This window comes from Carassius gibelio, chromosome B11, assembly GCF_023724105.1.
Source record: "Carassius gibelio isolate Cgi1373 ecotype wild population from Czech Republic chromosome B11, carGib1.2-hapl.c, whole genome shotgun sequence".
NCBI lineage: Eukaryota > Metazoa > Chordata > Actinopteri > Cypriniformes > Cyprinidae > Carassius > Carassius gibelio.
In genome coordinates this window covers 10,476,886-10,606,773 of record NC_068406.1, presented here as the reverse complement: position 1 = coordinate 10,606,773, position 129,888 = coordinate 10,476,886, and the positions used below count along the sequence as shown (strand labels likewise).

The 129,888-nt window shown below is 37.5% G+C and overlaps 8 protein-coding genes and 1 pseudogene across 20 annotated transcripts; 6 read left to right on the top strand and 3 right to left on the bottom strand.

Moving 5' to 3' along the window:
• The first annotated feature begins 8,411 nt into the window (after nucleotides 1-8,411).
• tkta (transketolase a) lies at nucleotides 8,412-22,586 on the top strand. Its single transcript, XM_052568539.1, has 14 exons — nucleotides 8,412-8,671; nucleotides 10,081-10,198; nucleotides 11,089-11,202; nucleotides 11,448-11,545; nucleotides 13,501-13,692; nucleotides 14,546-14,664; nucleotides 14,749-14,945; nucleotides 15,034-15,198; nucleotides 16,413-16,569; nucleotides 17,069-17,199; nucleotides 18,136-18,219; nucleotides 18,396-18,489; nucleotides 19,257-19,379; nucleotides 20,960-22,586. Exons 1-14 carry the CDS (start codon nucleotides 8,565-8,567, stop codon nucleotides 21,145-21,147), a joined length of 1,887 nt encoding a protein of 628 aa, XP_052424499.1. The 5' UTR covers nucleotides 8,412-8,564; the 3' UTR covers nucleotides 21,148-22,586.
• A 3,012-nt stretch (nucleotides 22,587-25,598) lies between these two features.
• LOC127968084 (protein bicaudal D homolog 2-like) lies at nucleotides 25,599-37,221 on the top strand. Of its 2 annotated transcripts, none has more exons than XR_008155889.1 (9): nucleotides 25,599-26,052; nucleotides 30,562-30,774; nucleotides 30,934-31,086; nucleotides 31,299-31,739; nucleotides 31,843-32,172; nucleotides 32,272-32,946; nucleotides 33,083-33,234; nucleotides 33,382-35,521; nucleotides 35,640-37,221. XR_008155889.1 is itself a non-coding variant. In XM_052568975.1 (9 exons), exons 1-9 carry the CDS (start codon nucleotides 25,804-25,806, stop codon nucleotides 35,640-35,642), a joined length of 2,463 nt encoding a protein of 820 aa, XP_052424935.1. In that variant the 5' UTR covers nucleotides 25,601-25,803; the 3' UTR covers nucleotides 35,643-37,221. The 2 variants fall into 2 exon arrangements, 1 of the variants encoding a protein (XP_052424935.1); XM_052568975.1 differs by having other exon boundaries at nucleotides 25,601-26,052; nucleotides 33,382-33,628.
• A 729-nt stretch (nucleotides 37,222-37,950) lies between these two features.
• card19 (caspase recruitment domain family, member 19) lies at nucleotides 37,951-42,249 on the top strand. Of its 2 annotated transcripts, XM_052568976.1 has the most exons (6): nucleotides 37,951-38,075; nucleotides 38,585-38,724; nucleotides 39,002-39,158; nucleotides 40,379-40,441; nucleotides 40,979-41,044; nucleotides 41,136-42,249. In XM_052568976.1, exons 1-6 carry the CDS (start codon nucleotides 38,030-38,032, stop codon nucleotides 41,240-41,242), a joined length of 579 nt encoding a protein of 192 aa, XP_052424936.1. In that variant the 5' UTR covers nucleotides 37,951-38,029; the 3' UTR covers nucleotides 41,243-42,249. The 2 variants fall into 2 exon arrangements, with proteins under 2 accessions (XP_052424936.1, XP_052424937.1); XM_052568977.1 differs by lacking the exon at nucleotides 37,951-38,075 and having other exon boundaries at nucleotides 38,578-38,724.
• An 80-nt stretch (nucleotides 42,250-42,329) lies between these two features.
• LOC127968086 (ninjurin-1) lies at nucleotides 42,330-52,709 on the bottom strand. 2 transcript variants are annotated; one of them, XM_052568978.1, is made up of 4 exons: nucleotides 52,542-52,702; nucleotides 48,244-48,282; nucleotides 46,599-46,833; nucleotides 42,330-43,516 (listed from the first exon to the last, which is right to left on the bottom strand). In XM_052568978.1, exons 1-4 carry the CDS (start codon nucleotides 52,596-52,598, stop codon nucleotides 43,371-43,373), a joined length of 477 nt encoding a protein of 158 aa, XP_052424938.1. In that variant the 5' UTR covers nucleotides 52,599-52,702; the 3' UTR covers nucleotides 42,330-43,370. The 2 variants fall into 2 exon arrangements, with proteins under 2 accessions (XP_052424938.1, XP_052424939.1); XM_052568979.1 differs by lacking the exon at nucleotides 48,244-48,282 and having other exon boundaries at nucleotides 52,542-52,709.
• A 2,231-nt stretch (nucleotides 52,710-54,940) lies between these two features.
• Nucleotides 54,941-85,838, top strand: LOC127968461 (serine/threonine-protein kinase WNK2). 3 transcript variants are annotated; one of them, XM_052569718.1, is made up of 31 exons: nucleotides 54,941-55,391; nucleotides 56,134-56,812; nucleotides 59,611-59,783; nucleotides 59,991-60,211; nucleotides 60,365-60,522; nucleotides 62,399-62,487; nucleotides 62,918-63,137; nucleotides 63,771-64,053; nucleotides 72,183-72,667; nucleotides 72,860-73,960; nucleotides 74,551-74,685; nucleotides 74,795-74,833; nucleotides 75,288-75,455; nucleotides 75,661-76,095; nucleotides 76,370-76,618; nucleotides 76,711-76,751; nucleotides 76,953-77,115; nucleotides 77,193-77,309; nucleotides 77,519-77,689; nucleotides 77,780-77,831; nucleotides 77,958-78,158; nucleotides 79,559-80,415; nucleotides 80,633-80,690; nucleotides 80,783-80,850; nucleotides 81,068-81,639; nucleotides 81,745-81,995; nucleotides 82,111-82,323; nucleotides 82,862-82,960; nucleotides 83,413-83,457; nucleotides 83,860-84,110; nucleotides 84,396-85,838. In XM_052569718.1, the coding sequence occupies exons 2-31, from the start codon at nucleotides 56,204-56,206 to the stop codon at nucleotides 84,693-84,695; spliced, it is 7,824 nt and encodes a 2,607-aa protein (XP_052425678.1). In that variant the 5' UTR covers nucleotides 54,941-55,391; nucleotides 56,134-56,203; the 3' UTR covers nucleotides 84,696-85,838. The 3 variants fall into 3 exon arrangements, with proteins under 3 accessions (XP_052425678.1, XP_052425679.1, XP_052425680.1); XM_052569719.1 differs by lacking the exon at nucleotides 75,661-76,095; XM_052569720.1 differs by lacking the exon at nucleotides 72,860-73,960 and having other exon boundaries at nucleotides 54,943-55,391.
• On the bottom strand, nucleotides 64,203-71,975 carry LOC127968462 (uncharacterized). 4 transcript variants are annotated; one of them, XR_008155971.1, is made up of 3 exons: nucleotides 71,718-71,975; nucleotides 64,923-71,160; nucleotides 64,203-64,365 (listed from the first exon to the last, which is right to left on the bottom strand). XR_008155971.1 is itself a non-coding variant. In XM_052569721.1 (2 exons), the coding sequence occupies exon 2, from the start codon at nucleotides 70,946-70,948 to the stop codon at nucleotides 65,261-65,263; it is 5,688 nt and encodes a 1,895-aa protein (XP_052425681.1). In that variant the 5' UTR covers nucleotides 70,949-71,160; nucleotides 71,718-71,975; the 3' UTR covers nucleotides 64,495-65,260. The 4 variants fall into 4 exon arrangements, 1 of the variants encoding a protein (XP_052425681.1); XR_008155972.1 differs by having other exon boundaries at nucleotides 65,010-71,160; XR_008155973.1 differs by having other exon boundaries at nucleotides 71,805-71,975.
• Nucleotides 85,839-89,198: 3,360 nt separating the features above from the next.
• LOC127967739 (inter-alpha-trypsin inhibitor heavy chain H3) lies at nucleotides 89,199-99,839 on the top strand. The gene is made up of 23 exons (XM_052568385.1): nucleotides 89,199-89,305; nucleotides 89,727-89,890; nucleotides 90,064-90,168; nucleotides 90,408-90,570; nucleotides 90,688-90,798; nucleotides 90,894-91,022; nucleotides 91,174-91,290; nucleotides 91,412-91,580; nucleotides 91,820-91,924; nucleotides 92,562-92,749; nucleotides 92,902-93,081; nucleotides 93,393-93,511; nucleotides 93,661-93,839; nucleotides 93,954-93,986; nucleotides 94,626-94,664; nucleotides 94,779-94,829; nucleotides 95,179-95,238; nucleotides 95,450-95,512; nucleotides 95,619-95,720; nucleotides 95,824-96,001; nucleotides 98,567-98,715; nucleotides 98,818-98,902; nucleotides 99,316-99,839. Exons 1-23 carry the CDS (start codon nucleotides 89,231-89,233, stop codon nucleotides 99,428-99,430), a joined length of 2,679 nt encoding a protein of 892 aa, XP_052424345.1. The 5' UTR covers nucleotides 89,199-89,230; the 3' UTR covers nucleotides 99,431-99,839.
• Nucleotides 99,840-99,950: 111 nt separating this feature from the next.
• On the top strand, nucleotides 99,951-116,036 carry LOC127967740 (inter-alpha-trypsin inhibitor heavy chain H3-like). 5 transcript variants are annotated; one of them, XM_052568386.1, is made up of 25 exons: nucleotides 99,951-100,115; nucleotides 100,889-101,052; nucleotides 101,394-101,498; nucleotides 101,592-101,754; nucleotides 101,832-101,942; nucleotides 102,039-102,167; nucleotides 102,241-102,357; nucleotides 102,555-102,723; nucleotides 102,805-102,915; nucleotides 103,217-103,398; nucleotides 104,574-104,753; nucleotides 104,988-105,115; nucleotides 106,372-106,574; nucleotides 106,903-106,947; nucleotides 111,921-111,938; nucleotides 112,043-112,060; nucleotides 112,298-112,315; nucleotides 112,636-112,653; nucleotides 112,887-112,904; nucleotides 113,383-113,427; nucleotides 113,520-113,624; nucleotides 113,712-113,886; nucleotides 114,029-114,177; nucleotides 114,881-114,965; nucleotides 115,083-116,036. In XM_052568386.1, exons 1-25 carry the CDS (start codon nucleotides 100,038-100,040, stop codon nucleotides 115,195-115,197), a joined length of 2,649 nt encoding a protein of 882 aa, XP_052424346.1. In that variant the 5' UTR covers nucleotides 99,951-100,037; the 3' UTR covers nucleotides 115,198-116,036. The 5 variants fall into 5 exon arrangements, with proteins under 5 accessions (XP_052424346.1, XP_052424348.1, XP_052424350.1 ...); XM_052568388.1 differs by lacking the exons at nucleotides 114,029-114,177; nucleotides 114,881-114,965; nucleotides 115,083-116,036 and having other exon boundaries at nucleotides 106,921-106,947; nucleotides 111,921-112,060; nucleotides 113,712-113,860; XM_052568390.1 differs by lacking the exons at nucleotides 106,903-106,947; nucleotides 114,029-114,177; nucleotides 114,881-114,965; nucleotides 115,083-116,036 and having other exon boundaries at nucleotides 111,921-112,060; nucleotides 113,712-113,860.
• Nucleotides 116,037-116,688: 652 nt separating this feature from the next.
• On the bottom strand, nucleotides 116,689-117,805 carry LOC127967940 (galanin receptor type 2-like; annotated as a pseudogene).
• Between the last annotated feature and the right edge of the window lie 12,083 nt (nucleotides 117,806-129,888).

Sequence of the window (129,888 nt, the reverse complement as noted above, 5' to 3'; positions counted from 1 at the left end):
TAAATCATACTTAAAAAAAAAAAAAAAAAAAAAACATGTAATCATATGCGTATGGTTTTCAGATCAAGTGATCATACACAGACACCAACAAACTGATGCAACCCTGTTTCTGGTGAAGAGGGAAAACAGACAAAAATAAACTTTCAAATTTAGCCAGAATATCGATTAAAAACTAATTACTGAATTACAGGTTCTTTCCATAAGGAGTGGAGGATGAATGTGAACAGGTGAGACGGTTTTTTAACTATTATTTATAGCTATTTACAAATTAGCATCTAATTAAAACTATAGATTTCGTAACATATTGTGTTTCTTTTTACAACAATACAAACAATTATGATAATTAATTAATATATTAGTGTCCGTTTCTCGATTTTGTTAACACGTGAGCTTACTCAAAGTCAGTCCTTACGAATCGATTCGACCGAGTCTTCGATAAGAATTGGTTGAAAAAAAAGAATCATTCGTTCGAGAATTGCGACTCGGTTAACTGACAGCAAGAATGAACAAACTGCTGGCAGGTGTTTGGCAGTACGCAATAGAGCAACATGTATTTGCTAATAATAATAATAATAATAATAATAATAACAATATGCTAATATCAGTAACTGTGACATGTTTATATCCATGCAACTTTATTTTTTTATATATATATATATATATATATATATATATATATATATATATATATATATATTATATACACATTGCTGTTTATATGTATCTTTTTATGATTAATCCCCTTAAATTCAATAATCCATAAACTTTGAGCAATAAATTCTATATAAATATTATCGATTACAGCAGGAACCAAAGATTCACATGATAAGGTTGCTTTTATGAATCTGATCAAATGTCATCATAAAACCCATGATGAAGCTGTAGTAAAGTCCATGTGTTTCTCTGATGTGACCGGTGAAAGGGTCAGACAAGCCTCAGGCTCGCTGTGGGACCGGGTTAGATCTACTTCTAGTGTCCACTTACCTGTCAAACAGATATAATGGGTATTTCAGCCAATCAGCATTCAGAATCTTTCCTGTCATTGTTACATGACATGAGCCTATACTGTTCAGCGAAGAACACAGAAATGTTAAAAAAAAGAAAAACATCTCAGGGGTGATTTTTATAGAAACTAACAGATTGTATTTTAATAAATTCTTAATTGTTTATGTGTGTACTTTTCAAATAAGTTTTGGGTATAGATTGTTTCCTCAGACCCTCAACTTCAACTACACTGAGGATTTTTTGAAGCTGTAAATAAAACATAGATTACTGAAATATTTGTTTAATAAGAAAATATACTTATTTCAGTCTTTCTAAATTCCACATTTAATTCAAAGTGTCACTTTCACTCTATTTTAGCTGTTTCTTTGTTATTATTTCTTACAAAGTTTGTGTCAAAGGATATCAACATCTGTCCCTTTGTCTCTTCCTCTCACTCTCTCTCTTCTTCTCTTTCTACCTGCATTTCATCCCTGCATGCTTTGCTGACTGGAGGAGTGTAGCTCTATAGCATCAGAGGTACAGTATCTGTTGTTGGCAGCAGTAAGAGCCACGCTTGTCTCATGGTGTTCATTACCACTATCACGACCAGCAGCATGCTGTGTTTCTCTTCAAGCAATTAACACTTGTTTTGTGAGAGTCAGCGATGTTACAATTGTACCTTCAATTGTGTGGCTTTTGGAGGAGAGGTGTGCTTTTGCTTTTCAATGTGATTAAACTTACAATACCATTCAATAGTTTGGGGATTTTTAATGTTTTTGAAAGAAGTCAATTATGTTCATCAAGGCATGCAAACTCTGGATTTTCAGCATCATTACTTCAGTCTTCGGTGTCACGTGATCCTTCAGAAATCAGTCTTATATGCTGATTTGATGCTCAAGAAACATTTCTCAATGTTGAAAACATAAATGGATGTTTTCTTATATTTTTGTCTGCTGGTTAACTAATGCATAATTTGATGAGGTTGACATGACTATTTACATGGTTTTGCACAGATGTTGCCCTTAAAACCTTTTATTTCTCATTTGATTTTGTCACCCTGTATAGTGTGTGTGTGTGTGTGTGTGTGTGTGTGTGTGTGTGTGTGTGTGTGTGTTGAAGTGAGAACAAAAGTGAAGAGCCCTTAGGTTCAGTTGATGTATGTTGTCAGCTTCATTCCTAGAATCCTTACAAAAAACATTCTTTTTTCTCTTTTTCATGCATCTGTTTTGCTTCTTTATGAGATTTACGTGCCTTTTATTTCCCATTAGTTTAATCGCTTCCTCTCATTTCTCTGTACTTTCCTGTTAATGACATTTTGCGCAGAATAACACTCCTAAATGTTTCTGTCCCATCGGGTTGTTGCACGCAATCCTTCCACCTAGTTGCCTGCAGTCTGAGTGATTGACAGCTGTAGATGATTGACAGCTGACCACCCCTCCCCCTTGGGTGCTGGGGCTAAGTGCTATGTCGTGTAGCAACCACACAGGGTTTTATGGGTAATCGAGTGAGCACCAAGGAACAGAATCGTCCCTCAAGGAGCATCTGGCATTACAATCAAGTTAGTCTCAGTAGCATTGGCTGCTCGTGCTATAAAGCTCACAATACTTCTCAAAAACATGGGTAATATATTAAATATGAGTATGAGTCTCCATATTTGCTTTCGGTCTGTTTGCACTCTATAAAGTGCTGAGCCACTTTTGTATGTGTTAGAGCATCTGTGTCACCAGAGTGTTGTTTTTTAGTATATCTCTAGGACTTCGCTCACGTTGATTCAGTGCAGCCAACACCTAGGTCTCCCGGATCACATTGTGTGGCACTGTTATGTTGTGATTTTAACTGTTGTTGTAAGTCTGCACCATTTGCTGCCAAAGAAAGTAAAAATAGAAACAGCCATGCACCCATAATGTACATTCCCTTCAGGAGGTAAGGGACCATGGGCATCCCTGATTGGCTGACGTGTGTCACATGGGCATGGGTTCTCAGGCTAGGATTGGGTCACACATTTTGGAGCAGTTTGATGACAAGTGTTTCTGACTGGGATCGAAAGCCCAGAGGAGATACTGCTTACTCAGAGATAGAGCGAGAGAGAATGAAAGAGGGAGAAAAGGACAGCGGAGTGGGCGGAGACTGGCCTTATGACATCAGAACAGCTTTCTGAGAATTCATATTACACACTCCAAGATTTAAGCTGTGCATTTCACACACCTGGGAATTTTGTAGACTGGAAAAAGACACTGTTTTGCATTTGTTTTGTCATCGTATATATCCAAGATTATTTTTTTAAGGATTTAAAAACCTTAATTAATAATAATAATAATAATAATAATAATAATAATAATAATAATAGAATAATAATAGAAAATTCTATAGTTGTTTTTGTTGTTGTTATTTAGTTTTTTGTTTAGTTTAGTTTTTTTTTTTTTTTTTCATAGAATGGCATTTTGGAAAATAAAGTACCATATATTATACAATCATTTATGTTTTATGAGAATAACATATAGCCTGCATGAAAAGAAGTAGGCCTTGCAAAAAAAATAAAAAAAAATAAAAAAATAAATAGTAATAATAATAATAATAATATCAAATAATAATACTAATAATCATGACATAATTTTTTTTTTCATCTGTTTTGAAACTTCTGAAACTCAAGTCAGTATTCATTATAGTTATTAAATATGATAACAAATAATAAAAATAAATAAATAAAAGAAAAAAAAAACTATGAAATAATAATTGTTGGGTGGGTCTGAGATTAAATCATCTAGATAATTACTGTATTTAAGGATGCTAATGCTGGATTTCATTCTTCAACACCTTCCCTGAAGAAATGTATTGTTTTTTCATCCTTTATTAAACATAAAAACTCCAGTCCCCATATGTTGCTATTATTGCCTGAAATAAAATTGTTTATTAAATTGAAAAAATTAATGATAACAATGATAAAAGAAGAATAAGAAGAAAATAAGACAAATCATTAAAAAAAATAAAGCAAATTGTAAAATTAAACAAATTAAAATAAATAAATAAATAATTCTGAGATGGTTCTGATATTATTAAATTATAGGTAATACTCAAATACTTTGATACATTCCCTCTAGATATTAATTCATATATTTGTTTCCATCATTTGTAACTTGAAAACTCCAATCCACATTCCTTCATAAATAAATAAATTCAGAGAAGGTTCTGAGATGATATAGTGATAATAACAGTATTTATGGATGCCAAGTCTGGATCTCATTCTTCCACACCTTCCCTCAAGACATTCTAGTCCTTGTCTCATTGTGAGTGAAGGGATGCAGTAAAATGACATCACAGCATTTAAAATCCAACACGTGGCATGGGACGGCAGAATCCAACATGTGACATAACTGGACAACCTAAGCATGACATTGCAGAGGGCAGCGAGTCATGTGGGCATTGTGCAAACACTGCCAGCTGTGTTGATTCATGCAGCAGACAGGATATCAACACAGCTCATTTCAGATTCACTTCACTTATATAGTTTATTATTGTATTACTATGACTATAATTGTATGACTACAAACATTTCATGCACCGGCAATTTTGAGGGAAAGTTCCCCAAAAACCTATCTGGGCTTTTAGCTTCTAAAATGTGACTCTGAAGTCATAAGAGTGTGACAAATAACTTTTTTTAAGATTCAAACATAGATCATTTAAGTTAAAACGTATATAAATATATAAATTAATGTATATTTATAAAGTGTATAAAACACATTTAAAAAATGACTTTTAAACCTTTAAAAAAGTCCTTCTTATTTATTTATTTTAAATACACATACTATACATAAAAACCAAATGAATGATAATTATAAAAGAATGTGAGAATTGGTTTTAAACAATAAGAGCTTGTCACACTGCTTGGTATGTCAACTCAATATTCTTTATCTAATTCATTTTATTGCAAGTTCCACTCGAACAGAAAATGAAAAACCTCAATTATGTGATCACAGTGTTTATTCCAAAAGAATCGCAGTTGTTTTTAAGAAAGCTGTTCCATATGTAGACGTCGATGGTCCCGCTTTTCTCTCTCTGGTGCAGTGGCGTCCTCTCGTGGTGATGTTTAGAAATAGCAGGAGTTTGTGCTTAAGCAGGATAAAATATAAAATGTTGGCAGGTAGGAACAGTGTTTTCTGACTGATGGACACTAGACTGGACGGATAATTAACAATATAGACATTCAGTATCAAAAATTACCATAGTTTTGCTAAGGTCGTTGCACTCTGCACTGTGTTATTTGGTAAACAATGGGGTGTATTCGTGGTACTGGAATATAATAATCATTCCGAACCAAAATAGTTATGTATATTAAAGCACCATGCATGTGATGTTTAATTAAATCGATGCATCATTGCTTAAAACAGCTTTATGTAGTTTTGTGCCTTTAAAGCAGTTCCTCAGCAGTATTGCCAAGTAAACATGGAAAAAGTCAAATTTGAAAAATGTCACCTTAAAAGGGGTCATATGATGCTTTTTTAAAATATCATTATTTTGTGTATTTGGTGTAAAAGAATATGAGGACATGCTTTAATGTTCAAAAAAAAAAAAAAAAACATTATTTTTCAAATACTTATAGTAGATCCTCTAAGCCCCGCCTCTCTCAAACACATCCCTCCTTCAGGCAAGCGCTGTCTGCTCTGATTGGCCAACTGACCCAGTGCATTGCGATTGGCCAAATACTGCAAGCAAATAATATCCTTAGTTTTACCATCAGTTCAACCCCAAAAGGGGAACAGAGTCACATGACAGACACAGTGATGAAGCTTGTATGTGTTTACACTACACAAGCCACGGACGGTCAAGACAGCTGACTCCACTGTGTGACCCTGTCTCTCTCTCTCTCTCTCTCTCTCTCTCTCTCTCTAACACACACATACACATGCACACACACATACACAACATGCAAAACTCTGCATTTGAACAGTCAATAACAAATACTTAAACTAATAACTAAACATACTTACAGTAGTGATTCAGAAGTAGGGATGTGTACCGAACCCGGTATTAAAATGGCCCCGGGGCTAAATTATGAAAGACGTAGTATCAGTAAGATTTGACGCTATCAGTTCAGCTTTCGATACTGAAGGGGAAAAAAAATTTAATGTACTATGTATTTTTGCTTAATAATGTTATCGTGTACATTTTAGCTCACCAAACATTTCTAATGTGCGATGCGATCATATTAAGACGTTTGTTTGTGAGATCTGCGAGATCTCTCATGCGCCACGGAGGCTGTCTGTCAGTCACACACACACACACACACAACAAGAACGAGCGCGGTGCACATAAATGGGGCCGTTCACAAATCGTGTCTTTTGCGCGCTCAAGTTCGTTATTTCAAATGTATGCGCACGGTATGCTCTACTGTCTTTGGTTTTTTTACATTTATTACATAAACCTGATTCATGTTTCCCAAGTCCACTGACCACTGATTTATAGTCGTGTCCTCTTTTGGAAGACTAAACAAAGTATTTTAGCTTTCACAATGAAAAAGTGCCTCCACAACATGGGAGAGGCGGCAACAGCAATAATCAAAGTTACAACTTCCTTCTTTGCGTGAACATTTGGGCAGCGTTATGCAAATCTCCCCACACAGTGATGTAGACACGTGGGGGCGTGTTTAAACATGCCATTTTAGGAGGGGTTCGGACAAGTCTAAACTTTTATAAAGAATATCTCTTTGGGTTTGATGCTTTGATCTTTGCAACTTTAGGGATCTTATCTATTCACGAACAGCTTGTAACACTCCAAAAAGAAAGGAAAACTTGAAATTGCATCATACGACCCATTTAAGATATAATTTACATTACCTATCTTCTGTGCATAAGTCCAATATGTTGTAATACTATTTATTATTTATGTCATATAGGCCTATTTTATGTTTTTTTTTTATTCAGATTCCTGTGCTCTTTATTTATTGTTTATTTATTGTAATCATTTGAGTTATTTTTGTGAATTTACTTTTAAAGCTGGTGCTGCACAAAGAGTAGTAGATTTTCCCCTCTCTTCCCAACCCCTAGTCTTTTTTTTTTTTTTTTTTGCAGTGTAATTTCTCCAAATTCCACAAGATGGCAACAAAATTCTTCAACATTGAGATTATTTCTTTTTAAAACATCAACTACATCAACTACATTTTACATCAACTAAAACAAAATTAAAATGAGGCATTTTTGGCAGCTGTTACAAACGAAAGCTAACTGAAATAAAACATTTATTTTATATCATAATGAGTATTTTAATTTAAGTAATGAAAAAGTTTTTAGTGGTTTTAGGGTTAGTTTCAATTTTAGTTTTAATTAACTATCGTTAACTATATTAATAATAGCATATATTTTGCCTGCTTTTAGCTTCCAGGACCTTAAACAGATACATTAATTTAACCATTAGAAAACCAAATTTAACTGTGCTCACATTTCTTTGTTCAACTGTATTTCATTAAACTGAACATACAAGTGGTTAACATTTGAAGTGGATCAAAAAAGTTAATCGAAGTTGTCCTAAGACAAGAACGCATTTTGGTTTTAGGTTTAATATATATATATATATATATATATATATATATATATATATATATATAGCAACACTGCACACATCTAAATGTTTAAATTGAAAATAAAAGGATAAAATTAAATTCACACTAATTCAGTTTGGCCAACTGAAAAATTTAGTTGTGATCAGTCAATAGAAAAAGTTGATTTGGAGAAGTCTGAATTATTTTTTTTATTTTTTTATTTTTACAGTGTATGTGTGTGTGTGTGTGTGTGTGTGTGTGTGTATATAAATACAATGAAATAGAAACATTGACATAAATTGGATTATGAAGACTTTTCAAGCTTCTGCAAGTTTCACAATGCAGAATGAAAAATAATAATAAAATCTTTCAATAAACCACATGAACACATTTTATAGAAGTAAAATAAAAATATGACATAAAACCAATCTGCATGTATTTCGTTTGGTCCTATAAGAGGATGTACCATCTTATATTGTTTTTGCAGAAAATGAATTATATTTACTAAATAAAATTACTACTCCGTCCCCTAAAATAAAGCTTTTTGTATTTAAAAAAATAAAAAAATAAATACATAAAAAATATTGCCATAATATTTGAAAAATTTTCCAGTAGAGGAATGTGCCCCAAAGGGAGGTTTTGTCAGATTTGACTAACTTCTGGGCACAGTTTTATCTCTCAAGTAAACCCACCCACACGTCCTCTAGCGTCTCAAAGGGCGGACCGAGGCGCATCTTTAATCTGCTAATGAGTTTAGATCCAGCAGCCAAAGGTCATAATGAGCGATTCCTCCACTTTACTCTCTGTCTCTGTCTGTCTCAGTCTCTCTCTCTCCTTGGCACACACCCACTTCCTCTGCCACAGCCAATGCACACTGTCTCTCGACCTGTGCTGCACAGTGCACACTATAAACCCTGTGTATGTGTGCCTGCATAAAACAGCCTCCCTCTCCTCTCCTTCTCCTCTTCTGTCTCTCGCAATCACGCAACCAGTGCTCTCCTCAACCTCATTCTCTCCTTTCATTCTGTGGTGCTATTAGGCTGAACCTATGGAGGACTACCACAAACCAGACCAGCAGACCGTGCAGGCGCTGAGGAACATTGCCAACCGCCTCCGAATCAACTCTATCAAAGCCACCACTGCGGTGGGCAACGGGTAAGAGGTGGTCCACTTTCTACAAATACCTGCTGCTTGGTGTGAGATAGATAGATAGATAGATAGATAGATAGATAGATAGATAGATAGATAGATAGATAGATAGATAGATAGATAGATAGATAGATAGATAGATAGATAGATAGATAGATAGATATGCACTAATGCTCATGCCAGTGTCGTGCAAGCAAACCCTCTCTTGCATGCACGCCTTGCAATAATCTTTGTCCTCAAAACCTTTGCAGATGGTGAAGTGATGCAGCTAGGTAAAGAACAAAAGTGATTTTATTCAGGATTTTCTTTTTCTTAATTAATTTAGTATATAATTAAATATTTTTTCTCAGACTTTTTTTTTCATGCACTGTGAATCTTTGAAATTCTCTAAAATCCTTTAAATCTTTTAGATTGCCAGGTACAGTTTGGAGGGTGTTTTTATTTGTATGCATGTTGCCTATAATTGCAATGTTTATGAACACTACAACATTATCTCATAATTTTATTTAAAATATTGCAATTTAGTTTATCTGTACTTTTAGTTATAATAACATTGACATCTGCTTTTTCATTCTTCAGAAGAGAAGAAAATATGAAAAAAATATATTTGTAATTATATATATATATATATATATATATATATATATATATATATATATATATATATATATATATATATAAACTAATGTGTGTTTTGAAACAGAAAAAAAAAATATATATATATATATATATATATATATATATATATATATATATATATATAACATATAAAAATGTGTCTGTGTATCTAGATTTGAAAGTTTAATACTAATATAAAAATAGGGGGAGAATGGGAACTAATTAAGTTTATGAAGTGTGTGCATAAAGATGATTGTTGTTTTATAATCATTGTTTAATACACATAACTGCATGTTCTTTCCTCTGAACACACAAATGTGTGTTTTCTAATGAGCTGTTATGTAAACTGTCGCATGAATCTAAATGGCAAAGCTATTCACATCTGATATCTGAAGATGATTGAGCATAACGTTAAATTGCATGTGAACGCACTGATCTGTTGGGTGACAGACTGATAGTGAGCCGGTCTCACAGCATGTGGTTTTTAGTCCTGTCTGTGATCTAATCTGGAAACAGGTGGATGTTAGTGGGTGGTATGTTTGCTCAAAGCTTAGATTATGCCACAAGTGAGGTGCTGGTGGGGCATCCTGGATTAAACAACACCTTTGGATAGACAGTCACTAATTGTCTTACTCTGTCCTGACAAACTCAATTATATGTCTTTTATATGTGTGATAATTCTTTCAGTTAAAGTTGCATTATAAACTGTAGTTAAAATAAAGGGTTAAAAATGAAACTACCTTCTCTTCACCTATCCATCAGACTCTTCACACTTCATTTTTTTATTTATTTGGCAGGCATCCAACATCATGTTGCAGTGTGGCAGAGATCATGTCTGTGCTTTTCTTCCATTCTATGAAGTACAGGCCAGATGATCCCAAGAACCCCAACAATGACCGCTTCATCCTGTCCAAGGTGAGGTTACCAGACTCCGCTAACTGGGATTATTCAAGTGTCAGCTTTAATATTTCAAGTGTAAATCAAGACGGCGCTAAGTCAGGAGAATGGCATTATTTGGTGCCAGTACCATGGTACAGTGACTTTTATACTTTGAAATATACAATGATACTGAATCTATACACCAATGTTGAATATGAATAATACCAAGGTAATGTAAATGCTGAAAAAAATATGATAAAAAAAAAAAATCCCATTAACATGGTGTCATATCCAAAAAGCTTAATATCCTAATCCTCCTTAAGGTATACAAATACATACATATATTTTTTTTATTTATTGAGATGATGGTCAAATTATGAGGGTCATTGATCTTATTAATCATTAATACACAAAATTAAACTAATAAATATGAAACCAAATGTACCTTGAGTTCTATGAAAAAGACATATAAAAAATATAATATTAAATAAAAAATTATTTATTATAATTTATTAATTTTATATATATATATATATATATATATAATAAAATACAGGGCCATATAGTTGCATAATTTTAATAATATAAAATAAGTAAAATATAATATAATAGAGGGCTATGTGAAATATGTTTGTTAGTTGTTAAACTAAACTTTAATTACATAATGGTGGTAATAGAAAAATAAATAATAGAAAAATTATATTAAATAGAAATTAATAAATATGCAGGGTTATGCAAAATATGTAAGTATATGTTAAAATTAATAATAATAATACCCTAAACAATAATATTATATAATAAATCAGTGCTATGCAAAATATGCTCATTAAATGTTAAAGTGTTAAAAAGCTGTTAAGTAATTTTTGGATAGTTGCGTAACGGTGGCATTGTGGTTGACCCATAGAGTCTGTGTTTGGTGTTCCCAGGGTCACGCGGCCCCTGTCCTCTACTCTGTGTGGGTCGAGATCGGCTTCCTGAAAGAGGCTGAGCTCATGAGCATGTGTCAGCTCGACTCCACGCTGGAGGGACACCCCACACCTGTGAGTAACACTGCTCCAAAATCAGCGTCTCTTCTTCAACACATTCAGTCACAGTGATATGAAAGGGACCTGCTCTCAGATCAGAACATATTTAGCAGCACCGTGAGAAATCTCGCAGTTTATTGGGTCAGAAATAATTGTTCGGGTTAAACTGGCTGCAAATGCATGAGCCGTTAACCAATGACAGCCGTTATTTTATGTAACATCCACGTGAGTGTGTGTGTGTGTGTGTGTGTGTTTGACAGAAGCAGCAGTTTGTGGATGTGGCCACAGGCTCTCTGGGACAGGGGCTGGGCGTAGCCTGTGGAATGGCCTATACAGCTAAATACTTTGACAAATCCAGGTGAGAACGCCACCCAAAAACCCATATATTCACGACAGAAGGGTCAACAGTAACTCAAACAGCTGTATTGTTTGTGCTTCTTTCTATTTAAAAAAAGACTCTATTTCTCATATCCTTAGAATGTGAATATGTATCTAAAAATGTATATATAAAGTTCAATTATAAATGTGAAATGTGTTTTCTTTTCTTTTTCTTCAGTTTTGCATTTACATGAGTGCTCACTATAATCTCATGATTGTACGTCCGTGCTGTGGATTTGAAGGGTGTGGAGTTTTCATGTCAAGCTGTGCATTTGCGATTCTTCTGCTCTAATAATCAAAGCCCCTGCAGCCATCACTCGGTTTTTATTTTTTGGATAGAATTCAATTTAGGCATAAGCACAAACATTATTCACAAATTGAAGCCTAATTTTTGGGCGATCCTTTCAAAACATGACTAACTCTGATTATAATGCATTGTAAAAGCCCATAAATATGTAATCTGTGCGAGTGCTGCTGTGCAGAGAAAGAGGAATCATGCCTGCTGTGTTGTGTAATGGCACTTCTTCTCAAACCTTAGGTGATTTCTGATCAGTTGAATCTGTCTCTTCTCATTCGTGAAAGACAGTGGATCTGGTGTGACAGGAAAGTGTCAGGTGGTGTTAAGGAGGGCGGAGGTGACGAGGCTTCACACATCAGCTAGCAGGCTGAAAAAAAAACACATGTAGTGATAAAATAAACTAAATAAAAAGATATTTGCTAGTGTTCAAAAGTTTGGGACTCTTATGCTTGCCAAATCTGCATTAATTTTTTTCAAAGTATTGTAAAAATAGTAATGTTGTGAATTATTGCTACAAGTTAATATAACTATTTTCTGTCGTTATGGATTATAAAATGTAATTTATTCTTCTGATGCAAAACATCAGCATTTAACATCATTACTCCCATCTTCAGTGTCACATGATCCTTCAGAAATCATTTTAATATGCTGATTTGATGCTCAAGAAACATCTTTTATTATTATCAATGTTAAAAATAGTTGTGATGCTTTATACTTTTGTGGAAATTGTACTTTTTTTCAGGATTCTTTGATGAATAGAAAGCTCAAAAGAACAATATTTATTTACACTTTGGTTAATTTAATGCATCATTGTTGTATGATAACAATGGTAGTAATAATAATAATAATAAAATACTTTAAAAATAAAATTACAGACCCCATAATTTTTAAAATGGTAGTTGATACACAAAAATGAATGAAACTAAGAAACAAAAAAAAAAAAACTAAGAAAATATTTAGCTTATTTTTTGAGAAAATTATTTGATTTTGAAATGTTTTATATTACCGGTATGTAAAAACTTTTTTTTTTATAATTTTTTTATAATTTTTTAAACAAAATTATTAAAGGAACAGTTCACCCAAAAAAGTCACCATTTACTCACCATCATGTCGTTCCAAACTTGTACAAGTTTCTTTTCTCAATTATTTTGAAGAAGCAGTTGTTTGTCCCCATTGACTTCTAAGTAGAGAAAGAAATACAATGGATGTCAATGGAAAACATCACTTATGTTGGTTTGATTACCAACATTCTTCAGAATATCTCCTTTTATGTTCAACATAAGAAATAAACTCATACAGGCTTGGAAAGACATGAGGGTGAACTACATTTTAGAATGATATTTTTGGGTTAAGTTGAAAACTTGTTGGTAGAGGTCGGAGACCAAAATACTGACATACATGAATCAAGCAGTCCAGAAACTAAAAGAAACAAACCCACCAAGAAAAAATAAATAGTCCCCCAGCACTCAGAAACCACTCATATCGTCCTAGCAGCCGCATAACTATGTGCTAAAAATACAGTACACTCTGAACAGCTTAGTTATACAGCTTGACAAACACCAACAACACTCAAATTTGCACAAGCAAGCACCATTGTCTTTAGAAATTGCAAAAATGTCTTTTCACTATTTCCGCAGTTACCATGTGTACTGTCTGCTGGGGGATGGAGAGATGTCTGAGGGGGCCGTGTGGGAGGCCATGGCCTTCGCTTCCTACTACCAGCTGGACAATCTGCTGGCCATACTGGACATCAACCGGCTGGGCCAGAGTGAGCCAGCACCTCTGCAGCACCATGTGGAGAAGTACCAGAGACGCTGTGAGGCCTTTGGGTGGGTTGGGTGGAGGTGGATGAAGGCGTGGGCTGGGAACGTCAAACCCCAGAATCCTATGAAGTGTCACTCAGATTGCTCCAGGAGGGCTGGGATAAAAATATCTGTAAATGACATATGGGGGAATTTCTAAAACATGTCATATTTCAGAATTCCATAAGCATATCAAATAAAAGTAAAACAGCTGCATGCATTAAAGTAACAATGGGTAAAAAGATTCCTAATGAGATAAAAATAATTGCACAATTTGATATTATTATTAATGGTTGAAAATAATCTAAATGATCTTATTATATGATTTATTGTATTAAATTAGATAGCTTATTTATTTATTGATTGATTTAGGGATTAAGAAAAATAATTCCTTGATATGTTTTCTTGGGATTTACGCAGAAAAAATATTCATGTTTATTTAATATATGTCTATTTTTAGGATTATTTTAATTTCTTTTTTATAATATTTTAGGATTATTTATACAGTAATATAATATTAATTGAGTTCATTTCAATATTTGCTCTTGAACTTACTTTTATAGTATTTTTTTACGTTTTGCAATTTTGTCAATTTATTAGTTTTTGCATTTTAAGAAATATTTTATATCGTGAATGTATTGTTTTTATTTCAGTTTTATTTTTAATTTGAGTAACTGTAGTACTTCAACTTTATTTCAAAAACAAAATAAATACTGTAAAGATTTATTTTTTTGTTTTTTTTCCCATCTATTATTTTATTTTAGTTTTAGTTAACAGTAATAACTCTGGAATCTGCATGTTTATGTGTGTATTTATTTGTGTTTATGTGTGTGCACAGTGAAAAGCCATCAGTCAGTTTATTATTTATTGGGTTTTTTAGATGGCATGCTATCATTGTGGATGGCCACAGTGTGGAAGAGCTGTGTAAAGCCATGAGCCAGCCACGCCACCAACCCACTGCCATCATCGCCAAAACCATTAAGGGCAAAGGCATTCCTGGTATATTTCTTCCCATTACTTCCAAATCTATAAATACTGATATAGCTCAATATATTCTGATCAGAAAAACTCTGTTATGCTCAGTGGCAGAAGACAAGATGGGATGGCATGGCAAGGTGCTGTCGAAGGACATGGCAGAGAGTGTCCTGCGAGACCTCCAGAGCCGCATCCTCAACAGTAACAAGCGCATGTACCCTGCTTCACCCATTGAAGATGCTCCACCCGTGAGTCTGCGTAATGTCCGCATGCCCAGTGCTCCCAACTATAAACCTGGAGAGAAGGTTAGAGTTCAAGTCAAAGAATGGATGGATGATATATTGGTTTAATTTCATGGTCTATAGCTCTTTACACCATGTTCCTTTCCGACAGATTGCCACCTGCAAGGGGTACGGGATGGCCGTAGCCAAACTGGGACGTTACAATGAGCGAGTGGTGGCTATGGATGTCGACACCAAAAATTTCACCTGCTCTGAAATCTTTAAAAATGAGCATCCCAACCGCTTTATTGAGTGCTACAGTGCAGAGCAGAACATGGTAGGACACTATGAAGTACAGTTCCATCATGATGATATTTTAAAGAACCAAAAATGGCAAGTACTTCCTTTTAGTAAAAAAAATAAATAAAAAATAAAAATAAAATAATAATATATATATTTATGTTTTAAATTAAGGCAATTATCTTTAGTTAAAAAAAAAAAAATCCTAATAAAATAAATATATAAAAACATTTACATTACATTTAAATGATACATGAACCCATTTGGTAACCAACATTATTCAAAACATCATCTTTTATTCTCCACAGAATGACTGAAATTTCATATTCGTGTGGACTTTTATAGATACATTTTAGTATTCTTGACATTTTTGAGAATCAAATCAAAGGTCTGCTCATTTGGGAGACAAGCTTAGTGATTGAAACGTCCTTGAATGCTCCCTAGATTGGTCTGAAAAAGTATAGCTTTGGGATTGGCCATGTAGAATGACCCTCAAAGCACCAAAATGCTGATTTGTTGAATAATACATGGCATTCTATCCATAATGCAGCGGCGAAGATGTGACCCACTTATGCTCCATTGTGCACCACGCCCTGCTGCAGTACCTTTCCATGCAGCCGTGAAGCCATGCAGAAAACCAGCGGCGCCTCCTTTTCATCTCATAAGCACATTCTTTATGATCTGTGTAACTGCTGCACGGCAAAATAAATTCTGCTTTGTCTCCACATAGTCATTGTTCACTTGGTACATGTGGCAGGTAGAATGTAGGCCACTCATTTGTCACTTTGTGTTTTGGGAAGCAATTGTGATGGAGTGATCTGAATACTAATTCAATTGTCAGAGTTGAGATCTGTTCCGAACTTTGCAAGAGTCCCACATTTTAGCGTTAAGATTTACTGTTGCTGAGGCTTGGTTATACCCTAGATTATGCCTTGCATGGAGAGGATTTCAGACAGGAAACAGGAAATGATATCGAGTGTGTGAGCTGCACACTCGTAATTCCTCTCATATGAAGGATAAAACAGAGTTTCTTTTGTGCAGATTCCATGTGTTTCTTCCATAGTATATTGCAAAGATATATGAGCTATTCATGTCCGAATTATCTACCTATATATTACCAAAGTCATGTCATTTGGCTTGCTTATGTGTATCATTTAGTTTTAATTTTTTTGGGGAAAAGTATGTATTTAACAGGAATGTTGTGGGATCAGGATTCAAACAAAAGCCATTAACAATATCCATCTTTCGTAGGTCAGCGTTGCCACAGGCTGTGCCGCACGTGACCGAAACATCGTGTTCGCCAGTGGCCTGGCCACCTTCTTTACCCGTGCATATGACCAGCTCCGCATGGCCGCCATCTCAGACAGCAACATAAACCTCTGCGGGTCCCACTGCGGCCTGTCTGACGGTGAGAAGTGCTTCCCTTTTTTAAAGCCGCTAACTAAGCTCCACCTATTTTCGAATAGACAGGTGCACTCGCCAATCAGATTTCTTCCTTTTAAGCCACGCCAATTTCCAGCACCTCCCATTCTCCTCTTTCACATGTTGCAGCTGTGACTCTAACAATGATGTTTTTGAATAGATTTGTGAGCGATTCACCCCTTGCTTTTCCTGAAGCTGTTTTTCTAATGTGTGCTTTGTTCTCCTGGTCGTCTGGCGGTGGTGCGACTCTTAGCACAACCCCTTCTCCCTCTCTCCCTCCCCCTGTGTATCTCGGAGGCTGTCTGACCCGGCATCCCCTCCGTTAGCACAGGTACACTGCATGCCAGTCGGACTGTCTGTACACCTGCCTGACTTCCAGCCTGTCTGCTCAACTGTCGCATGCGTGTGCATCTGCCTACAAATTCTGTTCGGTCTAAATAGCAGTATGTGACTATGTGGCTGGTGTGTGTGTGTGTGTGTTTCAGGAGAGGACGGACCGGCCCACATGGGGCTGGAGGACATGGCTATTTTTAGAGCCATCCCCACTGCCACCATTTTCTACCCCAGTGATGCTGTGTCTACTGAAAAGGCTGTGGAGCTTGCAGCCAACACAAAGGTTGGCATGATTTATCTACTGTTATCAGTGCTTGAACAGTAGAAATTATTTGAAACCTATGGCAATATAAAATGTCATCAAAATATTAGAACACATCTATTGGCCATTATATTTATAATGATACTGATATATTCAAATCCATTCAAATATTGCAGATTTTTTAATGCCTCTTGTTTACTCCATGAGTAAGCTGTAAAATTTTACACCTTTTCAGTGGCCAAAAACCAAATGTAGGTTACTTTGCGTTTAGCAGATACTTATTGTATTTGAAGAGAAATGTCTGAAGAACAAATAAAGTTGAAATTAGAAATGTGTCTCGTTTCCCTCTATCAATCAAATATTTCTGGAGAAACCTAAAAATATGCATCCTGACAGAGTTTGAGAGGTTATTGTGAATATTGAGGTTTTTCGCAGTAGTTCTGTGTTGTTTAAATTTGATTGATGGTCCATTTGCTTTCCATTTTCACCCACTGTTCTCCGCCTCTGATGAAATCTTGCAATGCTTTGTGTAAAGACTGTAAAGACTGTTGTTCTTAAAACACACACACACACACGCACAAAGGATTTTAAGGTTACAGATGCTCCTGCTACACAGACTTCCATAATTTGTTTGGACATTAAGTCTGGACTTTTAAAGTCTTTTATCAGCTATTTAACCAAGTGCTTGTACTAACCTGAACATACCTGATTTTACACATTTGGTTTTTCACGGTAGCCTACACAGAAGATAATAACCCTTATAATAACAGGTGTTCACATTATTTTGTAGATACATCATTTCCAAGAATGCATTGCATGTGTTGAATTTTTTATTTTTTTTCAATTGCGATTCAGAACATATCAGTTCAGCTTCTTGTTGGGTAGGGCCAATTCAATTCAAATTCACACTGAAAGCAAGACAATATAACACTATTAACAACTTTTTCTGGACTTAAGGGGGTTTGTTACATCAGGACCGCTCGTCCAGAGACTGCAATCATTTACAACAGCAATGAGGACTTCCATGTTGGCCAGGCCAAGGTATAGCTGTCTCTTAATCACCATTTAATACAAATATATTTAAGTCTGAGATGAGGTATTAAATAGATTCAAATCAATATCAGAGATCAATACTGATTTACTTTGTTAAGCGGAGTTATTAATATTATATGAAGATGTATGCTAATGTACCGTTAATGTATAAATGACCTGATTAGGTGGTGTACCAGAGTAAGGAAGACCAGGTTACAGTGATTGGAGCAGGAATGACCCTCCATGAAGCTCTGGCTGCAGCCGAGCAACTCAAAAAAGGTATAATGAGACAATGCAGGGACTGTAAAATATATATCTCATTCAAAATATTTGGCCTCTGTAAAAAATTTGTAAAATGTTTTTGAAAGATTTCTCTCTTCTTCACCAAGGCAAAGTAAAACAAAAAAAAAAAAGTAATAAAGTGAAATATGATTATTTATTATAATTTAAAAAGGTTACATTTTAAAATATTTTTTTAAATGTAATTTATTCCTGTGATGCAAAGCTGAATTTTCAGCATCATTACTCCAGTCTTCAGTGTCACATGATCCTTCAGAAATCTTTCTGGTTTTCTGCTCAAGAAACATTTCTTATTTATTGAAAATAGAAATCATATGTAACGTTATATATGTCTTTACTTTGTTTATTGATTGTTTAGTTAAATATATTAGCTTTATATTAGTCATACCTTTATGTTTAATACATATTAGTGTTGTAGTTTTTTAACTGAACTTAGACTGTTTAAACGACATTCTTACTACCTTTCTGTGTCTTGAATGTGGGAGTTGTGTTGCTGTCTATGCAGAGTCAGAAAGCTCTTGGATTTCATCAAAAATATCTTAATTTCTGCTCCAAAGATGAATGAAGGTCTTATGGGTATGGAATGATATAAGGCTGAGTAATTAATAACATAATTTAATTTTGGGGGGGGACTATCCCTAGATAAACTATCTCCCATACAACATTTGTGATCTGTTAATTTTTGGGATGTGATGTGTGAGCTTAACATAAACTCAGGTATGTGTGCTTTGTGTGTCATTCCCCAGAGAGGATTTACATCAGAGTGATCGATCCTTTCACCATCAAACCCCTGGATGCCAAAACCATCATCGAGCATGTGCGTGCCACCAGGGGCCGTGTCATCACGGTTGAGGATCACTATTATGAAGGTGGGATTCAAGCTTAGAGCACATTATCCCTTGTCTCAAGCACACATTTCAGCCTGGCTGCACATCCAAGTAGCATGAACAGCAAGTCCAGTCGAGGAGTGATGTATCAGTTTGTGAGGCTGTGGCAGAGTGCAATTGGCTGGCTGGAAGAAACATGATGTGTTGGCAAATTGTCATTGGTTTCGGGAAGCAAAAGGCATTGTGTTGTCATAATCGGTCGAGTTTTTGGCCATGTCTCATTCTGTTCAATCAGGGGGAAAAAAGACAGAGAAGCGGAGGGCTGTCAGGTCTCCTTAAGCAAACGTACAGCCGCGGGGCTTATTGTGACCTAGATAACACAGGCGGCCCTGGACGTGACATTACTGCCTGCGTGCCAGAGGAGGAGTGAGGCTGGATGAGACAGAGAGAGAGAGAGAGAGAGAGAAAGAGAGAAAGAGAGAGAGAGAGAGAGTTTAACATCCAAAATCATTCTGAAAGCAAACATCCCCCTCTGCCCCGGGGGAGAGAAAGAGGAACGAGATAGACCAAAAGAAAAAGTGATCGCAGCTAGGTTTATAGCAGGGGCTTGTAGGGATAAAAAGAGATTTGGATAGTCAAAGCATGATGTTTGACATATATGAATTTTAAAAGCAGAACATGGTGCAGAAGGTGAAACAGTGACCTTCATGCACAGGTGAATGGTAATTTAAAAGCAGGAGATTCATTTTAATACGCTTCGTTGCTGATAAAAAAAAAGCTTAAGATGGTCTGTTTTGACAGTTTTGGGCACAAACAACTGCACCAGCTTAAACTAGATAAGACCAGCAAACCACCTTCGACTTCGTTAGCAGTGCTTTTACATTTTAAACCCTTAAAGGTGACGTGAACAATTCTAGCTGTTTTTCTAACATCTGCCAGATGTTAAAACATGTTTGATTATTGAAATATTGAAAAGTTTAACTTTTAAATTAAAGTACTAAAATTACTGGAAGCTAGAACTGGAATAGAATCAATTAAATTAAGCTAAATTTGACAACAATTTAAACTAAAAACTAAAATTAAAAAACAAAACAAAACTGAAAATATAATAATAATGGCTCATTTAAAGTGTTAATAAAAACGATTATAGTATAAAGTAAATACTAAAATAACCATTTTTTTGGGGATCAGTAGGATTTTTTTTCTTTAAAATTTTATATTTCAATTCTTCAAGGATGCATTAAATTGATCAGAAGTGACAGTAAAGAACGCAAAAATACAAAAGATTTTTTATATTCTATTTCACACAAATGCTGTCCTTTTGAATGAAGAATTCTTTAAAAATATATCAAGGATTCCAAAAAAAAAATGAAGAAGCACAATGTTTTCAACACTGATCATAATAATAAATGTGCAGTAATGGCTGCTAAAATTCAGCTTCGTCATAAACGGAACAAGGTGTAATGTTTTTCTTAGTTCCAAGGTGTAATGTTTTTACTGGAATATTTCGGACATAATAAAAACAGGTGTGATTTCCCAGGATGCCTATCAAAAAGGGTCATTTTGTGTGGCATTCCTGAATGATCGGACCATTACCATGCTCACATGCTGTAATTCCACAGGTGGCCTGGGAGAGGCGGTGTGCTCCGCTATTGTCAATGAGCCCGGCTTCACTTTCCAGCGTCTGGCTGTCACTCACGTTCCTCGCAGCGGCAAAATGTCCGACCTGCTCAAGATCCACGGCATCGACCGCGACTCCATCGCACAGGTGGTCAGGAAGATGCTCAGCAGCTCGGCCAATGCCAAGTGAACCTGTTCGCTTTGCCCCGCCCACTCCACCCAAATCAAATGAAATAACCAGCTCCACAAACACTGTCACATGACTCCTCCTTTTCAGATCGTGGCCCCTCCCTCCACCTCGTTCACTGTGAATGACCCCACTGTGAGTAAAATAGTAATGTGAGATACTGTATGTGGCGTTCACATTCCATTTATCTCCTTACAAATACACTAATATTCAATAGTTTGAGGTAAGAGTTTTATTATTAATAATTTTATTCAGCAAAGATGCATTAAAATTATTGAAAGTGACAGTAAAGCTGTAGTGTTTCGAATAAATGCTGATCTTTTGTACCATATATATATGTAATCTGCAAAAATACTAAGTAGCACAACTATCAGCAACATTGATTCATGTTTCTTGAGCATCAAATCAGCATATTAGAATTATTTTTGAAGGATCATGTGACACTGAAGACTGGAGTAATGATGCTGAAAATTCAGCTTTACATCACAGGCAAAAATTACATTTTTAAATATATTTATAAAGAAAACTTAATCTTTTCAATTGTAATAATATAACAGTTTTACTTTGTTTTGATCAAATAAATGCAGTCTTAGTGAGACTAAGAGATTTCTTATTAAAATATTAAAACAATCCTCAGACTTTTGAATGCTAGTGTACATACAAATATGCATACAGGAGCCTATTTCTAGCTCTTTTTCTGTACTGACAGTTTCAAATCAACATGAAACCGCATTTGCAACTATTTTTACTTGCATAATGTGACACAATGGCATTTCAGCATGAAATATTATAGACAAGGACTTAGGTTTTGAAAAGAGTTGAAATATCGCAAAGACAAATATGATTTCATGTTGATTTGAATCTCAATTTTTGAAAGTTTACCTACGCCAAGACGTATTTTACACTATCACCTCAGAAAACATTGATATGCTGTACAACGTGACACTCGTGTTTTTAACTGTCATTTAATAAGACCCCAAAAATGAAACTGTTCGCGACATTATATTTTAATACTTTTTATATTGTTACTGTGTAGCTGTGACTACAGGGCGGGGCTGGATTTCACAGGAACAGATACGTGTGCGGAAAAACGATTTGATGTTATGTTTGTAGAGTTTAGTCTTAAGAAAAGAGAAACGGATAATCAAATGAGAATGTGTGTAGGGTGCTTCAACTCAAAGTGTTCAGTAAAGTAATAAATGGTTGTAGTCTGTGAAACTGTTTGTAGTATGATCTCTGTGTTTACAAAGATGGAGTAGTATTTTGTGGTGTTATGAGCATGAAATATGGCCAGAGAAGATGAGGGATGGATGAAACCATCAGTGTCACTGGAACATGCTGTTATATCTGAACTATGAACCTACAAACAAACACTTCCTCTGTTCATTTTCTGTATCTCAACAAGTGATTGATTAAAGGCCTCTGCATTTGAGTTAGAGAGATCATGTGTGTTGCCTGTTTTATTCACAATAATAGGGGAGACCAGGGCTTCAGTGGGTTTAGTTCTTCTTCTTCTTCAAGTCACTTTTTACCATAACTGAACAAAACACACACTGTCCACTATTGGGGCATGTTGTCACACTGCAAGCTGTCAAGAGAACATGTTGTATATTCAAACAAATAAGAAGAATGCATTTGTTTTTTAAGATTAAAAACTATACTAAACTATACTTTTTATTTGAATTAAAAAAACACTAATAGAATACATAGAATGTATTAAACACTGACAAAAATGATATAGAAACAATTTTCACTCAGAAATGTATAGAACAATTCACAATTGTGATTTTTTTAAGTACTATTTCAGACTTAAAAAATATTTGCTTGTAAACCTCTAATAATATTTTTTATGAACAACTTCAAAAAAAATCAATTAAATAACTATCAAAACAATTTATGGAAAAGTGAAATGTAGAAAGTAACAAACAGTAAAACAAGATTAAATCAGAAATTAGATGTGTGAAATGTAAATAATTTAGTCAGAACACATTGAATTCACATGACAATTTGCTTTGATTTAAAACATGTATATGAAAAGAGCTACACAAACTTAATAAATGTGCATGAATGAACAAATGGACACCTGAAAAAGAAAATGACAATGTTTACAGTTGTATTATCAAAATACAAACAACTAAATAACAAATATATATATATATATATATATATATATATATATATATATATATATATATATATATATATATAAATTTCTTACCTCTTAAGTGAGCATTAATTTTGCTTCAACGACAGTAATGCCTTGCTTTCCTGTTTAAAAAACAGGAACAACAGTCTTTCTAGTATGTTCTTAGAAAATAATCTGCTACAATGCCCAGCAGTAACTAATTTGAAACATTCAGACATAATAAAGGAAAAGTTCTCACCATAGAGCATTATATTTGCGCATGGCTCCTTTTATGGAAAACACAACGAGGCCCAAGCCACAAGACAGAGTATAAACTGCAAAAACATTGGTAAACATGGATTATAGCATTATATACTCAAACAGGACTCTCACAAAGAGTGTATTTATTAATTAAAAATACATATATAGTAAAAACAGTAATATTGTGAACTAATATTACAATTTAGAATTTTCTATTTGATTTTTTTTTTTAAATAGATAAATTGTGAGGTTAACATACCATGATAAGACCTGAGATGAAGGATGGTGACTAACAAAGCCATACAATAACCGCAGACAACATCTATAGCAAAAAAAGAAAAAAAAAAGAAAAGGTATTTAATAACACACCAGTTTTCATATTACTTAAAAAGGCAAGCTATCTGAACACAGTAAATTACCTTTCCAGTGGTAAGGTCGACCCTTACACCTTACAGTGTGTGCTGGCAAACCTGTTAAAAATGTTAAATGCTCAACAAAACCTGTTCCATCAAATTTTGTAACTGTTATATGTGGCATTTTGGAATTTTTTTATTCATTTTAATATTATAAGTTTGAATAAAACTGCTTACCGAAGGATGCACCAACACATTCAAAAACTACTGTGAAGAGCACAGCAAGAACTGACGGCACCACGATGGCTGGAAAACATGAAGATATTGATTAATGACTAACTCAAAGATTGACTGATTGATTGATCATGTGTATAGAGGAACTTAAAAACACTTCAAATATACACTTCAAACTAAAATAACTTTTTTGGAAGTGTGCTTTTCTCATGTGTAAGGCTTTATGGATACAATTTAGAAGAATGAACATAAATAATGGTTTCACTTTAGTCTGAAAGACCCTGTTAGGATGAAATAATTATATACTGGAACACTTAAAAATTATTTCTTACAGTAAAATGGCCTGTAGAGTGACAGTCCACAGCCCAGGCCAAAGCAGACAGAGAAAAAATGGTAATATTTATCTGTATGAAAAGTATATAACAATGAATGAATGAATGAATGAATGAATACTGTACAACTTTCGGTTTCGATTTTAAAATCTGATCTGGCAAACTTACAGTGGTTGTAAACATCCAGAGCACCCTGAAGACAGAATTGTACAGTAACTGAACATGCAGAATTAAAGTACATCTTTCTTAGTAACGAGAGAGCGCTAAATAAGAACTTACCATCGGGATGAAAGTGCACCTTGGAGATGTTAAACGCTCATTCTGCTACTTCCTCTTTTGATTCAGCCATGTCAGCCTTCAACCTCGGCAGATAATAATGATGAGCTTGCATGAATAAAGCATATTTTCACCTTCAGATTGATGGGTAAAACCAGTTTTGTGGTTTGAATGTCCTTTAATCAAATGCTTTCTGTTCTATTCCATTCAATTGTGGTGGGGACACAAAAGCAAATCCCAGTTTTTCAGTCAATTGAAAACACAATGATAGACAATTAAGTTTCAACTGTTGAGCAGGGTTTTTCAGACTGGCTCCATGAGGTATGACGTTGGACTACAGAAAAAGATCAGTTTTATAAAGTATATAAACTGTGGCAACAACTACTATTATCAAAGTACATGTTTTCCATAAAATATTTTAAGATTTTTTTTTTTCAAAGGCAATAAAAAATATTTAATTTAAAATTACAATAATTATTTACTTTTTCACGTTTTACATTAAATTAAATTAATTATAATTTTTAACACAAAGTATAAATAGGTATTTTTACATAAACGATGTTAATATGCCTATTTTATATATATATTTTTAAAAGAAGTCCCTGATTTTAAAAACATCTACACCACACAACCTGAAATTTTACCATCAGCAGATGGAAGCATTGAGCAACATTTGAAATTGAATTTGGCATTCAATCTATGGACCATCTGTGCATCTGTGTTGCCTTCGTGTACAGAACACAAAGCATTATGGGTCTTGTAGTCTAGCACAGCTCTAATTCAACGCATGCATATTTCAATGGAACTACATTACCCTTAAAACAGGAGAGACAAAATCACTTCGTATTCCTGCTAGATGATCTCACAGCAAACCGAGTCCCCCTCCTAATCTCCGGAATGACATCCGAACCAGAGAAAATCATGGAGATCTACACTGAAACACGGGGTATAAGTTTGTAAAATTGAATTTGAACTTTCACATTAAGAATAGCGCCTCCAATAAACTTCAACTTCATGGTTGAGAAAGAGGAATCAACGGGCTCGGTCCGTTATCGCCTGTGTTAGAGTGTGCCGGGTGATGGCAAACATGTCCGGGGAAGAGGACGGGTGTCCCGAGGCGCAGCTGGTCTCTGAAGCCGGGCCCAACTGGCTCCGCGCGGAGAACGAGCGCCTGACGCGGGAACTGAGCGAGACGAGCCGCGAGAAGATCCAGGCGGCGGAGTATGGGCTCGCGGTGCTGGAGGAGAACCAGCAGCTCAAACAGCGCTTCGAGGAGCTGGAGAGCGAGTATGAGAGCGCCAGACATGAGCTGGACCAGCTCAGAGAGGTCAGACCAAATCAGACAACAATGTTAGAATGTTGCGGCTTGACTGAAATGTAACGGTGTGTTTTTGGAAAAAGGAAAAGTGTATCAGTCTGCCTGCTCCACCCATCGTTGCTCGTTTTCTGTACTTTCATTGTTCTTCAGCATGTACTTTGCAAAAAGTGCCAGCGATAATAAAAAGAAGAAATAGGAAAAAATATCAATGAAACTGCGGATATTTTTGCTATTTTGAGGTGCTCGTTATCGGTCGCTTTGTCAGCATATATATAGGACCGGTATAGTGTAAAATAACGCAAAACCTGCGTTATTGTAATCACTTATGGACAGTTAATTTTAATTTTTTTTTTAAATGTTTTGTTGAAAGTTGAGTTTGCTTAAGTTATTTTTGTTGTTGTTTGTTTGTTTGTTGAAATCAAATACAAAAAGCATCGAATATTATTTAATTCTGGTCTCGTTTTACAAATGACGCTTGACAGAATAAAATATTCATTTAAAATCGTCCGCAAAACATAACTTTTTGAATTGATATAGGCTTGACGATACAGACTAGATTACATCAGCTTTCAAATTACAAAGGTGGAATGCTAATTGTTAGCTATAAAGATATAAAATAGCCATTCAGTTTAAACTGTACCATGTATTATGACTTGTTAAACTCCACCTCAGTTTGTATTATAATTATTGTGCATGTAGGATATATGGTCTTAAATTAATGTGACTAGATGGAATATTTGTACTTTTAATAGTCCATTTGTCACAATTCGTTGTTGTTATTGATAAAATATTGTTGATGCATATAATAGTTTGTTGTTTGCTGTTTTTATTGTGTCAAAAGTGTATATATATATATACGGTTTTGCATTATTGGGGATTTGGGAAAAAATCAACATTTAGACATCTAGAATGAGAAATATTCTGTCAGTACCAATTATGTAAATGTCATTTACTCTTTACACAAGCCTATGCTAAAGCCCAGTTCAATAAAGTTACATTTATTGTAGAATTTAAAGTGATGGCTTCATCACAATAACCTAAGAAAAGACCACAGGATATCCTGCCTGCTATCTATGGAAGAGCCGGATATTCATTTTACAATTAGAGGAGATTTATGAATATATTTAAAGTCCCTTAAAACCCTTAATTTATTTAATATCTCATGTTGTATGTTCAGCATTCTAATATATAGACAGGTGTGAATATATAATTTGCGTGTTGTTGATCAGAGGCTGAAGGTGAAACAATTACGAGAAGTGAGATGTGGATGTGAGAAAACACGTGGAGTAGATGTTTCTTCCTGATAAAACATTCTGCAATAAACCGAGACTGGAATGTAGGCTGTATATGAATTGTTTTATAGACCTAAATAAACTCAAGTTGTGTTCTCAGCACCCCTGAACATCTCTCTCTCTCTCTCTCTCGCCTACGACTTCCTGTCAACACAAACATGCATCTGAGCTCAGACATTAATCCTGATTGTTCGAATTATAGTTTATTTAGAGCCCGTCTTTGTTCTGTACTTACTTCCTTCTGCTCTAATCTTTTCTGCACCACTAAATAGAGGACGCTGTCTTCGTCATGTAGTAAGAAGATCTGGGAAGAAATCAGGCTAAAAAAGCACCTCGGTCTTGACTCACGTCCACTGCCTAGACTGATCTCACACTAATGGTGTCAGCAAGGGGCTTCAGCTGGAAGCAGTTAAACTCTTGTACAAATGCTTTTGTGTGTCATTTCAAGCTGCTAGACTTCTGTAGGTCAGTGCATGAAGTCAGATTACTAGGCAGATTATCTTGCATGAGTCATTTTATTAATAAAAGCCATTCTTCCTTATTAATGCATTTTATATATATAAAATACACTTTCAGATTTTAGGTTACTATTTAGAAACAGTCTAGTCACAATTTATTGGTTTGTTTACATTAATTTTTAAATTTAATTTGAATATAGGTTTATTTAAATTTATGTATTTATTTAATATTTGTTATTAATAATATGTATATTATTTGTATTATTCTAATTATTAATATGTATATTATTACTAGGTTAACATTTTTAAAAAAATTCAGGCCTGTTATTAGTTACCATTTATTTTTTATTTTTTTTTTGTTTTATTTTATTTATTTATTCATTTACCATTTTTATCTTCACTAATTCATTTTAATTTTGGTCCTGCAGTGTGGGAAAATAATTTGTAAAAGTTTTTTCAACACCACAGTAAAGAGGGGATATGAAACCATAAGAGAGTGCATACGCAGACACGTTAAGATAGGTGTGATCAAGACTCAGACACGCTGGATCAGACGGGGTGAGGTGAAAAGAGAAGACCAGCTAATCCTTTCCAAGTAGCCTACATCAGATCTGCTCTCTCACGTTAACTCATTCTCAAAACACTCTGTAAGCATAGTAAGACCCAGTCTTGGTGAGATTAGTGTTCCTTATGTGAAATGCCGATAAGATCTGTTTCTAGGTTAAGTCAATATGACCACAGAAAGAGATCTAAATATTTAGCGCAGTAAAAAATATTTTTGCCTGCCTTCAGTTTAAAAAATAGTGTTTACACTACAGCTCCAGTCTAGAGTTTTATATGCTGTATGCACATAAGCTAATTATGTTATTGACATATAAAAGTTTATTGTTAGGAAGATGTCGTAATGTTTTTTAAATGTCTCTTATGCTCACCAAGACTGCAATTATTTGATCAAAAATGCAGTGACTTTATGAAAAATTCTTAAAGTTTATAATAATATTTTTTATAATTTAATTTATGTTTTCTATTGAATATCATTTAAAATGTAATTAATTAATGTAATGCGAAGCTGAATTTGCCGGTCTTCAGTGTCACATGATGATTTGCTGCTCAAGAAACATTTCTTCTTATTATATCAGTGTTGAAAACAGTTGTTCTGCTTAATATTTTTGTGGAAATTGTGATAGATTTTCATACAAATAGCATTTATTTGAAATATCTTTGGTAACATTATCAATGTCTTTACTATTACTTTGGATTAAATTGATTCTGAATAAAATCCCAAGATTGTAGGAATAGCATGCATTTTTTTTCTTTAGTAATACAATAATCACTGAAAGTAATATATGAATGGAATTTTTTGAAATTTTTTTTTTTTTACTTTTAATATGAAATCAAAAGATGAACGAATGAATGAATGGTACACTGATTGTGTATGTTGACGACTTGAAGTCAACTTTTTTTGTTTTGTTGTACAATATAAATTGTACACACACATTCAATGTTGTGTGTTTCAAAAACTTAGTTACAAATCACTTGCCGCAACTTTTTTTTTTTATCTCTTTATTTACACACTTTGTATGATTCATAAATTGAAAACTGCTCTCCTAGAACCCATTAGAATTGGTAAAACTTTGGATTCCCTCTCTGTAAAATTCTGTGCAGATAAGAAGTCTTGTGTTTGACATCCCTGAAGTCTCAGTGGAAGACTTACACAGCAGTGGCATGGATATATTTAACAAGGCCTTTTCTCAGTTTTAGTTATACAGAGTAAGCTGCGAATGCATCTCTGGTTCAGTTTAAGCAGAGCAGTACTGAGAATTGTAAGTCGATTATGAGATATTCAAGGAATCAGTTTATTCTACACAGGAATGTTGTATCATCTTTCATTAAAGACCTGATCACAAACATATTCTTTAACCAATAGTTCAGGAATCGAGAGAAACACACAGTGTTGGGTGTTGTTGCCGTTGTCTTTATCTATGGAATCTCTGTTCTGGAATCAGAATAAAGGTCTAAAGAAATGTCTTGGCAGCCCAGAGTGACAGGTGGACAGCTGCCAGGTCTTAGCAGCAGCTGCCGTGGCAGGAGGAGGACTTAGTGCTGACACCATTTCCACGTCTCTTTTGGTCTCACACGCATTCAACGTTTGTAAATGACAAAAATCACAATTCTCCTCCGATAAATGTATGTTTACTGTTTCACAATGTAAGTGGATAAATAAACCATTGAGAATATGAATATGTTTATTTTCTGAAAGTCCAGAGGGACTTTGAAGAAACATCCTGATGTATGTTGCATTGTTAGGCCTTGCATCTGTGTGCTTGGTCCATCATACATCAGTGGTCCCTGCATGCCTTTCTGCTAGCCACCAGCACTAACGGAGCAGTTAACATTTACAGCTTGTACTGCCATGGTTGCGCATGTGTGTGGTCACTTAGTCAGGCTGTAGCATGCCAATGACATCATTCAGACTGGCACACAACTTTAGTGGGGAACAAAAGAGATTGAGCGTTTGATAAGAAGAGCTTTTGGACCGTATTCAATTAGGGTTTTCTGTAGCCAGTTACATCATCAGTTTGCAGGAAATGCATCTTTGAGCTTTACAAAGTGTCCCACATACAAACTAAACTTCAGTGTCTAGTATAGGCCCAAACAGAATTGACAGACTTCTATAGCCTAGTATAGCCATAGTGCTAGAACTTGATAGACTTTGTTCATTATTCTAACCTCAATCTCTCTCTGATCTCTCTGACCTGATCTTACAGGCATACGGCCAGGTTCACTCCACACATAGGAAGGTGGCTGCAGATGGGGAAAGCAGGGAGGAGTCCCTCATCCTTGAGTCGGCATCTAAAGAGGCGTACTATGAGCAGAGAGTGCAGGAACTGCAGGCTGACCTGCGACAAACAAAGAACACCCTCACCAGCACCCAGGCGGAGAACGAACGTCTGGCCACCCTTGCACTAGAGCTGAGAGAGGTTTGCGGGTTGAGTTTACTAAACACATTTATGAACTTTGTCCACATGAAAATATACTCCACAGCAAACAAACCCAGTGAGTTATGACCCTAGTAATGCTACGTCTATCTTCTATATAGATCTTAGTCTTGTGTCAACTAAATTTGTTGTGTCTTTAAGAATAATGAGATTGTGGAGCTCCAGCGCAGTCGCCTGCGTGACGATATTAGAGAGTACAAGATCCGCGAGTCTCGTCTGCTGCAAGACTACACTGAACTGGAAGAAGAGAACATCAGCCTTCAGAAACAAGTTTCCACCCTTAAACAGGGTCAGGTTAGTAGCACCGACCATTGATCACATCGAATGTGAGTGTGGAAAAGTAGACAGAGTTCCAGTCCCAGCACCATCACCGTGGAGAAACTTTGGATGAAAGTGTTTTCTTAATGATGACTACAATTTTAACATAGTGGGATTTATACAAGTCTGGTGTTACCATACTGTTTGTCTTTGGTTTGTTTCTCATACATCTCTGTTCTCTCCCAAAGGTGGAGTTTGAGGGACTAAAGCATGAGAATCGCCGCTTGGAAGAGGAAGTGCAGTACATGAACAGCCAGCTAGAGGATGCCATTCGGTTACGTGAAATAGCTGAGCGTCAGCTAACAGAGGCTTTAGAAACCGTAAAGACCGAACGGGAGCAGAAAGCAGCTCTCCGAAAAGAATTGACACATCACATGACCCTGGGAGACTCCCTTCTTGCCAGCTCATTGGATGGGCTCAAACTGAGTACAGACGAACCAAATAACGATGAGGCCATTTTGGCATTTGAAAACGGATTAGCTAAAGTCAGTGAGGTTAACGACGAAGATAACCGATTGTCTTCTCCCAAAAGAGATGGAAACATCCGTCCCGCACCAAGTCTGGTTGATGACTTGTTGACAGAGCTGAACATCTCTGAAATCCAGAAGCTTAAACAACAGCTCTTACAGGTATGACTGTTCTTCACATTTAATTGGCATTCAACTTTTTGGTCATCCTTGTTGACACAGTCACCTTAAATGTAGAATTTGTCCCCTCCATTTCATCCTGCAGGTGGAACGAGAGAAGGTGGCTCTACTCACCACTTTACAGGACTCTCAGAAGCAGTTAGAGCATGCTCGAGGAGCATTAGCTGAACAGCAGGAAGCTATGACGAGACTTAGTGACGATTTGGGTGTAATGAGGAGATTGCAGGCAGGCAAGGAGCGGCAGTCAGCCCTGGACAGTGAGCGAGAGCGGGACAGTCGGGAGGACAATGATGTGGACTATTATGAGCTGGATATCAATGGGCCAGAGATACTTCGGTGCAAGTATGAAGTAGCCATAGCAGAGGCAGGTGAACTGAGGGAGGAGCTTAAGGCACTAAAATCGGAGCATGATGAGGTGAGTGGGACTGAGAAAACTTTAATTTTGTTCAATATTCTTCTTTTTATTGATGGGGTGATGATTTAGTGTCAACGTGATTATGCATGATTCTTCTAGATGAAGGCAGAGCATGAGGAGGTACGGGCACGACTGGAGGGACACGTGCGTGACCTCAGTGTTCAAGTGTCTCATTTGGAGAGCAGCAGCCGTGCAGACCGTGATCAAGTCACTCGGTTGGAAAAGGAGCTGAAGGAAGTGAGTGCAGTTGCCGGCGAGACAGAAGGAAGTCTTAGTGTTGCCCAGGATGAGCTTGTCGCCTTCAGTGAAGAGCTTGCAAACCTCTACCACCATGTCTGCATGTGCAACAACGAAACCCCGAATCGTGTCATGCTCGATTTCTACAAAGAGGGTAAAGGAAACAAGACCGAAGGTAAAGATCTTCAGTCTACGTTGACGCAAACCAGTGACAGCACAGCTGAGACACCAAGGTCTAACTCCACCGCCGCTGACAGCTTGACTTCTGGAACACCAGTCAGAGAAGATCCAGGTCCTGAATCAATGGACATCTACAACCTAGTAGCTATAATTCGGGATCAGATACGCCACTTGCAGAAGGCGGTCGATCGTACCACAGAACTGTCCAGGCAAAGAGTTGCTTCTCTAGAGTTGGCCGCAGTGGCGGATAAAGACCAGGCTGCTTGCATGGAGGAGATTTTAAAGCTCAAGTCCCTGCTGAGCACTAAACGAGAACAGATCGCCACGCTGAGGACTGTACTCAAGGCCAATAAACAGGTGAGAATAAAAAAAGATTAGCTTGGCAAGGGTGTATATGATGCTAGAATATTGATCTTCTTGTAGACCATCCAAACATACTGCTAGTTTTTCAAGAGCTTTTTTTAAACGGTGGTGTGGTTCTGTCCTCTTTCAGACAGCAGAGGTTGCCCTGGCAAACCTAAAGAGCAAATATGATAATGAAAAGGCCATGGTCACTGAAACCATGATGAAGTTGAGGAACGAGCTGAAGGCTCTTAAAGAAGATGCCGCTACATTCTCCTCTCTCAGGGCAATGTTTGCCACCAGGTAGTGCGGGAACACTACTGAAAGTTGTTTCTCTTCCAGCTTTCTTTGTCTGGCTCATCCCAACCAAATAACCAGAAACAGTAGGGTTGCTTAATCCAGGAACTAAATCTCTCCTGTTCTATCCCTCTTTCTCCTTTTATTCATTAGATGTGATGAATACGTAACACAATTGGACGACATGCAGAGGCAGCTGGCTGCAGCAGAGGATGAGAAGAAGACTCTGAACTCTCTCCTGCGTATGGCCATCCAGCAGAAACTGGCCCTTACACAGCGATTGGAGGATCTGGAGTTTGACCATGAGCAATCCCGAAGAGGATCTGGTGCTGGGCCAGGCAGCCGTGGGAAGGCTTCATCTGGCCGTGGGAGGGGACCCTTATTGTTTTCCAGCCCCCATGTAAGTCCTAGACTTCCATGTAAGAACCGACCACAACCACACGGCCTCATTGGAAGTCCTGCGGTTTTCTGCAGTGAGAAGTATAAAATTCTGTGTGACACTGGATCCGATTAACACCTGTGTGTTACTGTTACTCATCAGCGTCCTCATGCTAACTAACATTCATTTTACTGTATGTGTACTTGGGATAAAACAATGCTAGCATGTCACTGTTTGTGCTAACAGTTCTGATGGCTTCTCCTGTAAATCTACCTGGAGATACTGGATGGGTTGGCAATACCATACTATCTATACTGTAAAAAAGAATCTGTAATATAAACGTAAAAAAACGACAGCTCTGGTTGCCGGAATGTACCGTAAAAAAATATGAGTATTTTAAATATTTTACGGTATTAAATTGACAGTTAAATACCATAATTTCATTAACTGGTATAATGTTAATATACCAGTCTACTGAAGTACTGAAATCTGTTTTGTACTGTACCTTTGTAATACACTGATAACCACCAAATGCATTTGGTGATGAAAAAAATATGATGAACCAAAGCCCATCACAAGCAGCTTTTAAATAATAACATCTATAGAAGATGCACAGTGTTATTCACACAAACACTAAACACCATCGTGATAACACACATGAAACTTAAATAATGCAATAAACACTCATTAAACAACCCTAATATACAAAACTGATAAGAAAAAACTAAGAAACATTGTTATATCAAAAAAAAAATGAAATAGAAAAGAGTTTTGGGAATGTCAATTTACGGTTATTCACTGTAAATTATCACTACAATGATTCACTTCCAAAAACGTTATACTACTGTAAAATTACATGTAATGTCCAATACAGTTTTCTTTTTACCATATATAGTAGGGGAATTTATCAATAACCATTTAACAGGTTTTTACTGTAGCATTTTTACAGTCTTTTACCGTTAAATTCACGATAATTTTTTACAGTGTACTAAAGTTATCACAGTCACTACAAGTAAAATAAATTACTACAAGATTTTTTTGTAATAGACTAACTCCAATATTTGGATACCAAATTGAGTCTCTTTTGTGACTTTTTTATTATCGAGGAAGACCTGTACTCTTGACATTTGTACTCGTTTTTTTTAAGAAAGCAGGTTGTAGTGCATGCAATTTTCTAGTGTGCATTGATTAATTGCATGACCTACCACATTAGACAAATAGTTTAGTATATAGCCAGAGCACACTGTACAAACAGATATATTATATTCAGTTGCAACTAAACTCAATGAAACCTAGATATCCATAAACAAGTATTGAGGAAACAATACTTGGAAAATGGCTAAACATGGTCAAATAAATTTGTGTCAATTTGTCTTTTCTCTCTGAACATCTGAGCCCAATGTTTCTACTTTAACCCAACCAGCAATGAATGTCATTGAGTTAAACCCAGTTTCACAAAGCTAGTCTGTTAATCTCTGTGTCAGTGCAAATAAATCTGTGTAATCCCAAAAGAGACGCACCTTACTGAGCCTGCTGGGAGCTTTGCAATCCAGGTTGCAACCCTAAAGAACATAATTGATGCTACAGATAAAAATATGACTAAATTGAGAGTTTTCATAGATTATGTTTAGAATTTTAGTTTTGTTTGCACACTTAGTCATCCATGTCTTGGTTGGTTTTGTTCATACTATTTCATCTAGCTTTTCAGCATAACACATTGTCCATGTTGTCTTTACAATGTGTCTCTGAACCACTGTGCATGATCTGTTGCTCTCACTTTTAACCATTTATATTAGTTGGCATGTTGTCTGTTGCATGTGAGTCTTCAGCTTCCTGCAGTCCATTGCATCTGGAAAAATGAGTCCTCCATGTTTTGCTGTGTACTAATGAGTCTAACCTGTCTCAATGTTGACGGTAACTTTCACTATCCAGTGTGATCAGCTTGACTTAAGATATATTAATTATTCACAATACATTTGGATCAGTTATGATATAATAATTCTCATGATCGTTTTGTTTTTCAATTTTGCAGTAATTTTATTAGCTCTGGAGATTATCCGCAAATGGTCATTTCCCTCTTCCTTCGCTCGACACATACAGTACGTCCAGAATACACATGCCTGCTCCAATTATGGAAACAAGAAATTTGTCCCTGGATGTGGCTGCAAGAAAACTCACAGGCTCACATGTAAAGCCAACCGACCTATGTAATCATGATTCTGACTTTTACTGTGGTATTTTTTTCTGCTTCATTTTTGTTTAATGTGCACTATTAGTGCATTAGTTATGTAAGAGATGCACATTTCAGTATACTTGGCACATCTTTTGTTTTTGCGAATTTTACGTATTTAACTGAAAAACAAAAATAATATAAGAACTGTGGTGTGTTTATAGTATTTTATGCTTAACTGTCAGGTTTTAAGCATATTCCAGGGAGAACGATTATGTTAATAAGGCCTATATTTGTTTTTTGTTTCATGTGTAACTCAGTTTGAGGAACAATAAGTTTGACTTGCTCCTGAAAAGTTTGGAGTCAATTTCCATAGTGGGTCAAGCATGTTAAATTAACCACATAAAAAATATAAATTCCAAATTGGAATACTTTCTACTTTTTTGCCAAATACTGCATTAAGGTCAGCATTTTGTATTTTTACATTGCAATACATACCTGTTTTAAACATCGATTATCTGTTTTGTATAACCCTCTCATAAGACCTCCTGTGCCTTTTATGCAACTATTTGTTTTTGGTTTCATAAATCAATCTAAAGCCATAGAGTTCAGTATTTCTGTCAGTATCCCTCACTTGGCCCACATCTAATTTGGAAAATAATTAAACACTCCTTGTGAATGTCGACTCAGATTGCTGGTTTAGGAGATTTTAAATGTTAGTAAGAACTAGGTGTGTTCAAAATCATACATTCCTTTGAGGAAGTAATGATTTCTGATGGCAGTCATCTTGGCTGTCTGTTGATATTGTTGGTCATTATTTTTCTATGTGTAACCTTGCTAATAATTGAGTTATTTGTTTGTATTTCAGCAAGCAGAAAACTTTGCCTCAGAACATTTGTGCCATTTCAAATTTAAGACGTATTAAAGTTTTAAAATAACCTTTCCTTTTCTTTTTCTTTTGACTAAAAAGTGCAATTTTGTGCTGTTTCTGGAGTGTATGCAATAGTTTTCTATTTGCTGAAACTGCTTCATCAGCCATGTCATAGCTTTATATGACATTGAGTGTATTTTTACAAATTTTTATAGAATGACCTCACGTATTTGTTATTATTTATTCATAACCTTGGCTCATAATCGGTTCAGTATTAATGACTAGGTTTGTATGCATTATTACCGGCACACTCTTTGCATTTCTACTTGAAATCTGACAGGTACAATGTATGCTATAATGCCTCGCCTATGTTTTTTTTTTTTCCTTCTTTTTTTTTATCATTATAATTATTATTGTTTTACAGTGCTGATGTCAATGTTCTACTTTTTTCTAATCCTTTGCGCTCTGTAGTTTATCATGAGGAACACATTATAGGCCCTTGTCTGTCTTAACATTTCTCACTGACAAAAAAAGAAGCAAAAAAATTAATAAATAAACTAATATAAAATATCACTGTTTGCTTCAGGTCCTCAAATTTTGTCAGACATAGTTCCAAGAGTCCAGTAGTGCTGGGATGTTTCACTGTTGGCATCATTTCATTTGACTATATTCATGAAGTTACAGATTATATGAGCAGTGCTGAGTGAAAGCAGAGTTGGGAAAGAATTTGAAAAGAACAGGCTGAGTGCTTTTCCATATACGTAATATATTTTTTTTAAATGATAAAAAATTATGTAATATCAATAAACTTAAAAATATCACAAAATTCTTCAAATTAGGGTTGTAATATTAAGAAAATAATATATCCTGCACAATATTTAAATTTATTAGGAAATATAGCCGAGAGTAAAAGCAATTATTCTTGGGGTAAGGTTTATTTCATTATTTCTTTTCGAAAGTCTTATTATATTTTGGGCTACCAAAAAAAAAAAAAAAATCCATATTTCCCGTTATCTATTATTTGAGTTGGTGACACTAGTAGGACATTACTTACGTATTTATTTATATACAGGGTAAATAAAAAAAATAATGATATATGGGTTGTTACTAAAGAAAGGAATCTGCCTTGTCTATTATAGGCTACGGTCGAACGTGTCCGTAAACATTAATATTATTTATATAATATAAATTATTTTGATTTATTAAAATCGTTTTAGTTAATATTTTCATATTCAGTAAGTGTTTAATCTCTGATACTAAGGGAACTGAATCTAGACTTTACACTGCATTTGCGTGAACTTCCGCGTGAGACTTTTCCCTCATTTTGATCGGAACTTCCGGTAATACTCACCATGTTCTCCGCCCCTCCACATTCAATGCGATGGGCGTTTCCAAACAAAAGACATCAGGGCACTTCAAAATGGGAGGTCAGTCAAACTTATATTTGTTACTGCTGATAAGAAGTATAAATATGAACTATAAACATATAGTTTTAACTTCATAATGTGTGCTTCACAGGATCCTTATACACTTTGCTCACAAACTTGAGCTACTTCGACAAGTTTTGCTTCGACAGTTGTCGTTGTGCTCCAATACGGTGCATTAATGTCTATTCTGCTTAATATGTTACATTTCAGAAGCTCTATAATCCGTTTATATAGCATTTTCGAAATTATACGGCGTTTTGTTGGCTAAAATACATTCAATGTACCTCAAAAGTATGTTTGACAGTCTTGCGTCCCCAGTGTCTCTGCCCAATGCAACATTTATGAAGTGGCTCCATCTTCTGGTTGAAATGTGCACAGTATTTATGAACATGTTTGTTACTAGACGGGATTATTGAAAGAACTGGTTTATCTAGAAAATTAAAATTTCATCATTTGCTCACTCTCATGTTGTTCTAAACTGTATGGTTTTATTTCTGTGTGAATGACAGAGAGCTTCCATGAACAGCTGCAAATAGACAGCCGCTTCCTGAAATCAGACCGACGTCTAGATACAGAACTGGTGGATAAACTCATCCTGCAGCTCAACAGAATCTACCCACAGATCCTGACTGACAAGGAGGCCTCCAAGGTAAGCGCTCCACCCTCCACCCAGAAACATCCGACTAATTCACCGCAGGTCACACCAAGATGTTCCTATGGGGTTTTATAATGGGGTTTCTGCGTTAAACAAGCTCTGTGGTAAACACAAATTTACTTTACTTTGACTTATTGAGGCAACCCATGGTGAATTAGTCTTCAAGGGGGGATTTGATATCATATCTCCAGCACTTGATACAGATAAACAGTCCAATCTTCAAAAGTTGAATGTTATTTCTCTTTCCAATAATGATTTTCTCAAACAATAGTTTAGGGATTTGGATGTGCCCACCTGTATCAGGCTGGCGGAGCTGCTGAATCATCTGCAGGAGAAAGGAGAGGAGGCATGTCGAGAGTTTTACCGCGCACTGCACCTCCACGTGGAGGACGTTTATTTCAGTTTACCCACACGCCTCCGACTCAGAGGTTGGCAGAGTCATCATTTTCCACCCATAACCACTCAAAAATATCATTCTTCTGAGGACGTTTATTTAGTTTTGCCATGCAGCATATCATTTCTGACTCATAGTAGTGATACAAATGTATTTTAGGGAAAAGTTCACCCAAAAATAAAGATTCAGTGAAAATGTACTCACCCTCGACCATCAAAGATGTAGATGAGTTTGATTTGATCAGAACAGATTTGTATCAATTTCATTAACCTGTTAACTGTCACTCACGTTTTTGAAGATAGACATGAATGTGCATGATACAAACCTAAATTTTTATAACTCATGATTAAAAACATTTTGTAACATGATTTTGATGCACCATTTACATGGTAATGCAATGTCTGATTTTAAAATGGGTTTTGAAGGATGAATTTTGAGATTTTATGTTTTCAAGTGATATATAACTTTTGATGATTTCTAAAATGTGATAGAGAAAAAGGCAACGAGGAAGTCTTTTTTTTAAACAAAGGTCAAAGCTCCTTTTGTAATGTAGATTTCTGAGGGTGCACTCTTTTCATAAATTCATCTATTACTTTTCCTACATAATTTTTAACAAAAAATAGTGGTAAAATATATATTTGGGAGTCTTAGACCTTTCCAACGATATATAGTTTGTCAAGATTAGATTAGATTTGATTGTAATATAGTATAGTCAACGTAGGCGTCCCGTATACGGGACGGGGTGACATTTAACAGGTTTTAAATTGGCTTTTTTTTTTTTTTAACCATTTACTTTGGCTAAAATATCTATAATACAGTAATATAGATATAGTATTGCTATCTCTAGTGAAACAATAGTCTCATCTGAATCCGGAGAGAAATATGCTGATTAAGCACCATTTACAAGTAAAAAAAGTTCAAAAAAAGTTGTAGACTAATATGTTACATTACCATTTGGATGAATTATTATTTGGCTGGAAGCGACACCTTAAAGTAAAAAATTGTGATAAAAAAAAAAAGATTTTCACTTCACAAGATGATAATTCATTCACTGTAGAGGATCTTTTGATGAGCAAGTGTTGAAACGTTACATTTCTCCAAATGTGTTCCCATGAAGAAACAAACTCATCTACATCTTGGATGGCCTGAGGGCTAATATGTTTTCAGCTGGGTGAACAGCTCCTTTCAGCCTGTTATTAAGCTGGATTTTGAAGTGTTTTTGGTTTGACCACCAAGTTTTATTTGTTTTTGTAGAGTCTGGGGAACCAGTTGTCCCAATCACGAGTCCCAAGGACAGATATGTAATGAATGACCATAGTAAGTATACCTTTCCAGTGATTTTGCACTAGTAAATGTACACAATTGACATGCTAGGGAATATTTGTAGCAATAGCCAACAATACATTGTATGGGGCAAAATTGTCCATTTTTCTTTTATGCCAAAAATCATTAGGATATTAAGTAAAAATCATGTTCCACAAAGATATTTAGCAAATTTCCTACCATAAATATATCAAAACTTAATTTCTGAGTAGTAATATGCATTGCTAAGGACATTTCTTTTTGACAACTTTAAAGTCGATTTTCTCAATATTTAGATTTTCTTGTTTTTTTTTTTTTTTTGCAACCTCTGATTCCAGATTTTCAGATAGTTGCATCTCGGACAGATATTGTCCTAATAAACCATACATCAGTGGAAAACTTATATATTACATTTTCAGATTATGTATGAATCTCAATATTAAAAAAAGTACCCTTATGACTGGTTTTGTGGTCCAGGGTTATATATATATATATATATATATATATATATATATATATATATATATATGGTTTTGTTTTGTCACTGCGCAGGTCCGTTCTTCTTCCTGAGTTGTTTCAGTGTGGCTGTAGGAGCAGCTCTGCTCTATTACTATGGTGGTAAGCACACAAACTTGTTAATATCTTAATACCCACATCAAAAATACACATTTCCCAGACATTATAAGCACTCAAAATGTTTTTTCTGCAGAGTCCAAGCAGGTGTCAGGCTCCAGCAGCGCTCTGGGTCTGGCTGCGATGGGTCTCAGTAGAAAAGTGCGGGACGTTCTCATCTGGTACACAGAAGATGGGAAGTGATGGCTTTTTTGCTGCCTTAAAAAATTATTTAGACACAGCAATTGATTCTGAAATACTCCGTTATCCTTGTCAAATATATACAAAAATATTTTAATTCCGCTTTTAAAAAATATGTACATACTATGTATATAAAGAAATTCATGTTAGAATTCAGAAATAAAATGACAGAATTCCAAAGATAAAATCCTTATAAATCTGGAATCTCTTGTAACAATTTAAAATATAACCCTTTAAATATTTATATAACTGCTAATATCTTTGATCAAACATAACAGCCATTGAAATAATAGCCATTTATATGCAATGCCAAGGGCAGGAACTCATTACTTTTAAGAAAAGTTGTATAGGAACCAAACTTCCTACTTGCACTAAAGTATTTAACAGAGCTGCTCTGTTAATGTTGCTGCAACCCTCATTTTATTTGTGCATTTGTTTTGTTGTACTTTAAAAATAGACATCAAACTCATTTATATATTATTTATACTCAGTATCTTCCAGTTCTCACAGACTCGGGATTTGCCAAGAGATTATAGAAGTAAAACATGGACGCAGAGGTTTATAATTCACTACACCATTTAGCAAATGCAAAACTGGGAAACCTGACAAATCAAATAGATCAAGGCATCAGAATATTTTGAAACAAAAGACATTAAAGACTACAGGTAAACTTAAAGTCTGGTACCTTGGAGTATTAGGAGTTTGTTACTTTATAATACCTTCTTTGTGGGCTAAGATTTCAACAAATATGTTTATATTGTTTGCTTACTTTTATACTAGCAGCATGTTTGTACTGGTTTGTGTACTAATAATTCATCTTGTCAGTTTACTCGTGTGGCCTTGTTTCTGCAGTGCAATTGTAAGTGTTCTGTAAATTTTTTGGCCTGGAAACTTTCAGGTGAATTTGCTAATTTGGCACATTCACAGTAGTTAACTGAGAAACTATATATTTTTTGTTAGGGGTTAAAAAGTTATTTGGCTAAATAAAGTGTGTAACTGTTGCAAATGTACTTGGAGATGAATTTGGTTTCCATGTCTTGATATACCGAAACAAACACTTGACGAGTTGCAAAAAAAAAAAAAAAAAAGATTGCTGAAAAATAGTTTTATTGATGTCAGAATTTCAGCAGCTTTAAGACTGAAGAATACCAGTGTACAATACTGAATATAAAGACAACTCTGTCGGTCTACTATTTATCAGTGCACTGAAATAAATCAATGCAATTGTTTTCTTTTATGACTCCATACTGCTGTCTAAAAGTGAAAAACAGAAGGAAATCTTTGGCCATTTATACAAACAATATTGATATAAAATGTACAAAAGTCCAAGAAACATATAAACATATGGATAGTACATCACAACAAACATCAAAACACTAAACAACATTAACATTTAAAATAACAAATATTTCAAAGAAAAAGGCATTATGGTTGCCTAGTCAGTAGATGGCGCTCTTATACAAATTCCTAAAAAAAAAAAAAAAAAATCTATTTCTGACGTTTGGGGTTAGTACAAGAAAAATGTGCTGTATTTATGATCTTTAATCTTCACTTACAGAGTTTTGCAAGAAAAAAAAATAATTTTTGCTAAAGTGCCGATTTAAGCTGCTCACACTTGACTTTGTAAGCAATTTATCCTTCATGCATCAAATATGACCTGCAAGTAAAGACAAATACAAACGGGCTGTGTGCATGGGTTGCATTGTGTTGAACAACACATACAGTGAAATAAGCCCATTTTCCCCATATAGGCAGCTGATACAGTGATCAAGTAGGCAGTATGAATGTGAGGAGAGGTGCCACTCTCCATTTCGGTCTGGAAAGGTATTGTCTTTTTAGTTTCTGTCTTGATTATTTTCAATCTCAGTAATGATCCAATTAGAATATCCAATCCAATTTCACGATGCATTTTAACAACGTGAATTACACAAACAAATACCCATAAAAATAATTACATGAAGTTGCATTTTTAAAATGTAATTTATATTAAGATGTTATTAGCTCATTTTGGGACTAAAAAAGGTTCTGCAAAACAAGGCATATTCGAATATGTCATGTCAACTTGCTTGGTCTTTGATAATAAATGTCCAAATATTTATAATTGTATGAAATCCCAAACTCATGTTGGCTGTTATGATTTCGTGTCCTCTGGTCTTTGGACGCCAAATGCCGTGATGAAAACATTTACTACTACGATGATGAAGACGAGAGCTGTGACGATGTTCTCCAGAAGATTCAGTATGTAGTGTTTACTCGTGTCATTCAGATTCCACTTCACTGTAGAACAAGAGCAATAACAGCAGCTCATTATGAAATTCACAACATTTAACAAGATCTTATTAAGCTGATTTAACAGCTTCTTTGATTAAAATCAAAGGCTAAAATCTGACCAAATGATTATAATTATATGGTGTCCTTTGTTCTATACAGCAAGTGTCAACACCACACACTTACTCACACCTCATGTTCAAAAGAATATGCATGGTGACTCTAAAACCTTCAATATTAATAATAAAGCTCATTTTCTATTAATTAGAGCCTGATTGTGTTCACAGCGGTTTCTGGTGTAAAGTACAGACTTGTGTTTGAGGAATTAGGAATAATTACTAGAAATGGGAAGCTGGGGGCTTTTTGAAGTTGAGCAGAGAATATGAATATTTCTCAAATTGGGACTGAATATCTTGATATGATTCATGCGATCATTCATCTGCTCAACTTTTTTCCTACTATGTGGACAAAATCAAAGTAAAAGCTGTTAAAATCTCTGATGGGAAACACCAAAGTGCTGTAGGACTGACTTTCACCACCTGATATATTAATGTTGAAACTATATTACATACTAAAAGATTTGTGTAGGATCAACCTCTCTGCAACTTTGGCATGCACACAGCATTTATCAGTTCTCCTTCTAGACAGTTATTACTGGATTTAATTGCCAAATGTTAAAATAATTCACCCCAGAATGACATTCCTGTCATCGTTTACTCACCCTCATGTCTTTCAGAACCTAGTAAAGACGACTTTTCTTCTTTTATAGAAGACAAATTGAATTTTTATTACAGCAAAACATCCATGCTGTTTTTTCTACCTGGTAAAACTGAATGGTGACCACTGCTGTCAAACAGGATCTTCAAGGCAAGATATTGGAAAAAGGGATGACTTGTATTTCAGTCTGTTCCTCAAGCAAATGACCTAAAAGATGACCTAGAATTAAAGTGGTTAACTTGTACTGACTAGTTTTATGTTTATACGTTGCTTTCTCTGCATTGTATGAAGAAGAACAGCATGCATATTCTTCAGAACATAATACAATACAAAGTCATACATCGGGTTGGAAATACATGAGCGTGATTAAAGAGGGTTTTCACTGAACTACTTTTTGAGATGTTTAATATTTGAATACTGCTTTACATATAGGGTTCCCACGGGTCCTTGAAATACTTGAGAGTTTGTGAACCTGAAAAAAAAAAAATGTCATGGCCCTGGAAAGTTTTTGAAAATAAACATACATTGACAAAGGTCTTTGAAAGTGCTTGAATTTATTTTGTGCAAGAAGTTTTCTGGGAAAAAAAGTCCATATTATTGCCTCTGGTCTGCTAATGTGTTATTTTGCCAACACTTCGTGGTCTGTGTGTACTAGCTTGCTTGCTTGATTTACATAAGTTACGCTCATTTACATGTCACGTAACGTGTTTCTCACGTGAGGTATTTTGTGTTGTACGCTGTGATGACAGAGTGACCATATTTCCTTTTTTTTTTGTCCTCTTTAGACCTAAAAAAATGCCTCCAGTCGGGATGTCGCCAATGATTGTGTGTGTTTTTGTGTTAGAGCGCAGCAAGGGACTGTTTTCTTAATCCTGCTCCCACTGAATTTCTGACCATTATTGCCCGCTCCCGTGATTTTTTTTTTTTTGTGTCCAGTCCCGCCCGCTCCCACAAAAATTATAATATTGCATAATTTTCTTACATCAGGCAGCATCTATCAATACGCAGAGTATTTAAATCTCTTTTGAACGAGCGCTCGCTGTTCACTTTCACTTCTGTTTACGTGATCATGCACGCTCTGTGTGAAGTAAGAGCAGATATTTGTCAATAAGCTCCGGATCTGTTGAGCAGCAAATCCTCCAGCATAATCTGTCAGCCATCTCTCTCTCCTTCACCCGTGATCAGTCAAATCTGAATCCTGCAGCTCGTTCTGAATGCAGGGTTGCCAAGTCTGCATTTTTTTTTTCTTCCTATAGCTACTTTTAAACTGTTAATGGGTTGTTTTTCCCCCATGGGTTAAAGGTTTCAAATGTTACTTAAATTACATTTGACTCAATACAAATGCTTGTATTGAAACATTTTGCATTCTGCCTATGATAAAACTGTGCTTGATTTGAAGTTTTGTGAAGCAGGGCCACTGGTAGGAAGCTTTTTAGCTGTGTTTATGATCAAGATGCATAACAGTAACTGTAAAATATGTATTTTAGGTATGGAAATTACATTTTCTGTTTTGATATTTGGGATATGATCATTGCACTACTTTTGGCACTACTTTAACCACAAGCCCCCTGCCCCACCCCCACTTCTCTTTTTGGAAAACTGAAATGTGGTCACCTTACATGACGTTCATACACGCACAAAACTACTAAAATGGTACCTCAACATTTCACAGACACACGGTGAAATTAATGTTGAACTGATTTGCTTGTTAAGATAATGAGGTAAGAAAAACTTAGCATATCCATATATCTTAAAACTTCTGGTTACATGATCCCAAGCTCTTTACAATAAAAATCCATGCAAAAGTTAATATCAGATCATTTTAGAATACAGTATAGGGTGTAGTGAATATTCTTCAGTTTTATGCAAAACAGAAATACAACAGATAAAATATCAGATCTCTGTCATGGCCAAAAATAAATGCTAAAAAAAGAAGAAGCTTTTTTGCAAAGTTGTGTTTGAGACATGAAAGCTGTAACAATGTATCTTACAAGATAACACGATGTAAGCTCTCACTTGAGATGTGTTCCCAGATCAAGTCCTGGATTTTGAGGGTATTGGACCTGGTCCTTTAATTTGAATTTAATCAAGGTGTGGGAACCCTGTACAATACTACACTACCAGTTTTTTTTAAAGGGTATTTATATTATAAAAGGTGACATACATCTTTTGGGCCACTGCAGATGATATATGTTGTTCAAACTTCAATGTGTCATTTTCTGCAATATGAAGTACTTTATGCAATAAGGTATGATGCTGCTAATAACAGTATGTTTTTCTTACAAAAGCAACACTAATCATGTATAAAATCACTGTTGCCTATATATTTTGAAACCTGTAAATGTAGGTTCTCAGTTTGGTTGGTTTCTCTCACCTATGAAGATAAGCAAGACCCCCACGGTGATCTGAAGGATGAGGGAGATGCTGATGAGACAGATGAGAGGAATGTATAAGGAGAACTTGGGTCCCAGCTCCAGGATGATCTTCAGCTGGGAGGCATTGGCCATCAGCAGTGCGATATCCAGCATGCTCTCTGCTGCACTCTTCTTATTGGCGTAATGGTTCATGTTAATTGGGGTGTTCCTTGACCAGTGGCTCTGCCGGGGACGCTAAACATGGAAACACACACACACATCCATGAGAATATGTACATGAGCATCATACAATGTTTACAGAGAAAGATGGAGGAAACAGTTTTCTGGGTCCTTGTTAAAACAACTTTAGCTATCAACCAGATTTTAGGGTTTGGCTTATCAAACAGTATTATCAAATAATGTTGCTTAAGTCACTTATTTAAAAGGTCTAGGTTGAGGGTTAATACTCTGACGGTTTCATAAAAATGTTGTTGTTGATCCAGTATAACACACTACTTCAATAAATCACAATATGCTTTCAAGTGAGGCTTACAATTTGCAAAGGATTTAACTCATGCACAATGGTTGTTTTCTGACTTGCAATATATCTTTCTGAAACTTGGGTTAAGGGTCTCCTATGGTCATATTTCTTCTCAGTGTTAGAAGGAAATGAAAGTCACTTGTGTTTTTGGGGGGATTTTTTTAGGATGTTTTTAACATGTGAAGGGAAGGGGGTAAGTGGTTAGTTGACCCTGACATAATTTCCTTCCTTCTTTTTAAAACAGAAGTCGTGGCTATAGGGGGTTATAGAAACCTCTGCACAACAGAAAACTCTCGAATGTCAAATTAAATTCCTAAGAGCTTTCATTCAGCATAGCAAGCAATCTTTGAAAAAGCCAATGTTGTTGCCTCAACTCTAACCGCATTGAATAAATCATACAAAGTGGGGTTGGTTCAACATCACTTCTGCACCCGTAATTAAAGTAGAAACAATAGTGAGTATTTAACAAAACATCAATGATAATATCACTGAATCACTGTTATGAAGTGACATTGTTCAACATCACTTTAGCTCTCTTAATTAATGTAGAATCAATAGGGATATTTCAACCACAACAACAAAAGGTAATGCAACGGAATCAACATTATGAAGTGATGATGGATCAACATCACTCATGCATCCTCAGTTCATTTCTAATTATATATATTAAAAAAAAACAACAACAATGGTTGAATCATCATTATGAAGTGATGGTGGTTCATCACTTATTCATACTCAAATCCTGTTGCAACATTCAATAAAACAATAAAAAATATTAATGTCACTGAATCAACATTATGAAGTGATGGTGTTTCATCACTTATTCACCTTGAGTTAATGTTGAGTCATTAATATATTTCTATTTTTAAAATACTTCAATGGAACATTGACATATTCCTGACCGCTTTATAGTTTGGGAAAACACTTTTAAAATGAAATGACACCTTTACCAGCAGTAAAGTCACTTTGTTTTTTATTTTAACAGTTTAACACCATCCGTGAAAAAAAAAACAGATACAAAATATCAGTCTTTTAAACACTTTAACTTTTAAAAGGACTAGTTTCAGGAGTCTGATGACAGACTGCAGGTGATCCAGTGGTTCAAGTTTTAGAAGCTGGCTTACATCAGACTGCTGCCTTTTTTCCTTTGGGTTCTCCTGAATCTGAAAAGAAAGCATAATGTTGTTTAAGAGCAAGTCATTTGTTCTACACAGTCACATTAAGGAATATGATTCAATTTGTATTTAACACAAAATCATTATAACACATAATAACATTAAATCAACTATGATTATAGCATCATTCAATTATATTTCATCTATTAGCTCAAACCTATTCACGCTTGAATATCAATTCAGTTTCTACAATAAAAATGTATAAATAATGCACAATGGCTGGGATGTCCTACTTCTTGAGCTGAGTTTATTAACAGCTAATGAATGTTTTTATGATCACTGAAAACTTCGAGGCAGGTGTGTTGGATAGGGAACTGGATTCTGAAAAGGTGGCCACCTCGGAGTTATGGCTATTACTCACAGATAGGATAGATTAGTCAGTAAATAATGTAATAAGCTGTACAGTAGATTCACCTTACTTAGATTTTAATCTCCTTAATGTCACAAAATGACCACAAGCAGTCCACTTTCTCAAACAAGTTTTTTTTGTGATTGTGTTTAAGTGTTTCAAAGAAAAGTTCCAAATCAAATGCTTCGCCTACGATATGATACCTACCAATGATAGGTTCCCTTGTTCAAGACCAGTGAGATTTCGAGGCTTGTTCGGAACCAGGATCTGTGCACCGACCGGCCCAGGATTTTTCTGAGACCACTTTCTGACTTGTGCTGAGTGGCCCTTGTTCAGAACTGGCTCGCGTTTCCACTACTGACAAGGAGCAGAACGCTCTATGTCCCCAACATGTGACAGCAATCGCTTGTTATCTCGTGTGGACGGAGAGTGTTGATCTCTTCCGCTGACCATTTCTAAACTGACATATTTAACTGTTCTGTTAGTGTTGTTAATTAACTGAACTCTGGCAGCATGAAAAAAAAAAAAAATAGTGAAAAAGCCCTGGTTGTTTCCCATTTGGGCTCTGGCACCAGTCCCGGTGTAAAAATTGGTTTGAGAAGTTCACGTGAAGGACTAAAATGGGTGTTTCTTAATAATTTTCAAGCTACAATGGGTGTTTTCCAGCTGCTTTACAAGAGATTAGAACAAATCAGGTAAAGCAGTTGAAAATGCTGCTCCACTGACTGAGTAACACTCATTAGAATTCTGCAAAGATATACTAAACTAGTTAAAATTGCTTATTTCTATGGATTTAAACATTCTTGAAATAATTTTTGATAAAGTACACAAGTCAGCAAAATATATATAACACCGTTTTAGTAGTTTTTGGATATTTTAATTAAAAAAAATAACACTGCATATTGCGCATTTAAATTCAAGCTTAAGAATTCCTATGCTGTTAAATTCTGACGTCCCCTCTGTGACGTTCTGGAAAACAACTGCACTTTGAAACATTAATTAGTACAAAGTATTATTAATAATAATCATAATCATAGATAGAATGTGTGGCACTCAAAGCGTTCAAACAGAGTTCTACAATCTCATGTTTTGAAGTTCAAAAGTTTGTTCTTATTGTTGCTGTAGTAATACATCTTCAGTGTTTAGTACACGAGTCGTCAAACTCGCATTTTAGGGTTTGGTTTAGCGTGAAGGGCCTCTTAAAGATTGGTTAGCTCAAGAATTCCCTCTTTCTTTTTAAACGAGATAATAAAGAGCTGGTCATGCGATCCATGAGATTTCGATTTCTGAGAACAGTGAGAGGAAGAGCTGTGTACGCCTCTTGCTAATACAGTTCTGTGAACACAAAAGCATTATTCTTCTCTATTATGGCAGAGGAGAGGTCAGGCTGCAGGTGTGAGCTGGCTCTGATGTCCTTCTGGTGTCACATGATTACATCCACTCTGTTTTATTTTATTCTCACCAGCTGGGTAGCAGACTTTAGTTTTAATCAAAAATCCCCCCTGAATTTCTGAAATTCATTCTCCAGGCTCTTCAGGGGAGTGCTGGACAGGGGTTGACTTAGGGTATGGTTCAGTCTAGTCGCCCAACACAAAAACACTTGTGCCTTATACTAGGAAGGATGTAAACTCTCTTTCCATGAACCCCAATAACACTCAAATGCAGACACTTATTAAACACCCTTCCTGCAGAAAGCTAAACAGTCATCTAAAAATAACTGCCTGGATTATCTTCCTCTTTCTCTGTCATGCTATGGAGCTCATTAGTTGTTAAAAAAAAAACACTACATCTTCTATAAGCTTTCCTTTCGAACCAGAAATGACATAAAAGTTATCCTGGCTACACTTACCCAAAGTATTTCATACACATAAAATATTTAAAAATATTGCAGCCCTGGCAGTTTGTAATGACTTACATGGGCTATACATACATACAAACATATTCTACTGTATAACTATTTAAAATGAATCCACAGCTGAAGTGGTAAAAGCAAAAAAAGTCCATGTTTATCTTGTTTTTCAGACTTGCATCTCTCTAGTCTGTTGGACCATTTGACTGTCACTGATGAAAGATGAAAGAGCACAGCTGCTGTTACTTGTTCAGAAACAATGTGGCATGTGATATCCAACTGAAATAGGCTCAACAAACCTACAGCTACGATATAACTACAGTTTTTAACCATTTACTTTGCTAATACATGTGAATTTTGCTTATTTTCCCCTTTGCCACTAGACTATTTATAGACGTGGCACAAGAATTAGAATCAAAGGTACAATTGTCCATAATATTACTCATATATTACATCATACCAAAGCCAGGTGGAGGGCAGGCATCATTTCCACTTGGCATAGAAATTAGCCACATAGAAATCACTGCCCTTTCAGTCTGCCTAAACACACAGTGTCTTAAACATTGGTGCTGCCCACAGGAATGATGATATGTTTGATTTTGTGTGTTTCAGGGTTTGTTGGGTGAAAGAAGAAAAATCCACTGGTGGTTAGATGTTCCTCTGGTCTTTCTAACCACTTCACCTCACTTTTCTTCAGTGCAAACATTAATGAAAGTGTACAAAAACATGAAATAAATTAACTGTTAAGGTTTAAATTAATAAAAAAACATAAGCAAAGTGAATTGCAAGAGTTGAAAATACTTGTAATAAGAAATGGTGACCTGTCAAAAACACCCCCCCCCCACCAAAAAACAAACAAACATAACATACTTTCCCCTAAACATTTGTATTTTACCCTTAAATAACAAATTACACATTAACTTTAGTATTAGTAGGAACTACTATACTAAATGCTTTAGATGGGTCTTTATTGCTAGAAAAAAAGTGACAATGGGATGTCATTTTTTGTTTACTTTGTACACGTTTTGTTCCCTCTTTGGCTAGCGACAGTAAAACTTGGCTAGCTCAATGTAGAATCCATCCATTATGCTTTTTACTGTTAAATTATGATGAAAAAAAGTGAGAGAAATTAAAAATGGTTCTGTAAGATAAATGATTAATTGGTTAAATGCAAGTTCTATACATTCCATTCACATGCAATACTTGTAGCCTATTATAGCCTATAGCCTAATTTATATTGAGGAAATGTGTATTACTTTATAATTTACAAATAGTATTGATAATTAAGAAACCAATATATGCTTTTATGGTAAAATATTGTTCAAAAGTACCTTTTTTATCAATGTAAATTTTGACGGAATCTCGAAACCATCTGATAGTGATTTAAAAAAAAAAAGTTTACTTACCTACATGTTACGCTATTTAGGCTTAGTTAATGTAGAATTGTGTTTAAATGTGCGTTTTTCATGTGTTGTTGGAACTGAAAGTGTGTATTATTATTGTCTTTCCCAGTTTATTGTTGAGGGTTACGCTGGCCGGTGATCTCATCGTCAGTATGGACGCGGTCGAGCGAAACACCAGGGTAATGAATAAGAGACTTAATTGTTTCCAAACTTCCAAACAAGCTTTTGGGCCGCGTGAGCTATAATGTTGAGCACTCGTTGTCACTTATAACCTTCCGTTACTGGAAACAAAGCTCTCGGCCAGTCGAAAGCAGCTTCTATCAGCACATGGGGTGCGATAATATAAGATTTACCCCGCGGGTCACAACACAGATAGGCTCATCCACACAAGTGCATTCTTTACATTACAGTATGGACATGAAGATGTACACGAGCAGCCTTTTTACTTAAAAAAAATCAAGGAACGCATTCAGACTACAAAAACCTTCGTTATGAAATCATGTATGGTTCGGTCAATGTGTTTTTGTCTAACCCGATTGGATTTTATAGACATCAATATAATGGGTTAAACTTCAACACAAACATCCCATTGGCGGATGCGTTTGTGCTCGTTTTAAATGATAATGGTATGTTCAAAATCACTCACCTCTCTTGAATCACTTCTGTTAGCATCTCCATTCAATTCAATCGCTTCCGAAGCCATAATCCTTCCTTTGATTATAACGAACACTCCGTAAATAGCTGGGTTTCAGTGTGTTTGTGGCGCATTATGATCTCATGGACGATGAAAGGAAAAGGGGGCTGGACAAAAAAACTGCCAATCACTGCTGCATGGATGTCCGAATCGTTCTTTTGACTCGGATCTTTTCAATCATTCAGACGAACTGGTTAAGAGTGTACAGGCTGTTGTTAAGACCCTAGTGACTGTTTATACGGCTCTATGAGCACTAAAGAACAGATTCCGATGATGAGATAGACTTCGAATCGCTTCAGTGCATACTCAACTGGCACAGCATCCGTTCTTCCACAATCTAATATCAAAGTTCATGCTCTTATCAGTGTAGATAATATTAATGACCTAAAATAGGACCGTGATCACTCCCAACGATTTTAACTTTTATATCTAAAGGTACAAACATTTTACAGTCAGAGGCGTGCATTTGTGTCTTATCATTGACCATCCCATCTTCGACTCGGTGCCAATATGCTACAACTATAACTTTTTTAATGGTCAGAGACATCTGTGTTTGGTCTGCCATCTAGTGGTAGTTAAACACACCCAGAATCCAGAATTACTGTATAATAATAATAATAATAATAATTATTATTATTATTATTATTATTATCATCATCATCATTATTATTATTATTATTATAATGATTGCATGTTTCTGACTGCATGCAAAAGTTAGCAGATAAAGTATACAGTAATTAGTCGATATAAAAATACAATGGGCTTTTATTAAATATACATTTTCTCTCATGCATATTTTCTTCTGATATACACTCTAAAAACTGCTCGGTTGAAAACAACCCAATTTGGGTTCTTTTTGGCAACCCAGCGCTGGGTCAAAAAGGGACAAATTTTTTATTTTAACCCAACCAGTTGGGTTTTTATGTTTAACCCAGCATGCTGGTTTGCTTTTTTAATAGTTTTAGATTACTACCTTGCTAGGCTAAAATGAACCCAAATTAAACTAGGCATTAAACGTGTAAATCTTGTTCATTTTAAAACCACTTTTGCACACAAATAATAACCGTCAAAAGGTAAATGGTAAAATATTTTGGTAAATTTTTTATATTGTATAAAAATATGCAAAAACACCATTATACAATAATTGTACAATTAGTTAAGTTCTTTACCAACTATTCTGGCATGACAGTACACAAATAAATGTCATTTAGAATCTCTAAACGATAAAGATAAGCCCTTTACTGTGTAAAAATGTGTCCATACACGTTCCATAGGTAAATGAAATGAGCACTAAATTTTGTCTGTTGTAGACTTGAATAGTTCTAACACATTTTTCAGTATTTATTTATGTGACTCACTTTGATATAATATGCCCAGGTTTGCCTTTAATGTCAAATACAGTTTTTTTTCACCAATTCTGTCATCCCACTGTACAGTTTTAATAATCACCTCTGGAAGGTGGTGAACACGTTTATTTCACTTAACTTACTTCTGGTTAAACCATGATGTTAAAACTCACCCTAATCTCCCCTATTAGAATAATAGCCTACTGAAAGTGTTATTGCAGAGGGAATGAAGTGAACACAGCTCTCTTCAGTAGGTGGAACATTTTCTTATAGGAAAATAGCAAGAGGAGGAGAGAAGGGATGCGAGAATAAAAAGCACCGTCATACAACATTAATTCACATGAAATATTCAGCAGTCTTAACCAAGTCACGTGGCGGGCATAGAGATACAGAAAGCGCGCCTTTAGGCCACGCCCACATTGGGTGGGAGGGGGTGCAATCCAACGCTTTCCATTGACTTTTCTGTTGCGGGAAGCTGCCTCCTTCCCATTTCTGACTTACAACAAAAACCAGAGCAATGCCTAAAAGCTGCTATGTGACAAGGTGTACAGTAAACAAGCTAAAAACAACCCCACAAACCTACGTTTTTATAAGCTGTCGTAAGAGTTTCTTTAAGTTCTCAAGAGTAATAGGACACGTTGCGTTCTACTTTTGTGTCCTAGACGCTCATTTGGGGTCGACAGTTTATAAAAACGTAGTTCTGGGTTTTTTAGTTTGTTTACTGTACACCTTGTCACATAGCAGCTTTTAGGCATGGCTCTGTTTTTGTCGTAAGTCAGAAATGGGAAGGAGGCAGCTTCCCGCAATAAAAGGCAATGGTGAGCGTTGGGCGTGGTTTTCAAATTTTGACGCGAGAATAGTAAAGGGGTACAGTATGCAAAGTTACTGTAAACTACTCAAAACTTAGTTATACTATAATATTAGTTCAATAAGACGATTAGTTATGTCTCTGCAGGACAGTGACGTGCCCCGTGCAAGCTCTGGTCACGTCACATTGGTTTGGGCGGGCCCAGCGGTCCGTGGGGTCCATGACGACCTGTGTAGAGGAGGATAAGGGTACCGCCTAAAAACAGACGCTTTTATTGGACACACAGTGTTGCTATGAGCAGCGGGATGTCCGCATCAGCGCATCAGCAGTGGAACCGAAGCTAACTATAAACGCTATAACATAACGAGGGAGGAATCTTTAGGGAGGTGTCGGTGCCGTATTATCCGAGATGAGGAGAGCATTGCCGCAGTGAGCAAATAATCTCATCAGCGGGCTCTGGATTGCATGTCACTTACAGACGCTGACATTTATAAGAAGCAAGGGTACTCGGGTTTGAAGTTGCTAGTGGTTGCTTGGTCAAAGTAGTCGTCCGAAAGACCGTTCATTAAAATGATATTTCAAGGGACAGCTGTGCACTTTATAGTTTTATGACGGATTAAACAACGTGACAACCTCTGTCAGCTATAGGTGAGTTAAATTCTGATATTAGTTTCATATTGAAAGTAATTATTTTACAGCTTTTAAAGCAATTTGTGGCATGAATTTTTGATGTAAGGGAGCTTACCAATTACTTGAAAAGGAATGTAATGTAGTAGTTAGTTAGTCTGTAGTTACTATATATATTTTCTGTTTTGCTTTTTTCAATAATTGTAAAAATATTTTATCATAATTAATATTACCTATTATCCTTTATGTATGTAAACGACAAGTCAGTCATCAAATGATGTCAAATGCGTCAGACTATTGCAGGTATGGCAAACCGTTTTCACATTTATTAATTTAATACAAAACGAATGTCTTTTCTATGTATCTAGCACTTTTTTATTTAGTATTAAGTAATCCAGTATTTACATTGTTTTATGTATTAATTCCAGTAGTGAGTAATATTGTTAATATGTACTTACTTTGTAGAATTACTTATTTGCTGACAGTCATTATCCCATAACTGTTGTTCTTGGTGACAAAATTCCAGTATTCCAGTTGTTACTAACATTTCAAAACTTACTTGTAAGAATTTTTAAATAAATTATATACTACATCCTATAAAGTATCCATTCCTAATGGTCATTATTTAAGATGAAAAAAAAAAATTCTATAAATAAGTACTAGTTTCTAATGAATACTTAGTAGTGAAATAGAAACAGCTAGGGACACAAAAAAGATGAGTTAGTTTCAGGAATAAATGTTAAAAGTGCTTGCCATATTGCAGGTGCATTCATTCAAGGAGGACCATGCAAACGGATGAATGTCACAAATGAGTGTCCAGCGATTCACTGGTCATGGAAAACTGGACTGGATCCAACTCTGAGCAGCAGCCTGTGGGCTTTACAGTTCCTTCTGTCTCCTCAAAAAAGACTGTAATTTATGAAAATGGCAATGAACATCCCACTCACACAGACCCCACATCTACAGCACACAGAGGGGCCAGCGATCCAACCGCATACCCTCTAGATTACAAAGGTCTGGTCCGGCAGAGATTTATACGCCGAAGTTTGTGGTTCTCTGAGTCAGAGGATCAAGAATTGGAGATTTCAGAAAGTGACACCACCAGCAGTCCTGTTAAAAGTAGGCATATTGCTGTCCAGAGGAGCTTTAACGTCGAGTGTCAGGTGGGACAGGGGGAAGGTGTAAAAGAGAACTTCACCAAAGAGGCAGAGACAAGTGACGCTGAGGAAAAACAGGATGCTGAACCATCTGAAGCATCCAAGAGTGCGGGGAAAGCTGGGAGTGATGAGAATGAGGAAGAGGCCGAAATGAAGGCCGTATCCACCTCTCCAGGTGGACGCTTTCTTAAGTTTGATATTGAGCTTGGCAGAGGGTCCTTCAAAACGGTTTATAAAGGCCTGGACACTGAAACGTGGGTGGAGGTGGCCTGGTGTGAACTTCAGGTAAGGAAAATGCACTTACAAAGAGTTTCAAATCTTGCAGTTACTCCTATTGGCATTCTATCACATCTTTTCCTTTTTCCATAAAGGGTTTGTCTGTTATTTGTATTTCCAAATTTGTTGACATGATATTTAATATCATTATCCTTGATATGGCAAAAAAAGTGCCAACAGATCTAGTTTATTTGTCGAGCACAATGACTTGATTTGCAGGATATCAATTATCTAGAAGTTAAAACTGTGAACTGGAAGTAAAGATTAAGCTTCTGTGTAGTTTGTTTTTAACTAAAAAGTCTGTATTTTTCTGATTGATCCTGTTGCCATTCAAAAAGCCTGCTCCTTGTACAAGTTTGCCGGCTCATCTGATATGGCCTATTTCCTTTTATCAGCACTATTGATTGTAAAATGGAGAGATTGAATCACCATGACCACATCTAGATCAGATTTCCTTTGTTTCCGTGTTGTAGTTTAGAATAATTTGAGGTTCAGCTGAGTTCAACAGAGAATAGCAAGTGTTAAAATTTTGTCATTGCTTTCTGGAATATTGAAAGAGACGATTATGTTAAAAGTGATGCATCTGTTCGTAGTTTGTGGTAAAAATAGTTGGCTATTATATTTCAGAGCTCACTCAAAAATCGTTGAAGTAGACATTTAGAGTAGGGTGTGGACACAAACAAACTAGAGAAGCAGTGCACATCCCTGGAGAATCAGTCCCCTCTGCATAGAGGTCATGTGCACTTACCTGCTGAAATGATGCAATAGTACAATGCTTTAAAGTAGTTATATTCTGTTATATTCTCCTCTTTTTAAAATAAAACAGTCATGATTTACCCGATCACTTTGTGCTTTGTGATCAGGTAAAACATGACTTAGGCTCATATACAATAACATTTACCCTTTATTATTTTCATATAACATGTTTACTGTATACAATCAGCAGAAAAGTTGATTGGAAAATACCGTGCAGACTACTAAGAAGAAGCTTATTTTAATTTAGGGAAGACAGGATTATTTCTACGTTCACTGTCTATGGAAGGATGACTAGGCAGTTATCTCTGAAATTCTGATGTTATACATGAGGATGGTCTGGTTTTTGTTTCTGTGTGAGCAGTGTTATAAAAAAGGATGCTCTCAGTTAATATTTGTGAGATTTTTGCTTTGTCTCTCTGAAAGAGTGACTTACTTCCTTTTTCATTCTATTCTATATTTGAGAGAGTGTTACTGTTTGTATTGCAGCCATTGTATGGGGATGCTGTAGTTTTTTTTTCCCCGTAGGATTTATCCTGCTTTGTGAATCTTAAAAATCACATGGAGGGAATTAGCATATATTTGTGACAGCTGAGCATAGCGGTCATAGCAAGGCAAAAATCGCTGAGTCCCCTAAATCTGCTTGGAGGGAGAAGAGAGAGAAAGGAAGATACAGGGGAACAGGTCATATGAGGTGAAGATGGCTGTGTACTAAGGAACATGACTTCCTTCACATCAAGCAGTAGCATTCTCGAGACAATATAAGAGATATTTCTAATGGACCATTTTATGTACAGCTGAACGCCCAAACTGACTTATCCCTCATTTGTCTGACGAGGATGCATCAGCAGCATAATGGACAAATAAAAAAGCTGTTGTCTTCAGCTGTCTGTGATTCTTCATTATCTCAGGAAAAAATATCAGAGCCACGACCCGGCCATATGTAAAAATGAAAAGCCCATTTCCCTGAGAGCTTCTTATTTAACGCACCCCTAAAAATAATCAATGCCACAGTGTTTAATTCATTTGTGTTTAAAATGTATCAGAAATGCAGTGTAGGTTTGGGATTCTTTTTCAGCGTATTAACATATTTAACTTTGCAATTCACTCTTATATAAACCACCTAGGAATCTGGTAGCATGTTTGGTCTGTGCCTATAGACTGTGGAGTAAATTGAGAATGGGGGAGGTCGAATGAAATATAGCCGATAACTGTGTGTGTGTGTGTGTGTGTGTGTCTCTGAGTTTATGAGAGGTATTAGATGGCGCAGTGTGGGGGTGAGTCTCAGAGGTTTTATGGTGTTGCACATCACCTGATTGTGAGGGACAGAGATGTTACAGATACTCCCTGTCAGCGTTTAGTAAATTAAGCAGCAGGAAGAGGGCAGATGCAAAGTTATTGATTTGGTCAGATTCTTGACCATAGCTACACAAGAGAGTGAACCACCAGTGACACTGTAACTGTAGCATTTTCAAGCCTAGCACAACTGCTATTACCAGTAGGTTTAGCCCTACTGCAAACCGGCTTCAGTCAAAGGGATTCAATATGTTAATCAAACATCCCTCTCTTTGAGGGGTATACATATTTTGCCTTTCATGTTGCATCAATATGCTTTCATAACTGTAATTTAGTTTTTCTTATCTGCCTTTGATCTTCTTGACTTTCTTAGTCATATCATGTTCAGAGATATTGTCCTCACCCCCACCCCCACACAAAAAATAAAGAATACAATAAAACAGATATATTGTCTATCCTAAGAAATATATTACAGCATGTGTGCTTTAAATCAATAAAGACTGACTGAAAGATCTCTTTAGAATGCATGTCTTCCACTGGTCTAGAGTTATTTTATAGAGCTATCTTTTTCCTTTAAGGAGGAAAATTGAGTTTTTACAACAACGTTGCAGCTTGGTAAATTCAGTTCAGTGCACCTCTTAAATATCTTGTTACCATATGTTTGTTTATCAAGCCATCTCTCTTTCCACCTGTCTTTCTGTCTCTCATTTTTCTCCTGGGAAACCTCAAAAACCAATGCTGTCCCCTTGCCATCCCAGGATCGTAAACTGTCCAAAGCGGAACGTCAGAGGTTTAAAGAGGAAGCAGAAATGCTAAAAGGTCTTCAGCATCCAAACATTGTTCGCTTCTATGACTTTTGGGAATCTCCTCTTAAGGGGAAGAAGTGCATTGTTTTAGTCACTGAACTGATGACTTCTGGAACACTGAAAACGTGAGTCAAATAAAACAAAGTAACAACCGATGCTATCACACCAGGGTTAGCATCTTTGTTTGAGTTGCTAGCTGTGGGACACCAAGAAATGTTATCTGCTCTATTACAACTTGCTTAACTTTGCAGAAAACCCAATTTTGTCCATAATATAAAATTTTGGAATTTGTGAAGACAATGATCTCCAATTCTGTTTCTATTATTATGTAGATATCTCAAGCGATTCAAGGTGATGAAACCAAAAGTTTTACGAAGCTGGTGCAGGCAGATCTTAAAAGGTCTTCACTTTCTCCATACGAGGACTCCTCCCATCATCCATCGGGACCTGAAGTGTGACAATATCTTCATCACTGGTCCTACAGGCTCCGTCAAGATTGGAGATCTTGGCCTGGCCACTCTAAAAAGAACTTCCTTTGCCAAAAGTGTAATCGGTAATAGTCCGGAGAGTGACAGGGTTATGAGATTTATCAGATTAGGCTACATTGAATATAACATTTATATAGCCTGTTTCGATGGCGTGGACTGTAGCTTACATCCATGTAGTTATTGATTTTTTTACCTTCTTGGTTCTTTTTCTATTTTAGGTACTCCAGAGTTTATGGCCCCTGAGATGTATGAGGAGCACTACGATGAATCAGTAGATGTGTATGCATTTGGGATGTGTATGCTAGAAATGGCTACCTCTGAGTATCCATACTCAGAGTGTCAAAATGCAGCACAAATCTATCGCAAAGTTACTAGCGTAAGTTTGAGCCAAATACTCCTCACCAACCGTCATTAATTTTTTTAAGAATGGAATATTACATAAAACATGTTGTATAATGCATTTATTCAGAAATTGTCCAATTCTGTTAAATGGAAGAATGTATTTTACACATGATTTACGTTGATAATAATTCTGTGCCCTGCAGCGTTTTGCTTCAACTAGGGATGCATTGATCCTTTACTCAGGATCGGTATCAGCTCTGATACTGGCATATTCTGTGGATCAAGTATTGGTCAGGCGAGACCGATCCAAATCCGATATTGTGCGTATACTATTTTGTGTTATAGTTGAGCCCCACGAAAAGCACAACAACATTATAAAGCACCAAAAGGTTTTTGTGCACTATATTTCAGGTGTTTCAGTTCACTTAAACTCTTCTTTATGCTGCGGCTGTCTGTCATTCTCCATTCAGCAATCAAATTGCATTTTGCGCTCGGTAACAGTCAAAACCATGAAACTCTCTTCAAGAGCGCACAGTAACTGAGGTTTAAAACTGTTCAAAGAAAAGCCTCATTAAACTAATGCACACATTTAATACACTACATATCAATATGTCTTCCCTTTGTACTAGTGATGTACAGTTTGCGAACTAATTGTTCGATTTAACCGGTTCTTTTTAGTGAACCGGTTGAACCAGTTCACCAAATTGGACTGAATCGTTTGAAATGTTACGGGTCTCCATTAAGCATTTATCCATAAGTTACTTAAGTTATTCACTTTTTTAACATGGCTGACACGCCCTCTGAGTTGAAATAAATCAATATCCCAGAATTAATTATTTACTCAAACAGTAAACTGACTGAACTGCTGTGAAGAGAGAATTTAAGATGAACACGAGCAGAGCTGCTTGTGTGTTGTACTAACTGTTCTATGCAGACTCGGAGGGCTGCACAGCCTGCACACTGTGTCTCTGTGTTGTTTCAAGCTCATCATTCTGCAAAAAGGATGTGCATAAGTGATCTGTGCCACTTTGTATTGGCACCTTTAGTATTATAATAATTTTCTGCACAAAGATTAATAATTGTCTTTCTTGTTCTGTCCTATCTACCACATGTTGCAGCCTTCATTACTGTTCTATACATTTAAAAGAAACATATTTTAGATTTCTATATAAATATATATACTTGATTTACAATAATGTAATTTACAATGCAAAGAGCATTGAGCAAACATTTTACAAAATTTTTAGACATATTCATTTTTATTTGTGAATAAAATTATTCACTAGATTTTATAACATTTTTGTGTACCATTGATTTTTCTAGAGTATCTTTTGTTGCTGAACTATCCAATAACCTAGTTTATAATAGTATTTTTGTCATAGATTGTGATTATATATTTTTTCATTTGTTATTTTAAATTCAAATGAAGTTGTCTATACGTAGTAGATTGTGTTTAACACACAAAAGAGTGACAATCAAGTCAACACAGAGAAGTATAGCAATTCTACATTGAAAAAAAAAAAAACTGCTCTGTATCGGATTGGATCAGTATCGGCAGAATTTTTTGGTATCGGATCGGTTCTGAAATTTTTTATTGTTATTGCATACCAAGCTTCAACCCTAATCAAACACACCTGAACAAGCTTTTCAAGGCGTGAAGGGATAGTAGTAAACTACAGGCAGGGTTTAATAGGGTTGGAGCAGAACTCTGCAGGACTGTGGCTCTCCAGGACCGGAGTTTGCCACCCCAGATCTATGTCATGTTTTGTATTTACAGTCAGATACAAAGGAATTTTCTTTATTTTTATTATTTTTTTTTTTTTTTTTTGCTGTAAAATGTCCTTTCTCAAGGGGATTCAATGAAAATGTGTGTGTGGGTGTTGAACTCCTTTTTAATTCACTGCACACAGGGTGTGAAGCCAGCCAGTTTCAGTAAGGTGACCGTGCCTGAAATAAAAGAAATCATTGGAGAGTGTATCTGCCATCACTATGAGGAAAGGTGAGTCCATCAGCCGAATAGTCTCCTGTCACATAACCATAAAGGTCAAAAAGCCTATGCTCCTGTCAGATATAGCATGTCATATGATCAGACAACCTTTTCTTGGAATGCTTTATTTATCTAATATGCTTTACAGGAACTTGCTTTTGCAGTAATTTGAACCTTGCTAAGGACATGTATTTTGATTCTGATTGTATACTGCATGCATGGATCATCAATCAGTCAAATAACTTACCATTATTAACAACTTACCATTTGCTACAGCAACTTAATAGCATTGTTCATAGTCCTTCAGATGTCGGACTTGTTTTTTAAAACATCTTCTGCTCATCTTGTCTTGTCCATTTGAATTCATTACATATGGGTTGCTATAGCACCATCAACTTTTACAGGTCTTTACAAACCAAATGTCATCTTCCTCTTCTAAAAGGTTCTCTATAAAGGACTTACTAAATCATGCATTCTTTGCGGAGGACACTGGAGTTAGAGTAGAGCTGGCAGAAGAGGATGACGGCAATAAGTCTTCCATTGCCTTAAGGCTTTGGGTTGAAGACCAGAAGAAACTTAAAGGGAAGTATAAAGACAGTGGTGCTATCGAATTTACCTTTGACCTGGACACAGAAGTCCCTGAAACAGTTGCCCAGGAAATGGTAAACAAGTGTGATTTTTAGAAATGCAACATTTTAAGATACACACAGACATGTATTGAATATTCATATTTGGGAATACTTATTTATACTCAGTTAAACAGCTGAGTTTTACCATTTTCTAATCAATTCAGTCGATCTCCGGGTTTGGTGGTAGCACTTTTAGCTTAGCTTAGCATAGATCATTGAATCTGATTAGACTGCTTGCATCTCACTCAAAAATTATCAAAGAGTTTCTATATTTATCCTATTTAAAACTCGACTCTTCTGTAGTTACATCTTGTACTAAGACTGACAGAAAATGAAATGTTGTGATTTTCTAGGCTGATATGGCTACGAACTATACTCTGATTCCGGCGTATTATTCAAGGAACTTTGCAGACAAGTTTTAATTAGGAAAATATAGAAACTCTTTGGTCATTTTTGAGTGAGATGTTAACGGTAAAGTTAGATGTCAGATCAAATGATCTATGCTAAACTTAGATAAAACTGCTACCACCAGACCTAGAGATTGGCTGAATAGATTAGAAAATGGCAAAACTCAACTGTTTAACTCTAGGGAAGTTGGGAAATGAGCCTATTTTCAAAAAAAGTGTAGTGTTCCTTTAAGACTTGTTCAATTATCTATTCTGGCAGGTGGACTCTGGCTTCTTTTTAGAGACTGATGTTAAGATTGTGGGTAAGTCTATCCGTGACCGTGTGTCTCTAATAAAGTGGAGAAGACAGAGGAGTGCCTCAGCCAGTAATGGAAAGATAGAAGAGAGAAGAATCAAGACTCAGGCACAAAATCTCCTTCAGGTGCCCTCCACAGGGCCACCAGTTGGTGGACCACCCAGTCTTCAATCTGAAACAGAGGAGCTACAGACTGAAGCAGTCAGCCTGATTTGCAGTGCCCAAATAAGTGCTGCTACAGCTACACGTGAGAGACTATAGATCTATAGATATATGTATAGTTGACACTGTGGTACTTAATTCTTCAAAGATATCCACACAAAAGATGAAAAGACCAGTACAATATTGTTTTTCTATTTTAAAGTACATTATAAATCATTATATGAATGGTGTAAATTAGTTTGTTTGCTTGGTAGTGTTATAAGACACAAGTTGCCAGATCAGGGTGCTGACCCACCAAAGACTGTCCGATTAGAGACGAAATGAAGATGCACTTTTCTGGAAATAACCCATTTATTGTCACCACTCAACAGATGGTTTGGTCGTGGTTGTGGTTTTTCTACAAAAATATAAACCAAAGACATAAACATAAATATACATAATAAACATGATAATAGTAAAAATAAATTATAACAAACTGGCAATAACACAGCACAGTAAATTAAACTTGATAATTAAACATCAATATGAACATTATTAGCAAAAGAAATGTAGAATACAAGGCAGGCTGTAATTCTTATATTATAAGCAGCGCACATTTGTAACTTGACACCCTATTAGAGCCGGGACGCTTATGAAGCGCCACTCAGTCTGAGCTACGAGAGCGCATGCGCTTAGACAGTTATATTTTAACAGTATACTCGTTAGATATAAAGAAATGCAGCAAACCCTGATTCAAACGGGAACTTAACTTGTACTGATAACAACATATGTTACTCTAGCATTCACCAGATATGTATATAAGCATACAAACAACGGGTTACAATGTTTACAATGTTACACGCGAATTATAAATGTACGCATACACATAGACATCGTTACCTCACGGACATATTAACTTGTATACAGACGTGAATAAATCTCTCATCGACTATATAATAAGCTATTCAAACTTACTTTTGCATTCACACACAACACTTTGTCCAAAAGGCGATCTTTAAACAGTCCAGAAACAATGATAATGAAGAAACTTAAGGCTTCGACCTGTATCCCCCTGCACTGATCTTCAGTCACTGTGAGGGCGGGGGGAATCACGTGGTCAAGGTTTCTGGACGCTAATTCGCTCAGGTGAAGTGGTCTGTGTATATACATGTCTCAACATGTAGAAGGAGAGATTTAAATACAGTTAGAAAAATAGAAACCCATAGCCTTTTTTACAGCCGCCCCCAGATTTCCATAAGGAAATATGTACTTATACGAAAAGGCTTATTTTATTGGTTGGATTTACAATTACTTTAATCAGGAATGGCAGGTAATTGTATAAGGCGTGCGACTGGTCTAGTGTAAGCCCTATCTCCCACTTGAACTTTGGCTGTCCTCACTCTGGTGTCAGCTCCAGGGTATACTTCTGACACCTTCCCTACGGGCCAGAGAGCTCTGGGTAGTTGCGGGTCAATGATCAGCACCGCAGTGCCAACCTGGATGTCTGGAGTATCCCTTTGCCATTTTTGACGACCTTGAAGACCAGGGAGGTAGAATTTGACATAATGTCTCCAAAATTGGTCCGCAAGAATTTGGCTGTGGCGCCATCGACGCCGACTGATCAGTTCCGACTGTGGGTATACTGTCAGGGGGAGTGATGCATCCGGCCGCCCCATTAGAAAGCAATTTGGAGTAATAGGGTCAGGATCTGAAGCATTACATGATGTATATCCCAGTGGTTTGGAATTCAAAATTCCCTCAATCTCTACCAGCACGGTTTGAAGAACCTCAAAGGTTACTGATTGAGTTCCTAGAGTAACCATCAGTGCGTTTTTCAAAGAGCGAATTTCTCGCTCCCAACAGCCTCCAAAGTGTGGTGAATTTGGTGGATTGAATTGGAATTTGATCTGCTGTTTGGCCAATTGTCTCTGCAGATCTGGGCCAAGAGCTGTAAAGGCTTCCCTTAGCTCTCTCTCACCTCCTCTGAAGTTCGTGCCTTGGTCTGACAGAAGTTCATGGGGTTTTCCCCGTCTAGCTGTGAACCGCCTGAGAGCCATAAGGAAGGAGTCAGTTTCCAGACTGTGGAGGATGTCGATGTAGACTGCTCTAGTGGTGAGGCATTTGAATATTATTCCCCATTTCTTCTCACTGCGCCGACCTGTTCTAATAGTGTAAGGACCGAAGCAGTCCACGCCAGTGGAGTAAAAGGCGGGCTTGAAAAGACGCAGTCTTGCTGGGGGAAGGTCCGCCATTTTAGGCACCTCTGGTTTGTTCCTCCATCTCTGACACTGCACACACTCTCGTTGCAAACGCTTGATAGCCTCTCTTCCACGCAGAACCCAGTACTTACGGCGGAGTTCAGCGAACACCCTCTCAGGACCTGGATGACAAAGTTTTGAATCACAATTTTGGATGATAAGTTTCGTGATTGGGTGTCTTGGATCCAGTACAATAGGGTGCATGTTGTTGGGCTCCAGGTAGGGACTATGTCGTAAACGTCCACCGACTCGGATTAATTGGGATTCTCCATCAAGTTCTGGGGCTAATGCTCTTAGTCTGCTGTTGCACGCAAGTGGTTTACCAGTCCTCAGTTGCTCTAAGTCTGATGGAAAACATTCCTGCTGTGCTTGCTGCAGAACACTAATCTCAGCTCTTCTGTAGTCACTAGCTGTGGGATTACTATCAGTAGACCCTTGAAGAGCTATGGACTCGATTAGCTCCTCGAGAGTCTTAAACTGACTGAAATCAGAATATGTGAAACATACTAGAGTGCAGGTACCAACCTTACGAAGCTCATTATTGTCTAGCTCCTTTGAAGTGGGGCATTCCGGCCACAGATTAGGTGGATTTTTCAGGAAGAGTGGTCCTTGGTACCAGTGACTTTCTGGGCCAAGCTCACAAAGACTCCTTCCCCGAGTGATGTCATCAGCTGGATTGTTTGCGGAGGGTACATATCTCCAGCTGTGTTTCTCTGTGAGATCCTGGATCTCTGCAACCCGAGTCCCCACAAATACTTTGAACCGGCATGAATCGGATTGTAACCATGTGAGGACGGTGGTAGAGTCAGTCCACAAGATCGTTTGGCGTATGGGTAGGTTCAACTCGGTTTGGAGTACTTTGGCAAGTTGAGCTCCAGTCAGTGCAGCGCATAATTCCAGTCGTGGAACAGACTGTTGTTTTTTTGGTGCTACACGGGATCTGGCTGTTAGGAAAGCCACCTCTGTTTGCCCATGTTGGTCCTCTGTTCGAAGATATGCCACGGAGCCATATGCACGTTCAGAGGCATCACAGAAAACATGAATGTCTCTTAGGCTCGTTGCTGTGTCTTTGATGGGGCTACAGTAACACCGAGGAAGAACAATATTCTGTAGGGCCGGTAGCTCCTCCTCCCACTTAGTCCAGGTTTGTAACAGATCTGCAGGCAAGTGTGGATCATCCCAATCCCGTTTTTTATCCCACAGATGTTGTACAATGATCTTGGCGCGAGTGGTATACGGGATGAGGTAACCTAACGGGTCGTACTGGCTGGCCAGAACTTTATATATGTTGCGCATGGTGGTCTCACAACTGTCCTTAGCACGGTATTTGTAGGAGAGTGTATCAGACTGATGGTTCCAGAGGAGCCCCAATGTTGATTCATGGATGTCCGTACGGCCTTGCGAAATCCAGAGTTCTGCACTGTCTGATATAGTGTCGTGGGGCAGGTGACTTATCGTTGAAGGGGCATTGCTGGACCACTGCCTCAACTCAAAGCCTCCATCTGCCAGCAGGGTCCTGATTCTGTCAACAAAGCATTTTGCCTCTTCTGCTGAAGTGAAGCTTTGTAAGCAGTTATCTACATAAAAGGATTTCAGCACAGAATTACGGACATCATCTCCTGGCTGGCTATGATCAATGGCATGTTTCTGGAGTGCAAAGACGGCGCAGCAGGGGCTGCAAGTGGTGCCGAAAGGAAGGACTTGCCATTCGTACACACTGGGTAGTTCTTGTGCATTTAGGTCTCTCCAGAGGAAGCGCAATAGTGGTTTGTCTTCTGGGAGCAGCCTAACTTGGTGGAACATCCCCTTGATGTCACTGCTAACTGCCACGGAATGTTCCCTGAATCTGAGTAGCACCGCAAGTAGAGATGGCCCCAACACTGGTCCTGGGAGCAGAAGCTCATTGAGGTTTTGTCCATGATATTGGAACGAGCAGTTGAAAACTATCCTGTTTTTCCCATTGTGCTGCACCATGTGGTGTGGGATGTACCAGGAGCCAAATGTGTCTGTTACAGCATCTTGAGGTAAATTGTTAACATATCCTGCTTGTACCAGTTTTGCAATCTCTTTGGTATAAGTGGCTGCTTGCTGGGAATTTTTGGCTAGTCTCCTTTCAGTGGCCCTCAGCTGCGACAAGACGGCTTCTTTTGGTGCTTTCAGTTCAGGCATGTTCTTGACACGCAGGAGAGGGGTTGCATATCGTTTGACGCCCTCCACTTCAACCCTTACTGTCTTCCTTTCAAGAAGCTCCACTGCCTCTTGGTCCTGTTTGGATCTGAGACACATCTTTTCGTTACGCCAGGGTAGTAAGTCCATCTGCCATAATTTCTCTACTTGCCTGTAGAGATCAGCTTCCGGGAATGAGACTGCAGTAAAGAGACAGTGTTGTTCAGTCATGTCCTTCCGTAAGTGTTGGATCGGACCCTGTAATGTCCAGCCAAGTCGTGTCTTTATGGCAGCTGGTCCCCCTGGTGGTCCTAGCCTAACTGGTTCTACAGGAGTGATTAGATGGAGATAATCTGAACCAATGAGCAACACAGGACAGACCGCTTCAAAGTCATGCAGTGGAAGTCCTTTAAGGTGCTGATATCTCTCCCTCAGAGTCTTCACTGGGTGTGAATGTTCTGCTAAGCTTAACTGTTGAGCAGTGAAAGCACCTTTGATGTAATACCTTTTAGTCGGCTGAGCAATTGGTGAGATCACAAATGAGACTGCTGCTCCTCTGAGCACTTGTAGCTCCTGCCTGATTGTTCTGAGTGGGAGATCTTCAGGGTGACCTTTGAGGCCTAACTGCTGTGCTGCACTGTGAAGGAGGATAGTTCTTTCCGATCCATCATCCTGGATTGCGTATGCGTTCAACCTTTTCTTGCCATTTCTGAGAATCACTTTGCTGATTTTAAGTAGAACCTTCCTGCTGGTAGGCGGTTTATGAATCAGGAGAATCTCATTCATGGTATTGAATAGACAGCTGTTGGTATCAGCAGTTTCATCCTTAACAAACTTTGGATTCTCTGGCTTACCAACACTGATGTCATGCAGAACCATAAGGTGTCGACTGCTGCACTGTCTGCAGCGCATCTTCAGGTTACATTCTGCAGACTTGTGAGTTCTGCCACAACGCCAGCATCTATTATTGTCTTTGACCCAGCTTTGTTTTTGCTCCTTGGTAAGCCGTTTGAAGTTGCTGCAGTTGTTAAGGGAGTGCTTACTGTTGTCACAGTAGGGGCAGTAGGGCCTCAGAGAACTGGTAGATGGTGGAGTAGATAGTGTAGACTCAGAATTCACCTTCTCAGTACCCAGAAAAATTGTGGTGCCTTTAGTGGCTGGCTTAGAGTCTCTGAAAGTCTCTCGTGTTCGTGTTGAGGGTCCTTTGCGTTGATTGCTTACGAACCTTGTAGTGTCCTCTTGAACTTCAATTTCGAACTCCAGCCATTCTGCAAGATCCAGAAGAGTAGGGATGGGTACACGATGTGGATGTGCAAACCTCCGAAACCCTGATCTCAGGTCGTGGGGAAGCTTTCCAAGCAGCCGAGACACATGAGAACCACATTGTAACTCGTGAGCGCCCTTCCTGCCTAACTGCTCTAGCATGCCAACTAGTGAACGGACTTTAAGAGCGAAAAGACGAAATGCCTTCTGATCTCCACTAGCTATGCTTGGGCCATCCATTAACTCGGCAATGCGCTGGAGAGCCAGTTGATGTGGCTGGCCATACTGTTGGTCTAAAGCGGCCATTGTTCTTGTGTAAGGATGTTGAGAATGACAGTATGAGTCAGCAATTAGTAAAGCCTCCTCTAACTTCAGATGGTCCATCAGTATTTGAAATTTGAATCTTTCTGTTGTATTAGCTGGGAGGACATTCTCCAGAGCAATTTTCAGCCGCGAGAACTCTCTTGGGTTGGGATGTATGAAGTCAGGGATCGTAGGAGTTGGACCTCGATACATCAGTTCTTGCTCAGGCGGAGGTGATGGAGTAAGTGAGCGGCATTGTATTTGTGGATGCCTGGCAGTGTCTTGAGAGTCCTTATATGGAGAATTAGATGGGTCCTCTCCATGGGAATATTGCACGTCGGATCTCTGACCCGTTTGTGGCATATAATTGTAGGAGGCACTCTGTTTTGTAAGGGGGGCGGATACTGGAGTTGAGCTTTGAAACTTGTTTTGAGTCTGATGCTCCATTTGTAGCCTAATGCGTTGAGCTGGTACAGGTTTGCTTCCCATTTCCACAGAATGTGCCTGTGGCTGGACACGTGGTGCAGGTATAGGACGACTGGAGCTATGCTTCCTTGGAAGGGCAACAGGTGAAGGTGGCTGATTTCCTGGACGTTGTTGATCCATCTGAATTTGTAGCTGCTTCATCTGTTGCTTGAGCTGAGAAAGCTCCTTTATGTGTTGGTCATTTGCATTCTGGAATGTGTTTCTTTCCTGCTGTATCATTTGCAGGGCTATGCGGAGATCCTTATTCTCTCTCCTTATGATCTCTGATGCAGAATCATACTCGTCACCAGACCACTGTAGCGGACTGTCTACTTCATAACCTGGTAACAATGGAGTAAAGCCACTTGCGCCTTCTTCTGCTTCGTCGCCTTCAGCCAGTCTGCTTGAATGTACGAGTGGTGACATGGGTTGTGTATCATGCTTAGGGAGGGTGAATCCAGTGAGATCATACTCATCATAACGTGCGGGAAGGACAGTTTTCCTCCTGACTCGCACAGTTGGCTCATCCTCTTCATGTTGTGACATCTTCTATCTCTTTGGCAAGTCCAGGCTCCGGCTCGAAGGACCATGTAAATTAGTTTGTTTGCTTGGTAGTGTTATAAGACACAAGTTGCCAGATCAGGGTGCTGACCCACCAAAGACTGTCCGATTAGAGACGAAATGAAGATGCACTTTTCTGGAAATAACCCATTTATTGTCACCACTCAACAGATGGTTTGGTCGTGGTTGTGGTTTTTCTACAAAAATATAAACCAAAGACATAAACATAAATATACATAATAAACATGATAATAGTAAAAATAAATTATAACAAACTGGCAATAACACAGCACAGTAAATTAAACTTGATAATTAAACATCAATATGAACATTATTAGCAAAAGAAATGTAGAATACAAGGCAGGCTGTAATTCTTATATTATAAGCAGCGCACATTTGTAACTTGACACCCTATTAGAGCCGGGACGCTTATGAAGCGCCACTCAGTCTGAGCTACGAGAGCGCATGCGCTTAGACAGTTATATTTTAACAGTATACTCGTTAGATATAAAGAAATGCAGCAAACCCTGATTCAAACGGGAACTTAACTTGTACTGATAACAACATATGTTACTCTAGCATTCACCAGATATGTATATAAGCATACAAACAACGGGTTACAATGTTTACAATGTTACACGCGAATTATAAATGTACGCATACACATAGACATCGTTACCTCACGGACATATTAACTTGTATACAGACGTGAATAAATCTCTCATCGACTATATAATAAGCTATTCAAACTTACTTTTGCATTCACACACAACACTTTGTCCAAAAGGCGATCTTTAAACAGTCCAGAAACAATGATAATGAAGAAACTTAAGGCTTCGACCTGTATCCCCCTGCACTGATCTTCAGTCACTGTGAGGGCGGGGGGAATCACGTGGTCAAGGTTTCTGGACGCTAATTCGCTCAGGTGAAGTGGTCTGTGTATATACATGTCTCAACATGTAGAAGGAGAGATTTAAATACAGTTAGAAAAATAGAAACCCATAGCCTTTTTTACAAATGGGTCTTAGATTAATAAAGATATCCACAGAACCAGGAATATTTTGTAATATCCACAGAACCAAGAGATTAATTTCACTTGATTATATTTAACTTGATTATATTATGTTTTGTATAACTTACTTAATGCAGGTATGCAACAGTTTCCCTTGCTTGAACAACTTGAATATGTACTTTGTGTTGTTTGTCCCAACCAATGCAGCAGACAGCAGTGCAGACTCAACAGTGGTAACAGGCGCTTCAGGTAACCAAGACCGCACCGCTCAGCAATCCCTATTTGAGTCCATTTCCACTGCCCAAAGGGTCTTAAGCCCTCCAGCACAGTTTCTGGCTCAGTTGCCAGAATGTGCTCAACATCCATCTACTGCACACCTGCCTCTGGGGACTCAACAACAACCTGCTCTACAAATGCCCCATGGTGTCCCACAACAAACCATTGGTCAGTTACTCCATGGGACCCAGCAACAACCTAGTCCTCAGCAACCCCACAGAGCCCAACAACAGCCTAGTGCTCCCATGAACCAGGCTGCACAAGCACAGGCCCATGGTTTGGTGCCACAAGCACCCCAGCAACAACCCATCGTTCAGCTGCACCAGCAATATCAGCAGTCAACTCAACAGCTACAACAAGGGGCTTTTCAGCAATCTTCTGTACACCTACATCAGAGCGCCTACCAGCAATCACCTGTAAGTTTGTATTTAAATTCACCATATCATTGCAGTCGAGCTTTACTTTGTTGGAAAACTCCAAGACCACCATCTTCATTCCCATTATTTTTATTCCCTTATAATTGTTTTTATTTTATGTTATGATTACTGTCAACATTTAAAAAATGTGTTTTATCCCCCCCCCCCCTCAAACTTTGGCTGAATGAGCAGCGACATGGCAGTATTCCTGGTGACTCCCAAAGACCTATGCTATTCTCTGATAACTTCACAGGGACCAGGTGTAGCAGCACCTCATTTCTTGACACATTACGGAGGAGGACTGACCATCAAAATTTGTTAGAACAGCTGCATCATCAGACTTACAGCTGTTACAAACTTGAAGCAAGCTCTAAGGATCAAATGGATCAGTTGTTGTCTAAAAGTGCCTTCATAGGTTCCTCATCATTCACAAATGACGGCCAGGCACCAAATAATGTTTCTGAAGACACCAGAGCTGAATATAGTTCAGAGCAGGTGAAATTTAATTCTCAGGCCCAGCCAATGTTATTCAGTAGGAGGAACTCTGATGTCCAGCCACATTACTGCCAGGCTTGTAAGGCAGTGTTACTGGCTGTAAGGTCAGGGGGTCGAGGGTCTCTCGGTCATGCCTCTTCCACCTCCATCCACCAAAACATGCCACCTCTTTCCTCATTAAAACCATCGTTCCCACCTGATATAACTCATCCAGACTCCAGTACACCAATCTATATGACCCCACAGTCTCCATATATATCTACGCTGCCTCCAAAGCAAGTTTCTGTTACTAAGAACATACTAAGTTCAATACCAGTTCAAGTCACCCCACCTTCTCCAGTCCATAAAAGCCATTCTCCTTCACAGATTCCTGTGACAGCTCTACCTTACAACATGTCATCACTAAGCCACACCACTGCGTTTACCCCTGTCTGTGTATCTATACCTTCACCGGTTCACACATCTTCCCGGCACATGTCCATATCTTCACCAGTCGATCTACCCTCCCCACTCAGGTCGTCCTCTCCAGTGTCCCCTATCACTGGATCACATTCTCCTAATTTGAGAGACAGCTCAGATTTGTCTCACCTCCATCGCTGTCTAAATCATATCATCAATCGGCGAACCAGTTCCCCAGTGCTGACTGACAGGGCACAGGCTAAAGATGGCTACAGTGATGCTAGTGTTAGGTTCCTTATACCTCAGGTCAAAAGCGTAGGTTCTCTGTACGCACCCCGGTCACATCAGGAAACTGGGTCTTTTTCTGTGCAGGACAGTGAAGCTGGATCAGGTCTTGTGGTAGGTGAAAAATAAAACGTTGTAGCTATGATCCCAGCAATGAAGTCTAGAACAAACATTCACTAATACTTTCCAAGCTTTTCCTATATGTATTTAGGTATTGCTCCTAAATTCCAATCTTCTATATAGCATTTAAGAGTAAAATTGTACTTTGTTTTTGGAACTAAATTAAATGTATTTCCTTTAATCACTGCTATTTTTAAAAAAAAGAAAAAAAGAAATCGGACTGTCTTCAGAGTACTAGTATGTCTTTTTATAGGACACAGTCTCTTAGCAGACTGCTAGAAGATGGCACAGCAAGCTGACTGAACAATAAATGACTGCTGTTCCAACACTGCAAATTATCGCTGTCACCCTGTATGCAGTCTCTTTTAGAGCAACATCCCCTGTGTAGAGCAAATCACTGCTCTGTTTGATATCTCACATTTTCTTCTTTTGTCCCTGTCAGTAGCCAATAATTTACCTGTCACATCAAACCATGTGCTGCTAGACTTGCTATTCTACTAATATCTTGAAGAACTGCTTTTGGCTGCGTGCTTAATTGCAAATGTTCCTCTATTAAGATATGTATTTGTGCATGTGTTTCTCAGCCTTCTGCACAATTGGTTCCATCCAAGACCATCTCTGCTCCAGTTACTCCTGTACCGCATGCTCGTCCACATAGCATTCCTGCCTCTGCCCTCTTGGCCCAGCAAAACCAGACAACTGTACCTCTAGCACAGGAGGTAAGACTGCTATAGGTTTGACCTCCCTTAAATGCGGTCGGATGCATTCCTATGTCTTAGGATAGTGATAATTTAATTTAGTCTTTGTTCTTCCTTGTATTTCTCTCAGTTTCATCTCTATTTCCATCCTGAAGCTTTCCCACCTCAGGTAGACTCAATCTGTATAAACAACATCACAGTCTTTTTTTAAATGTTCTGGACATTTTTGGATTTCAGTTTCAATAACGCCATAAATCAGTGGTTCCCAATCCTGGTCCTGGAGAACTCCTAACACTACTGCAATACATAGTGTCTCTCTTATCTGACACACACATTTGAGATTTTGGAGTCTTCACCAATGAGCTGATGAGTTGAATCAGGTGTGTTTGAATAGGGAGACATCTAAAATGTGCAGTGTTGGGGGTTCTCCAGGACCAGAAATGGGAACCACTGCCATAAATCTTATCAGTTTATTGAAAGTCCTCTAAACAAGGAATACGTTACATTTCATCACTGAATTTGATAAAGATGTGATAGGCAGCATAATCCATGGGAGCTGTGGATTAAGTATTCTTGAAATTAGTTTTAATTGTAAAATCATATTTTCTCTCTGTCTTTCCCAGACTTTATCAACATTTCAGCCCCTAGTGCAGCCATCTTCAGATCCTCAGTCCATTCCACAGCATCTATTACAGTCAACATCTTCAATGCTCAGCACCACTAGCCTTCCTTCACAACCACAGCTAAATGTTCAGACACCCCTTCTCCAGCCTCTACAAATCGCCACACAGGTCAGTTCTTGAAACCTGTAACTAAAACTATGTGTGCAACTGCTTTTCTCAGATACCAGAGCAAGTACCTTCTTTAGGCAAGTTTGAAATTTGTTCAACGTTAGATGGCAGAAGTTGAGGGATTTTCTTAATTCTTCATTCAAAAATGTAGCTTTCTAGTTTACCTCTGGCTGTTTACAGTTTTATCTTACTCTTTATTCTTTAGTTTCCTTCGACATTTCCTCTTTTGCCAGAAGGGGGCACATCTGCAGGGACAGAGTCAATACCTTTCTCCTCAGTCTCTTACTCTTTTCCCTACCCCACACATACTCCTCCTGTATCTTCCCCCTACTACTCAGCAAGCCCTATCACTGCTCCACATCCCATACTACCAATGCAGAATATTCCCTGCACGCTAGGAGCAGGAACACCTGTGTCCACCCCTCTGAATGTTCCTAACCCTATACCTCTCCTGGCTATGGCCCTGTCCCCACCCATGCTTCCTCCAGAGGAACATCTGCAGCAGATGTACTCCCCAGTTCCATCACCAGAAGGTGCCCTTTTCCAATCTCAACCCCAACCAACACAGTCCTCCCTTCCCATCCCTAATCCAGCCTCCCTCTTCCAGCGAGACCCATCTATTCCTGAACCTTTTACGGAGGTAAATGATGTGGTTTCTTTCTTGCTTAATGCAAGGATTGTTTTTAATATGGCGGATGTGTATCATAATAATTTCTATGATCACACAAGTGTAAAAGAACAGTAATTACTTTGAGAGGGACAGCAAAATGGCAGTACATCAATCAGGATTGGTAAAGTAGTGCCTTGTCTTAACAAACAGTGATACAAGATAATTATTATTATTCCGTGAGGATTACAATTGAGGTCAAGGCTTCTGTCACACAGTGAAACACAATAACATTTTTCTTCAATAGGAGTTCCCTCGCTATGAGGAAATGCAGACCCTGGCCCCAGCTCACACCATTGTGTCGCAGATCCAGTTCCCTCCACAGGATAGGCAGTCGGAGCCAAATTTTACCACTGCCCAAGCTCCATCTGAGACCATGGAGCCTCCTCTGCAGTCTGCTGGCATACAGACAGGATGTGCTGTTCCTGAGAGTACTGGCAAGCAAATTGCTCCTGCACCAGAGCCCAGCCCATTTCAGCCCAGCACTGAGGCAACAGTAGGCATAAAGCCTCTTTTATATAATTATAATATGTATTCTTAAAATAAAGTACAGCATGGATCACTAAAATAATAATGTTTTCCCTATAGGCACCTGTATCTATTCCATTCCATAGTTATGTATGTGACAGGTAGGTAGATGTTATTATTCCCTGAAAAATTATGGAAATTGCATATCTCATTGAATGAAACATCATGTGATTCTTTATTTACGATGGGTGTATTTGACCTACTTATAGTGTCAGATACAATCCAATGCATTAAAACAATATAATCATCTCAAATCTCCTAGCAAGTTTTTTTCTTCAGGTTATTTTGTCTTGTTTGTTTAGCCTAAACCAAGATGCAGGTTCTGGTAAAGAAATGAGTGACAGCTATGAGGGACCGACTGGTGGAGGAAAGGGTGATAGCAAACCTAGAAAGCACCACCGCAGATCTACTCGTACGCGCTCTCGCCAGGAAAAAATTAACAAGCCAAAGCTAAGCATGCTAAATGTAAGGAGCTAAATGTAACTGTTTTTTTTTTTTGTTTTTTTTTGCAGTTACCTCCTAACGTGATATTGTACTTCCAGGTTAGTAAAACAGATGACAAGATGGTGGAATGCCAGCTGGAGACACACAATCATAAAATGGTTACGTTCAAATTTGATCTAGATGGAGACGCACCTGAAGAAATAGCCACTTATATGGTGAGATTAAGGTTATGTGCTGACTTCCAGACCATTACAAAACAATATTGTTCTGCTTAAGATTTGAAATTAAAATGTAAATGTGTATAGTCTGCCATCAGTTTAGTGATTCGGCTGAAACATAAAGCGATTTAATTCTATTACCCTTTTACAAACAGTTTCTTTTCTTTGCAGCTTTGTAGATTTTGTTTCTCTCATTTGTGTATCAGGTGGAAAATGGTTTCATTCTACCAACTGAAAAGGAAATTTTTATAGATCAACTTAAAGACATTGTTGACAAGGCAGAGGACATTCTAAGCGAGGACATGGACGGAGAGAAGACATTAGAACTTGGGACAAATCATTTGCAAGGACACATTCCTAGGGATCAAGGGGGAGAGGTAATACAGGAAGTCAGAATCTGACACCTCAAATTTGTTATGTGTAATGACTCATCTGAATGATACTAAAAGCCTCCTGTTAATATCTAGGAAATAAAAGGACAGCAACCTGGGGCCCCCCAGCCTGTTTATCAGCAAAATGGTAATCTTTTTGTTTTTGTCCTCCACCTGTATTTGGCAAATGTTAAATTCATGCTCCCCAAATGCTTGCTGAAGAATGAATGCATCAGTCTTCAAACAGTTAGCATGGGTTCTTGTACTTTGTCAGTTCTGCACACAGGTAAGAGGTGGTTCATCATCTGTCCTGTGGAAGAGGCTCCTGTTGCTAGTCAGGATGCATCCTCAGATGGAGGTCCATCTACACAATCTCCATCCACAACAACAGTAACTGATGGGACAGCTCAGCCTAGTGAGAGTGCATCAGCCCAGCCACCAGAACCCAGCACAGGATCTGCCTCTGCATCAATGGGTAATGTCGGGTTACTATATTACTTAGTGTGCATAATAAAGATACAGAAATATTGGAACAAAGAATAAACTGGTTGTCAGGGATTGTATCACAATTGTATAGGCATGTCCCTGTAGCTCAACTGGTAGAGCACTGCGCTAGCAAGTAAGCAAGCGCAAGGTTGGGGGTTCAATTCCCCGGGAACACATGATATGTAAAAATTGATAGCCTGAATTCACTGTAAGTCGCTTTGGATAAAAGCATCTGCTAAATGCATAAATTTAATTTAATTTAATTTAATGTCCCCTACTCAAAATAATAAATTGGATGTCTCATAGTCTTTCTTAGAATATGTTTTGTTACATTTAGTCTTTTAGTAAATGCTTTTATCCAAAGCCACTTACAAACGAGGACAATAGAAACAATCAAAACCAACAAAAGAGGAATAATATGTAAGCACTGTGACAAGTCTCAGTTCATCTAACAGTACAATTAGTAAGGGTTTATTTTATAATAAATTAAAAGAAACAATTAGATGGCATAAAAAAAAACAGAGTGCTAGTGTTAGAGGGTTCGTTTTTTTTATTAAAAAGAAAATAAGTCAAAAGAATAGAGAACACTAATGTTAGAGGCTCATATTTTATGAATACAAAGAAATCAAGTAGATAGAACAGAAAAACCAATAGAGAACGCAAGTGTTAGAAGGTACTTTCTTATAAAAAGAAAACCGGTAGTTAGAATAGAAATAGAACAGAAAGTGCAAGTGTTTCAGGGTCAAGTTGATTTTTAATAAATAAAAAGAAAACAAGTGAATAAATTAGAAATAGAAAGAGAGTTCTATTGTCTTAGAGGTTGGAGTGTAGAAGGAAGAGATGTGATTTTAGCCATTTCTTGTAGACCCCTTAAGGACTCAGCTGCTCAGAGTTGTGCAGGTCATTCCACCAGTAGGTAACTGTTAAGGTAAAAGTTTGTGAAAGTGATTTTGTGCCTCTTTGGGATGATACTAAAATTGTCTGTTACGTGTAGAACACAAGCTTTAGGAGGGCATATAAGTCTGAAGTAGTGAATTTAGGTAAAGGGTGCAGAGCCAGTGGTTGTTTTGTAAACAAACATCAATGTCTTAAATTTTATGCTAGAGGCTAGTGGTAGCCATCGCAAACAGAGGTGTGACATGCTCTTTTTCAGATCATTAAATACTAATTTTGCAGCCACATTCTGGATTAGTTGTAGAGATAGATAGAACTGGCTTTAAGACCTCCCAAGAGAGCACTGCAATTGTCCAGCCTGGACAGAATAAGAGATTGAACAGAAGTTGTGCAGCATGTACCGAAAGGAAAGGCCTTCCTAATGTCAAGTAAGGTTGAGTTCAATGTGATGGTTCCTAAGATTTTGTTTTGTTTGTTTGCTCTTTCATTCCACAGATTCAGAAGCCTGTGCCACACCACCTCAATCTGGAGGGAGTGATGCTTATGGGGTTTGGAGCCCCCTTTCTATGACCACCACTGATCCTCTGTCTTTGGCTGCTCTTTCCCAAGCTCCCCCTGCCCCACAAGCTGCTGTACTGCCAGTGCAGCCTGCTTCCCATTCAGAGGAGGGGCCACATTTAGGCTCCGCCCAGGTCAGTGTGCAACCATCCTCCCAGCCATGCATGGATCCTCAAAGCTCTCTTTATGTGGACGAAACCCAGAGTGCCCAATTAGGCTCAGTTCCCCCCATGCACACTGCTCAGCAGATGGCTGAAACTGCATGTGCTGTCTCCAGGGTGGAGGACGCTCCATGCTGTCCCTTGGTCATGCCGCTGTCCCTTGAAGTGAGCAGTGGGGCTGAGAGGTCATCCTCTGTGATGCCGCCACCATCACAAGAGAGTACGTCTGCTCGTGAGCAACTTCACTCCATTACATCGAGTCGAGTGGAACGCACACAGCAGCCTGTAGTGCTGCAGCAGCCTTTGTCAACTGTGAGTGGAAATAAGGCACCTTCTTTACCTCAAAGCCCTGCTTCTTCACAGCACCACTTTGTCCCTAGCGAATCAGATGGAGAGGCACGTACCAGAGGAGGGTTTGTAGACAGCACTATTAAGACTCTAGATGAGAAACTGAGGAATTTACTGTATCAAGAGTATGCTCCCATGTACCCTTCGGGAAGTGCTGCTGAAACTCCTGGATCGGGCACAGAGTATGTCCAGTCTCCACCAGGACCAGAGAGTGCAGTGGGAGGGTCAGGAACCAGCACACCTAGTCTTGTTGGAGAGGGACGATTCAGAGCAGGAGAGCAGTTGGTAAGTTTATACTTTATAGTCATTTTGTCACATTTGTTTTAAATAGATAATATCTGTTTATTAAGATTGGAGGACTTATATATTTGTATAAACCCACCCATTACCCTTGTTTTCAACATTCTGGTCTTAAAAACCATTTCCAAGTTAAAGATATTTTGATTTTAGACCGGATCGTGCTTGGATCTCCACCTAAATACATTTGGTTTTTGTCTTTTAGCCGCAGATTCCAGAGCGTGTGGACAGTTTAAGCGCTGTCAGCGACTCTGGGGTTGGAGGTATGTTCTTATTTTTTCTCAAGACAGATTCTCTTCAAGAAACATTTGTCATTTACAAACAATAAGAAAATTAAAGCCATCTTTCTCTACAGTTGCTGTGTTAAGGAGACATGTGATGCCACACTCTACCTCTTGCTCTGGATCTAGAAGTCGGTATAAGGTACATCATTTACAGCATGCTTTTAATTTCTGCAGGGAAATACAGCGTAATAAATTGTTAATTCCCAGTTTATTAATATGGGAGCCCTCTCCGTGTTAGTACCAAATGTAATTTTTATGATGAAGTAATTGTTGTCCGTTTTTAATTAAATATGTAAAATAATTCTTATAATATCAGTATTTTGTATTTTTGTTTTGACTTCAATTCTCTGGATTAGATGGTGCCTAGCTCCACTGACATACTGTCAGGTCAAGGTCAGAAGCAGCGTAGCCTGAGCAGCACAGCATCTCCAGCATACCCTGGGGGATTTTTGGGAGAATGTGCAATGTATGAAGAGCCGACTGTGTCAGCTACTACAGTCGGCAGGTTCTCAGTGGTGAGCACAGAAGATGAGATCACACGCAGGAAGCACAGCAGCAGATATTCTGCCCCACCTGACTTTTATCTGGATGCCCCCCCTCCTCTGACCAAACGAGGCTCGCTTCCAAGGGCACAGACCTCAGTCTCAGCGGATGTCACCGTTCACACCCGTTTCATGTCTTCTGACTCTGGGGCTGAGAGCAGCCCCGCCAAAATGGCCCCCACAACGCCATCCCGTCATCGTAGGTCTGAAAGGAGAGGAAGTGACCTCATGAAAAGGGCAGTGGCTTTTCTGAGGCGCTCTGGCCGCAGTAGTAGTGTGCAAAGCTCTGATTCTCCAAGCAGAAAGGGAGCCTATGTCAGCAGTGACAATGATTCAGAGATGGAGGACTCTGATATAAAGAAGGAGCTTCAAAGACTAAGAGAGAAGTGAGTTTATCATGTCTATGTGTGTTTTTGATGCAGAGGAATATAAAATCAATGAAAAGTAATCAAAGCAATATATATAAAATTGCTCGCTTTACCTTAATACAGACATATGAAGGAGGTAACTGAATTGGAGGCCCACCACCGAGAAGAGATTAAGCTTCTCTACATCAGATTAGGGAAGCCTCCTCCTCCAGGTCTTTACATCTCGCCCACAGTGCCCCCTGCTGGACGCAAGCGCCGGACCAGCAGACACAAACTAAAAGCTGGCAAATTGCTCAGTCCTCTAGTACAACAGCTGAGAAATGTTGCCTCGAAAACTAGTGACAGCAGCAAACCTACTGATTTAACAAAATCAGGTTAGTTATAAAGTTAAAATATCACATTCATATATATATATATAAGGCAACTTAAAGGATCTTAGCATTTGGAATCTACCAAAGAACATCTCGACATGTAGTTTTTCTCTTTCAGCAGAGACTGCCCCAAGCTTGAATGGGTCTCCTGCCAGGGCTTCTAACTTGTCTGATGGCAAGGCTTATTCTGGGACCAGGACTCTACCTTGTTCTGTGTCTGTTCCAGTTCAGACCCAACAGCCCTGCTCTCTCAAAGGATCTCTCTCCTCCGACAACATCTACTCTGGTCTTCAGGGAGAAGGACCTGGGCCACACAGCCAGCCTGGCCAAGGTGACTTTTATTCTGATTTCTTAGCATTCACTTTAAGAGAGAATTCTTAAAATAAATAATTGGGCTTCATAGCAGACTTTAAATGGTTGATTTGAGAAGATTATCCAGTCAATACCAATTGATCACCCACCTGCATAGAAATAAACATATTGGATGAAATTAGCATTAAAATTAAAACCTTTTATGCATGCACATGTAAGGTTTTTTTTATATATATATATATATATATATATATATATATATATATATATATATATATAAAATTAAAACCTTTTATGCATGCACATGTAAGGTTTTATATATATATATATATATATAAATTTAAAGTTCTGTAAGTCTCATATATAATTCCCAAATAATTAATAAAATCAATGGGACTTTTACATGGAGGCTTTCACATTAAAAAGCTGAATTACAGCCAGATTTATTTTTATGAATGCATTTAAATTTATGTAATTTTTCTGTGTGTACCCTTTTGTTCTGGTTGCTTGAGTTAGTGATCTCACTCTTTCTCTCACCTCTGTACTTCTGTCCACAGGCTGGCCTCCTTCTCCCCAGGCGTCTGCGCAGGTCACCTATAAATCCAGTAGTAAACCACGCGCTAGATTCCTCAGTGGGCCTGTTTCTCTGTCCATCTGTTTGTATCTCCCTCCTTTCCACCATTCTTCATGTCATATGTTGGGAGCGCCTGCTATCTTTCTCCCACTCTTCTTCTATTTAATCAATTACTTATCTTTTTGCTAATCAGTATTCATGCTTCATCTTTAATCATTCTGTGTTTCCTTCCAATGTTTTTGATTCTATCTATTCTGTTTATGCCTACAAAATGTTTTTTTTTTTTTTGTTTTTTTTATTCAGTTGTCTGTTTTTTATGGCAGTGTTGTTATGCTTCTGGATACTTCCACTAGTTGATCCTCAATTAATTTCAGTATTTTAAAATGTTAACTTGTAATCACTTAATTCTAATGAAGGTTTTTTTTTTTTGGCCGTTGTAACTTTAAAAAGTTAAATGACATGTTCCACCTCTTTGTGTGACTCTTTGTGCAGTGATTTTCTACAGAAAACTAATTTTAACTTTTCTTTTTGTAGGGTCAACACTTAAACGCCTGTGTCTGGGTAAAGAACGTGGCAGCAGTAACTATTGTCTTTTCTTCATTTCCAAACTTTAGATTTTAAATATTCAATTTGCATAAACTTAAACCTTGACACTGTTGCTCCTAATGCTTCTAACAACACAAGTTTTTTTGAATAGTTCGAATTCAAAATATGTTAGCTCACAGTTTATAACTTACCTCAAGTTCTCTATACAGTTCTCTATATTTGTTACTATACAGTTGAACACACACTTGCTATGCATCGCCCAAAAATTTGCGTCTGGATACTTGTCTTTTGATCCTGTTTACATATTACATTTAATTTTAGAGCAGTATTAACAGTCCTGTTATAGTTTAATAAGTTATTTAATATGGTCACAGAAACTGTGAATTGTATTTAGTTTTGTGGCATTTCAACATCTCAAATTTACTTTTTTAATAGGATCTGGAACACCATCAGCTGCCTCTAATCAGTCCCCAATGCCTCCTAGATCCACTCCCCCTCCTCACCAGCCAATTGGTCTCGCCCAAGCACAGACAAACAACAGCAACAACAAGACAGATGCTTTCACACAGCAGCTTCATAGCCTGGTGGATAACTGGGCAGAAGGGGTGAGGACTCCTTCACGCTCACGCTCCCTCAGTGTAAGACCACAGCCCCTGACCCGATCCAGGATCTGGAGCGCTATAGAGGTGACGTTATTCAAAATTCTTCCATAGCAAATATTTAAAGGGTATGTTCACCTAAAACTTTACATTTAAAAATCCTTTATTCATAATATTCCAAAATACTTAAAAAATGCTATATAATGGAATCATGCAGATTTTGAACAACATCAAGATGAGTACATTAAATAATCACTGACATTTCACTATTTCTTTAAATTGTTATGATGATGTTATGTCTCCTTGATACTCATGTTAAAAATTTAGTGTGAAACAACATAGGCATTCTCTAATGCTAATGTCTTTTTTTAGGCTCCAATTTCAATAGAAAGATTGAATGCTTCTCAGCTGTCTCTTTCATGGCCGCAGATTAATTTCCATGCCTCTGTGATGCCAAATGACACTTCACAAGTACTCCAGTGCAATCTTATGGAGCCTGGTAACCCTTACAGAAGGATGCTGACCGCCCAACACTTAAACATGGACCACTGGCCAGCAATGACTGCCACTTATAACCAAGAAGTCTTTGCTTTCACTGCTGTGCACCCTCCCTATTGGAAAGCACCTTCTTTCCCCAGCGAGGTTCCTAGTTCTAGAAATATGACCATGTAGCTTCACAATCACTGTACTTACACTTCTTACTCTGTTGCCAAAAATACTTAAGAGTTTCTTTAGAGTGCTAGTTAGGCCTAGCATTGCGCAATTCTATCTGTTGCAGTTTTAGCATGTAGTTGCTTACAATGTAGTAATCCCACATGAACATGTACAGTATATATTCAGGCCAACAACTTAGGCATATGATCTGTAGTTTACAGTCATTATTATTGTATATATTCATAAACCCTATGTAGCATAGGCATATGTACAGAATGTATATTTTTAATCAAAATCTGTTTAGCTTGCTAGTGTTTGTGCAGAATCAACTTCCTTCACACCTTGAGCTGTACACATATAAATGCTATAAGGTACACTAAGATGCCCCTAAATTTGTGTAGATATGTATAGACAATTTTCATACTTCTGTAAATATATGCTCTGTCTGCATATGTGCATAAACCGGACAAGTCAATGAAAGACTAATGTTTAGGTCGATCAATGTTTTGGGTTGAATAGTATCACATGATCATGACATCACTGTGAAATTTTCACCGCGTCCTGCAGCGATCGCTAATTTCGCTACGCACTAGACAAAAACACATTATCGCATGCTAGAAAAGTAACAACCAAGACCTGCACTAAGAAAAGAGAGAACTTTACATTTCAGGAGAACAAGCCTGCTAGAGTGCCTTGAACTGACACTGAGGACTGTGCTATGTACATTACCGGCCAGTGTACCAAGGGTAATGGTGACTAATTTTGTGTTACGAAGCATTATCATGTTTTCCTCACCTTCGGTTTATGATGTCCTTTATGGACATCTATAAAATGCATTTCAACACTACCTGTTTGTGGTATAAATTAGTTATGAGTGTCATTTTGTTTTGAAGGTATGTGGATTCTTTTTGTTCTCTACATTATCTGATACAGTAAAAAAAAAATCACATTGGCCTAGAGCAAAAAGGGAAGCAAGATTTGTTTTCAAAACTATAAGAACTGTAAAGTTGTTTTTCTGAATCTAAAAAACTAATTGTACAATTAATGAGCTGAATGCTCTCTACTGTTATGGCCATATTTGCAGTTACAGCAATCACATAGCACATTGTCATTATTTAGGTCACACTGCTACTATTTCTAATAAAATATCCTAATACTGGAGTTTCCTGGTCGAGAGACAGTGATTTCAAAGTGTTGACACAGACTGATGCTTTGCCATGTCACCCCTAAACTAACTATTAAGATTTAAATTTGAGTTTCAAAATATAGTAATTACTAGTACACAAACATCTGTAGATGTTCTCTAATTTATAGTTCTGGCAGAGGTATATGTTATTACAACAAAATAAAAGCAAAAATTTGGAATTTAACAGGATGAAGTAGACAAAATCTGGTCATAATAACTCTTAATAAACTTATTTTATGTATGTTTTCAAAATATTTTGCAGTGCACATAAGTGACATTAGATCTAACCTTGCGCTAAGCAGAGGCGTAATCAATTCATTATTATTTGTCATTGTAAACGCTTCTGTAATGTATGAGTCTTTAAAACTCTTATGATACAGCAAATATTATTTCAATTTATTATCTATTATTTTTGCATTTCACTGATATTGACATAAAAATAAAACATTATAATGATTTTTTATTTATTTATTTTTCTGGTGAAACTGCAGTAAGTAAATAAGACTGCACTATAACATTTAGTGGTTGATCGATATATATCGCCAAAGCCGATATATCGGTTGATATTTGACTTTTTTTATATATATATATGATGTGTTCGAGGTGGGACTTTTATTTTGATTGTGCTGAGATCAGCAACACCTGAGCACACAGTGCTCACGCGCTCTCCCTCTTGTTTACTGTCTTTGTTAACAGTTCTATCTAATACAGATATAAGTCTATCTAATAATCAGATAGAACAGTTAAAAAAAGGAATTAATGTATACAGAAAGTATTATAACAATTGCTTTTATATTATTAGTAATAGAAAGGCAAACATTGTAATACTTTCTCGTTTGCCGTCAGCATTAAGCAAATATGCATTTATATAATTTAAAAAAATCTTTAAATGAATAATGAACATTTAATTTCACAAACCTTGCAAACTCAGTCGAATCAGCTGTGAGATCTTGTGAAGTGTGTATATCCAGCATGATCACGTGTTCTCTGTGTGACAGTCGGTCTGTGTTAATTTAACGCTTTAAACTTGTGATTTCAAATTATACTGCACTTTATGAATTAGCCCACTGTCATATTCATGTCATTTTCTCTGTGTGCTGTATGTAAAATTAGTCTCACCCTTGCTTTATTTAAAAAAAAATATGATTCCCAATGCACACAAACTTCCCAGAATACTGAGTGTCCTTACTTTTTAATTATATTTTTATTAAATATTTATTTGTGAAAACTACTTTGTCATCTAAAGTATAACTATGTTTATTTTAAACATTTATTTTTTAATCCATTGTCAAATGATTTCAAATTTCTTAAATATTACTTAAAAAATAATAATAATAGTAATTATATTGGCTATTGGCCAATAATTGACCACTAATGACAGTGTTTGCATTAAGAAATTACTAAGCTTTTTTACTTTCTGTATGGCTAGACTAATATGAGGCAGCCCATTTAAAATCTGAGCCATTTTACTTGAAGTTTGTCTTCAGAAAAAGTTAACTACACTATGTAACAATCTTCAAAAAAAATAAAAAATCATTTTGTTACACATTTTTTGAAATGTCTACCTTGTACAAACAAATAAATAGGTAATAGGATGTTAATGTAATGATTCAAATCATGAGAAAACTTAATGCAGAACTTTTCCATAATACTATTTTGAAAGATGAAATGAAACAATCAGGATTTGCAGTAACTGGCCATTTCTTGTGGTTGCGCAAATGCTGTAATAACTCATATTTAGAGTTTCTTTAGAATGCAAATATTTTTATTTAATAAATACAGTAAATTTTATGTACGTTTACAGCGCTTAGATTTGTTCATTACTTTCAAGTTTTGGCGCTAAGTTTCATCACAAGTGTCTCACCAGGCAGAGTAAACATGCCTGAATATTCAACCACGAAATTTCATAATTAATTATTATACATTAAATAGAAAGTTTCTTTTTTTTCTTTTAGTTCTTGCAGCTTTTGTCAGTACCAAGCTGTAATCAATGTACTGATGTTTCATCTTACCTCAAGGTTTAGGTGTAAAATTAAAGATCTTTCAGTGTTGAAGAGACGTCCAAAGAATAGCGTCGCTGTTTATTATGTTGTCTTAAATAGACAGGAAGAGAGACAGAAAGACAAATGTTGTAATGCCTGTAACATTACCTCATCAAAACACCGCTTGTTTAACATTTCGAGACAATTTTCATATAAGATGCAATATTCCATATAGAGAAAAAATGAAGACACTAAAAATACAGTGAGAGTTTGGACAAAAACTTTTATACTCGCCAAAACCATTTTAATGAGGATATCGACTCAACGTCAAATGAGGTAAGTATCAGCCCAACCCCTGAGATGCACCACAGAAAGTATGAATAATTAAGCTAAAATAATTAAGATATTCTTATACTCTTTTTCTATTCTAAAATTATAATTCTGTCAAAATTGTACCCTCATGTCGTTAATTGAAATCTGAGAGCTCTCTGACCCTCCATAGACGGCAATACAACTAATGTTACAATGTTCACAGACCGTAACAAGGACATCGATAAAAACAGTCTATGTGACATAAATGGTTCAACTTCAGTTTTGCAAAGCTACGAAAATACTTTTTGTGTCCAAAGAAAAAAAAAATGAATAGAATTAATTCACATTCTTCTCAGTTAAAGGGTTAGTTCACCCAAAAATGAAAATTATGTCATTAATAACTCACCCTCATGTTGTTCCAAACCCGTAAGACCTCCGTTCATCTTTGAAACACAGTTTAAGATATTTTAGATTTAGTCCGAGAGCTCTCAGTCCCTCCATTGAAGCTGTGTGTACGGTATACTGTCCATGTCCAGAAAGGTAAGAAGAACATCATCAAAGTAGTCCATGTGAAATCAGAGGGCCTTACATGTTTGGAACAGCATAAGGGTGAGTTATTAATGACATAATTTTCATTTTTGGGCGAACTAACCTTTTAAAGTCTTCCGCCATTTGGAGAGTTCCACGAGGCATGCGCGCGCTTTCCCCAGATGCTGTCTATGAATCTAATCAGCATTGTTTACGTTCAGCATGCTTCACACTTTAAACAACCTGCAGTTTGTGAAGTTGTACAATTTTTTTAACACTTGCAAATCTTCGTGATCACAGCCTGCTGCCATCTCTTACATCTTTGGATTTTTTTTTTTTTTTTTTGAAGCCGTTTCTAATTGCATTGTTATTATTTTAAAGTTGCCTATTTATTAGATATATAATTTTTTTATCCTTTTATTTAAAATCCGTTTTTTTTACATGGTCTGATTCTACCATATAAGGGCATTTTGAAGTGGGCAGTGTCTGTGCCCTACCTTTGATTGGCTTTAGTTGTCCGTTTTCCCATTTCTTCACAGATCACCATGGACGAAGTTGCACTTAGACTAACTGTCTTTGGCCTTCTGTTCACCTTTGCTAACTTGGCTGCTACAATCAAGGTAAAATTAGCACTACATAAGCAAAAAGTAAATTTTATTTCTCAATTTTCTTGAATCTTCAAGTCATTATGCTCCACTAGTGTTTATTAAATAGTCACTTATTCGAGATAGAAAATTAAACTAAACAAAATTTGTATTATAATCCATGTGTATAAAAAGTTACAAAATTCCATGATTTTATTTTGCTTTTAAGATCTTAAATTTAAATTTCTATTTGTTAGTAATGGCAAGATTAGACTCAAGATACCAAGTAAACAATGTATCATGTTTGAGGAGAAAGTCCACATTACTATTTACCATGGGCTGTTGTGTTTTTCTAAGTACGTTTGACATTATCTGTGTATTGGACCAATATAAGCTCTGTCCTAAGAGCCTGTTGTAAGAGCACACATTGACAATGATATTGTTCACTTTAATACAGAAACAAGATATAGATATTTACAGCTTCCACATTAACTCTACGGTCTCCAGTCGGTATGCCATTACAATCATCACAAGCCGTGTGACAAATGTGTTGAATCAGTCTCAAGAGGTCCATTTCGAAGTCAAGATTCCAAAGGATGCCTTCATCAGCCAATTTAGAATGCAAGTATATACACAGACACTATCCTGTTCAAGCAATTGTACAAAGTAACATTTCTCACTCATACACTATTCTCATGTGAACAGCCAGGCTTGTCTAATTTAAACTATTAAATGTAAAAAAAAGAAGAAAAAAAAGAAAGAAATTCTAATAATAACAATCCTTTTCACATTAGGACCATAGAGGGAAAAACATATGATGGGGTTGTGAAGGAAAAAGAAGAGGCTCAGCAGCAATACAGTCAAGCGGTATCTCGAGGACAAAGTGCTGGACTTGTCAGGTACTTGCTATTTTAAAAAGATTATTCCCAACCGTTGAACATGGTGCTAGCTTGCAATGCCAAGGTTATGGGTTTGCAACTGATTAAAATAAATGTATACCTTTAATGCAATGTAAGTCATGTTGGAAAAAAGCATCTACCAAATTCACAAGTGTATGTTGATAAGATATTTGTAAGAGTTCAACAAAATATATTTATTTCAGGATTATTAAATAATATTGTCTCTCTTTGTATTTTAGTGCTGTTGGAAGGACTTTAGAGGACTTTAAAACCTCAGTGACGGTGGCTGCTTTTAGTAAAGTGACCTTTGAGTTGACCTACGAGGAACTGCTAAAGCGTCGCCTCGGAAAATATGAGCTACTCATCAATGCCCAACCAATGCAGCCGGTGGCTGACTTCAAGGTACAAAAAGAAACACATCAAGATTGATGTAATTAGGGTTTATAAATGGGGTTTATATTCATCAGAATGGAAAAAGACAAAGAATTTCAGATTTTTCAGATTTTTTATTTTGCTTAGATTGACATACACATCCATGAGAATCCAGGAATTTCCTTCTTGGAGGTCAAAGGTGGTCTGAACACTAAGGATCTGACCAATGCAGTCACAACCATCAGATCAGACAAAGATGTAAGAATAAAAAAAACAACAACCAAACCAACTTGCTCGATTGTGTTAATGTGATAAAATATAATGTGACAACTTTTTCCGTTTTGCAATCTTAGGCATGGGTGAAGTTTTATCCCACTCGAGATCAGCAAACAAAGTGTGATGACTGTAGTAAAAATGGTCTTAATGGCAACCTGATCATTGTGTATGATGCTGTGAGACAAAAACAAAGTGGAGATCTGATGGTATGTAGTGCACTTTAAACCGGCAGGAAGACAAATGTGATGATGACCAGAAAGTGTGACACTTTACATCAACAGAGTGACATGAATAATTTAATTACAGTTAGAGTGTATAGGAACTCATTCCTACTTGAAAAATATCTTTATTTTTCAGGTCTCAAATGAGTACTTCGTCCACTACTTTGCACCTACAGATATTCAGCGCATTCCCAAAAATGTGGTGTTTATCATTGATGAAAGTGGCTCCATGTTGGGCAAAAAAATTGAGCAGGTGAATTAGTTTTTTCTTGTTTGTTTCTTCTTTGGGTTTTACTTGTTGAAGTGTTGAATCTTAAGAACAACATTACTTTTCATATAGCTATGGTTTAGCCAATGAAAGCATTATATTTTAGACTCGTTTGGCTATGCTGAGGATTCTGAGTGACCTTGCTGAGAATGACCACTTTGGATTGATCACGTTCAGTGGTCACTTTCAAACCTGGAAACCTGAACTCCTAAAAGCAACTGAAGGAAACGTCGAAGAAGCGAAGACGTTTGTGAGGAGAATTAAGAGTGGAGGAAGTAACGTATCCACTGTCTGCTAACTGAACTAAAGCCTTCTAGATTAATAAATGGATGTATGAGGAAAAAAAAATAGTCTTAAGTGAAAATGATGCCTAACTGACATCATTCAGGAGACATATGATCTTCCATGGTTTAAGCAGTTGAATAGCCAGATCTTTGACTGTGAAGCAAATTAAAACAAAGAAATTCTAGACTTCCACCCTAGTACATATTTGTAACATTTCCTTTCCTTTCAGACACAGACATAAATGCTGCAGTGCTAAAAGCTGTGGACATGATTAATAAATACCCACAAGAGGGATCCGCATCCATCCTGATCCTGTTGACTGATGGAGATCCCACTACAGGCATAAAATAACTGATTCAAACCTGCATGCACTCTTGTATATGTACATACATATTGCACAGTCATGGCCAAAATGACTGGCAGTGACATATATTTTCACATTATGTGCTGTTACAGTTGTTGTGGTGTTGATTCTCCTAAAGATCCAGGAGCAATTTGGTGACATTTTCCTGGATGATAGATCATCATTTCACAAAGCAAGTGTGATAATGAAGTGATCATGACGTTGAAATTTTGGATTTGTGGCCAAGCAACTCCCCATAGCTTAATCCAATAGAGAATCTGTGGTCAATCCTCAAAAAGCAACAAGCAGAAACCCAGAAATTGTGATCTACTCCGAGCACTAAGTCAAGAATGGATTGCCATCATTCAGAATTTGGTCCAGAAGCTGATATCCAGAATGCTAGAGCATTGTCTTTCCGTATACCATAGAAATTATATATATGTCACTGTATATATGTCACTGCCAGTACTTTTGGCCATGACTGTACGTGAACTGTTTACATATGAAGTCACCAGCACAGCAAAACGTTTTAAAAAAACGTATGACTCTCTAACTAAAATATGACGGAGTATATATGTGTTTGCTTCATTGCCATGCATAAAATCTCTCTTGATATATATTGTTTAACAAAAAGGTGAGACCAACCCAGAGAAGATTCAAGAAAATGTGAAAAAGGCTATTGGTGAAAAATTCCCTTTGTACAGTTTGGGATTTGGGTTCGATGTCAGCTTTGAGTTCCTGAAGAAATTGTCTTTGGAAAATAACGGTGTTGCTCACAGGATCTATGAAGATTCTGATGCCGATCTACAGCTGCAGGTCAGATACTAAAAAAGAAATATCTCGGGGACAGTGACTAGAAAAATAAAGCTTAGGTCATTTTCCAGTGTGCCTTTTGCTTTTCCCAGAGCTAAACATATACATATGTTAAATTATTATTGTATAAGTCCTTGTATTTGCCAAATTTTTAGGGCTTCTATGAGGAAGTGGCCATCCCCCTCTTGACTGATGTCCACCTTAACTACCAAGGGGTGGCCAATTTGACCCAGTCCACTTTCCAACAGTACTACAATGGTTCTGAGATTGTGGTAGCTGGTCAGATTACTAATAACAGTTTGGAAAGTTTCACCACTGAGGTCATTGCTTTATCGGTAAGAACACTACTACTCCTCAAAGACTAACATTTTAAAGGGAATAGTTCATTAAAAAATTCTTATTTACACACCCGGGTGTCTATCCAACTCATAAGCTGCTGTAAAATAGCTTTTGTTTTGTTATTCATGACATCTCCTTTTATGTTCAATGAAAAAAACTGCATATAGTTATGGATTGAACTAAGAGTGAGTAAATAATGAACAGAATTGTCATTCTTTGGGTGCATTTTTCTTTTTAAACCTCTAGAGGTGCTTGGCCCACTAGGCAATCAAGGATTAAGCATCTGACCTTTATTTATTTGTTCCAGAAAAGCACTAAGGTGGTATATCAGAGCAGTGGACCTACAGTGGACCTCAGTAGTGGCAGACCTGAACACGTGAAAAGATTATGGGCCTTTCTTACAGTGAAGCAGCTACTGGAGAAAATGTATGTATGAATGTGTGTGTGTGTCTGTGTGTATGTATATATATATATATATATATATATATATATATACACACACACACACACATTCTGATTCTATGTATGTCATAATATTACAGAATTTTCATGTTCATTCGTTCTCTATTCTTCAGGGTGTTTCTAGAAGGCCTGGAAAAAGACAATGCAAAGAAACACATCATTGATCTTTCTCTGAAGTACAAATTTGTCACACCGCTTACATCAATGGTGGTTACCAAGCCCCAGGATGAGGAAATGCAAGTTGCCCACAAACCCGAAGAGGGAGAGAAGCCAAAAAGGCATTCATACGGAGGTAATAAGATATGCAAGATCAAATTAAGAAAAAAACTTTAGGATATTTATTTGTTTATCAGGATAATCTTTATGCCATGATATTTTGCTTATGAGCATTATTTCTCTTTTTTAGCAAGAAGACAAATGTTCGTGCCCAGTCATCCAGGTCCACAGATTTTTACTTTTTCCTGCATTCCCAACATCTTACCACACAAGAAATAAATAAAAAACTTCATGTAGTAAATTTGTGTGACTTTGTCACTTATCAGTTGTTATGTAATTGTTTAGAGGTTTGGGTTAAGCAAGATTAAATTTTATTTAACAAGGACACATGAAATTGAGCAAAGGTGATAGTAAAGATACCTTTTTTTTATTCATCAATTTACTATTCATTAAATAATACTGAAAAAAAGTCTTGTCATCGCAGGAGTAAATTATATTTTAAAATATATTACTCTACTCGCAACCCAAACTTTATTTCTAAAGCACTTTCAAAAAGTGAGATCGAGGAACCAAGATATGTAACTGATTATTTGAACGCAACAGAAAACTGTTTTACATTATAAAAATATTTCATATTTTACAAAAATGTTTACTCCAATTTCAAACAAATAAATGCAGCCTTGGTGAGCATAAGGACTTCTTTCAAAAAGATAAAAAATTCTTGCCAACCCCAAACTTTTGAACATTTGTGTACATGTATTGTAAAGGAATATATTATGGAAAACAAAACAAAATATGCTGTTATTACTACCAAAGCTATGCTTTCATTTGTTTCATTTCATGTGATTTTTCCGTATTGCAGTTAATAGGATTCTTGCCTCCAGCAGTGTAAATCAACATGGTACTGTACATAACTTTTTCTTTTTCTATTATTTAGATGATTGGATTGAATGATCTGTAAATGACCAAACCGAAAAAAAAAAATAATAATAATTTAATTTCATGTGTGTGGCAGGGGCGTGGGTAAGCGGATTCTACACCAGGAGAGAGAATCAGGAGACGAGCGGTAAGTGAGTGGTTTGGGCAAAAATTATCATCACCTGTTTCTTGTTCTAGTAATTGGCGTGGAGAGAGTATAAAACGCCAGGAGAGAGGGGAAGCAAGCGAGAGAGAGACGGACTGCTGACCCGAGCCGGAAACAGAAACCGGAAAGAGTGAAACGAAAGCAGCGTTGAAGTGTCAGAATATGAGTCACCGTTTGGGTGTTTGTAACCTTTTAGTTCGTTTTGTTTAATAAACTTGTCAGCAGTCCAGCCAATCCCCTTTGTCCTCTTCCTTCCGTCCCACGAACTTTGCTACAATGTGATATTGAAGTCCCCACTCAAACCTATTTCTAACTCTCTTAACTTTCACAGCGTCCTGGGGATCAAATAAACGAAAGAGACCCAAAATGCTGCGCCTATTAACAATGGGAGGTATGTGTGTATTCAAATATAAATAAATGATTATAACTGTTATGCTAATAGCTACTATTATAGCGGTCTTATTTTTCCAGACAAGAGTTCAGCTTTGAATATCTTCAACGATTTTTGTACAGATTTTTTTTTTTTTATCACTGAACCTACCACATTGATTTGTTTGCCATTATAGTTAACACTATTGTCATATGGATTGATTTTTCATCAGATTCATCAGCCATATTACAATTACCAAGTATGACTCAGAAACCTCTGACAACCTCTCCTCCATGTATGTGGGCCTTGTGTGTATTCATTTCATATAGTGCAGTATCTTGTAAAGTATATGGCATCATATGTCCCTATTTTGATTCCTTCATTTGCTTTTTGTCATTCAGTGTGGAGAATTAGGATCTTGAAATCTTCTGGTAATGCTAAGCCACTTTGTTATGATGTTCCTGTTGCTGAGAAAGTCAGACTCCAACAGAATGTCCTATCAGGTCAGATATCCATTCTAGTACAGTTCGTTTTATAAACAGTAATATTCCACTTCTTCCACTTGTTCATGTGTATTTAAGCAGTGTAATGTTTGTCTATAATCAGAGTTCTCTATGAATGGGCAACGTGAGTCATTTGGAGGAGAAGGCTTCAGTCGAATCTCCATTCATTACAAAACTAATCACCATCTGCTGCTCAGCACTAATGAAATTAACTACACCGATGGGCAGGAAACTGTGAAGTTTTCATGGGAGCAAGACCTCACCCACCATGAGAGAGAAAAGTAATATGCTTTAACAATATTTTTAATTAATTATTATTAGTATCATTTTGCACTTCATTTATAGAATTTACCAAATGTTCTGGAAAAAGTAGTTAGTCTACTTTTTAGACCGTTATTTTGTGCTATCGAGGTAGAATTCATTCATCATTTAAAGTTATAGTTCTGTCATTAATTACTCACCCTCATGTTGTTCCAAACTTGTAAGACCTTCGTTCATCTTCATGAAATCCGAGAGCTTTCTGACCCTATAGGCAGCAATGCAACTACCGTGTTCTAGGCCCAGAAAAGTAGTAAGGGTAGTGTTAAAACAGTCCATGTGACATCAGTGTTTCACCTGTACTTTTGTGAAGCTACTTGAACTGTCAACATTTACATTTTTTATATAACGTTAAACGTTCAGCTACAACCGTTCAATCCCAACTGGCTTTGATAAGTTTCATTAGTGAATCTGCCATTACTGTATTCTCAAATATTAAAAAAAAATATATACATCCAATTATATAAAAGCACCAGTAATTCGGATAATATAAAGTGAAATAGAATTATCTTACCTTGATAGATTACAGAGTTTATCCATTGACCTGCAGGCGCCCGACCGTGTTGAAGTGGCGGTTAGCAAACTTTTTTTTTTTTTAATGATAAGAAGCGGGAAGACACGCACGCCAATCATCTCATGACTCAATGACCATATAACACAAGTGCTTTTAGATTACAAGTGTCGCAGTGTCTGGTTTGTGTTCCCTGGGTATCCACTAGATGTCCTCCTTCCTCACGGTGTCTGTCACTTTATGAACCACATTCCTCACGTTCTCTGCCTAATCATTGCACCCAGCTCTCACTGGTTACCAATCATTGCGCTCAGTCAATTCCCCATTAGCGTTTGTCTCTCCCTGTGTATTTATACCCGGTCTGTCTTCGTATGTGTCACAGAGTCCTTGTTTAATGTCTATCCGTAGTCTTGCTCTAGCCTTGTGTTTTGTCTGTTTTCTTGTTTATTGGATACTCTGGTTTTGACCCTGCCTGGACTGTTTACCCCTTTGGATTGCCCTTAATAAATGTCATACACGCACTTGGATCTCTCTTCGTGTTTCCTGTATTCCGGTCCTGACAATAAGAAAAAACCCTTTTAGTAACTTATAAATATAATAAAATTGTATTCATAAAATAAATAATCTTGGATTGTTAAATTATGATATAATCCTTAATTATATAAAACATGAAATACATACAATTAAATCAATTTATTTTGTAGGATTATGTAGCTACCCATAACTGCATAAAAATAAATAATCTGCAAAAAACAAACAAAACAAATTTTGTAACTATAAATATATCCTAATATAGCTCAAATGTGGCCCATCATGGGACTCACAAATTAAACAATAATGGGCAACCTAACTGGGGCACACAACTGTATCCAAGCTGGGGCCCATATTCAGCCCATCAAAGAGCCCATGCCCAGTTGACACCCACGTAGCTCAGATAAATCCCATGTGGGGCCCACATGGACATGTTGACTGGGTTAGGGCTGCACGATTAATGGAACAAAATTAATCACGATTGTCATGTGCATTTTGTCATTAAAGCTGGTTCTGTGATTAACAGTAAATCTCCATCACCTGCTTTCAGGTGGAGCGGCATTTACTACACAAAAGTTCTCTGACAAGCTATGCAAAATCACGTTCATAAGGGCAGACAGTATAATTGTAGGATTATGAAAACAAAGAAATCATTTGTCATAATTACAGCTGTATGCGTATCTTCTCAGTGAACTACGGTTCTGTGTAGTAAATGCTGCTCCATCTGAGAGCACGTAAAAATACCACATTTAATAACGTTTTTCTCCAAACTCACTTCATAACATCAGCTGAGTGTTTGAAACAAATCCTTCTGTGAGATGATGTGGCTTCATAAACAGAATAATTAAGGCACACAATATTTAATCATATTCTAAGCAGTGATAAAGGCTATGTCGATTAGCATTTCATTATTGTACCTTATTATGATGAAAATAATAATAATAACTCATATATTGATAAAACATATATTGCCGTAGTTGTTACAACACTGATGTAATTGACTATTTAATGTCCTTACTACCTTTCTGGGCCTTGAATGTGGTAGTTCCATTGCTGTCTATAGAGGGTCAGAAAGCTCTTAGATTTCATAAAAAAATATCTCTGTGTACCGAAGAAAAACGAAGGTCTTATGGGTTTGGAACGACAAGAGGGTGAGATATTATTTTAAGAATTTAACTTTTTAGGTGAACTATTCCTTTAAAACTCGTTCACACCAAAAAGACAACCGTAATTATAAAGTTTCAACGTTCTAACTCTGTGACTTCTTGGAATCACTGTCAAAATGAGATTTTCCAGCTGATGAATGATAACACTGAGAGCTGGAGCGTTTAAAGTGGAAGATGACAAAACTGTAGCGAGAACTAATATACAGAACATTATCGTCCGTTGGTGTTGAATGTGTGGACGCTAATAGTTATCAATATACAGTATTGTCTTTATAGTTATCATTCTTGGTGTGAACGGGCCGTTTATTCTGTTTCACCAGCGTGTCTCTGATTTTACGGAGAAATGAATTTGATGTTACCATGGGAAACATCCGTGTTGCTATTCTTCTTCATAAAAAAGATGGTGACATTTTTCTGTGGCCTGCCATATGGCAACAACCAAAAGATGTAGTTTTGATGGGTATATTAGGTAAGAGAGTCATTGTACTAATACTTTCATACTGATACCAAAGATGGTCTGTGAGTGAAGATATTGTGGTTATTAAACCAGCACTGTGGATAATATTTTAAGGAGAGGCTGATATTTCATATGATGAGATCCCAGGATCACAAACACCAACTTTAAAGATAAAGGACAAGGAAGTGAAGACATCTTGGTAAGTGATCAATAAATATACACACTGCCAGTCAACAGCTTTAAATAATAATAATAATTATTATTATTTTTTGTTTTAAGAAATAATTTTCTAATTCTCACAAGGCTGCATTTATTTGGAAAAAAAAGAAAAATAAACGGATATATTGTGCAATATTATTATAATTTAAAATAACTTTTTTTATTTTCATATTTTTAAAATGTAATTTATGCCTGTGATGCCAAAGCTGAATTTTCATAATTATTACTCCAGCCTTAAGTGGCACATGATTCTTCAAAAAACATTATGCTGATTTGGAGTTTAGTTAATATCTTAATTACAAAAAAGTTTTGACTGGTAGTGGCCATATAGTTGAATTTCTATTAAAAATGCATTTTGGCACAAACTTTTAAGTAAGTGTGTTGTTATTTCAGGGTGATGGTGAAGGACTACAGACTTGCTTCTGCTCCTGTGGTTGGATGTTGGCTCGTACCATTCCAGGCTCTCACACAGCGAGAGCTCTCGGACTTCACCGTCACTCAGCTGTAGAGTTCAGCAAAAAACAAACAAAAAAAGATGATCCATTATTGTGCTGACCTTTCCAATGACAACATATTCTTTATATGGCGATTATTGATTAAATAGTTATACAATTTTCTTTTAATGGCAAATAGTAGGGGCATGACCAAGTAATTTTCATATTTAGCACGCTTTGATTACCACGTCTGTTGCATTGTCTCTGAATGTTTCTGAATGTGTTTTTCTTTGCTCACACAAATACACCCGGGCTTTAATGGGCAAACCATGTAATAAAATATCAGTTAAAATTGCAAACCAAAATGATCTATACATAGTAACCCTTTGATTGATGCCTCTGTAAGCACTGATTTTGATAATTGCTGGAAATTATGTATTTCTTGTGGTCCTGTCTGAAAATATATTAAAAGCACAACACCAAGCTTCTACAGAATGTATTTACAAATTATATAGATGATATATTTTCTTGAAAAGCATGTCTCGATATTGAGTTGTGTGGTGGACTCTCATTGCAAATAAAGGGGGAGGTTTCTTCATCCGGTCAGTATCAGCCAATAGCATGCTGTGGACTTGAGTTTAAAGACAGTGTGTGTTTCGAGGTCAGTTTCATGTGCAGGTCATGATGGATCGAGCAGCTCTCCAGGTGATTCTCTTGGGCATGTTTCTCATGTCAGCCACTTCAGACCCTGTTAAGAAGGTGAGGGTGAAATTTTACTTTAAGATAGAAGACAAAATTCTTAAATACTCTTATCAAATCAGGATAAAACAACAGATTTATATCTGTATTTGAGATCAAGGGCTAGACATACTTCATGCTTGTTGAATACACACTATTGTAATTAAATAATAATTTAAATCATTAAATGAATCAAAAGTGACCAGAAACAAAACAAAAAATTATTAGATACAAAACATATCTAGGTCAAATCATTTTTTTTTTTTTTTTTCATATTCATAAAGAAATCCTGATAGACTTTTCAAATACATTAAAAAAAGTCCCCAAACTTTTGAATAGTAGTTTTTATTATGTATTTTGATATATGATCTAGCTTGTTTTATATTATGTATGTCTTTTTTCTTAACAAAACTTCTTCTAACTGATTTATTCTCAACTGCTTGGTTTATCTGTTTAGACATTTTCATTTTGATTGCCATTGTTGACAGAAACATGCAATTTGAGTTGACAGAACCTTCTGTTGTGTACACTGTGTAGTGTGTACACTGAGATGAAGTCATCAAAACGTTATTTGTCTTTCAGTCCAAAGGCCTTTTCTCCATGCAATTTTGAGCAGTAATCATGATGACTATACTTTAATATGAGTTTACTATTCATTGTCTTAGCTCAGTGGTAGAGCATTGTGTTAAAAGTGCAAAAGGTTGTGGGTTCAATACCCAGGGAACACACATACTGGTAAAATAAAAAAAATGTTGGACTACGTCTGCTAAATGCATAAATGTAAATGTCAACAGAAAAAAAATGTGGATATATACAGCTTCTACATTAACTCCACGGTCACCAGTCGCTACGCCACAACAGTCATCACAAGCCGTGTTGCGAACACACTGAATGAATCTCAAGAGATCCAGTTTGAGGTCAAGATTCCCAAGAATGCCTTCATCAGCAAATTCAGAATGTGGGTGAACATTAGTAGTGTTATATAAGTAGAAATAAAGAGGTAAAGAAGCCATTTATAGCATGTGGGCATCAGATAAAGTAAATCTTATAATACAGCCGAACAAGAACATAATAAAGTTTTAGAAAATATACCTTCTACTAGTCCAAAAATAAATAACCTGTATGCAGTTTTTAAAGAATAAGATACAGTAGCTACCAGTAACACTACAGATGTTTTTATAAAAACAAACATGTTTAGTGGTGCTACCATTTGAGTGAGATGGATATTTTTTTATGAAATACACAGAGTTTAAGTTTCTGGTATATTAAGAGAACATCATTGTGTAACTTTCTCAATAGGACCATTGAGGGAAAAACATATGATGGGGTTGTGAAGGAAAAAGAAGCAGCTCAGCAGCAATACAATCAAGCAGTATCTCGAGGACAAAGTGCTGGACTGGTCAAGTACAGAATTTTTTTTTTAAATTAGCTCCATTAAATATGTATTTGTAATATGTTTATTAATATTCTGGGATTTCTGATTTTGATATATTTCAGATCTGTTGGAAGGACTTTAGAGGACTTTAAAACCTCAGTGACAGTGTCTGCTTTTAGTAAAGTGACCTTTGAGTTGACCTACGAGGAACTGCTAAAGCGTCGCCTCGGAAAATATGAGCTACTCATCAATGCCCAACCAATGCAGCCGGTGGCTGACTTCAAGGTAAAGGAAGAAATTAAGAAAAACATTATAATCAATTTTAAAGTACAGTTAGATGGTGTTTCTTTTCCTCACATTAGATAGATGTACACATCCAAGAGAAACCAGGAATTTCCTTCTTGGAGGTGAAAGGAGATTTGAGCACCGGTGATCTGGCCAATGCCATCAAAACCACCAGAGCAGACAAAGACGTAAGAGCTCACATGAGGGTTAAAACAGTTTAGATGTTCTCAATACACTCACACACTTCAAATAAAGTTACCAGATGAACAAACTGATCATTTCAGGCATGGGTGACCTTCTACCCCACACAAGATCAACAGACCAAGTGTAAAAGCTGTGGAGAAAATGGGCTGAACGGTGACCTGCTCATAACATACGATGTGGAGAGACAAAATCCCAAAGGAGAAATCATGGTACTTTTTTAAAATTTATTTATTTTGCACAATGCAAAAGGTCCAGAATGTACTTATTTTTCTATTTTCTCAGGTATCAAAAGGCTATTTCGTCCACTACTTTGCTCCATCTGATGTTCCACGTATTTCCAAAAATGTGGTGTTTATCATCGACCGGAGTGGTTCTATGAGCGGCCGAAAAATAAAACAGGTAAAAAATTTTATTGGATACTGCTGGAAGGTCAAATTCCTTTAGAAGATTTTTGATTGTTAATCATGCAGAGATTCCTCTACTGAAATCAGTTTGGTGTTGTTCTAAGTTAGTAACAGACTGTCCATGTCTGGGAAATGTGAGTATGCAGTCTTAATGAAGAAAGAATAACTTTTAGATATGCTATCATTGTTTAGACTCGATTGGCACTGCTAAAGATTTTAAGTGATCTTGATGAGGATGACCACTTTGGATTGATCACCTTTGACAGTGAAGTTAGCTTATGGAAGCGTGAGCTCCTCAGAGCTACTGAGGCAAATCTGGAGAATGCAAAATCTTTTGTGAAGGAGATCAGAGATAGAGGAGGTGAGTTACAGCACTAATGCTACACACGGAGTAAGAAAGTTGTACCTCACAGTGACACAACTATGTTTGGTCTTCCTTTAGCCACGGACATAAACGCTGCAGTTCTAGCAGGAGTGGACATGATCAATCGACATCCACGAGAGGGAACAGCCTCCATCCTGATCCTGCTGACTGATGGAGATCCCACTACAGGCACAGATTCACACTGACAAACACAAGCTAAACAGTGTTCTATCTTGTTTAATCAGCATACTTCATCAATAGAACATTTGTCATCCTATAATATTCATGGTTCATTAGCAGACCTGTTTATAAAGGGTTTTAGACCTAATTCAAATAATTGTAGGAAGAATGGATTATTATAATGATCAATTTGGATTTGTCAGTATTTTTCAGTGTGAGAGAAAAACAATAAGAAATATGAAATTGGCTAAATGATCCATTGCTGATCCTTCAAATAACTAAAAAACATCAATTTTTTAATTTTAAACAGGTGAAACCAACATAGAGAAGATAATGTCCAATGTGAAAAAGGCCATTGGCAATAAATTTCCCCTCTATTGTCTTGGTTTTGGATATGATGTTAACTTTGACTTCCTGACAAAGATGTCACTGGAAAATAGTGGAGTTGCTCGCAGGATTTATGAAGATTCAGACGCTGATCTACAGTTGCAGGTGAACGACAGATGATCAGCTGAGAATTCATCTTTAATTCTGAACTGTTCTGTCTTCTGTCTCTGTCTGTCCCTAAGATAAAATAGAAGCAATCAAAATCAACAAAAGATCAATGCCATACAGTACAAGTGCTATAACAAGTCTCAATTAGCTTAAGGTAGTATTACACACATGTCCGGACTTACCATGGGCCCCGCCTTTGCCCTTTTACGTTTGTTTAACCGGTTTGTCATATGTCATTCAGAATTCAGAAATCATTAGCCACATTTCCACTGCATGGGCTACAGCTTAGAACTACTACATTCGAGGCCACAATTGGTTATCACGATTGGTTGTCACATGTACTTTTAAACAGCTCCATTAAGCCTTTAGGCCCAAAGAGCGCAGATTTAGAAAGATAATGATAAATTCTCAAATGTTCACACCTCATTTCTTTACAGAAGATGATTCTATATTACTATATTAATTAATAATGTTCCACTAAATTATGCAATCATTTGATGAGTTTTTAGCACTCTTTCTCGTCTTACTGCCATTAACGTTACACATAGTGTGGTTTTGCTCCGTCAGAAAGAAAACAGAACAAACAGCTGAACCGCTGCGTCTCCGAACAGTGTTTTATACAGAGCAGCAAAGTCGTTTGCAAATGTAAATGATTACGCTTATTAAATGAATTGGTTGATTTGAACTTTGACTATAACCTAGACATTTAGCATATTAATTGTGCTATTTATGAACCTCGAAGCATATGTGTGTGCATTTTGTGTTACTCCATAATGTAATGCCCCCACCCCCCTAAGTCCTGCCCTGAGTACATGAAGCAAGGTTTTTAATAATATAATTAAAAAAGAAAATATAGAATGGAAAACGAATAGAGCAAGCTAGTGTTAGAGGCATTTTATTTATTTATTTGTTTTGCTTTTGTTAGTAGTATATTAAATAGAAAGAAAACCGATAGAATACAAAAGATTAGAAAGATACAGTAGTTAGTTTTTTTATTATTTATTTATTTTTTAAGAAAACAAGAATCAAATCTAAAAGGGACAAGTGTTATTATTTTTATTATTATTTTAAAGAATAGAATTAGAATAGAGAGTGCTAGAGTTAGAGGATAAAATGCAGATGGAAGAGATGTGTTTTTAGGAGATAACATTTCAAATTTGTTTGATTTTTAGGGCTTCTATGAAGAAGTTGCCGTCCCTCTCCTCACTGACATTCAACTTAAATACCCAGGAGGGACAAACCTTACCAAGACCAGCTTTAGTTTGTACTTCAATGGCTCTGAGATTGTGGTGTCAGGACAAATAACAGACAACAGTGTGGAGAGTTTCACCACTGAAGTCATCGCAGTATCAGTAAGATCTTTACTCTATGTTTATCAAATTGGATAAAATTTGGGAAGAGATTGTGTGGGCAGGAATTTAAAATTTTCAGCAGTCCAATGCAGTATATTTGGTATTAGAACCATTGATTGCCAGCTGTTTATAATATAGAGTTTATAATAATAATGACCACTTTGTTTTGGAAGAAAGTTCTTGATGAAAGTGGTGACAGCATTCCTAATAAAAATATTCACTATTTCCGAGTAGAAAGGCAGTAATGTGACATATCAGGACACTATAATGACAAAAGACCCCAGTGATGTCCCACCTGAGAATGAAAATTTCATGCAGAGGTTGTGGGCCTACCTTACAGTGAAGCAGCTTCTGGACAGACAGTAAGTTTATGCATTTGGGTCTATATTTGCTTACACACACACACACACTATATATATATATATATATATATATATATATCAGTGCTGTTAAACCAGTTAATTGCGATTGATCACATACCAAATAAATGTTTTTGTTTGCATTTATATTTATTATGTATACACATACTCACACAATATATATTTAAAACATTTACGTGTCTATACTTATATTCACATAATTTATAGGTAAATATATTTAATATATAAACAGCCTATTTTTCTGAAGTATGTACACATGCATATGTGAGTAGTTATATATACATACTCTAATAAATATACACAGCACACATACATATATTATGCAAACAAAAACGTTTATTTTAGATGCGATTAACCGTGATTAATCATTTGACAGCAATTCACTTTTATGAAGAGAAAATAAAACAAAACAGGGAAATAAAGTGTCCAGCTGGGGATAGTGTCCAAAACAAACAGGGGATCCGGTGTCCTCCTCGTGCCGATGGGTTCGTGTGGGTCGGGCAGGGTTCATGGAGGAAGGGTCCAGGTAAGGGGCGGAGTCTGGCCCTCTGCGGGTCCGGGGCGCGAGGTGCAGCGGCTTCATCCTCCTCGCTGGCCGCGTCGCTTGACGTGGATAGACGGCCTGGCATCCTAGCATGATGGCCGTGTAAAGGGTTGCGGTTTTCGTCCGGACCGCGGGTCCGGCAACTCACGTCTCTGGTGGCGCGGGAGTCCCTCAACGCACCCGTCCTGGACCCATGAGTACACCAGTGTGCATGCACTGGGAAAGACCGGTCTCTCAAGGAGAGGCGCGTTGGGCTTTTAAACAGCGGCGGTGATGAGGCTCCACTTCCTTCAGGTGTTCCCCATCGTCCAGCGCCCCTTCTCTCTCACACGCTCACCTGCGATGGGCGGCGATATATGACGTGGTGCCGATGACAATTATAGGGGGATGCAGCCGTATCGTCACAATATATATATGTATATATATATATATATATATATATATATATATATATATATATATATATATATATATATATATATATATATATATATATATATATATATATATGGGGGCTGTTCATATAATTAGAATATCATCAAAAACTTGATTTATTTCACTAATTCAATTCAAAAAGTGAAACTTTTGAAAATTACATAAAACTTTGTGAAAATTACATTAATTCATCAAACTTAGTGGCAAAGTAATGGCAAACCTCGTAAGTTTCTGTCTTCTGTCATTATTTCTGTCTCAGGGTGCTTCTTAAAGGACAGGAGAAAGAGGATGAAAAAAAAGAAGCTCTCAAACTCTCCCTGAAATACCAGTTTGTCACTACCCTGACCTCTATGGTTGTCACTAAGCCACAGGAAGGTGAAGTGGAAGTGGCCAACAAACCCAAAGAGGGAAAAGGGGGAGATGGATATACAGCTGATGTTGATTCTGATGAATATGACTCAGGTATGTAAAAATATTTTTTATTTTTTAATGAATTGAAATAGCAATTGATTAGTGTTTTTTTAGTAGTATGTAAAATTTACAAATGCATGTTAAATAGTAAAGGGTATTGTTAGGCACAATGCTTAGCACATCCCCATTTTTTGTGAATTTACTGCTTAAATTTTCTTTTAAAGGTTATTATTAAGGACAGAAAAAATAATCTAAAAACATTTTAATTAAGTGCCATACTGTTTGTAGAAGATAGGCCTACTGCGTCTGACATAGAGCAATGCAATGAATACTGTACAGGTGGTTTTAGCTTGACTGAAATGCTGCTGATTTGTGGCAGCATTTGCTTCTTTTTCAGTTATAAATCATCATCCTGCACAACGTGGTAAGATATTAAATTTAAAGTATTATTTATTTATTTTTTTTACTTGCATTTGGTCTCAGAACCATATAGTTCCCCTTCAGGAACTCAAGCTTTGTCAAAACACTTTGGGAACACCTTTCAGCATGAACACGCTCTGAATCAGTCCAATTGATGGATGAAACATCACGGGCATGGTGATGTAGAGACCAGGAAGCTTAAAGCACGTGCAGTGGATACAGTGGCAGCTTCTTTCATTCAGCATACACTCTGTGGTGTGTCATTCTGAAACCATTGAGTTCACAACCATGCCTAAGGCCAAAGACAAACATAAAAGTGAGAGCGGGCAGTATTATAGGCTGTGTTCCCCTCTGCCCGTGCTACATTAAGGGTCTGTGTGTTGTCTGTGTGTTGTTTGCTTGGGAGCGAAGCATGTGGAGTCAGCTGACTGCCCGCATTGTGAGCATTTGTCGATCCATATACTTCACTCCCGGAAGACTCTATTTGAGGAGGGACCCTTCACCAGCGTTCCTCGCAGCACTGGCCCCGCTTCTGCCTTGGCAGAGTGGCAGATGCTGCCATGGAGTTCGAAAATTGATCTGAAGGAGGGAAAGGAAACGGGTGAGTCCCTTCCTTCTTCCCACCCCTACCAGATCCGTCGCTCTCTCTCATGGATCAGAAGCCCGCACTGTAGTTTCTTCCCCCCGGGGGGATCTTGTGGCCGTGGAGAGACAACTCTGGTATACCTTGTCTGAGATCAAAGAGAAGGACAGGTTCTTCCTAATGGATGCACTGCTTGTGTCTTCTGGACTGTTCAGTAATGCCATCAACTCGTCGACAGGAGGCCCATAAACAAGTGGTGGCTGTCAGCGGTTCCTCCCTCAGTGTTCTCTAGCTTCTGGGTCTGCTGGGCAGCAGCATGTGCGTGAATTAAATGCCCTGGAGGGTGGATTTATTTATAAGTGTAGGGTGCCTGGTGAAGTGAGCTGATCCGCTTTCTGGTGGCTGGTGCTTCCCCTGTGCTCTCTGTGCTCTTCGGTGCCAATCAAAGTGAAAGTGCGTGTCCTGACGTGCTCCAATGTGAGTGGGCTGTCGGTCACTCGCTGCTTTCTGCAAAGAAATGAGAGAGAGATTAGACCAGCGTTGCATTCGGTTCGAGAACGTCTGCTGTGTGTGCTGTCTGCAGCGTGTGCCGCTTAAGAGTGTGCAGGCTGATGGGCAGCAGCAGTGACCGATCAGTCGGTGATGAGGACGTGCAGGTGTTCTCCGTTGGTTGCCAGGGTGATGCTGATTCATCCGGGAATGCCCGTCACACCTCCCCCCCCCTCAAGCGTCGTTCTGGTCCTGTGAACAAATGTAGAGAGTAGGGGTGAAGCTAGGGGAGGGTGGGGAATGACCCCTGACCCCTGACCCCTGATCGGCGTTCGCGTTGGCGGCCCCCGGCTCGATGGCGAACTTCAAAGTGGAAGTCCTGGAGTGCTAGGAACCAGCGAGTCACCCTGGCGTTGGTGTTCTTGGCGCAGGCCATCCACTGTAGGGGCGCGTGGTCGGTTACCAGGGTGAACTTGCGGCCCAGGAGGTAGTATAGGAGCTCCAGGACTGCCCACCTGATGGACAGGGCTTCCTTTTCCACGGCGGCGTACTTCCTCTCAGCTGGGGACTGCTTCCTGCTGATTTAAATGATCGGATGCTCCTCACCTTCCTGAATTTGGGAGAGGCCGTTCCCAGTCCCGTGTCGGAAGCATCCGTCTGCAGCAGTAAGGGGCAGCTAAAGTCTGGGGCGCGGAGTACACTATCTCACGGCCAATTCGTACATATTTTACGAGGTGGCTTATTCGTACGAATTTGTGCGACCTCACTCGTACGATTTTATACGATTTGTCTAAACCCCAGTGATGGTTAGGTTTAGGGGCGGAGTTAGGTGTAGGTCATTCGTACAAATTCATACGAATTGTGAAACTCGTAAAATATGTATGATTTGGCAACAATCATATGAATTTGTACGAGTGTGGTCGTACGAATTCGTACGAATAAGCCACCTTGTGAAAAATGTACGAATTGTCGTGAGATCGGGTTGGGGGTACCAGTCGAACTCGGAGACTTCGTTCAGGCGGCGGAAGTCATTACAAAAGCGGAGGGTGCCATCCGGCTTTGGGACCATTACAATGGGGCTGGACCATGGACTCCGGGATGGTTCTATTACCCTCAACTTCAGCATTTGTTGGACCTGATGCCTGATGATGACGTTGCATCACTCGGTCGATCCGTTCCTTCATTTGCCGGACGTGCTCGATGATGGTACGATGAGGGGCAGGCTGCTGCTCCCACGCTTCCTGGGCCACGTCCAAGAGGCCCCGAGGTTGACGGCCGAACAGAAGCTCGAAGGGGGTGAAGCCAGTTGAGGCCTGAGGAACTTTGCGGATCCCAAAGAGCACATAGGGGGGTCCCAATCCCGCTTGTCCTCCGCCGCTACGCATCTGAGCATTTGCTTGAGGGTTTGGTTAAATCTCTCTACGAGCCCATCGGTCTGGGGGTGATAGACTTTGGTCCTCAACTGCTTCACCCGTAGCAGCCTGCAGAGATCCGCTATTAGCCGGGCCATGAAGGGTGTTCCATGGTCAGTCAGGATCTCCGAGGGGAGGCCGACTCAGGCGGCTGGCCAGCAGAAACAGCTCCTGGGCGATGGACTTCGTGGTGGCCTTCCGCAGGAGGACTGCTTCTGGCTACCGGGTGGCATAGTCGACGATGACCAGGATGTGCTCATGCCCTCGGGCAGACTTCGGCAACTGCCCCACTATGTCCATTCCGATCCACTTGAAGGGCACCTTGATGATAGGCAGGGGGATGAGCAGGCTAGGAGGAGAAGTCCTGGGCGACGTGGCCTGACAGGTCGGGCAGGTTTGGCAGAACCGCTTTACTTTGGCCTCCAGGCCCGGCCAGTGGAAGCGGTCACGGATGCGTTGGGTGGTGTTGGCTGCTGCGAGGTGTCCTGCCATGGGTTGGGAATGTACCAGTTCCAGGATGGTCTCGGTCTTGGCTGGAGGCACGACTAACAATTTTTTCTCCTCCCCCCTCCACTGGGCAACACAATACAGCAGGCCATTCTCTACGACAAAATGTAGGAGAGGATGGGGCCAGGGGAGGACGTCCTCTCCATCCATGACTCGCACCTGACTCCAACAGTGCTTGAGTCGGTCGTCCTCCCGCTGTTCCTTGGCGAAGGAGTCCCCTCCAGCGGCCTGTTGGTACACATCATAGAAAAGATTAGTAGATTGGGAGGGGGCCTCACCTTCTCTCCCACTGTCAGAGACGAGCAGAGCCGGCCGGCGGCGGGGTCCAGGTGGCCACCTCGGCCTTCGACGGTTCCCCTTGGGGCTGGCAGGCTGAGCAGAGGCGGTAAGCAGCTTGTTGAAGCCAGGCCAGTCCCTTCCGAGCAATACGGCCATCAGCAGGTTTTTCACCAGGCTTACCTCCACCGGCCAGGTGCCTTGGGGGGACGAGATGACCATCTCACGGGCCGGTACTTGGCGAGTGTCTCAGTGCACACAGGTAATTGGCAGGAAGTTTTTCTGGCCGCTTCGAGGGTGGCACAACTGTATGAGGGTGACCGCACTACCTGAGTCCAGCAGGGCCCGGAATCGTCTTCCATCCACCTTCACCTCTGCTTCGGGGGCTCCCGCTGGTACTTGCTGGTGGACGATGCAGCCTGCCAGCACTGTGCCTTCGAGCGGGCTTGTATTCCCATTCGTGAAACTGCTGGGCAGCGCACACAGGGGAGAGGCCGAGCCTAGCCAGGATCTCTCGCTTGACTTTGGCATAGTTGTTGGTGGTCGTAAAGGGGAGCGAGAAGTAAGCCCTCTGTGCTTCACCGGTGAGAAGGTTGCCAGCGCACGTGCCCATTCCTCCTCGGGCCATCTCTCATGGTGGGCGCTGTTCTCGAAGACTTGAAGGAAGGCCTCCACATCGTCATCGACTGTCATTTTTGGTAACAGGCGGGTGGCTTGTGCCCGAGGCTCAGGTAGCGGAACGCGCTGGGCTGCGGCGACCCGGACGGTAGCATGTTCCTCCTCCGTCCTGCCCAGGCGAGTGGCGAGGTGTTCTGCTATTTGCTGCTGGCGGATGCTCACTTCAGCGAGGCGTTGTAAGACATCCTCCATCGCGGGGACGTCGAGCGCCGCCTTCCGTGGTGCTGATGACACAAACAGGGAAAGAGGGGGAAAAAAAATTAGGAGTTGGCGCGGTGATGTTGTTGGTAATTCTTCACTGTTTTGCCCACATTCTCCACCACTTGTCACGGGGTGAAGAATCACTCTACAAGGGGTGCGTGAATTAAATGCCCCGGAGGTTGGATATATTTATAAGTGTTGGGTGCCTGGTGAAGTGATCTGGTGGCTGGTGCTTCCCGTGTGCTCTCCGTGCTCTTCGGTGCCAATCAAAGTGAAAGTGGGTGTCCTGACGTGGTCCAATGTGGGTGGGCTGTCGGTCACTTGTTGCTTTCTGCGAAGAAATGAGAGAGGGATTAGACCAGCGTTGCATTCGGTTCGAGAACGTCTGGTGGATGCAGCATGTGCCGCTTTAGAGTGTGCAGGCTGACGGGGAGCAGCTGTGAATGTTCAGCCGGTGATGAGGACGTGCAGGTGTTTTCCGTAGGTTGCCAGGGCGATGCTGATTCCTCCGGGAACGCTCGTCACAATATATATATATATATATATATATATATATATATATATATATATATATATATATCCACCCCCCCCCAAAAAAAAAGGGGGGGCCCTGATGATAAAGACTACCTTATTTTGCTGAGAATGTTTTACTGCATGTTTAATCTGTAGCAATCTTTTTTAGTAAAGGGGATGTGTGTAATTATTTGGGTAAGCTTTATGAATCTGAAAATGCATTTGTATGTGTAAAGTGGACATAAATGTAAACATCCTTTGTCTTAAATGTTCTAAATAAATGCCAGATATATGCATGTCTTTGTTTTCATATTTCAGCCTTCCTATTGCCCAGCGGTAAGCCAAATACATTTTTACCTTTATTAAAATTGATAAATGTAATAGTTCTTTATTCATTACAACAAATACTATTTATTAAAAAAAAATTATGTACATCACAGTTCCAATGGACTATCCTGGTATGTAAAAAATATTTTTTTTATTTATTGATGTTAAATAGTTTAGTAGCTGTTGTCTGACTGATTAGTGTTTTTTAGTATGTAAAATGTAAAAATGGATATTGAATTCTAAAGGGCATTGCTGCGTACAACACAGCACAACCGCTTAACTGCAATCTTATTGATTTTATATAAAAACAAAAAGGTATTAAGGATATACAAGTTTTTTAATTTCTTTATTTTTTATGTATATCACAGCTGCAATGGATTATTCTGGTATGTCAAAATATTCTTCTTATTTATTGATGTGAAATAGTTCAGTAGCTACTGTCTAAAGGATTAGTTTTTTTTAGTATGTAAAATGTAAAACTGGATATTGAATTCTAAAGGGCTTTGTTGGTTACAACACAGCACAACCGCTTAATTGTAATCTTATTGATTTTATATATATATATATATATATATATATATATATATATATATATATATATATATATATATATATATATATATATATATATATATATATATATATATATATATATATATATATATAAGTTATTAAGGGTATACACATTTTTTTATGTTTATTACAGATGCAATGGATTATTATGGTACGTCAAAATATTCTTCTTATTTATTTATGTGAAATAGTTTAGTAGTTGTCTAACTGATTAGAGTTTTTTAGTATGTAAAATGTAAAAATGGATATTGAATTCTAAAGGGCATTGCTGTGTACTACACAGCACAACCGCTTAATTGTAATCTTATTGATTTGATATAAAAACAAAAAGGTATTAAGGATATACAAGTTTTTTAATTTCTTTATTTTTCATGTATATCACAGATGCAATGGATTATTCTGGTATGTCAAAATATTCTTATTATTTATTGATGTGAAATAGTTTAGTAGCTACTGTCTAACGGATTAGCGTTTACCATTTTTAATTTATGAGCAACTTTTAGCCATAAGATGTTTTGTGAATATATATATATATATATATATATATATATATATATATATATATATATATATATATATTTTTTTTTTTTTTTTTTTTTTTTTTTTAAGATAAAGACTCTCATGGTTTGTTAAGAATCTTTAGCTGTCACTTGTCTCTGTTTTAGGGTATAATAGTAGGAAGACTTTTAGAAATTATGACATATACTGTCATAACTGTTGCTGTGGTGGGCTGTTTATACGTGTAGGGTCTGTGTGCCAATCAGTTACACATGTCACCTTTAAAACAAACTAAACTAAATACAAAAAAATAAAATAATAAACTACAATAAATACATGCAGAATGTGGATTTAAATCCTTTACAATGTTTGCTGGTCTTAGATGGCTCCCCAACTATTCATACAACTACTCCCCCTGCTGTGCAAGGTACATACAATTTATTTATTTTTTTTATTTTTATTCTTAGTATGCATGTATTTTAAGAAATACTCATGACAGTTTGATTATATCACCAAAAGTCCATAGCAATCGTTTCCTGCTGCCTGTTGTTGGTCAGTCTAAGCCACTCTGTTTCGACGTTCCTCTTCCTCACAAACTCAGACTCCTGCAGGATTCAGCTTCAGGTTAGACATTAAGAGATGTCTGTTCTACATCTGCATATATTTAACAGGCCATCTGTCTCATGAACGTGTTTCCTTTGGTCATCCTAGAGTTCTCTATGAACGGAGAGTCTTTGAGTGAAAATCATGGATTCCATCAAATTGCTATTCATTACAAAACTAACCATCATTTGATAATAAGCACAAAGTCTATCAGTTACCATAATGGCCAGGACAAAGTTGAGATTTTGTGGGGCCAGGAACTGACCCAACACAATACAGATGGGTAAATATAAGTGTAGAAAGAACAAACTATATATTCATAAATTAACGCTAAATATTCTGCATTACATGTTCTCTTTTTTTAAACAGTTTTATTGTGATAAAACAGAGGTAGAATCCACTCACGAGTTACTCTCTATCAACAGTGTGTCTCTGGTTGTCCTGGAAAACGAAATGAATGTTACCATGGGAAATATTGGTGTTGTTATTATTTCTCATAAGAAAGATGGGGTCAAGTTTTTGTGGCCTGCCATTTGGGAACACCCAAAAGATGTTAACCTGACAGGTGTTTTAGGTAAGAGAGCAACTCACTGTAAATATTTAAACATTATTTACAGTATCAAAACTTGCCTCCTGCCGAAACTGAAGTAGCCTCCACATTGAAGGAAAAGTTTACCCAAAAAGAAATTTTGCTGACAACTTCCAGGCCATCCAAGATGTAGATGAGTTTGTTTTTATGTCAGAAGAGATGTGGAGAAATTTTGCATTACATCACTTACTCAAGATCTTCTGCAGTAAATGGGTGCCGTCAGAATGAGAGTCTAAACAGCTGATAAAAAATATCACTAAAAATCTACAAGTAATCCACACCCCTCCAGTCCTTCTTTAAAGTCTTGTGAAGTGACACATTGCATGTTTGTAACAAACAAATACATCTAAGAATTTTTTACTTCAAAGTTTTTTATTTATAATTTTTTTCAGTGACATCATCTACATTATGGATGGCTAGTGGGAAAATACATTTTCAGCAAATTTTCTTTTTTTGGGTGGAAAATTCCTTTAATAATCTTTAACCTGAACACCATTTTAAAAGAACATTGTGGCAAAAACATAATATGAATATAATCAAAATAGAAGTGATTTTATCATTTCAGTAATGTACTGTACATTGGCTAGCCAACAACTGTTTATTGTTATTAAGTAGATATTTTGGATACATAGCTAACCAACTAACGTTAAACCAACATTAGTGACAATATCTGTTGATGATCTTTAAGGAAAGTCTGATATTTCATATGTGAAGACTGAAGGATCACAAACACCAACTCTTAAGATGAAGGACAAGGAGGTGAAGACATATTTGTAAGTGATTCAGTTAATAAATGCATACAACCTTCCATAAAATGTTTTGTGCTCAATTTTATAGATTGTGTTGCCCTGTATGTTTAGAAATATTTAATTTGTGTCTGTTAATCTTAGGGAGACTGTCAGCGATTACAGATTCCATTCCACTCCTGTTCAGGAATGCTGGCTGGTCCCATTCCAGTCTGTGATGGAGGCAGAGATTTCTGATTTCACTGTCACTCAGCTTTAGAGTTAACAAACAGCGTTTCCTTTTGATTTTGATGGTTCATGTTAAGTAAATGCATCAATGGTTTAATTCTACCTGGCCTAGGAAGACATACATTCAATTGTCTTAAATATATAGTTTGCTTGATATGCTGACTTTTTGTTTTTGTTTATGAAAATTAACTTTCCACTGATTAATCCAGATTAATGCTTAATACATAAAGCTGATTGAGTTGGGTAGCTCATTTCAACAGGAGGGAACATTTAAGTCCATGAAAGTGATTTTGTGCTTTTTTGGAATAGCACAAAGTGATGTTCACTTGTAGAATGCAAGCTTCTAGAGGGCACATATGTCAGAAGTAATACATTTAGGTAAAGGGGTGCAGAGCTAGTGGTGGTTTTGTAGGCAAACATTAATGCCTTGAATTTTATGTGAGCAGCTATCGGTAATCAGTGCATACTGAAAAACAGAGGTGTGACATGAATTCTTTTTGGCTCATTAAAAATTGATCTTGCTGCAATGTTCTGGTTTATTTGTAATTGTAAATTAATTGTTGTTCTTTCATTATGCCTCCATGCTGAAAATATATATTTTTTAATATAATCAAAGAATACATGTTAAAATTGGGTATCCGAACTGATTGCACTGTATTTTTACTCTTTTTTTAAATGTAAAATAATTTTTTGTTTCTAACTGTTTTTAAATTCATTTTAATTAAGTACATTTTTAAATAATTTCAAACGTTTAAAAATTGCTTGTTTTATTTTAGTTATTTTTCTTCATGATTATTTTATGTAAAGCCCTTTGAATTACCATTGTGTACGAAATGTGCTCTATAAATAAACTTGCCTTGCCTTGCCTTATTACATCTGTTTTTCTAATTTAAATTTATGATTTAATTTTCACTCTCAGGCAAACAATATTTGAACCAAAAGATATTTGCAAATTCATCTAATATTTATTAAGGTACAATCATTAAAATAAAGGTTTCACACAGAATAAAAATTTGGGGTTTCTTAAAGAACCTTACAGTGATCAGTTTTTAAAATACCTATTTTTACTAAAGCATGAAGAACATGGTAATAATCTGAAGAAATGTTTTTCCATTCTTTAAATCTTTTGTGGAATGTAAAGGTTTCCTGGGTGTTGAAGATTCTGCACTGAAACAGAGATGTTAATAATGAACCATCTTTTTATTTATATTTTTAAGAGTGGATGTTCTCCTTAAAACTCAAGTCAAACAAGCCCTTGACAAATTTGCGGTTTAACAAACACAAACTATTGAAACAATGTACAATGCCAGCTGTTTGGTTTGTCTTGACATTTTATAAGGCTGCAAAATTGGTACATTAAAATAGCAGATCTAAGTCATCATCACTGATATAAATGTTCTTCATATTTGTTTATAAACTAAATGTTCATGTACGCACATTATATACAACAATTCAAGTGTTAATGTAAACAACATACTTGAACTTATGGAATAAATCATGATTAACTATTACCTGTATGACTTTAGGAGGGTCTTTTTCTACAGACTCTTCGACCCTGGTCCATTAGTTCCTCCCTGAATTTCTCTAACATAAAAATGTAAAGAATGGGGTTGGCCACTGTAGAAGAGGTTGCCATTATGCGTAAAAAGATAGCAAAAGGTCCAAAGTGAGGCAAAGGACCAGCCGCTTTATTACCCTCAGCTATCTGGGCAAACATCAAGCCATAGGATGGCAGCCAACAGAATGCAAAATCCAGCACAAGGGCTTTATGGTTGTCCAGCGTCCTCCAAGCAAACTGAGGCGATGCCAAGACGACCGCTGGTATCCACAGAACACCACAACTATTTTTAAACGCCCCTCTCTATGCCATTGATATGCTTTTGACTGATGGACCACAATGATGTACCGCGCAAAAGCCAAAGTGGCAAGCGTGAAGGCGCTCGCCGCTGTGCACATCGCACTCAAGAAACTCACAGACTTGCACATGAAGCTTCCAAACGGCCAGTGACGGGTTGCAATGGCGACTGTGTGGTATGGAAGACAAGAAAGGAGGAGAAGATCTGCCACACTTAATGACAGAAGAAGAACATCCGTTCCATTTGCAGTTGTTTGTTGGAGTCCTCCTGTCCTTCCTCCACTGGGCTGTCCATGTCCTCGCCACATCGTACGACAGATGACAATAAGAACCAGGATGTGTTACCAGGATGAAGCTGTCAAATATGGGTACCAACACTCGCTCAGCATCACTCAGTCCATGACCAGAACTGTTCGTCTCAGTAGTCCCATTAACCATAATGGAGTGTCCAACAATTAACAACAATCTGATTCTAAATGTAATTGGTTCTTAAATACAAGCATTATTTCCATGCAACTCGAAAAACAGTTCTACAACATTTGTGCAGCAAATACTGTAAGCATCTGGAAAAAGTTGTACTACTCTACTTCTCTTTTGAGGTGTCTCTCAGACCATTAGAAATTGTTCAAAAATGTGTCCCCAATCCTCTGGTTATACACTGCACATCCTTATCCTTCATGTAGTTTTGCCTGTGAGGTCCAGAAGAGATCGTACTGTACAGTAGTCTTGATAAAACGCTCTGGAATGCATCAATAGTTAATGATTACAGGACTTGAAGTGCAGAAATCCTGCTACTGGTTTATTCCACTTCAGGAGAAACAACATTTGCCTGAAATCGTTATTTATTTGCTGTTCCAGAGATATATTTCCACTGTAATTCCTTTACAAATATGGCAGATGCAAAGCCATGACAAGGTTGCAATACAATCAAGCAGTATCTCGAGGACAAAGTGTGCAAGTACTGGTCAAGTACGCAATGTTTAAAAATATATAGGTCCATAAAAATATCAAATTATAGTATAATTAGTAGTATGTTAGTATCTGTTTGAATTTCAGATCTGCTGGAAGGACTTTAGAGGACTTTAAAACCTCAGTGACGGTGCTGCTTTTAGTAAAGTGACCTTTGAGTTGACCTACAAGGAACTGCTAAAGCGTCGCCTCGGAAAATATGAGCTACTCATCAATGCCCAACCAGTCAGGTCAACAAGAGAACAACAACAGAATACAAGTGCCATGACAAGTCTCAGTTAGTCTAGTATAGAACGCATAGCCAGGTGTATAAAATTTTTTTTTTTTTTTTTTTTTAAATGAAAAAGACAAGAAAAGGAAAAGTACTGTGTTAGTAGGTTAAGTGCAGGCGAAAAAGATGAGTCTTTAGATGTTTCTTGAAAATGAGTAAAGACTCGAATTGAGATTGGGAGGTCATTCCACCAGCTGGGCACAGTCCAGGAAAAGGTCCGTGAGAGTGATTTTGAATTTCTTTGGGATGGCACCACAAGGCGTTGTTCACTTGCAGAGCGCAAGCTTCTGGAGGGCACATAGGATTTAACCAGTGAGTTTAGGTAAGTTGGTGCCGTGCCAGTGGTTGTCTTGTAGACAAGCATCAGTACCTTGAATTTGATGCGAGCAGCTACTGGTAGCCAGTGTAACCTGATGAGGAGGGGAGTAACATGAGCTTTTTTTGGCTCATTGAAGACAACCCTCGTTGCTGCATTCTGGATCATTTGCAGAGGCTTGACAGTACATGCAGGAAGGCCCGCCAGGAGAGCATTACAATAGTCCAGTCTGGAGAGAACAAGAGCTTGGACAAGAAGTTGGGTTGCTTGCTCTGACAGGAAGGGTCTAATCTTCCTAATGTTGTATAAGGCAAACCTGCAGGACCGGGTCATTGTAGCAATGTGGTCAGTGAAGCTTAATTGATGATCCATCACTACTCCTAGGTTTCTGGCTGTCCTCGAAGGAGTTATGGTTGACGAGCCCAGTTGTATAGAGAAGTTGTGATGAATCAATGGGTTAGCTGGAATCACCATTAGTTCAGTCTTTGTAAGGTTAAGCTGAAGGTGATGGTCATTCATCCAGCTAGAAATGTCACTCAGACAGGCTGAAATGCGAGCAGCATTTTCCGCACATTAGATAGATGTACACATCCGAGAGAAACCAGGAATTTCCTTCTTGGAGGTGAAAGGAGATGAGCACCGGTGATCTGGCCAATGCCATCAAAATCACCAGAGCAGACAAAGACGTAAGAGCTTATACGAGGGTTAAAAACAGTGTTTGAATTGAGGGGGGGCTGGGGGGGTCCGGGACCCCCCATAAGCATCAAGGGACCCCCATAAGGCCCAAAAAAATGACCTTGGGGGGTCCCCTGGTTTTTCATGAAAACTAAAATAGAAACAATATTTGACATAGCCTTATCTTTTATTTTTTTTTTATTTTTTATCAAAGTATTGTGCTGCCGCTCCCATAAAAAGCTACTTCAAATTAGATGTGAAATGATGTCTGAAAAAACCCCAGTGCGCCACACGCTGTTTTCTGAAGGAATTTACAGACTGTGGGCGTGATGTCACTGTGTGATTGGCTGACAGAATGATCCTTCCTCATTATTTTATCTCACGATGACGGTAAGATAATATTTCTTTGTTTAATGATTGTTTGGTACACCTAATTTACTGCTACTGAATAAGTGTTTATCTTAGAATCGGATACTTATTATAATCTTGGTCTATCAATAGTTGAATTAAACAAATAATTTTAAATCTAGTAACATTAGCGCCGCGTGTCCACCAAAGCATTTTTCCCCGCAGCTAGCGTATTTTTTCACTTGTTCTCAAAGGGAGCACCACGGTTTTTAAATGCCATGAGTGCGCAGAGCGCTGAGCATCTTATTCGTTCTGAGCATTGGGCGTTTTTTTCTCACGCTGAGAGTTGAAGAATGTTCAACTTTGGATAAAACGCTGCGCTCATCACTGTCACTGTCACTTTCTAGTCAGCTGACCAATCAGAGTGCAGGAGGGGCGGGCCAAAGCGTCTCAACCATTGATCTATAATATAGATATCATATATAGATCAGTGGTCTCAACTGAAAAACGCAGCCCACAAAAAGCGCTCTCAAGCGCTCACAGCTGGGCATTTTCATCAGAGCGCCTGGTGTTTTCAACTGCCTAAAAATGCTTTGGTGGACACATGGCCTAACTGCTCAAAAACAGTGTTAATTAAATTAAGGACATTATTACTGATGAACATGTTCATCAGGTGAAGGCTTTCTTGTGTCAAGGATGACAAAGCAGGGTTGCTAACTCAAATTGTGCGTGAGACACAAATGCATTGATTATTACGCCGAAGACAACATGCAGATAGGGTGACCACCCTTCCCGCGTAGCGTGTGCGCACACAGCGTTCGAAGCCCAATTCATGCGTCCCACAAATTGAGACTGTGTCACGCATAATCAATGCTTGCTCATAAAAAGTTGGTCGCTCATCTATATCTGGAGTCATCAACCCATCGATCGCGGTCAACAAGTCGATTGCGAAGATTTTTCAAAATCTGAGAAAAAAAGGTGCGAGCCTCCAGTGCGAGTTGGGAGGTGCAAGCCGGTGTGATGAGATGTACTAATATCCGTCTGCTCGGGCATGATTGTTTTAGGCCTGTAATTGATTGATTATTGAGGTAATAGGCAGTGGTGTAACGAGCCAACACTGGGCCCTTAAGCAGGATTATCAAGATGGGCCCCCCTACTACAACACGTGATGACGCTACGCGCACCAAAAAAAACAAAAAAAAACTGCTGATGTCGGTGCACCAAAATAACACATTGTTACTGTTACTGTCACTGTTATATACACATAGGCATAGGTCCAAATACATAAAAAAGATGCTCACTTACATTATAGCTACATTTTCCAGGCTTTCCTCTGTGCGAAGTTGTCGATCATATCCTTAAGGTCCAGATTGCGCGCACGGGCATTCTCAATTGACAGTATGGCAAGTCCAGAGAGACGACTCTGTCCCATTGAGCTCCTGAGATAGCTTTTTATCAGTTTTAGTTTTGAAAAAGAACGCTCTGCAGAGGCCACTGTCACTGGGATGGTCAGAAAAATCATGAAAGCAGTGCAAACCTCCCCAAAACTCGCAGTGGTACAGCTGTTCTCGACGATCAACATCTTTGTCAGCTGTTGCTCTGTTTTCATTTGTGAAGCATGAACGGAATGATAACAATTGCATTGGGAAATCAGTAGTAATGTCATCTCTGTAAATCTCCACCAGCCTGTTTGCTTGCAAAAACAGTTCATCATCTGTTACAGTGCAAAGCGTCTCGGGCAGTAAAACTTTGAAATTGTCAACTGTTGATCGTAAATCGACGAATCTCTGGGTCAACTGAGAGATGACAATATCAAGGCAGGCATTAAACACGTGTACGCGAAAGTATGACTCAGTATCTGCTAAACGTTCATCTTGACACAGCTCATCAAAATGCGCTTTCACTTTTCTCAACCGAGTGTTCTCAAATGCAGTGCTTACTCCCCACTTCTCTGAAAGGCTCTTAGTTGTTTGTTTGGCATCTTCCAAATTTTCTCGGAATGCAGTTAGGTCTTGCTTTGGAGGACAACAAGACAAACAAATGAGAATTTCTCCATTGCCTGTTTCAACGATGCAGCCTCGTCCCGTTCATCTTTCTTTCTGCTTGTCAGTGAAAGTTTTGCCAATGCCGTCATCACATCATTGTACCAATATCTCAGAGCGGTTACTGCTTCGTGACGTGAGGACCATCTAGTCAAGCATAACTTTTTCAGTGTTATGTTGGAGTCATTGTTTGTCTCGTCACTGTGTGTTTTATTTGAGAGCATTGCCCATCTTTTTATGCTGTGCCCAAAGAACACATAAATGCGCTCAACAATGCCAAAGAACTGTGTAAGGGAAAAAGATCAATTTAGCTCAAAGGGAATCATTTAATAATTTAAAGGGAATTTGAACAGAATCACTGTTTCACGGCTGATCAATGAGACGCCCTGCGATTCACTGAACAAGCCGTTTAACATAAGATCTGCACTGGATATTAATATCCAAACTATAGTGAAACACTATCAATTAGCACAGTAACAAGATCGGCAGTTTAAGACATTAACTTGTAAGCACAAAACACAAGATACTTCTCTTTTCAATATGAATAAGGCTTTATTAGATAAATCTAAGACATATAAACTAATCTAACACATAAACGCACACACTCACACATTCACACAAGTTGCAGGAAGATCGAAAGTTAGGAAAAGATGAGTTTAAGAGAATGGAAATATGGAATCCCAAGTTTACAGCAATACGTTAAATTGCATAGACATGAACAACCATCAATCACGTAATTAGCCCTCGCATTGAGTTCCTCAATGTGACTAAAATTATATTAGATACACCAGCACAACAAATATCTGGGGATACGTTGCCTTCGTTTCCTGTGAAAGGGACTCCCGTTGAAAGGGGTATCCCGGTGTCGCTGATTGGCTGGAAGTTCAGTAGTGGCTGAAGTGACGTCTTGGGAAGCCCGTGGTTGTTGGGCGTTGGCTGAAGGTGCAGAGTCGTGTGCGCTGGTTGAAGTTGAACGGGCACCCGAGGTCAGGCGTCGGAGACTCAACGTTACAAAACTTAACTCAGAACACGAAACTCTCAAACGGAAAAGAAAAGAAATAAAGTTGGACGAGACTAGGTTGTGTTCCTTCTCATCGTGGCTAAGTAGCAGCAGCTAGGGACTAAAAGCAGACTAAAAGCAGACACTAAAAGCATGACTGATAGCACGAGCAAGGCTAGAACTAAAAGCAAAGATTTTACGATGTCCTAGGTATTTAAAGTTGGCCACACCTCAAATGTTGTCTTGACCAATCAGATATTGTCTTGGCTCGGGGGTATCATAAATCATTTGTTTATCTTACCAAGCATGTGGTCCAAAATTTTCCTGCCTCGCAGGGTCTAATTTTGGACATGATTCCTATAACACGAATATGATACATGGGACAAATAAATTATTGTCAGGTCTAATTCAAGCAAGAAGATTCGATCACACACATACCAAACACAATTATAAATTGTTAAGCTATGCCATAGTTATTAAAAAAAAAAAAAGACATACACAATAAGTGATTATAACATGATAGTCAAATGTGTGGGTTACACATAAATGAATGTGGAGTGAAGCGATGGACTGATTCATTTATGAGTCTTTTTGAGTTCATTCTGGTCCATATATATGTACAAAAGCAGTTTCTTTGCCATTCTCATGACAAAAGACTTTTCTGTGAAGACAGAGGTTTAAAGCCCTTCCCCCCTTAGGAATTTCAGTCTGGTTCTGCTGGGTGGGAAGCAGTGTTAATTTTGACACTAATTTTTAATTTAGTTTTAGTCTTAGTCTTTTGACTATAATTCTTTTTAGTTTTAGTCAAGTTTTAGTCATCTGATTTGTTTTAATTTTAGTCTTATTTTAGTCAACTAAAATTGCTTGGTATTTTAGTCCACTAAAATAAGACTAAAATCAATAACAGATTTACTAGACAATTTTTTACAGCTGGTATAGGAAACAAACTTAACCAAAATATATAAAACACAAATTCAACTTTATTTCAACAAAACTGTGTCTTTATTTCGATTCAAAAGCTTTTATGCAGCAACAAACATGGTCATGATAATGTAAACAATATCTAGCTGCCAATTGACCATCAATAAAAGAAAAATAAAGTTAGGTCCAGGACCTTAAAGCTTACAGCTGAGCTGAACAATAAGTGCATACATTTAAAGTAAATATTTAATAAGTTGGGTGGATAAAAAAAGTAACAAGATTTTATAAGGTATTCATTTGTCTAGCAATATTGTATGTTTTAAATATTACAATATTGCTAGATTAGTATGTATAATGATAGGATGTGAACATTCACGTTTCACATGACTAATATAGAAATATTTGTGATATTGTCAACAAGTAGAACATTATAAAATATACTAAACATTAGTATTAATCAAATGTATGTATCATAATATTACGTATTAGTATTGTGCTCTCATCTAACTTGAAGACGGGGCTATTTTACAGTACTTTTCAGTTCGTAATATTTAATGCTACAACATCTACGCACTGCAGTCTTCCAATTTTGCTTAGCTCAATAAACAAAAGAACATCGTTGTGAAATTACATTTGAGAAAATGTCCAGGTGGCTCGTCTGTAAATGTCTTTTCAAATTGGTTGTGTTCTTGCCACGAATGAGCGTTCCGCGTGCTTTACACAGCTATGTTTTGTTTTGTTCGTCGTCAAACGTGAAGTGAGCTGTGGACATTTTGTCGCTCTTTTAGACATCACCTCTTCGAATGCCGACTTCCCGGGAGCTCATTTAAAAACTGAAAACCTTTGCTTCACGTCTCAATAAGTCAGGCTCGGATTGGTTCTCTTCTCTCATGCAGTCTCGCCTGTTCCGTTTTGCCGGTTCTTTTGTTCATTCCTCGCATCTCTCCCGTCTGCTGATTTGATTTTCGTCACAGTCTATTTTCGTCTCGTCCTTTATTCGTTGACGATAATGTCAATCAATTTAGTCATAGTTTTAGTCTCCATCAGTGCCTTCTATTTTAGTTTTCATTTCGTTTTCGTCCACAAATATATATTCGTGACGAAAATAATGACGAAAATATTTAGTCAACGAAATTAACACTGGAAGTCAATGGAAGTGTTTAACTTGATCTCCTGGGTTTACATTTGATGTCCAGCGTTGCATTTCCATTACGAACAACACATTTTTGACACCAAATTTCTCTTCTTCGAATTGAAATTGTAAATAATTGTTCTAGTGGTGTTAATGTTCAAAGCTGTTGTGTGAGCAAGTTGGTTGGTCATCTTGCTTGGTTCTTGTGGCACTAGAACTGATTTATGACTTCCTGAGGAATTCAGCTTGTGTTTCAATGCATCGCTTTGATAGACTCTTTAATTTGTCTGGTTCGACTCATTTCTGTTACAACTGTCTTACTTCTTGTATCTTCACCGCATCATTAAGGATGAGATTCAAATTGTGTGACGCACAGTGTACATACACGGCAGTTGGCTTCTTGGCAGCTATCCTTGCTTGGACACCACTGTATATGGCGCGCATATTTGCGGCACCTTCGTACCCTTGCCCTCTGCACTTGGAAAGGTCTAAGCCATTGTCCTCCACAGACGCAACAGTCTCCCGAGTAAGCTCGCTGGCCGATGAGTCCTTAACTTCATGAAATCCAATGAAGGGCTCTTTGATCGTCACATCAGTGGCAACACCGCGAGCATCTCGTTCAACTATGACATATCTGTAGATCTGGCTCATCTGATCAACTTTTGCCACATCTTGTGTTGTGTCCATAATCACAGAGAAAAATGGAGCTGATCGTATTTCGTCTAGAATGTATTTCTGGGTATGTTTTGCAAGAATTTCTATTAGCTCATTTTATATGAGTGGGCTTAGGTACTTGATCGAGCGAGCAGGGCGGCTAATCAGATCTTTAAGCACTGGGTCGTACATTGCCAGGAGCTCAATGACAGAAAGGAAATTACCATTGTTAATTTCCCCTATTTTACCTGTCTCCAAAAGCTGGCCTCATGAAGTATGTCCCTCTCCATATCCTTAGCCTATCCATAGTTCTGTTCTGGCGCCAAAGGTCGCATATCACACAATGCTGCTTGGTGTAGAGTGGATGACTCATGTTGTTGAATTTTCTTTGATAAATTACGCCAGGTATTTGTCTTCCATGTTGACTTGGAAAAAAGCCAACAGGGCTCGCAGTAGGCTACATCTAGTGTGGGGGAGTAGCACAGCCATGTCCTTGGTATCGCCAAACCAGACTTGGTTTTGCAAACGTAATATGCAGTTGTAAAGGAGCGGTTATCCTGTGCGGGTTCCCGTGGGAAAGGGCCAGTAGGTTTGCATGACCCCCGAAGACACTATAAATCGTTTGACATTTGAGTCTAGATACTCAGCAAAATGACTCATGTCGGTTGGATGCTCATGCAAGGATATATTAGCAGTGATGGGCATATCTACCTCGTTCTCCTCGATGCTGTTGGATGACCCGCTGGTGTTGTTAGCACAGGCCACCGAGCGTGCACTGAATGCCTTACTCTGTTCCTCCACAACATTTTCACCTTTTACATCGATGTTGCTTGATCCACTGGTGCTAGCATTAACCATGGAGCTGCTACTACCAACAGTCGCTTCAGGTGCTTTACTCGCTTCACTCTCTTGCTCCATCTCAAACTCTATCTAATTAATTAATAAGAGCTTTGACACAATTCGAACACTGGTTAAAAACACAGTTTAGATGTTCTCAATATGCTCATATACTTCAAATACAACAATAAATGTCAACGTTTCAGCCAATTCAGAAGCATATAATGAGCTATGAAATGTTTTGACAGTAAAACCCTTGTACCCTTGACCCATTTTTGGAGTATATTGCAGCACTTTGCATTTTCATGTTAAAAGGACATGGGTTTATTTATTGAAATCAGTGTAATGTTGCTTTCTTTACAGTAAAAAAAAAAACTGTTCATGTATGGTAAATTTAAGTATACAATTATAATAGAGAAATAATAACTTTTATATTTGCTGTCATTCTTTAAGCTTGTTTGGCACTCCTGAGGATTGTGCAGGGATCAGGTCAAGTCACCTTTATTTATATAGTGCTTTAAACAAAAAAGATTGCATCAAAGCAACTTCACAACATTAATTAGGAAAGCTGTGTTTCAATAAAGCAAAATGACAGTTACAAGCAGTTCATCATTGAATTCAGTAATATCATCACCTCAGTTCAGTTTAAATAGTATCTGTGGAATCATTTGCAATCAAGTCAACAATATAGTTGTAAATGAGGTGTCCCCAATTAAGCAAGCCAGAGACGACAGTGGCAAGGAACCATAACTCCATCGGTGACAGAATGGAGAAAAAAACTTGGGAGAAACCAGGCTCAGTTCTGACCAGAAGAAACCAGCAGTTCAATTCCAGGCTACAGCAAAGTCAGATTGTACAGAAGAATCATCAAGTGATCTTGATGAGGATGACCACTTTGGATTGATCACCTTTGACAGTGAAGTTAGCTTATGGAAGCGTGAGCTCCTCAGAGCTACTGAGGAAAATATGAAGAATGCAAAATCTTTTGTGAAGGGGAGAACAGAGATAGTGGAGGTTAGTTACAGCACTAATGTTACATAAGGAGTAAGAAAGTTGTACCCAACAGTGACACAACTATGTTTGGTCTTCCTTTAGCCACGGAAATAAACGCTGCAGTTCTAGCAGGAGTGGGAATGATCAAGCGACATCCATAACAGGGAACAGCCTCCATCCTGATCCTGCTGGCTGATGGAGATCCAGATTCACACTGATACATACAAACACTCACTGCCCACATGTAGCTGTCTAAAGGAAATCTGCACCAGAACTGCCTTAAATATTTGTTGTCAGTCAGCACATCTTGTATTCTGCACTTTTATGAATATGTGATATATTCTTTCTCACTCTGTGATTCCTATACATTGTCATACAAAATCAAGTATACATAAATAATAATTGTTTGCAATGCCTGATAAAAAAAAAAAAAAACTGTCAAAAGACCATTTATACTGTTTAACCATAAAAAAAAATCATGCATTACACAATAGCATTTTTGTGACTATTGTTTTTTTCTTTTCAAAAATTAATTTTACGAGAAAAAAAATAATAGTACTTTTAAATGTTTGATTTTTTACTTAAAGGTACAATTTGTAAGATATTTGCAGTAAAATATCCCAAAACCACTAGGCTAGTGTTATATATTTTGTCCAGCTGATTACTAACAATATCTTTAATGTTTTCAACTACTTGTTAATTATGAGAAAATTCCCATTTTAAACAGTGACATGGGGCAGTGCAGTCGCATATCAATGATGTTAGTTACCCTTTGTTACCGCCTTTACTGACGTAGAAACCACATGACAACAGTTTCGTGGACAAATGCGGAAGTAGCTTTGCGACAAACTTCAACTATAAAGAAATGCCGATCATGTTAATCATGTTAGCAAAATGCTAGCGACATGCTAACAACATGCTTATCATGCTACAAAAATGCTAGCAACATGCTAGCCACATGCTAATCATGCTACAAACATGCTAGCAACATGCTAATCATGCTACAAAAATGCTAGCAACATGCTAATCATGCTAGCAAAATGTTAGCGACATGCTAACAACATGCTAATCATGTTAGAAACATGATAGCAACATGCTTATCATGCTAGAGATATGCTAACCACATGTTAAGCATGCTAGAAACATGCTAGCAACATGCTAATCATGCTAGCAAAATGCTAGTGACATGCTAGTCACTTGATAATCATGCTAGAAAAATGATTAGCATGCTAGCGACATGTTAGTCACTTACTAATCATGCTAGAAGCATGCTAGCAACATGCTAATCATGTTAGCAAAATGCTAGCGACATGCTAGCAACATGGTAATCATGCTAGAGACATGGTAACCACATGCTAATCATGCTATAAACATGCTAGCAACATACTAGCAACATGCTAATCATGCTAGAAACATGTTAGCAACTTGGCTAATCATGCTAACGACATGGTAGTCACATGCTTTTAATGGTAGTAATATGTTGATCACTTTCTTTTTTTAATCTTCTTAACTTTTCAAACTTTTAAATCTTTTTAAACTTTTTAAGCTTTTCAAACTTTCTAAATTTTTCTAACTTTCTGGCCAGGCTTTTTCAAGCCAACTTAAAGTTTGAAAACAAACTTTACTATCTAGTTATTATTATTATTTGAATAATTGTAGCTTACATAAATAGGTAAAGCAAAAAAAATATTCGGATTGTCCCTTATTTTTTCCCTTGTTTTCCTAAAGAATAAACACTTATTTTTTACAAGAATAAACATGATAACATCTTATTAATTAATAAAAATAATTTAAGCAATTAAAACCTTTTTTTTAAAACTTGAATTTAAATACTATTAAACTAACTTTCAATTCTCAAGGAGTTTATAAGTAAAAAAAAAGTTCTAAATGAACTTGTGTTAACAATATAATTACACTGTAAAAAAATGAATCATGGGTCTTTTAATTTTCATCAAAAAAATTAAGGTGATAATTAAAAATAATGTGTGGATTTCATTAAAGAAATTGTGATTCAGTGTTGTATAGAAAATAATGAGGACTTTTTACTAATAAAACCAAGAGATGCGTTTTCCTCATTTTATTTTAGGAGACTTAAGCAGTTTTGATGCTTGAATTGGGGAACTGATTAAACTAAAATAATTAAGGAAAGAAGGCTGCCTATTTAATTTAAGTGAATAAGCTCAATTTTGCAGTTTTATTTTAGAGGTGATTGTTAGTTCCCAGCATGCGTTGCATATGGCTGGATATGGAGAGTAAATTTTGAAATTAAATGCTACTTTATGTTTTTGAGTGAAGGGAGGCATCTATTAATGTTTAATGTTCAGTTACATTTGACATTTGTAAGAGTTTCTGTAACATCGAAGTTTCCATTGCACAGTGCAATCGTTACTTAGAAGAGTAGAGCTTGTAGTTATGGATACTACTCTTCTAAGGTTTTATACCTTGTTTAATGAGCAGTAGCCTTGCTAGTGCTAGTGAAGTACTTTCCAGTATTTCTCAAGTATTTTAAGTAGTGACATCAGTTGCAGTCTTTATTTTTTATTTTGTTTAATTTTTTTGTTACTTTTTGTTTGAATTTCCCACCATTTTATAACAGTAGCCAGGTGGCGAAGACAAGAAAAAAGAAACTAAATTACAATGTCACTTGCAATCGCTACTTGCACTCTCTGCTACCTGTGACGTCACTTGCAATCGACACAAATCGTGCAT

Coding starts and splice junctions, on each gene's coding strand:
- tkta (XM_052568539.1), top strand. CDS start 8,565: ATGGAGGACTACCACAAACCAGACCAGCAGACCGTGCAGGCGCTGAGG. Junction 8,672..10,080: donor ACCACTGCGGTGGGCAACGG/GTAAGAGGTGGT, acceptor TTTATTTGGCAG/GCATCCAACATCATGTTGCA. Junction 10,199..11,088: donor ACCGCTTCATCCTGTCCAAG/GTGAGGTTACCA, acceptor TGGTGTTCCCAG/GGTCACGCGGCCCCTGTCCT.
- LOC127968084 (XM_052568975.1), top strand. CDS start 25,804: ATGGCAAACATGTCCGGGGAAGAGGACGGGTGTCCCGAGGCGCAGCTG. Junction 31,087..31,298: donor CCACCCTTAAACAGGGTCAG/GTTAGTAGCACC, acceptor TCTCTCCCAAAG/GTGGAGTTTGAGGGACTAAA. Junction 33,235..33,381: donor AGGGCAATGTTTGCCACCAG/GTAGTGCGGGAA, acceptor TTTATTCATTAG/ATGTGATGAATACGTAACAC.
- card19 (XM_052568976.1), top strand. CDS start 38,030: ATGGGCGTTTCCAAACAAAAGACATCAGGGCACTTCAAAATGGGAG. Junction 38,725..39,001: donor CTGACAAGGAGGCCTCCAAG/GTAAGCGCTCCA, acceptor CTCAAACAATAG/TTTAGGGATTTGGATGTGCC. Junction 40,442..40,978: donor ATATGTAATGAATGACCATA/GTAAGTATACCT, acceptor GTCACTGCGCAG/GTCCGTTCTTCTTCCTGAGT.
- LOC127968086 (XM_052568978.1), bottom strand. CDS start 52,598: ATGGCTTCGGAAGCGATTGAATTGAATGGAGATGCTAACAGAAGTGAT. Junction 48,283..52,541: donor ACAGAAGTGATTCAAGAGAG/GTGAGTGATTTT, acceptor CTTTCTTTTCAG/ATTCAGGAGAACCCAAAGGA. Junction 46,834..48,243: donor AAAAAAGGCAGCAGTCTGAT/GTAAGCCAGCTT, acceptor TTCCATGTTTAG/CGTCCCCGGCAGAGCCACTG.
- LOC127968461 (XM_052569718.1), top strand. CDS start 56,204: ATGGAAAACTGGACTGGATCCAACTCTGAGCAGCAGCCTGTGGGCTTT. Junction 60,212..60,364: donor CTTTGCCAAAAGTGTAATCG/GTAATAGTCCGG, acceptor TTTCTATTTTAG/GTACTCCAGAGTTTATGGCC. Junction 64,054..72,182: donor AAGTGCTGCTACAGCTACAC/GTGAGAGACTAT, acceptor CAACCAATGCAG/CAGACAGCAGTGCAGACTCA.
- LOC127968462 (XM_052569721.1), bottom strand. CDS start 70,948: ATGTCACAACATGAAGAGGATGAGCCAACTGTGCGAGTCAGGAGGAAA.
- LOC127967739 (XM_052568385.1), top strand. CDS start 89,231: ATGGACGAAGTTGCACTTAGACTAACTGTCTTTGGCCTTCTGTTCACC. Junction 90,571..90,687: donor AGCCGGTGGCTGACTTCAAG/GTACAAAAAGAA, acceptor TATTTTGCTTAG/ATTGACATACACATCCATGA. Junction 98,903..99,315: donor AAGGAAGTGAAGACATCTTG/GTAAGTGATCAA, acceptor TTGTTATTTCAG/GGTGATGGTGAAGGACTACA.
- LOC127967740 (XM_052568386.1), top strand. CDS start 100,038: ATGATGGATCGAGCAGCTCTCCAGGTGATTCTCTTGGGCATGTTTCTC. Junction 101,053..101,393: donor TTCATCAGCAAATTCAGAAT/GTGGGTGAACAT, acceptor CTTTCTCAATAG/GACCATTGAGGGAAAAACAT. Junction 105,116..106,371: donor AAGCAGCTTCTGGACAGACA/GTAAGTTTATGC, acceptor TTTCTGTCTCAG/GGTGCTTCTTAAAGGACAGG.